Below are 142,292 nucleotides of genomic sequence, written 5' to 3'. Positions count from 1 at the left end.
GATAGATCAGTCAGAGGAGTGAGATCAGTCAGGGGGGTAGAGACCTCCTCCTCCTTCAGGTGTTCACTCTACCTGCTGTCCTTCTCGTTCTCAGCGTTCAGCCTGTTGGCCTCCTGAGCTTTCTCTGCCATCCATCGAGACACCAGCTCCTGGTTGTCCTCTGCTGTTTTCCTCAGTTTCTCCTCCAGAGCAGAGAAAGTGATCTGCAGGGCATCATACTCATCCTTTAGCGTCTGGTTTGCCCTCTCCAGGTCCTGCAGGACACAGGAAGATGGTCACAACTCTGGGTTCCTGAAGAACATAAACCTGACTGGGAGTGACAGAACGCACATACTAAGGTTCAGTCAGATCATTATACACTTTACCATGATAAATGTACTGTCACTGTACTGTCAACACCTGATGGTCTGAAGTGGTCTGGACTGGTCTAAACTGACTTCATGTTCATGTTTTGATCAGATGAAGGTCTCAGGTTGAAAACTTGAGATCAGCTCCCTCCTCCTCCTCAGCCTGACGCTCCGTGCTGATTGGTTCTGTTGGATGTCAGCCATCACACTGAGCCTATAGGATCTCTTTACAGACACACACTGTGATGGCACTTCCTGTCTGTCAGCAGCTCCTGAGACCACCACTGCACCACTAGAGCATGATGGGAGGAGTGAGCAGGGGCTGCTGGGAGCCAGAGGGCAGCAGGAGAGGATTGTGGGAAATCAGACCTTTTACTGTTCATCATTGACCTTTATCAAATTCCTTGACCATCATCTTCATCAATGACCTTAATGCAAATTTTATTATGAGTCTCTGAACGCTGAACAAGATAGATAACTGCTCTGTAGTTGTTCAATCCCTCGGGGAGGGGGTGCTGTCCGCCTTGTATTCATTTACTAAAAAAAGTCTCTCGGACAGGAGCCGGCTCCCATTGTTCATTTAAAAGTCGACACATCACTAATACGTACCTTCACTGCTCACTGAGACTGGGAAGCACTCATTGACCGGCAGCGTAGAGCATCAAACACATGGCACTCCTGATATTTAATGCCGTAATATGTCTACAAATGTTTCAGCATGTTGCTGGTGTTTACACCACTGCTTGAAATCTTAGTGCTACAGACACTGCACGTTTTGCTGTTAGCGTCATTTTGTGTGAAATTAAGCCACAATTCCTCGACTCCTTCGTTGCTGTTCGGGCTGACTGCCTCTCACAAAAGCGTGACGTCATTGCTTTGTAAGGCACACAGAACTAAGTGGAAGGCATCGATAGATCGATGAACCTCTCTGTTCTGCAGCGCAGTGAGATGAGCCGTTTGCTGCAGCTGCTTCTCTGTCCTGCCAGAATGTTGTGGAGAGGATGGTTGGTATTGTCCAAGATGGCCTCCATCTTACATTGCATGCGTCTCTCTACAACAGTCCTGAGTGAGTCCAGACTCCTGCAGCACAGACCCAGTCTTTTTTACCAGCTTGTCCAGTCTCTTTGTGTTCATGTCGGACATGCTGCTGCCCCAGCAGACTGCAGCATGAAAGAGTAAACTGGCCACCACTCCTCAGTGAAGAGCGAACATGAAGAGGAAACCTGATGCCCTTGGGGTGCGCCTACACTCCTGTGAGAAAACTGGATGTGATCCTAAGTCTGAACTGTCTGTTCAGTCTGAACAGATTTCAGATCAGGTGAGCTGACTGACCCTCCACCCAAAATGCTTTGAGCAGCCGCCTGACAAGTGGATGCCTCCTGTTTTCAACTTAAGAATCCCTGAGCCATGCGATTTGTCCAGGTGATATATTCCTACCTGCAGGTAGTTCCTCAGCTCCCGACAGTCTCCCTCCAGGTTGGTGATCTGCTGCTGATACTCCAACATTCTGAAAACACACAACAATAAACTTTATTCAGGTTCCTAAGCGAGGACACCTGCTGCAGGTGAACTGACCTCTTCTCAGGTGTCACACATACAAATAGAGTGTGTGTTTATAAACACTGACTTGGCCTCGTTGCTCTGGATCTCTTTGTCTTTCTGTTGAATCTGGTTGTTCAGTTCGATCACACTCTGAGCCAGCTGCGGGACAAAAACAGTCAGTGATTTACATGTTTCCAGGACTTTCCAGGACCATGACCCAGCATTTCCATGACCTGAAACTTCTTCACTACCTTCTGCAGATTAGAAATGTGTAAAACAACAGAAGTAAAAATACTCTGATGACATTTACTGTGAAAACAAATAATAAGCTGCTGCCTAACAATCAACCACACAGTAGCTGATATTCTGAGTTTTAGTCAAACAAGTATTGGTTGGTTGATTGCAAACAATAAATAAATAGCTCAAACTGCAGTGGAAGTGGCAACGCTGAGTCACAGACATTGTTTACACAACTGGTCTCTGTGGATATTAGATGGTTATGTAGGGAATCCAAAGTGTGGATCATTGAGAGGCTACAGACGTGACTTTCATTTGAAACCTGAGTGTTTATTGTGGCCGCTCTCCCTCATGTTATATAATCCGATAACACACATTTATCTGGGCTAAGTGTTAAGGTGAACTGAGGAAGATAAATTACTTCACTTACTATATGTTAGTACTTCTACTGGTGTTGCTTTGAGCACAAGCTTAGAAAATGTGTATTTTTAAAAGGCTCATTATTAAGATTTTGTATTTCTCTGCAATGTAGCTCAGTGTTAGCAAGCTACCTATAAAATTTTCTCAGCCCTGGACTCAAACAATTTTCTGATGCTGCCACAAATTTACATTTAACCAATTAAATTAATTTCATAAATGTGCTACGACCATTATCTTGGATTTTATTCCAAAACAAAACCTCATGTGTCAGTCAGGAAATGAGTTTCTCTTGAGGACGTAGGTGTTTGTTGGACTGACCAGAAAGTTCTCAAAAAATAACAATCACTGAGGAGGTTTAATTCCCAAAGTCATTCAAACATTATACAGTGGCAAGAAAAAGTATGTGAACCCTTTGGAAAGACCTGGTTTTCTGCATCGACTGTGTCAAAATGTAGACAAACACCGTGTCCCTAAATTATAATCTTTTGTGTCTTTAGTGAACACGGCCATTACACATTCACAGTGCTGGTGGAGAAAGTAAGTGAACCATTGGATTTAATAACTGGTTGAACCTCATTTGGCACCAATAACCTGGAACCAAAGAGCTTCCAAAGAGCTTCCAGTAGCTGCTGATCAGATCTGCTCAATGTTCAAGGGGAGATTGGATCAGCAGTGGCTTTCTACACCACACACACGGTGCATGTTTTTCCCAAACAAGTCAACCTTGGTGTCATCAGTCCATAACACATTTCCCCAGTAGCACAGTGGAGTGTAAAGCTGCTCTTTATAAATTCAGGGGCATAACAACCATGCACCATGATGTGTGTGTGGTGGACTCATGAACAGAGATGTGAACCAGCTCTAATGATTCCTTTAAGCCTTCAGCTGTGACTGAGCTCCTTTGTTAACCTTACAGAGCTACTGTGTTCTGCCTTTGGAGTCATCTCAGGTGGACGTCCACTTCTAGACAGAGTAGCCACAGAACTAAATCATCTTCATCTATAGACAGCGTGACTGTGGACTGATGAAGATCTAAACTCTTTGAGATGACTCTGTGACCCTTTCAGCTTCATGCTAATCAACAATTCTTGATCACAAGTTTTCTGAGATCTTTTTTGAGGCCTGGTTCACATCATCTGATGCTTGTTGTGAACAGCAAACTCAAAATGTTTGAGAGTTTTTTATGAGCCAAAGTCTCTAACCCACACCTCCAATCTTGTTCCATTGACTGGACTCCAGGTTTGATAACTCCTGACTCCACTTAGCGTCTGTTGATGCCATCAGTCAAGAGTTCACATACTTTTTCCAGCTACAATGTGGTAGTTTAGTTTAAATGATTTAGATTTGAATGACTTCAATATGGACAAGAACAAAACAATGACTTGTTTTAAATGATTCATAATTGTAACTTAGATGAAGATCAGGGCCCGTATTCACAAAGCATCTTCGGGCTAAAAGTAGCTCCTAACTTGCCGATTTAGGAGAAAATATAATAAAAAAATAAAAAATAAAAAAAATGGGTGCCTCAGTCCTAACTTTAAGGCTCCTTTCTTTTTTTTTTTTTACTAAGAGCTATTCACAAAGCCACTTAGCGCTAAAAGTAGCACCTAAGTCTGGGAGAAGTTAGAAGTAGTGGAGAGGACTCCTAACTCACTAAGACCAAATCATAAAGGATCTTAAAAAGGAAACGATGCTGAATTACTTAAAAGATACCGACTCAATCACAAGAGAATAATCATCGTCGTGAAGTTAGTTAGAGATGCAATAACATCTCCTACCAACCGAAAACACCCGATTATTGTGTAAATTAAGTGTCTGGCAACGCTGCACTAGTTGGAAACAGAGAAAAGCTGATCTATTCAAACAATAAATGTGACCCTGACATCATAGGACATTTCATATGAAACAGGAAAACAAAATCTCAACACACAGGTTGTATTGATGCTGCCTGTACAGTTGTAGACATTGTTGTACAGTGTCCAGGATCTACACACGAGTCATGGATCTGAGTGGAGAGTGACCTGATCAGCTGTTTGAAAGGATCATATTCCAGCTGGATTTTGCCTGATGGGACACCAGGGGAAATCTTCTCACACCTCAACCCACAGCCGGGACCACAGGGGCATTACAACACTACGCTACAACAGATTGTGGCTAATAGGCTGCCAGTTAGGTTGGGTTAGGTCATCTATGACAGGTTTTTTTTTTTTGGAGAGCACAGACAGCCTTTCATCAAACAATCGCTGTGGTTCCTGCAAGTGAGTTAATCCATGAAAATTGACTTCAGCCATAGAGACGGAGTTGAACTCTTAGCTCAGGAGTTTTTGCTTTTTCTTACTAAAAGTTGGTCTCAGCAACACTGAAGAGGATTTGGAAGAAAACTTTCAGTTAAAAACTTTTAGCGTGACACTAAGTATTCTTAGTGGTGAGATAAAATGCTTTGTGAATATGGGCCCTGATCACATTTTTGGACAAAATTATACATAAATGGAAGCAATTCCAAAGGGTTCACTTACTTTTTCTTGCTACTGTATATTATAATATATGATTTTATGTGAACTGAGTGTTTCTGCGGACTTTGAAACCACATGCAATGATTTAATTACCTGTTGGGACAATTATCTAAATACATGAATTTACTGACGTTAACAGGACAGTTCTTCCCAGCTGTATTTATCAATAATTCATAGAAATATAATTGGGCAATAAACATGACCTGGTCTCAGATAAACAGCAGAGAATAGATGGATGGATTAATCAGTGAAAAATCAATGAAGCTGACTTAGTACCCTACACTTAAACTTAAGAATAACTGAAGTTGATGGCTCTGACTTAAACTCCCCCTGCAGCACAATGTGTAACTGATGAGACAGTTTACTGCAGGAAGCAGAGATACTCAAACCTCTGTCACATCAACATCACTTAAAAACATTCAGCTGCAAAGATTCACTGTTAACTGAACTCCTGTCTGTCAAGTTTCAATACACACGTTCCAGGAGGACAGGTGTCAATGAAATGTTTTAGTAGGACAGGTGTTAATGACATGTTGTTTCAGGACAGGTGTTAATGACATGTCTTCATTTGTGGACTGAAAGTGACTGACCTCTCCTCTCTTCTTGTGCAGCTCTGTCAGCTCTTCCTGGTGTTTAATTCTCATCTGAGCCATTTCCTGCTGCAGAGCTTCGCTGCGATTCGAGTCTGCACCCGAACTGAAACACAGGACAAGGACAGGTGAGGGGACATGATACGTGAAGTGCCCACACTTTTTTCATCTTAGACGAGTTTCACATTTACATTTTTATGCAGACTAACTGACAGGAGGAGACAGGAGTGTATCACTATCATCAGGTAAAATGGTCGTCAATATCCAGTGTGTAGACTGGGGGATTAGAAGTTAGATAGGTCACATGTATGTGCATAAAACATATAATCTCTTTATTCTTCATCCCACCACACCAACAATTGTCCAGAGTTGATAACAGGAGAAAGGGTGAATACAGAAACAGACAGCGCTCTCAGCAGGTAGAGTCCTCTTACACAGTCTGGTCCTGCTGAGAGCCGAAGACCGAGTTCAGTTAAAAAATCACTGACAGGAAACCTGCAGCACAGACTGCAGCCCGCTCATTTGTTCAATTATTATTCAGTTGTTTTTTCCCCCGATCACTTCCATTATGCCCAGTAAAGGTGATATAGGACAGACAAGGTGGAGGTGAGTCCATTATTGACTTCATGGGGACACTTTGGAGTCCCTTCTGTCTCCTGTACCTTGAGCTCTGCCTCAGAATGTCTCACCTGGCTTCGTGTCCTCTCTGGACGTCATATTTGTCAGTCTGGTATCTCTCTGACAGAACAGTCTGCAGGTCTGACTTCTCCAGCAGACGGTTATCTGAAACCAACAGAGCTTAGCTGTTAATTTGTTTGAACTGAGAGTTTACGCTGGAGCCTGACTACAGCTGTGTTTTTAACAGGCTGTGACCAGTCTGACCAGCTACACCTAGCATGACTCATCACTTGATATGACAGTGTTTACACCAGTAACTCTCTTAATTCATTTCCTAGAAATGTTCCTAAAACTCAGCTGCACTTCAGCTGTTAATGACTTTGGTCCTAATTAGAAAGGACTTGAAGACAATGTCAGCTGTTTACACAGTAGGATTGTATGATGAACAAATGTATCAAATTCTTACAGTGAATCAAAGAACAGTCTCCACAACCCCACCTGTGTCCACTGTCACCTTCACTTTCTCTATCAAGTAACATGTAACTGTTTCTGTGGAGTGATTATCCATAAATCCAAAATGCACTGCATGTAGCTGGGAAGAGCTGTTGTTGAGATGATCGCTAATTTATGTCTGACAGTCTGATTGTACATGTGACAGTACATGTGAGGGGTGTGTGATGTGATGGACTCACACTGGTGGATGATCTCCTCGAAGGCTTGTCTCTGCACTTGGTCTCTGAGCTTCAGCTGCTCTGAGATGTGTCTCTTCCATGTACACTCCACCCGCCGCTCCGCCATCACCACCTTACACACACACACACACACACACACACACACACACACACACACACACACACACACACACACACACACACACACACACAGTGTTAAGGTTGTAGTTTGTGCTGCTGTTCAAAATACTTTATCCAACTGCTTATATGACTTAGGGTGGACAAAATATTAGGAACACCTCTGACAGTACAGCCTCTGTAGTGATTGCCCAGGTGAACCAACAACTGTAAAAGTCTAAAGAGAATCGTGAGGAGGAGGATTGATTACAGGACTGTGGACTAGATCGACTCTGAGCTGGGTGGACCTGGACTGGACAGAGTGCGGTTTTGTTGTTGTCAACAATGATTAAGTCACAAAAAGAGTCTGCAAATATGTTCATAGCAGCAGGAAGTTGCTGTTTATAAGTTTAATTATATTTTTTCAGCTTCAGCTTCTGTAATGAGAAACAAGAATGAAGATTTATTTATTTATAGTCACTCTACACCTTTTCATATCAGCTTTTCTTTTTATGATCACACTGTAGTCTTTAAGTTTGTCCTGATGTTTCCAGTGTTTATGGCCTGTTGGATCATCCTTCTCTTACAGCAACAAACTCACCTGGTATTGAAAAATATTAATCATCTTTTAAATTGGGGTCATTCAGACCCAAATTCAACAGGAGATAATGAGGCCTGTGATTTCAGTGTGCACGTCTGTAGCACTGAAGGATAAACTACACAAAAATCATAAGTCAGTTTTATATAGTGAGAAAAGGCCACAGAACTATACCTTGGAAGCACCATATACACAGTAGAGTACAGCGGAGCAGAGTACAGTACAGAAAAGCTGTAATGTCCCAGCGGGGCAAATTGTGTTACAGGCAGCGGTCAACAATAGTAGATACACAGAAAACAACACTCAACTCAAATACACAAAGGTTTTAACAGCAGCAATGGATTAGAATTTTTACCTGGCTGTAGGTGCACATGTAACAGTTTGTTATACAGTTGCAGAGACACCACCAGCTCTCATCCTTACTAACTCACAATGAATGGTTTGCACAACTGAATTATTGTTTTACTCACTTTAAATACATCAAGTGAAGGTTGCCTGTTTCCAGCCTCTGAATTATTTTGTCATAAATCACAGTGACTGAGGGTTTGATTGTTGGACAGAACCAGACAGGTAATCTACAGACACAGTCATCTGACTGTCTATTAATTATCAGCAGATTACCAATGTAAATGATAATGTATATTTAGTTTAAACCTCGATACTGAGAGTCCGCTGTTCAGACTGACGGAAGTCAGGGTCATTAAGGTGAGTAACCCCGGTAATGTGGGACAGGTAAACCCACAAGGCAAATAAAAACATCTTCGGTTACAGTGGTGTTAGCATCTGTTAGCATTAGCTACTAAAGAAACAGCGACACAGACAGAAGACCCTGGGCTAACAAGGTAACGGGCTGAAAGAACAAGGTGGTTTCTGATTCGACTCTGTCTAAATTAACTCGGTTACATGTGAATCATCGTGTCTGCTCCGCTGAGTCTCCGTGTAGCGGTTCTAGTGAGGTGTTACCGGACAGTTTCCCGGGACACAAACACCCGTGACTCGACATGTTAGCATGCTAACGGAGCGGCTAGCTGCAGTGCTTTAAATGAGATAACAATAAAACTTACACCAACCAACGGAATCCCGGGTTGTGGCTCGTTTCCTCAGACGCCTCTCCGTTAACCTCGGTGCTGCTGTTACGGCGCTGTCGGTGTTAAACGGTTCCGTTTGTCTGGCTAACCGACATCAGCTTCTTCCGCTAATTCGCTCCAACTTAGCGCCATCTTGGCTCCAACGGCTCACTTCCGGGAGGGCTGCACGAAAATACGGTCGGGTTTAAATAAAAGCCAGTAATTCAGTTCTGTTTAAATGGAAATTTCAGTTTATTGAGATTCCAGATTTTTACAGGTATTTATATTCCGATGTTTTACCGCTTAAACACGAAGACTCGTGTGTTTTTAAAAGTATTTTTTATTCGTTTCATCAGCCAGTTAATTAATGACTCTGCTGAGTAAAAAAAAAAACTTTATATTTATAGTAATATATATTAACTTTACATGGAACAACCCTGTTTAATGCTCGCATCCAGACACGATGGAGGAACCTGTACTCATCAAAGCCAAGGCATTTTGGAATAGCGATCAAAAACATTTGCAGAAATTCCTGGTTATTCAATTTGCTTTTACAGTCTCACAAGTCGTTTAAGTAAACAATTAAATTATCAATAGACGTTTTATTAAACCTGGTGTTGTCTTTTACGGAGTGACTGTACGTTATGGTAGTTCAGGACCAATAGGGGGCACCAGTACGATTGGCATCGTAGATAGTAACGAGTGATGAGAAGTTTTTCCCCACGTTGGCCAGCATGTAATGTTTCTGCAAAGTTTTAGGCAATAAAACCAGTTCAACTGAACACGAGTCTCTGCTTCTGATAATTGATATCTGAAGATATCACAGTATCAGTAATAAAATAATTATTTAAGTACAGTCTGAGATTATTTAGGATTCGAGTATTAACATGATAACTGGTCTATGATAGAGTAGCTGATGAGTGGTAACGCACTGACCATCCAATCAGAGACTGTTAATGTAACTGAGGCTCAGGCTGAGCTGCAGGTACAAACACCTGAGACTGACTGTCTCAGCTGCTATATAACTGATGCAGGTTAAAACCATTAGAGATAGAAGAGTTTTATTTGATAAATGTGAGTACAGTCAACAGGTGAGACAGTTTAACCTCAGACTTGGGTACAAATCACAGCCCAAATCTAAAACCAGCATTACACATTGTATTATTAATGAATCACATTACAATAAAAGTCAAACTGGATAGACATTTTAAAAACAGCTTCATTATGTGAACATTTAATCATTCCTTAGGTCTATAAAACAGAAATACAACAGTCACTTTCTTTCTCTGACATTCTTTACACGTATCAGCTGTTAAAAAAGTTTTAACTCCACCTTTCAGATCAAATCCAAAAAGGTTTGTCCTGTTTGTTTCATATTTCATCCCATAGGCTGAATAAAATAAAAGTAAAAACACTTCCTGTCACATCTGGCACTCTCCAGGTGCAGTATGGGAAACTTCGGCTCCAGTGTTTCTTGAAACTTAGTTTCTTTACACATTTAGGATTTTATTAAGAGGCAGTTTGATAAAATATTTAATTGTTTCATTCATAAAATATAATAAAATGTCAAACTACAATCATGATAATTAGAGTTACACCTTCATGTTATTGGTTTATCCAAAGACATTCAATTTACTGTGACATTTAGGCATATATATATAGCTGTCTCCAGACTCTCTGCCCGCCCAGGTAATTCCATGGTCTCTCCTCAGGCCTTGTCAGGTCTGGGACTCTCTGGGACAGTCAGAGACTCCACAGAAGACTGCTCGTCTGGATCTGGAAGGAGCTCCTCCTTATCACTGAAGAAACAAATACAAGAAACACTTTATAGAAAATATCAGTGTTGATGTCTCAGTACAGCTGAATAGACCCACACAGAGAGAGTGGAGGCCACACAGTCCTGCCAGATGTTTCATGTCGTTTATTACTGATATGCTTTACCAGCAGGTATCAGGTCTGAGGCAGGTGTTACACACCAACAGGTTAACCTTACCTGACGGAAGACGGACGGCGGGACAGACGGTGACGTCTCAGCGAGATGAAGACGAGCGTCACCAGGAGCAGAACTGAGATGGCCGCAAGGGTGATGAGGAGGAAAAGGGCTGGGGGAGAAAAGATGAAGATCAGATGGCTGTTTCATACAGAAGGCACTTATTGTGAAAAGCCTGTCTGAAACAAAATGAACCAGAATCAGTCTGAGTCAAGTCAGGGACACTGTTTTCTTCATATAATCTGACCTGAGAATTAATCAGTGAATGACTGTAATTGTAAAATAATGTGAAAGATAGGTCTTTTGTTTTATAGTAAGGAAACGCTATCAGCAGTTACCTGGGTTACCTGAGGTAACCGCCTCAACACTGTTCATAAGTTTTAACATTAACATTAAAAGGTGCAAATACACACTGACTGGAATCCTGTACAAGTACTTTAGACTAATCCTAACCCAATCTGATCTGAGGTCAGATTTTAATGATGATAGAATGACAAATAATGTCAGAGTAATCTGACTATTGCTCACAGATCAGCAGGAAAGAAAAACTTCACACAGGGGCTTTTCTCCGGGAGGCTGAGGGAAGCCAGGCTTCCCCTGTTTTATAGATTTTAGTTGACATTTTAATAAAAATGCTCTGACTGTAAATATTTTGTGCTGTAGTTGCCATTCCTTCTCTTCCCTGTTCTCATTTAGGTAAACAGTGCCCCTCTAACTGATGTGTTAATATGTGGTGAAATGGTGGCTGTGAGCTATAAATGCCTTCTGTAAACTAGAGAGCATGTGTAGGTAAACCCAAGTGAAAGCTAGTAGCCTATAAACATGCGTGTGCAAGTCCTGCATCTGTATGATACAATTGTGTGTAAAATGATAACATCAGTTCATCTGAAACCCACCTGGAGCTGAGTTACGAGTTTTACCACGACTGTCCAAGGAGCCTGAAAGAGAAGAACAACATCAGCACAGATGTTACATCAGAGTCAACATGCTACTGGAAATCAAATTAGGAAAGTTTCTTCTTCACCGTCTCTGCTACAGCGGCTCATACACTCCTCCACAGTGCCGTAACTGTTCTGATTTCCACGGCAACCACCATACATGAATGACTGACAAGTGCCTGTGTTGTGGTCGTAAAAGAACTTTGGAAAGGCGGCACGGCAGGGACCGGGGTCAGGGGTCGCCATACACTTATCTGAGACAGAGATACAGAGACGCATTGATACAAAGACACATTGATACAGAGACACAGAGACAGACATTATTAATTAGTTATTAACTGGAGTTTGTCCCATCTGATGCATTCATATACTTCTAGTCAGAACTTCAGATGTTAATGTATTGAACAGTTTCTCACCTTTGTATTCAACATCATCAGCTGATGACTTCTTAGAAGATGGCAGGACCGACACTGAGAGAAGAGAGTCAACATCTCTAATTAGTACTAAACTCTTGACTCTGTACAGTTACAGACAGGTGTATGTGCCTTACCTGTACAAGTATAGACAGGTGTGTTAGTTACCTGTACAGGTGTAGACTGGTACAGCTAGGTGTCTGCCTCACCTGTACAGGTATAGACAGGTGTGTGTGCCTCATCTATACAGGTACAGACAGGTACAGACAGGTGTATGTGCCTCATCTATACAGGTATAGACAGGTACAGACAGGTGTTATGTGGCTCACCTGTACAGGTACAGACAGGTGTGTTATTTACCTGTACAGGTATAGACAGGTGTGTTAGTTACCTGTACAGGTATAGACAGGTACAGACAGGTGTTAGTTACCTGTACATGTAGCCATGCAGTTCTCCTTGCTGATGTAGTTGTTCTTGTTTCCTCTGCAGCCTCCGTAGATGAATGGCTCACAGTTACCTGTCCGACTATTGTAGTACCAGTGCTGAAACGCTGCCCTGCAGGGACCTGCCTGAGGCTCCACCTTGCAGTGCTCTGATTGGACAAGAGGACGCAGACAGGTATGTTACGTTTGTCCTGACAGTATCTTCTACTCACCTCCTTGTTATGTTTTCATACAGCTGCTGGTAAAACATCTGGAATCTTTCTCAGACCACTGGTTAAAATATATCAACACATTTTCTACAGTTTGTGAATGTGATGAAACATCATCCAGTTAAAAGGAAACAAGACAATCTCACTGCACATCTGCACATGGTCACTATAAACACAGGTACAGGCAGGTCATCGGGTTTGATGATGAAAATCAAGGTTTAGTTGTGAATCCGTTTCTGTTACTGAAAACTGAAGGAGGAACGATGGACAAACAAGTCAAAGCTGAAATATAGATCCAGCATTCAACCCTTGTGAAATGACCCCATCTTCATGTCTTCATACTTTTTGGAACTGCTCCAAGCTAGCAATTTACTGTACTTCTGTGTTTAATACACTTTCAGAGGTCCTTCAATTCACTATAGACTGCTGTTCTATTATAGGTCTCTTTGGAGGACCCTCTAATGTCTACTCTTCGAACGAGCCCGTGACGTCTTGGCTTCTTGACTCTGTATGCTGCTTGCCTGTCGTCTAATTGTACTGAATTGTAATTCCTCCAAATCATACAGTGGATCAAGAATATCTTATATGAGGCTAAAAAATGAGGCTCACCAGGTAAATCCTGTAATATCTGGAGACCTTTTCTGAGATATGTAGCAGGGGAGCTAAAGCTTGAGTGCAAATGATTATAGGATAACAGTGTCTGAATATCAAATGTCCTGCTCTGATGGACCCTGAGAACTAGGATAGTCTCTCTTGAACTTAATTCCCTATTTCTTTTTCTTGTCCTTTCAATTATTTATTTTTTTATATTTTAAAATATATTGTACTTGTTTACTTGCTGTATTTATTTGTCTACTTACTTTGTATGTGGGTGGATGTGTGTGTGTGTCTGTGTGTGTGTGTGTGTGTGGGGGGGGGGGTATGTTTGTATGCTCATCATTTAAAAAAAAAGAAAAGCTGAAACATACCATCGTATTCACCAGCAGACATTCCTGTAGGAGAGAGTAAAATGTCAGTGTGACCACATTCATCATGTGACCTCGTTCTCATACTCTTTTCTCCCCATCATTCTTTCCCTCTTTGAACCGAACTGGCCCCCTCCTGAGCTGTTATTTATACTGACTTCCTTTTTATCATTCAGCCTCTGTTCTGTCCTCGTCTCTCCTCTCCTGTCCCCTTGTCTAGTCTTCAGACACCTGGGCTCTGTGTAATATAAAAGCTCAGGTACAAACTGAGACAAACTCATCTGGAAGTTCTGTCATTAAACTGATGATGGATTTATTTCTGCAGGTCACCAGAGCTGAAGGAAAAGAAGCTAGTAGTGAGTTTAGTGATATATAATATTCATTAGTATCAGTGTGTCACAAATAAACACTAAAAGAGAAGAGCAGCCTGTACAATGAGGACATTTTTGGATTTGCGGATGGCACTGTTCAATATTGTGATTACAATGTGACTTGCGATCAATAAAAAAATATTGAGGTGTGCATGTACAGTTTTGCTGAGTGAAGCTGAATGAAGAACACAGACAAAGGTCACTATCGGTCATCTCATCCGTTTTCCTACCTCTGCTGCAGGTATCGTTGGGCTGTCGTTTTAAGTTAACAACAGTTTGTGGTAAATGAAGCTGCAGTCTACACACAAAGTTTTCCTTTTACCTTGTTCATATTAGCTTAACGTTAGCGTTCTGCGCTCGTGTAAAATAAACCGCGGTGGATGGGAGAAGTGGGAAATATAGCTTTTCTTCGTGTTTAAATCTTGGAAAACCTTGGAAACCCGATGTGACCGCATGACGTGGGTAAATACCATTATTTTTTGTAATTCATCGCGTTTCAGTTTTTTGCAATGTGTTTATTGCACATGTTCATATCGCGATGATGATGAAAATGAGATTAATCGGTCAGCACTAGAGAAAAGTATTATTATCATAATCCCTAAAAAATGTGTGTCTGATGCAGTAACGTTGTTTGTGAAGGTGTGTCCAGGTGTGATGTTACCTGTCTCCTGAGGGGGAACAGACTCTGTAGCCGCAGGTTCAGACTCAACTGGACCTTCAGCGTCTTCAGACTTATCTGGACCAGGAAGGACAAGACACAGGAAGTGATGAGGTGAAGTAAAGCTACAATAACTTTAAGGCATCAGAATATAGAGATTTAATAATTGGTTTATTGACCTGTGTAATCAATGACTGGTGTATTGATCTGTATAATCAATAAAAGATTTATTGATCAGTATAATCGGCATATAAACCATATCCTTATACACTGATAATACAGATAAACTATGACAACTATCAGCTGTACAACAGTAGTGAAGCAGTAAAACACAGTGAAGTACAGTGAAGTACAGTTAAGTACAGTGAAGTACAGGGAAGCACAGTGAAGTACAGTGAAGTACAGTGAAGTACAGTGAGGCACAGGGAAGTACAAGGAAGTACAATGGAGCACAGTGAAGTACAGGGAAGTACAGTGAAGTACAGGGAAGCACAGTGAAGTACAGGGAAGTACAGTGAAGTACAGTGAAGTACAGGGAAGTACAGGGAAGCACAGTGAAGTACAGGGAAGCACAGTGAAGTACAGTGAAGTACAATGAAGCACATCAGTTCCACTACAGCGGTTCACAGTAAAAACAAAACTTACTTGTATCGAAGGAGAGAGCCATTTGAGGAGCAGGAGTCGAGTCATCAGGGAGAACTGAACCTAAACACACACACACACACACACACACACACACACACACACACACACACACACACACACACACACATATATACACAGGGTTATATAAATGCAGTATCTTCTCTCTTGTTGTTTTTTTCTATCAATAATAATAAAGATGTTGAACTGGAAAGTTTTTAGCACATTTGTGGTGTGTGTGTGTGTGTGTGTGTGTGTGTGTGTGTGTGTATGTGTTACTCCTAGCTGTTCTCAGATTCCTGTGAAAGAATCCATAAACACACACACCAACAGAGCTGTCACTGCACAACACTGACACACACACAGACAGAGAGAGAGACACACACTGAACACACACACACACGCCATCCTGCATCAGGAAACACAAACAGGAAGTGATGACAGTAAAATGTCTGAACTGATCAGTCTGTTCCAGAAACTTTTGGGATGAAACACTGAATGTGCGTGTTTGTGGTTCAGTGTGTATTTGGTGTGTATTTGGTGTGTGTGGTTCAGTGTATGTTCAGTGTGTGACTGTGTGTGTTCAATGTGTGCGGTGTCAGGTTGCTGTGGCCAGACCGGTTCAGTGCAGTTTGATCCTGAAGACAAACAATTACACCTGAACACACCTGTACAGAACCTCAATGAAAAAAATCCTGATTTACTTGTGTGTGTGTGTGTGTGTGTGTGTGTGTGTGCGTGTGCGTGTGTGTGTGTATGAGTGAAAGAGAGCGAGCGAGCACGAGAGAGAGAAAGAGAGAGAGAGTGGAGCACAGAAGGGTTAAGCGAATTGTTGTGATGTGCAGGGATGTGTCTTATAATTAAATAAACTTTTATCCATGTTGAAACTGTGGGACTTATCAGACTGTGTCAGAGGACGTCAGTAGAGTAGGCGATCCTTCAGTGTGACCAGGACACATTCATGTTCACACTGCTTAAAGAATGTGGCCACATGTGGCCCAGACCACCTCATACTGTGGTCTGAGTGATTGAATCTCAAATCTCGAGTCCCACCAAAGTCGATGCTTTGGTGTTAAGGTGAGAACAACTGACAGACTCTGAGCTGCAGGCAGTTCCTTCCTCCTCATGGTTTCTGCTCTGATCTGCATTTTCAGCTGTGAGACCTTATATAGACAGGTGTGTGTCCAATCAGCTGACTTTACCACAGGTGGACTCCAATCAAGGTGTAGAAACATCTCAGAGATGATCCAGAGAAATGTAGGAACGTGGGCTCAACTCCAAGTGTCATAGTAAACTGTCTGAATACTTATGTCAATGTGATATTTTTATTTTTGCAAAAATGTCTAAACTTCAGTTTTCTCTTCATCATTATCAGTCAAGTGTTGACGGATGCAGACTGTTGGAACTGTTGTAGGACTGATACCACATCTAAACAGCTGCTGATTTATTTGTTGTCAATTGACCAGTTTATTAATTCACTAATTGTTGCAGCTTTAATGAATGAGTCCTTCACAGGTCAAACTGCTGTGTTCAGTGAGACCTGACGACTGTTACCTGTTACTCCGCTGCACGTGGCCTCACACTCCTCCTGAGAGTCAAAGTTGTTTGCGTTGGCCTCACAGCCACCGTAGACGAAGCTGCGACAGCTCTGGTTCATCACATTATAGTAAAACTTTGGGAACGCCGCCCGACATGAGCCCACTTTCTTCGGCAGACGACAGCGAACTGAGAAGAGACGGAAACAGAAGGAGCGTTAACGCCACCTGATCCTGGACCAGTGACTGCAGTGGTGAAACTGATCCTGGACCAGGTCTGTGTTGCATATAGGGTATTTAAATTTGCCCACTCACTTGCATCTGTTTTATTTTATAAATAATAGGCACTTTATTTCTTATCTTTACAGATACAATTGAAAAAATGCATTCAATTGAAAGCATTTTTTTTATTTTTATTTGTGTGCCCTCATAGTTTATTTTCTTATTTTGTTGCATTGTGCTTTTTTACTGTATACTGTTGGTGGACATTGGGGTAATGGCATATTTTTGGATGCAACCATCAGTAACCCTAATGTAGTTCCTCAATGACTTAAGATGTTATTTTAGTAATCTGTGTGATCTAAGCCGTGGAAACACATTAACCAGGAGTGTAGGGACTGTGATGATTGGTGGTGCTGGTTAATTAGTGTGAATGCTGTAGCATTGTTATTCAAATCTTTATTATCATTATTATTATTATTATTATTATTATTATACTTCTGCCTTTTTGCGGTCTCTAATTACACCTTCATACTTTGTCCTACAGAAACCGTTCAACTATCAAAACGTTCAGCTTTTTCTGGAGATTATCGGATGCATTCAACCTTTCAGTTATTAGGCTTGTATTCATCTCTTTGATATCCTCAACAGTTTTTGAATCATCAGTTTTAGTTTTATGCTTTTTTTCTGATTTCTTTTGAGTTTAAATGGGTGTGTATTGCACTGAATGTTCAGAGCTAGAGCGGATGACATCATCGCTAGAGTGGGAGAAGCTCTAAAATATATCTGAAAAAAAAATGTGTGTATCTTGTCCTTACGGCCACATACTTCAGTCTTCATGGATAATATCTTCTTTAATTGTACACAAATTTGTTCCGTTTCATACAAAGTGTATACCTTATCACAGAGACTAACAGAACACAAGACTTTGAGCTATTTAACTATCATTCAACTTTTTGATATCTTATACAGTTTGTCATTCATCAGAGTTTTAGTGTTAAGCTTTCTTCTGATAATTCTTGAGTTTGTAATGGTGTGTATTGCACAGAATGTTCAGAGCTAGAGTGGATGACATCATCGGTAGAGTGGGAGAAGCTCTAGAACTCCTCTGAATTCTGTTTAACTCGTCCTCACGGCCACATATTTCAGTCTTCACACATCATGGCTTCCTCAATAGTAGACACATTTGTCCTGTTTCATAGAAAGTGTCTACCTTACTTTACAGAATTCAGATCTCTGTGATGTTTACAAACACAGCCCCACACACACACACACACACACACACACACACACACACACAAAGCTGTTTACAAATGAGTGCTCATACAGAGAGATTACAGTTTAGACTGGACAGTACAACAGTAAATACAGCAGCAGAAATTGAATTTACTTTGAGCTACAGGAACTGTTCAACCATCATGGTAGCTCTCCAATATCACACACACCCCCTTCACCCCCACCACCCCATTTTTGTCACTGAAGGTAGGCTAAATAACAGAAACACCTCTGTATAATTTAATATACACTACATCCTCCACAAAGATCAAGTGAATCAACAACTGTCTAAAACTATTTTAATAATAAATTGCCTTCTGAGTATATTAGTATTTATCAGGTGCACACACAGGCTCCAAAGTGCATAACTACAATTAATTGGTTGATTTCGTTGCTGTTCTCACCAGGGAACTGATATATCAGGTAACCTTTAAGATGTTCTTTAATTTTATAGTTATATCATATAATATTATTATTATCACCCTATACATGTTTTACCCGTCCATCCCCATTTTCAAATGTGACACAGTAACACATTTACTCCAACATTTTAACTGACTTACTTTGTTCTTTTATCTGAGAACATGTTTACACAGTGATTTACTTCTACTGGTGTCTGTTCACTAATAGTAGTGACGCCGTTCACGTAGTGACATGCTGACGTCAGTTTCTGTTACTGGTAGAGTTTAGTGCTGCTCTGTCTGAACACAGTTGTTGCTGTTTTCTTCATCACAGTGTCTAACTACCTGCTGTACCTCCAGCACCCAGAGCTCTCTGCTCCTTTTAGAGCTCAGCTGTTGTTTACATGCTATTCAGATGTGCTAGCTACTTTAGCTTAGCAGTTAACACTAGCTTCTCTCTCTCTCTCCCTCTCTCACTCGCTCGCTCGGTGTGATGGTGTTGCAACTTCAGTGTAGAGGATTGTAAAAATGTATTACATCTGCAGCGATGTCTAGCTGTCTTTAGGCACAGCTCCACTCGCTAACCGGAGCTAACTGCAAACTCTAACTGCCATCCTTGAAAATTTTCCTCAAAAAAAGTCAGACAAGCTCTTTTAAATCCCACAATTTCCAACCTTCACTGCAGCCCTTTTTAAAAACACACAATCACCAACCGAAGTGTCTCACACAGAGGCTCAGCAACTACAGCTCAATATCTCTACTGCGTCTGTGTGCGCGCGCTCTGGTCATGTGACATCGCTCTGAACAGGAAGGTAAACTTGTCTGACAGTGTAAAAGGACCCGCTTATACCTAACCTTGGTGTAAAAAGTTTTTAGAAGCTGAAAAATCATCACAGCAGTGCTGTCACTGCCGTATGCCATGTTTTGACTGAGACATAACAAACCAACATTGCTCGCCACACATGAGTCTGGGAGACTGTTGCTGGTTGATGCCATACAGAACCGATGTGAGTTAAATTAACCACAGTTGTCGGCCACGGTTATACTGATAATTAAAATTTAAATGGTAATACTAACCGCCTGGCACATCTACCATGATATAGCGTGAAACCGGCAACCGTTTAATCTCTATTAACTAAATTCTGATAAAAAAGTTAAAAAAAAAAGTCTCAAAACAACATATTTGGTTCCCACACACAGGCTCCTAATTGTTAATGGCAGGCTGACATAACAGCAAAATAAACAAAAAAGGAGCCAAATAATGTTGATACACCAAATTACAGCCAAGTACAGTAAAGACAAAATTCAAAGTTTTGTCATCGGCCTTTCAATGATGTTGGCTTTAGTCTGTAATCTGAACTCACAAACCTGTGTTTATCTGGGAAAACCTCCAGAATCATGCCAAGTAGCCAAGAACCAATAGGAGCTGAAGAATCCATGATCACCACAGTGTCTCCAGCTATCAAATTCCTTTTTCTGGTTCCATCTTTGCCTCTCTTGAAGCAAGGGCAAGTCCTCCTGTAACCATCTCTTCCACAAAACATCTGCGATATACTGCACTTGTCTGCTTCTCCTTCTCACATACTGGCCATGAGGCTCGAACACTCCAGGTGGCAGAGCTGGTTTACCCTTTAAGAGAAGAGGATGTTTAGACGTGAGAGGGTCCAGATCATTGATGTCATCTGACGTCAACTCCTTGAATCCTATCATGATTCAAAGAAGCAAGAGCCTCCTTCAGTTCCCTTTCCGCCCCGATTAAATTGGTACCATTATCTAATGTTAGGTATGCCACTTGTTCTCTCCTGCATATAAAACGCAGCAGAGCATTAATGCATATGTCTGTGGCCAATGAAACTTCTGAAAATTCTGTATTGCTTACATGTTGTTCTACCTCTCCTCACTTCAACTGATACAACGTAATCTACTCCGCTGTTGGCAATGGTAGGAGATCAGGAAGGATTCTCACCTTTGGAAGATCAGCCATTTTTTGTTCCACTGTTCTTCCATTATAGTGTCTACAAAAGCTGCATTCAGCGATGATCTTCCTGACAACTGAATTAGCGTTGGTGATTCAAAACCTCTTCCTCACTTTGGATAGTATGAGAGTCTGTCCACCATGGCCCAGATTTTGGTGTACATGCTTGAGAATAAGCATAGAAACTTTCTGCACCTTGGAGAGAATGAGAGGATGCTCAGCTTCCTCAGGCATTGCTCCTCTGCTCAATCTTCCTCCAACTCTCAAGAGTCCATCCTCCAAAGTTGGGTCCAGTCAATATATGGGACTCTGAGACTCACTGTTGCTGCCTTGGATGACAATGCAGAATTTTCTTTACTGCGTTTCTGTGACTAACAATAGCAAATGATGGTAACCTCTGCTCCCAGTAAATCATCTAGCGCTGAAGTACTGGAAGCCACTGTGACCCTTTGTCAGCCTGCCTCCAACTGTTGTGACTGGTTTACTTTGGATGGCTATCCACAGAAGCCTCCAACTGTTTTCTCAGGCGACTCTGGTCCAACAACATAAACTTTATCCTGAGAAACCAGGCAACTGCTGTCTTAAGCCTCCTCCAGTCGGAAAAGTAGGTAATGAGCTGGTCAGTAGGACTAGACACGTCGGACACACTAATGGCATTTACTGTTGCCTCCTTTCTGGCCTCTTGGTCATTAAAGTCCACTGAGAATTCCAACACAGTTGTAGGCCAATCCTCATCATGCTTCCAAAGAAATGCAGGACCTTCAAGCCACCTGTTGTTCTTCAAAAAGTCAGAGATCTTCATTCCCCTCAATGAATCATCATCTTGATTGTCTTTGTAACTGACATGTCTCCACTGAGAGGGTTCAGATGTTACTCTGATGGTCGAGATTCTCTTTGCCACAAACGTGTGAAAGCACCTGTCCTCATTATTAAGGACCAAAATACTGATTCCTCCAATGGTTCCAGCTGTTCCAGAGCTGTTTGCCTTATGATATTGTTGGGACTCATCATCCAAGAGAGACCAAATGTTTCTTTGCTCCAGTGGACAAAGGAACTCACACTCCACAGTTCCTCACTGTTCACACCTGGGGACTACCCCCCCCCCCATGGACCTTACTGGCCAGCCATGGTCAGCGTGTGACATGTGACCCCCAAGAGTGTCACCAAACAAAACCAGTCCTCTGGACCTCTTCTCTCTCTTCCCTTCTTGGCTTGCTCTGGAGAGCAGCTCCAGCTCTCTCCTCTCGGTTCTTCAAAGTGCAACAAGGCCCCAGCCCAGGTCAGCTCTGCTACCTGAGAAACTAGCTCTCTCTCGTCGGCCCGCTAACAGCAGCCTGCAACACTGTTCCCCTCAACAGCAGCGACCTGCTTCGGATTAACTGTGAGTGAACCAAATCCTCTTCAGAATCAGCCGCTACGACACAAGGGTAGCTGATTTTCCAAGTAACAGGAGTCGTAGCAGAGTTAGCATGGAACAGCTAACTCTGTGGGGAGAACAAAGGAGATAACAGCAAGCAACACAGCCAGACAGGACTTTACTCCACCAGGAAACCTCCCAACTCACTGGACTTTACAACAACACTGGAAAGGACCTCTTTGCTTGTTCCAAGGACTGGGTAACGTTAACTGACTGGGCCTAACCTTTCCCAGCACAGCACAGCATAGCTAAGCAGCAGAAGTCTTAACTTAGTTAATGTACTTGTTGATTGATGTGTTGTTGTTGTAATGTTTGCTTAGGTTGTGGTCAGTCATATAGTTAATCAGGTACTCGTATGTTCACACACATAGCAGTACGTCTCAGTTCTACAACCTGCATGAAGCTAACCTTCCCCCTCTAACCTGGTACCTTTAGATTACATGAGCTAGGCTAACAAAGAAACTCACACCTTCCGTCCCACACACAGTAGGTGGTCTCAGCGGCCATTTTGAGTAGTTTCTTTGTTTACCGCCATCTTGTGTAGTCTCCTTTGTTCAGGTCATGTGGTCACAGTGACCACTTTGAATCGGCCATCTTGCCTTTGTCTGTGTCCACACACACACACACACACACACACACACACACACACACAAACACACACACACACACACACACACACACACACACACACACACACACACACACACACACACTAGATTAGACATTGTGTTTTACTCTGCTCCATTGTAAATAAATGTCTTTAAGTAACTACTGGTGTGTTTAATGTTGCACAAGCTTGAATATTGCCAACCTCTACTTGGTAGAATTCCAATCCTTCAACTGTAACTTACTGTTGATTTGGTAATTTGGTTATAGTTAGTAAGCTAATGGTTAATCAGAGTTCCAGATTAATGGTAATAAATTGAGACTAAAACCATATTGGCTATTTTGCCTATTAGTTTAGGCTGGTGCCCCATAAACTTTAATTCATTTTAAAGTTTTTATTTAATATTAATATTTTTAATATTAATATTTTCTTAATTTATGATAGCCAATGAATTGATAAACAACCAAAATCCAACATATTTGGTGTCCAGCTCATGAGGTAGAGCTCAGACCCAACAATATGAAGCATGGTGGGATGAGATTGACCACAAGTTTTGCATGTAAAGCACTTCTTGCAATCCCGGCTCATGTGACCATCACAAAAACACAGCTCCCTCTGCCTCGTTAACTACATTATACGAACATGGGTTAATGATGAAAACTGACCATTATCCAGCTGATGGTTGTGGATGTGTTCTTAAATTCAATTTGAAATGGACAGGGCTCAGATATATTTAACTTATATTGTGTATAACAGGAAATACTACATCGCTTTTTGTTTTGAAATCAAAGTCATGAGAAATCGTATTGAATAATCGTGATCTCAATATTGATCATAATAATCGTCATTATGATTTTTGCCATAATCAGGCAGCCCTAGCACAACAGTGGTCAAAAACTGTTTGCCCTTCTGGGCCAAACACCTGACGACAACAGGTGCATTTCCTAACTATATACCTGAACCCCCTATATAATAGCACAGTGACGCCCAATGCACACAAAGCGAATAACAACTAAAGTCTGGTCATTCAAAACAACATATATGGTTCCTACAATCATCGATCTCTTTCAATAAATTCCTTCTTTGTTTTCCTTTGTTTGTTTTGTTTATTGTTTGACCAACTGTATTTTTCCTTCAGCTACATTTAATGTGTGTGTTTCTTTATTTTGAAGTTTGTATGTGTGAATAAACAAACTAAATTAAACTGAACACGTTATTACATTTTACTCTGGATGATTAAACAGTAAAATTAGTTTTGTTCAGTTAACTCATGTGGTGAGAGTGTTCAGGTGTTCTCAGCTGTTTTCCTCTCAAGTGTCATGTTCACAGGTAGAAACCAGTCTGACCAGTCTGACCTGAAGCACAACTAAAGCAAAGGTTGTATTTTTTCTGCAAATACCTGAGAAAGGTGCGTTTCCTTATACCTTTGTCATGACTCAGGATCTACCTGGACAAGTGGGTTCTAGGTGGGAAATGGTTTAGAACAGTGACATGTGACCAACTCTGACTTTCAGAGAACAGTCACCTGCACGGTCACAGCTCACACAGTACACTGTCTTTCATGTCAACAGTTGCTGATTATTAATCAGCAGCATCACTTCCCTCTGGCAGTGAAGCTCAGCACTTCCTGCAGGTGTTTCACATTAAAAGCTTTCAAAGCGATTGGTCTGACACAGCAGCTACAAGCCATTAAACTCAAACCAGGAAAAGGACAGACCATGTCCTTGGAGCTCCTGGAAGGCTGCTCTTAAAGACCTGTTCCTCATAAGGACCTGGTTCTCATTAGGACTCTAACGAGGATTAATTTTATGATTCATGTTCCGGTCATTTGTCTTTTGCATTTTGCTTTTATAGATGAAAACAACCAATGAGCTGAAAGATCAAATTCAGATTCTTGTTCTGTCAACTGAAAACCAATCATTAATGACACTGACATGTACAGTGGGGGCCAGCAGGGGCCCCGGGGCCCCTCAGGAGGTGAATCCAGACCTGACTTATATGAAACCTGAAAACCAGCCAGGCAGTGATGATGAAATAAAACATGTTCCTATTTCTCTTCAGCATTGTCTACATAATGAGATAATTCATCAGTTCATCTTTAATGAAAACATCATATCGTGTCACATGACTCCTCCAGACATGCTTCAGACAATATGTCAATATCAGAAGGAAAGCTACAAGAAGCCTTGGACAGAAGTTAACTACAATTACCCCCCACCCCCACCCCGACACACACACACCTCCTCCCACCTCCCCTCTTCAGTTTCTGTACCCTGCAGAGTCCAGTCTTAAGTCTCTGTCCTGATGCCCTCTGACATGAACCACGTGATTTAAATGATCACACAGGCTCTCACTACAAGGATGAAGTCTGATGAGAAATTGTGTGGCTTATCTCTGATGATCCGACTAGGCCAATAATCAATAATCATACCTGTTAACGTACAGACTGAATGATTCACACAACAGTTAATGAGTAGGGTCCGGGTCTTACTGTTGTTGGTCTCGTTGGTCCGTGGTTCCCAGGAGCCGTGGAGCGGGACAATGTGCGGCCTCTCCCCGCGGGCTTCCCTCTTCACCGTCCTGCGGTAAACCTTGAACTGGGAGCTGGGCTGGAGGACGCACACGTCCCGGCCCTGGCTCTCACAGCTCACCAGCAGGCACTGTGGCCCGCCGTCCTGCGGGTAACCCACCAGGGCCAGGTCACAGTTCGGTTCGTTGCAGCAAGCCGCACGGCAGCTCTCCGGGTCCTTCACCTCCGCCAGCCGGCCAAGTTGGAGCACTTTGACGCCGAGAGACGCCAGGTCCAGACCCTGATTCGGATCAATGCTCTGGTCCCAGTCACAGTCTAGAGCAACGCCAGACCAGACCAGGAAATAGAGCGCCAGTACACTGAGTCGGAACCTGTATTTGTCCATCTTCCTCTAATATGGATCTGAAACTGGATGTAGATATAGTTCCAGTTCGGACGCTGGGTTTCCTGCTTTCAACTTTATGTCGCGTCAAACACTTTCTGCTCCGCGGGAATGATGAACCACTTCCGTATTTGGTGGCTTTTTGTTGTCGCAGGTAAAATTACCTGAGCGACAGGTGCAGCCACGCCCACCCGCTCACGTCACAACACACACACACACACACACACTCTCTCTCTCTCTTTCTCTCTTTCTCTCTCTTTCTCTCTCTCTCTCTCTCTCTCTCTCTCCAGTGTAAAAAAAAATCATCAGTCACCAAGAATGTTTCCAAATGCATGTTATATATCTGTCACGTGTCTGTAGTCGCAGCCATGAAGTCTGCGTCAGGGATTCTTCCAGGGTCACCTCGGCTTCCCTCTTGGCCCTGGCTCTCTGGAAAACAACTTTTCTCACTTTCTGAAAGAAGTTTCTCAGTTCAGGTGATTTTTATTTTGTGACTTTGGCTCAGAGGAGACAGATGAGTCAGCTGAGATGACCAGCCGCACATCAGTGATAATCCTTCATGCTCACGTACGGCTGATCAGACATGATGACATCACTGTTACATCATCATTGCTCTGCTCGGGCTCAGACGCAGTCACATGCTGACCTCATCTGCCAGGTGACCAAACAGAGATAATAACAAGTGTTGTCATCAGATGTTGAACATAACTTCCGCTCAGGAGGTCATGTTTTCACCTCTGTCTGTCTGTCTGTCTGTCTGTCTGTCTGTCTGTCTGTCTGTCTGTCAGTCAGCAGGATTTTGTAAACAGTCCTGAACGGAAATTTGCACTGCACGTGGTGGAGAGAAGGATTATGGCTCAGAGAATAACTCAGTCAGATATGAATCATTTATTGTTAATCTGGATTTTTTTCTGGAGTCTGGTGGGTGTTGTCTGGTCTTGGTGGAGGTCTGCGCTCTAAATGAATGTGGATTGTGCTCTCTGGGAGGTTCTCTAGTGATGTCTCTGTTTCCTTTGCAGCTTTAGCAAGGACACACCCACAGCTCACCTGTTTACCACCAGGTGCCGCAGCCGCTTCACTCTCTGTCAGCTCTTACATGTGTTCTAGACGCAGGAGCGCTAGGACCCTGCAGTCCTCTCATGCTGCATTCATGTCTACTTGTAAACTTGTACATCACATAAAAAACGTTTGTTGCTGCTTAAAAAACATTTTTGGTTTTAACTGTTTTTATTTCACAGTGTAACGAAGTGGGGATTCACATGGCTGCTCATGTAAAATAATCAGTGTGTTTTTTCACTGTTTCATCCTCCTTTCACTTCACAATCGGAGGAACAGAAAACCAGTTGTTATCTCAGTCATTGTCTTACAGTGTCCATCGCTTTCATCTGTTATTATCAGTTATTAGTGATTATTATTTTTAAGAGTCAGAATCATCCACAAAACAACAAACAACAGTATCTGATTTGAGATTTGTGATGTGCAGTTTTCTCTAACAGACATGGTGACGTCATATAGGAAAGAAGCCGAGGCCAAGTTGAAACACCTCAGATCTAAAATATAAATGTTTGCAAAAAATGTTTTATTGCAGAACAGGAATGAATTAACAGTGTGATGCCTCTGAGGTGACTGGAGGTCACACAGGACTCGCTACTGTTTAAATCAAAGACGGTGCACACGGTCCATCTGTCCCAGTCTCTGTCTGGATATAATAAATCCCGACAGCACGTGAACGCAGCAGCAATAGCCCTGCTCCGTTTCTGTCGGTTTCAGTCTGCACGCGCCACAGCGACGGTCGTCTGGTTTCCAGACAAGCCTCTGTTTTTCTACTAGTTTTTTCTCTGCGTCTGTGGATTCTTTATTGTTCTAATCTAAAACAAATTTTTACGCGATTTTTAAAGGAATAAAATGGGATTTTACTATCATTATTATTGTTATAATAAGTAATAATAATTATAATAATTATATTTATTGTTTTTATTATAATTGTTAGTCTTTCTCTCTGACTGACTTGCTTTTTTTTGTCTTTCATTAAAAACAGATTTTTTTCTTAAATCAGTCTCTTGAATATTTTTTTTTATTTTTGGATTTTTTCGGGGTCTCTTTGTTGGTCTCTGTCCGGGTCTGTTAGGCCCAGATGGCGGCTCACCGGGTGGGTCGTAGGGTGAATAGGGTGTGTAGTAATCAGTCACCAGGTCATGCCAGCGGCGGGCGGGACCCGGGGCAGAGTCTGCAGCGGCGGCAGGCCCGGGTCACCGTCAAATACAACCGCAAGGAGCTGCAGAGGAGGCTGGATGTGGAGAAGTGGATCGACTGTGGACTGGACGAGCTCTACAGTGGGAGGGTGAGTAGCACAGTTGGCTATAACTGCAAAATACTATGCCACCAGTAGTTTGTGGTACTGAATTACTGCAGTACTGCAGCATATTATACAAGAATAATACTATATAATACTAATAATATTACAACATTACTCCTAACACTAGAGTAAGTACTACTGAAAGTACCCCGCTGCTGCTTCTGGTACTGATGTTCTGATTGAAGGATACTGTAACTTTATACTTCTACTGGTGCTTGTAACTGACCTAGGATCAGAGTTTTCATGAGTAATGTGACTCATTATAATTTAACACAATTAAATCAACATGTTAGCTGAGCAGAGGTCAGACTGCAGGGCTGCAGGACATGGATGGATTATGAGAACATGTGCACAGGTAAAAGTCCCCCCACCCTTTCAACTGTAGGATCCCAGACTAGGAGAGACACAAAACACCTGCATGGAGTGTAGTTTTTTTCTCTTTGAACATATAGCAATATTAATATACATTGGAACATTAAACATTGACAGGCTGTAGAGCGCCATGTCTTTAACCCAGATTAGCATCCTGCAGTATACTGAGTGTTAACTGAATGTTAGCATGATGCAGTAACCTGAATGTTAGCTGAATGTTAGCATCCTGCAGTATACTGGGTGCTAACTGAATGTTAGCATGATGCAGTAACCTGAATGTTAGCTGAATGTTAGCATCCTGCAGTAAACAGTTTTACTAGCGTAGGGTGACTGTATTGTCAAACTCTGGTTAAGTGCTACACTTTCATGCACACACCATTTCATCAGGATGGAAGACAATTGTTTCAGAGCTAAGCACACCTAATGAACACACCTTTTTACACCATGGATGCCATGAACACAGCATTTTCATTGCAGGGAAGGAGTCAGCCTCATGGAGCTCTTCAACATGACAGCTAAATGTTAGCAAATCATGATGTAATAATGAGTGGGACAGAAGTAAGTGCTGAAAACACATGTAATATTATGATTATAATTTTAATTATGGTGAAAATCAGGACAATTTGGTTGAAAACTGAACGTTAGCTGAATGTTACCATCCTGCAATTAACTGAATATTAGCTACAAGTTAGCATCCTGCAGTAAACTGAATGTAAGCTAAAGGTTAGCATGCTGCAGTAAACTGAATGTTAAGTAAAGGTTAGCATGCTGCAGTAAACTGAATGTTAACTAAAGGTTAGCATGCTGCAGTAAATTGAATGTTAGCGGAATTTTAGCTGAATGTTAGCGTGCTGCTATAAACTGAATGTTAGCTAAAGTTTAGCATCCTGTAGTCAACTTATTGTTAGCTGAATTTTAGCCGAATGTTAGCATCATCCAGTAAACTGAATGTTAACCTAACGTAACTTGCTGCTGTAAACTAAATGTTAGCTAAAGGTTAGCATCCTTCAGTAAACTACATGGTTAGTTAAAGGCTAGCTAGCTGCAGTGATTCACTCTGAGTTGATCTGAGGTGAGATCATTGTGGTGTGAAAACATTTAAAAACATTAACATCACAGAAACAGAAGTATAGCGCATGAAGATTTTAAGTTCTTGTTACTTAAACTAAACCAGGGTTTAACAAGACTTATTTTTTAGAGTCATCTTCTAAAAATGTCACTTAAGACTTCACAAACTGTCATAAAATAAAATAGTCCATAACAGCTGTATATTTTCCCTCTGGGAGTAGGCAGATAGATACTTTGGTTTTTAGAAACCCTTTTAATACCAACATCAACAAACAGAAATAATATGTTGCCAGGCACCATGACATTAATATCACAAACATTCTGAATTAGGGCAGACAGATTATTATTAGATTATTTCAGATGAATGCTGAAAAACGGTGCAAGGGAAAAATGAAATTAGAAAGAGAGAGTCTCAGCTGGGCCTTCACAGCTCTGTTGTTGTTTATCAGAGAAAAATGACCATACTAGGTCTGACATGTACGGTTACTGGGAAGTTTGCTGGTCAGAAGTGATTCCTCCCAGTATTTGTTTGTTGGACTGTGACACAGAGGAGATTATTTTGAGGATCAGTGGAAACAGCCAGAGCTCTTCAACTGGGGATTTAAAGGTAAAGCAGAGGAAGAGTTAAAAGTCATAACAAGAGCTGACAGCATGAACACTGCTGCGGGGGAAAGAGTGTGTGTCTCTGTGTTACTCTGTGTGTGTGTGTTTATGTTTGTGTGTAACTAGTGCAGCTCAGCCATGCAGATGCACGTGCGTGTGCACGTATTATCTAAACTCCCACCGAGAAGAACCAAGAGAAGCAACTGTTTATCTAAATGTGGACACATTACAGTCAAGTGTGATTCATTGATGTTGTTTTAATTGCTATGTTTATGTGTAGGTGATTTTCCATCAGGTCGTTACTATGATAATGATTGGGTGAAACAGTTAATATGATTATATCGGGCCCATGCTATCTTAGCAATAATTCTGATGTATCTCATCCTGAACATGGACACAGTTTTGTTACACAACAGCATTTGCACTGCTGTGTGTTTCAAGGACAAAACATGAGACGCTATGTTGATAAAAAGAAGGTTGGAAAAGATCCTGTGGCGTAGCGCTCTTTCTGCCTATGAGACTATCTGCATTGTGATCCAGCAGAGGGCAATCTAAAACTTCACTGTCAGCCTGACCTATGAGGTTGACATCATTAAACTACACAGATAGTAACGTTACCTTGGGTTTTTTTTAATTGGAGGACATTATCAAAGCCGTCCTGAGCAGACAATCACAACACCAAACCATCTGAGAAGTAGAGTGTGGAAGTACGATTTTACACCATGGATGTTAAAATAAGGATGTTTGTGGACTTTGGACAAAGCAGCTGTCTTACACAGCAACAACAAATGTGTGGACTCACCCCAGGTGAAGCACCATGATGATGAGCAGAGTTTGACTGCGACTATAAACACTCTTAAGAATATTGAATAGAATATACAGAATATTTTCAGCTCTTTATCTTCCCGTCAAAACAAACTGAAGTTTACATTTAAACATTTTAGCGGGTTTGGGTTGTTTCAGTGGGAATTTTTTAAAGTGTCTAAAACACGCTTTTTCTGCTGGTCCTGGTGCACAGCAGCTCATCGCTCTGCTAGTGTTTCCTGCTACCTCTCCTAAATGGCAATGCTGATCTAATATACTTCAGGTAATACACTGCATGCATGACTACCTCACACAACCCCATGTCCTATAACCCCAACTATCCCTTTAAAAAGCAGAGTATCTGGTGATAACCAACTGTGTGTGTACTAGTCAGTTATAACTGACCGTGTGTGTATGTCCTTGTAGTTGGTGCTGTTTTCTTTTCAGTGAAGGTAAACACAGTGATGTCCATGTGTAGTGGCACTGCACTCTGTCAAGGCTCTTCTCAGAGGCTGCAGATTAACAACATGTTAGTCATGCTGCCTTCAGAGGCTACAGGGATTGACTGAACTGAAGAAGGAGCTTTTCATACAGTATAAAACAGCTATGGAAGAAGATACTGTAAGAATCACCCATGTAGTACATGCCCAGGTCTCAGTTTACTGATATTTCTCAAGTGGAAAAAACCAAGATCTGGTCAGCTGTTTAACAAGGTTAAATGTTGAATAATGATCAAATAAATTACCAGCAGAGGGATCTTGCGGGAAGCCTTTTCTGTAGCAGCTGTCAGAACCCTGGGCTCATCAGCAGTGAGCTGTCACAAACTTTCCACTGTCCAATCCCTAAAGTGTTAGTCTAGGAGCTTAGGCGCTTCTTTGAGCCTCTGTAGGTTTGAATGAGAAATATAGTAGATATCATCTGTAAATAAATTATATTAAATCTGTTTATAAGCTGTCCCAACATCAGAAAACATAAAGTGAATAACAGGGGCCCCAGACTTGAGCCCTGCAGGACCTCACAAGTCAGTGGAGAGGAATCAGTTACAAAGTCTCTGATACCCTTTTCCATCAAAATTAGCAGTTATAAGCAGGTTTTTTTTAAAAACTCGGGTTAACCAGCTAATACACGCCACTTGACCTCTTTTCCACTGCCAGTTGAGTTTGCTTTTCTCTTCTGTTCAGACTGAGGACACACAACTGCAAGGAGTGATGTCATCACATGCACTTACAGAGCACACACACAGAGGTAGTGTGTGCTTCTAGCCGCCATTTAAACTGGTAAAATAGATCTTTTACATCTCGTCCCCGGGTTATTGCTCATGTAAGAGTGTTGGAGCCTCCATATGAGATGCTTCAATCATTCAGTCTTCCATCCCCGGAGCTGGAGCTGATAAATACCTGCTTTTTGACCAGTGGAAAAGGGGGTTGATAGAGACAGTGAAACTTCTGTCAGCGAGATAAGATGTTAACCAGTCTAATGATAAACTTGATACACCCACACAGTCAAGTAGCCTCTTAATGTAATGGTTTACTGTGTCAAACAGAACAATCAACTGCACCAGTGGAAATTTGAATATCAGAAATCAGCAGTGAGCTGTTTGAACATGTCTGATAAAGATGGAGGAGCAGGATTTAAGTTAGGTCTCTTTAAAATGGGCTGGATAGTCACAGTAATGAGTCACATGATCAGACTATTTACATGAGCTCCACCTCTTACACACACACACACACACACACACAGTAACAAGGTGTATGAGATGGATCAGGTTACACACACTCTCCATCACATTGTTTCATTATCACCATCTCCCTTTAAAATAGAAAAAAAACCTGGTTGGTTGTGTTACTGTAGTTTTTATCAAACTCACACAGGAGGAAATAGTGCGTTCATCAAGGACTAGTTTCAGTGGCAAATTGATCCAAATGTGTTGAACCAATGAACAGAGCATCCTGTTTCCTGTCATTTAGAGAACATGGTCTGTTCTCATTAAAACATCCTCTCTGAGGAGTTCCAGTGTTCATTACTGTAAGTCGTCATCAGGAGGAACATTTACTGTGGGAGCAGCTCTCAGATCTGTTCACATTATTAATCACATGCATCATCACGCACATTTTTTATCTTACATCTGCAGGGATGTGTCATTTTACTATCTTTGTGTAATTTAAATATATAATTGATATATATGATATTTACAACAATCACATGTGTTTTATGTGTATTAGGATGAAATTACAGGAAATTTAAATGAAAACAAAATGACTGGAACAGGAAATAAATTCAGCTGCTGGAAGAAACTGAAAATATATAAAACCGAGGCTTTAATGTCAGATAGTCAAAGATACATGAGAAGTGATTAAATAGCAGCTTTATTCCTGTTTTTTAAAACCACTGAAATAAACAGAAAAATGTTGGAACATTATATCTAATGTTTAGATCAAATGCAAATAACAGGCAAATAGACATATAGTTTCAGTGTTATTGATCAGAACTAGTCATGTTGTCTTGGTGCTCAGAGGTAACAATCATTTTACTGAAGCAACACATTCATGAACAGCAGCAGAGTCACAGTCTGGAGGAGATGGTCCAGGTTGCTGGAGGACTCGAGTTCAGGGCTGAGAGTCCTGTCTGTGGGTCAGACAACAATAGCTCCCTGGTTCAGGTCAGTTGAAGATGGTGGTTTAGGTTCAATGTAAATATCATAAAGTGAACTGTTTCTGTATTAAACCAGACCAGGATCTTTAACCTTAGCCAGGTTCTGTGAGGGTCTGAACAGTACCATCACTACAGGTTGTTCTATCAGATATTCAGGTGGAAAACAAACAAATATTAACGTGTCTGTGACAAACACATGAATTAACAACACTTCCTTACGATGATACAGAACAACACTGCAACAGTAAGGGAGGTGATGTTTGTGTAGGGTGTAGTACAGTGTAGAGTGGTTACTGCAACTCTGATCCTCAGCTCCCCTTATCAGAAAACATTTCATCCCTCCTCCCTGCATCCATCCATTCGTTTATTCATCCATCTGACTCGTGAAGTGTTTTAAAACCCACTTGATTTATTAACCTGAAGCTCCAAGGAGGGTGGAGTTATTGACATGTCAGAGACACTGCATTAGAGGAAGGTTGATGATGAAGGGGGAGGGACTGGTTTGTCTTTGTGTTTAGGTTCAAACATACAGACACACACACAACACACACACACACACACACACAACACACCACACACACCAGCCACGCCCTCCCTGAAACACATACACAGTCATTATACCTGATTAATATCAGGAGACAAATATTATTATTACTTTCCTTCTCCTCCCCCATAGAACAATCTAATGTACGTCAATGCAGTGTGTGTGTGTGTGTGTGTCTGGTCAAGGCGTGGTTGATGTGTGTGCTTGGTGATAAATAAATAATCAGATCTACCTCTTTGGTTCATTTCCTGTCACAGGCCCCATCTGGACACATGCACACTTACACACACACACACACACTGTATTGTTTCCATGTCCCTGTATTGTCCCCATGTCCCTGTATTGTTCCTATGTCGCCGTATTATTCCCATGTCCCTGTATTGTTTCCATGTCCCTGTATTGTTTCCATGTCCCTGTATTTTTACATGTCCCTGTATTGTCCCCTTGTCCCCTTATTTCTTCCATGTTCTTGTGTTGTTCCCATGTCCCTGTATTGTCTCCATCTCCCTTTGTTGTCCCCATGTCCCCGTATTGTTCCCATGTCCCTGTACTTTTCTGTAGCCAATGCCATCTGAGACTGAGCGAGGGCGGGGTACGCCCTGGACAGGGCACCAGTCCATCACAGGGCTAACATATAGAAACAAACAACCATTGACTATGCAGCCGACAGGGGGTGCTGCTGTGACAGGCCGTTACACTCATTTCCAGCTCCAGGGCAAAACTAATGGCAGGAAAGTGCATTAGTGTCACGTGTTCATGTTTTTTGACATAATTTTCATACTTTTCATCCAGCGTCCTCCTTGTTGGAGATTTTAACATACGTGTGTTGTCCTGATAAACCGTTGGTAAAGGACTTTTCAAAGTCGATCGCAGATGGTAGAAAAACAAGCTACAGGTTTCATTCCAAATCCTAGAAGATTGTTTGCAACATTACCAGAACACTGTTAAAGAGGCAAAAAGAGAATACTTGTCACATATTATTGTGTCTAATCGCCATAATTCCCGTGTGTTATTTAAAACTATTGACTCTGTCCTAAATGCCCCTCAGTCTGTCTGTGTGGAAGCGTCCCCTGAGCTGTGCAATAATTTCCTGCAATTTTTCATTGACAAAGTTGCTACCACAAGGACTCTCATCCCAACTCCTGCCTCTGACCCCTCTTGTCCTGTCAAGCTGTGTTTGATAGGTTTGATCCTGTGACTTGTTCACTTTTAGAAGATGTGGTTGGCCACACTAAGCCATCAGGTTCCCCTTGTGATGCTGTCCCTCCTCACTTCTTTAAGGAGATTTTCCCTAGCATAGGAAAATCAGTTCTTGCCATTATTAACAGCAGTTTATCTTCTGGTGTTGTCCCTGCAAGTTTCAAACATGCAGTAGTGCAACCCCTTCTTAAAAAACCCGGCCTCGATCACAATATATTAGGTAATTTCAGGCCCATCTCCAAGCTGCCATTTATCTCGAAAATCTTAGAGAAAATTTTTCATACACAGCTCAAATCATATCTGGATGAACATGATATTCTGGAGGTCTTTCAGTCAGGTTTTAAAACCCTGCAAACCACTGAGTCTGCTCTAATAAGGGTTTTTAATGACATCCTCCTGGCAAATGATTCTCGGGATTATGTGATTCTTGTCCTGCTGGACTCGACTGCAGCATTTGATACAGTGGACAACAATATTTTAGTAACTAGGCTGCAGCACCTTGTTGGAATTTCTGGTAGTGCTCTGGAATGGTTTAGGTCCTATCTGGCAGACAGAACCATGTGCGTAAGCCTTGCTGGTTGTGAGTCCGGCCCCGCTCCTCTGTATTTTGGGGTTCCACAAGGCTCAATCCTAGGGCCGTTGCTGTTCTCCCTATACCTGCTTCCTCTGGGTTCTATTCTCAGAAAGCACGGAATCGCCTTGCATTGTTATGCTGATGACAGCCAAATATATGTGCCACTGAAAAAGAAAGATGCCTTCTCTCTGATTCCACTTCTAGCATGTCTTGATGACATTAAAGCCTGGATGGCTTTAAACCTTTTGAATTTTAATGAGAAAAAAACAGAAGTGATGGTGCTTGATCCCAAAAGTTCATGTGATCCCCCTCCTGTTGATTTGGGCCCTCTGGCATCGTATGTGAAGCCAACAGTTTCTAACTTGGGTTTTAAAATGGACAGTAACTTTAAACTAGACCAACAGATTAGCGCTGTTGTTAAGTCCAGCTTTTTCCACCTTAGGCAGCTGGCAAAAGTGAAGCCAATTCTTGCACGAGAGCACTTTGAGACAGTAATCCATGCCTTCATCACATCACGGCTGGATTACTGTAACACACTTTGTTATGTCAATCCTCCCTTGCACGTCTCCAGTTGGTCCAAAACGCGGCCGCTCGTCTTTTAACTGGAACACGTAAGAGTGAGCACATCACCCCCATTCTGGCCTCCCTCCACTGGTTGCCTTTTAGAGTTCATTTTAAGATTCTTTTATTTGTTTTTAAATCCCTAAATGGTCTGGCCCCACCCTACCTCTCTGAGCTGCTTCACCCCTACGCTCCTGCCCGGTGCCTCAGGTCAGCTGATCAGCTGCTCCTGGAGGTACCGAGGTCTAAGCGGAGGCTCAGAGGAGACAGAGCTTTTTCTGTTGCTGCTCCCACTTTGTGGAACCACTTACCTCTCCACATTAGACAAGCTCCCTCACTGTCCATTTTTAAAACCCATCTAAAAACCTACTTTTATTCCTTGGCTTTTGATCCAGCATGAGACGGCATTTGTTTTATTGCTTTTATTGTTTTTTATTTGCTATTATATCATTGTTTTTATGTTTTTATGTTATTATGTTATTATGTACAGCACTTTGTATCAGCTTTGGCTGTATTTAAAGTGCTCTATAAATAAAGTTGAGTTGAGTTGAGTTGAGTGTTTTATCCTGATTCTCAGATTCCAACACATGTGACACGTGATGCACTTTCCTGCCATTAGTTTTGCCCTAGAGCTGGAAATGAGGGTAACGGCCTATCATGGCAGCACCCCCTGCAGGCTGCATGGTGTATTACAATCCCTGCAGCTGGTCCTGGAGACTTAACAGCAGCAGTAACTGATATTGTCTGATGTTTAGGAGGAGGAGATGCCAGAGGAGGTGAACATTGATGAACTGCTGGACCTGAAGACAGATGAGGAGAAGACACACAGACTGCAGGTAACTCTATTATTAATGAAAGGTGAATATGTATGTCGTCCTCTCTGTGTCTCATGTGTTTGCTCTCTATGTTCACAGAACATCCTTCACTCCTGTAACAACAGCACAGAGGTGAGAAACCCAGAGCAACTGCTTCCACTTCTCAACTACAGCTCTCATTTAACTTCACTGATGCAGCACGTTCTGTTGAATCTGCTTTTCGCTCTGACAACCACTCACAGTTCTGTAGTCAGGGTTAAATGAGGGGACGTCACCTTGTGTCACAGCTGCATCCAGCCTGAGCATGAAATGCATTTTAGAGGAAACATGAGACTCATGACTCAGTCCCACACACACCATCCTGCTGCTGCAAATACTCAAGACAGTTACAAGAAGTGAATTAATCAACCTCTGAAAATAGTCCTAACCCTAACCCATCCCACTAGCTGTTTTAGGAAATTACTCAGCCTTTCTAAAACATTAAATAGATATTGGTGAGGTGTTTATAAAGATTTCTATCTTCAGTAGGATGCAGGAGGTTTGGAACTGAGAGCCACAGACTCGGACTGTTGCTTTGAGTCTCAATTTTCAGAAAGCTGCTGGTGTTTAAGTGTGTGAGTGTTGATAATAACCAGACTCAAAAGCATGTATGTCTCCACCTGGCAGGTGTTCATCAGTGAGCTGGTGTTCAAACTTCAGGGTTTACAAAAGCAGGAGGATCTGCACAATGATGGCATCGACCTCCCTCAGCTCCACATCTACCCCAGCCACTCTGGATCAGGTGACAGGGAGGTGCTGCACTGAGACAGCTGCTTCTCTTTCTCCTGGTTCCTGGTTGTCCTGGTTCTCTCTCTCCTGGTTCTCTCTCTCCTGTCCCCTGAGGTTCTCCTGTTTTGTACATTTGTAGCTATCATTTACACATCCTGTATTGTTTGTACATCATATGGAATAAATCGCAGTATTTGAAATGACTTCTGTTCTTGAAGGATCGCTCTGATTTATTTTCTCTTCTTATTCCATAAATCATCATTAAGGAGCCCCAGGAAACCAGTGGTCTAAACTCACCCAGCTGCTGTGCTGGACCTGCTGGTCCTGCCCCTCTGAGGGGGTAACTTATCTTAGGGCTGCAGCTCACTCTCAGCTGAGGGTGTAACCACATTGTTTCTGGTTTAACAGCTGGACATGTGTGTTTGCAGTGTTTATTCTGAAAGAGGTCACAGCATGAGGATAGTTACATCAATGCTGATCGGAGGTGGAGCTTCAAACAATCATGTGTCATGTGACCTAGGAGCCAATGACGATTGTACCCTATCGCTCTGATAAGAGAAGCCAGATGTTAACAGATGTTAGCAGGATTTTGTCCAGTATAAAAGATAGATAGATAGATAGATAGATAGATAGATAGATAGATAGATAGATAGATAGATAGATAGATAGATAGATAGATAGATACTTTTTTTTTATCCCCTAGGGGAAATTCATGCATCCTTGAGCTCATTGTTGATAATAATAAATAAACAATAATAATTAAATTAGTCTACTTCCTCTAAGGATCCCCTGAACCTCTCTGTTCTGCAGCGTAGTGAGAGACGAGACGCGCACCAGAGAGACATTGGCTGTGCTTAGACCTCCGAAAGTCCATGACCATCTCCTTGATCTTGAGGAGTTCAGAAGGAGGCAGTTCTTGTTGCTCCATTCACTGAAGGCCATCGTCAGATCCTTGTACTCCTCTTCCTGCCCGTTCCTGATACACGCCACAATAGCTGTGTCATGCAAGTCTTTCTGGATGTGGCAGGACTCAGAGTTGTATTTAAAGTCGACTGTATACAGGGTGAACAGGAACAGAGCCAGATCAGTCCCCCATGGAGCCCTAATGCTGCTCATCACTGTCTCATCAAGAGTCAAGAGGCCCCAGAGGTGAGAAGTGTGTGTTTCAAACCTCACATACTATCCACATTAAGTTTATTGTGGATGTATGTGAAAAACATTGTCATTATACAAGTACACCTCAGAGCTGCAGGGTCAGGGTCTCATATTCAAAAGGAACAAATTCACTCAAACCTAAAATAAGAAGCAAGGACCAGGCGAGTCTCCAAAACATCATTCAGTAAAGAACTGAGATCACACTGAAACTTTAGTTTTTTTATTATACGCATATCCATGTATATATATATATCTATTTTAAAACATTGTGCATGAATAAATATGAATAAATAAACAGTACAGAGGAATGACTGAATCTGAGGTTTTCTGTTTATACTGTTGATATATTGATTACACTGAACCAGGCAACAATATCTGAGCTCATCAGATATCTGATGAATCTGTGAATAATAGGTTGAGCCTTATCAATAACTCTGACTGAACAGTTTTTCATTATAATTACTTCTTTTCCTAACACTCACATTGTACTTATGCTGCTTACTAAATCATTGATTAATTAATTAATTAATTCTGAAAATAGTACCTATTAGTTACTGGATAAATTAAGAAATGAATGTTCTGAGCTAGAGTGGATGACATCATCGGTAGAGTGGGAGAAGCTCTAGAACTCCTCTGAAAAAATTCTGTTTAACTCGTCCTCACGGCCACATATTTCAGTCTTCACACATCATGGCTTCCTCAATAGTAGACACATTTGTCCTGTTTCATAGAATGTGTCTACCTAAGCACAGAGACTTCCAGAATTTGAACATGTGCCTCAAAACGATGGGAGTACCCTCCACCTCTCCCATTAACTGCAATACAAATTCAGGAGCTGATTTCCCCGAAATGCAGAAGTGACATTTTTCTGTAACTTGCTCCTATGTCCACATTTTTGGCTCGAACCAGCTCATTAATAGACTCTTTGATCTCTGTGATGTTCACAAACACAACCACACACACACACACACACACACACACACACACACACACACACACATACACACACACACACACACACACAAAGGTCTCAGCAGGTGCTACTAACACAGTACCCGAGCAGATATGGACAAAGCTGATTCTTATTGGCTAATTACACACCCAGGCTAAATCACAGAAACACCTCTGTATAATGTATTATATACTACAGCCTCCACAGTGATCTTATGAATCAACAACTGTCTAAAACTATTTTCATAATAAATTGAACAACCTAACTGGTTGAGTTTGTTGCTGTTCTCACCTGGGAGCTGTATGGGGATATAGTGGTACAGCTTTATTGCAGATCAACTTCTGTTGGGTCATGTACATGTGTGTATAGATGTCTTGCTTTGGTTGTGGGGACAAATTTGGTTGTGAAACCATCAGTGTGAGGTTATTGTGGCCAGTCGTGACAGGCTCAAAAGGCTTAGTGAGGGACACCTGCAGTGACTGAGGTCAGTGTCAGGATGAGTCTCTACGACATGAATGAAACTGAAAGTAACGTCCTTTGTACAGATTGAAACGAGAGGAGTGAAGTACACACACCAAGCATCAGGCACATTCAAAATTTCTCCAGGAATTTTTAAAGTTATTGTTTAAAGTGCATCAGTGCTTTTTAAACTGAAACGTTTCAGCTTTAATAATTAGACCCTCAGAGGAACCCGCCAAAAAAAAGATTTTATGAAGTTTCTGTCACAGCTGATTCAGGATCCATCCTCGGTGTGTTAAACTTAGACTGGACTGACCTGTAACACACACACACACACACACACACACACACACACGAGATAAGATATATTCAGTGGATATCAACATCTCGATACATAGCAACACAACATCTGTAACATTTGACAGAACATCTGGGTACATAGACAAACACTGACAAAATTAAATAAGAATAACAAGATATCTTTACACTAACATAAATATGTGACCTTTGTTCTGACATATGAACAAATTAAGGTTTTGTCTCCATAACATAATGAAAACAAGGGCACACTGAGGACCCTCACTGTCCTAGACCTAACTCTAATATGGACCCTAATCTAGACCTTAATCTGAACTCTAATCTGAACCATAAAACCTCATCTTGACCCTCATAGAGACCTTTGAAGGACAGAACACAATAACTATTCATACAGAGACAAACGTGTATCAGCTCACAGACCTTGTTGTGGCAGAATCCTTGACCAACGATCAGTCCCAGCAGTGAGTTGAGGATGTTGGCTGCACAGAGGAAAGTCTGCAGAGCACTGGTGCCTCCCATCACACTGAACAGAACTACATTCCATTCAACTACAGCTCGTGGCTGCAGACATACTCCAGACCACAGAGTCCTGTTGTACAGATACCCTGAGTGACTGAAAGACCAACAGAGACCAGGGACAGAGATTCAGCAGGGACTCAAAACAGCTGGATGATTAATAATCTGTGTGTTTGTGTGTCTCACCTGTCAGCCAAGGGTTTCAGTGGGACCCCCCAGGTTGTACCAGTGGTGGTGTTGTAGAGACAAAGGGGGCCCTGAACAAGACCAGTGGCACTGACCAAACAACAGCTACCAGCAGCCAGCAGACACACACAGGAGTACGCCACATGTGACAACATCTGTATACACAGAAATCCGCTGTAACACCTGACACATCTCGATGCACAGAAAACAGCTGTGACACCTGACACAACATCTCGATGCACAGAAAACATCTGTAACACCTTAGAAACAGGTGTAAAACCTGAGACAACATCTGGATACGTAGAAAATAAATCACACCTGAAACAACATCTGGATACACAGAAAAACATCTGTAACACCTAACACCACAACAGCTGTAACACCTGACAACATCTGTCACAAATGCTGTGACAAATGACACACCATATAGATACACATGAAACATCTGTATCACCTGACAAACAACTGTAACACCTTATTTACCTGTAACACCTGACTCAATATCTGGATTCAGAGAGAAACATCTGTAACACCTGGCAAACCATCTGGATACAGACAGACATATGTTACACCTGACACAACATCTGGATACAGTGAGAAAGAGCTTTAACCCTAATCTCTGCCAACAAAGAGAGACACATCTGTGACAACCAATGTAGCAGAGTCAATGATTTCACTTTCCATTACTTTACTATTCAATTTTTGTTAACATTTTTATGATGTATTATTATTAATTCATTTTAATGACTAATTTCCTATGGGCCTGGTTTGTTGTGTATAACATGAGCCCCACTGCTGGGCACCTGCAGACTGGAGCAGGATTCCCCACATGTTGCGTAATTTGTTGAGCTCATTATGTTATTGATGACTTTGCTATATTGATTGTAGTTTAATATGCTTTTATTTTTTTAGTTTAATATTAACTCTCTTGTTATCAGAATAAATGGCTGGTTGGCGTCTTAAACAATGATGATTGTGCCTGATTCATCACACAATGCAAGAGAGAGTACACAACTGCAACACTGACACAACATCTGTACCATTTGTAACATAATTCACCAGCTGCTGCGGTTTAATAAACCAATCACATTTTCCACCTTTATGATCCGAGGTGAAACAACAATCCGAATAAAGCAACTGTAACGAAAGTAGGGCGCACGCTCAACTCACCTGACTCCTGAAAGCACAGCAGCCTCTGGTTCTACTGCTCTGAACAAACACTCGAGCTCCCAGTAAAACCTGAAACCAGACATGAGGTCAGTAGTGACAGCAGCAGTTCAGCTTGAATCTGACTCAACCTCAGAAGAACACAACATGTACATGTGACAACACACAAATACAGTGTGAAGGATATATGAGGAACATAAGTCACATCACATGACACAGACATGTATGTACCAGGAAGCCTGACCCCCACAGGCCTGTGGCCCAGGTGGCCTCTCTAGTCACGTGACCCTCCAACAGGAAGTGGATGTTAAGTTCAGGAATCAGCAGAAGGATGTTAGACACCATGCAAACTATCGCCATGGGAACCAGAGACATGCCGACACACAGCAGACATCTCGACACACACATCTGTCAGACATCGAAGAGTTAAACAGGTTAACTAGGAAACGGAGTCTCATCTTCATAAATGCTTGTAAAATCATTGGTATTGATAGAATATTTCCGTATAGATGATTCTGTGATCCTGTTACTTAAGAGCCAGAAACCGACCAATTAGCTTATAAAGTGTTTAAGTTTCACAAGTGATCAAACAGACACAGCGTTAACAACACAGAGCTATAACATTAATACTGTTGGAGTTCCTATGGGCTCTGTTGTTGGTCCTTTATATTTCTAATATACATGTTAGTTTGAAACATCCTGATTTATTTTTCCATTAACCATCCCAGCTGTTCACACAGACTGTCCTTCCTAAAACACGACTTCCCATACTTTGTTTGTGTAGTGTTTACCTGTGTGTATTTTCTAATCTGACGTCTCTATGTTTATGGGTTAGTTCAGTTTAGATGAACAGAATAATTTGGTTAAAGCTGCATTCATTAAACTTTCTGGCTGCTTTGTGCCAAACACAATTTGGAATTAATCCCTGTATGAATGTTCATAATGTTATGAATTAAAATCTCATTAATCAGCAGCTGAAAATAACATAAAGTAGAATCTTTGAACCTTAACTAGCTCCTGAGGGAAATATCTGGCTCTTTAGGTGCTGAATGCTAAATATTTTGTCTTGTCTTGAGTGTCTCTGTGAGTGAATCACTGTCACATGCTGGTCTGGAGAATGAGCTATAATAAAAACAGTTCACTCACCATGAAGAGCTGCTGCTGAACACGCTGATGATCCAGTTCAGACTCAGTCTGAGGAACACATGTTTTTAAACTTCTCAACAGAGGCACAGACACGCCCACACCCATATATGGAAACAAGAACCACCCTGAGGTAACAAACAAACCTAATCAAAACTCAGCAAATACACACATACTCTGCAGGTAGGTCAGGTGTGTGTGTTTCTGCAGCACTGGTCGGGCCTCAGGGTCCAGGTGTTCCCTCACGAACCACATCTGTATAAAAATCAGTACAGTAAGAAACAGATGAGGTAAAAGATAAAGGCAGTGCATCAGCTGCTCAAACTCATTCAGGCTTATTCCGAAGAAATGGTTTTTCAGCAGAGAAGAAGAACAGGCAACAACAAATAAAATAATAAACTGTCTCCCAGTGAGTAAACTAAGTCTCTGTGGAGAAGCTTCAGTGAGACCAGACCTGTGTGTACTCTCACAGCTCAGTTTGTTGTTGAAGTTTGGTTCAGGATTTATCTGAATCCATTCTCCTCCTGAGTGGATCCTCTGACCGTGGTGAAAAGTCACCATTTTAAATCCTTGTCCAGGTTTTTATGGGCATGAATCCTTGTTTAGAGTTTGAACTGGTACAATGCTCCAGTACGAGAGCCAGAATGACTCAGATCAGCAACAGGTAAGGAGGTCATAGGTCAATGGCTGTGTCCAAAATCAGTCACTACTATATAGTGAGTTTGTAGTGCTGTCTGAATGCATAATGAGAATTCTTATATCCTGTATAGTATCCCACAATGCACCATGAAAAGTAATCTAGCATGAATAGCACAATTTAGAATTTGCTCTCATTGATAAGGGGGCACCAGTCATCAGGGAGGAGAACATTGAATTACTTCATTGATTAATGTGATAAATCTCATATCAGAAGTCGTGACTTCTGGATTCAATGGATCTCCAGTCTCTACGTCAAAAGAACACAACAGGACAACAGCTGGGTGTAAATAAAGGAGTTTATTAACTAAACTACTATCTACAGAGTAAATGCAAAGTGTAATAATCATGAAGATGAAAATGAAACGAGTCATGTGATGAGTTGTCAATGGTGGGAGAGAATATGTTATGGCTATACACTATGGCTATACAGCTAATGATGCTACATCTACGAATTAGGTTTGATGATTAAATATTGCTATGTTTCGACATCAACCCAGTCATGAGCAGAGTGTTGAGACCGGCCTACTGTGAGTTGCGCTGTAGCTGAAGACCTTGGTTTAAACCCAAGCAGCTGACGTTTCCTGCTTACCTGACGACACAGCTCTGAGTGGGACCTCTTGGAGGCAATGTCATCATTCCCAGGATAGCAAGCTCTGCCGATGTACAGTTGTGGTCAAAAGTTTACATACACTTATAAAGAACATGTCATGGCTCTCTTGAGTTTCCCGTTATTTCTACAAGTCTGATTTTTCTCTGATAGAGTGACTGGAACAGATACTTCTTTGTCACAAAAAACATTCATGAAGTTTGGTTCTTTTATGACTTTATTATGGGTTAACAGAAAAAATGATCATATCTGCTGGGTCAAAAATATACATACAGCAGTGCTAATATTTGGTTACATGTCCCTTGGCCATTTTCACTTCAATTAGGCGCTTTTGGTAGCCATCCACAAGCTTCTGGCAAGCTTCTCGTTGAATCTTTGACCACTCCTCTTGACAGAATTGGTGCAGTTCAGTTAAATTTGATGGCTTTCTGACATGGACTTGTTTCTTCAGCATTGTCCACATGTTCTCAATGGGATTTAAGTCAGGACTTTGGGAAGGCCATTCTAAAACCCTAATTCTAGCCTGATTTAGCTATTCCATTACCACTTTTGATGTGTGTTTGGGGTCATTGTCCTGTTGGAACACCCAACTGCGCCCAAGACCCAACCTTCGGGCTGATGATTTTAGGTTATCTTGAAGAATTTGAAGGTAATCCTCCTTCATTATCACATTTACTCTCTGTAAAGCACCAGTTCCATTGGCAGCAAAACAGCCCCACAGCATAATACTACCACCACCGTGCTTGACGGTAGGCATGGTGTTCTTAGGGTTAAAGGCCTCACCTTTTCTCCTCCAAACATATTGCTGGGCATTGTGGCCAAACAGCTCGATTTTTGTTTCGTCTGACCACAGAACTTCCCTCCAGAAGGTCTTATCTCTGTCCATGTGATCAGCAGCGAACTTCAGTCGAGCCTTAAGGTGCCGCTTTTGGAGCAAGGGCTTCCTTCTTGCACGGCAGCCTCTCAGTCCATGGAGATGCAAAACACGCTTGACTGTGGACACTGACACCTGTGTTCCAGCAGCTTCTAATTCTTGGCAGATCTGCTTTTTGGTGGTTCTCGGTTTACTCTTCACCCTCCGGACCAATTTTCTCTCAGCAGCAGGTGATAGCTTGCGTTTTCTTCCTGATCGTGGCAGTGACAAAACAGTGCCATGCACTTTATACTTACAAACAATTGTTTGCACTGTTGCTCTTGGGACCTGCAGCTGCTTTGAAATGGCTCCAAGTGACTTTCCTGACTTGTTCAAGTCAATGATTCGCTTTTTCAGATCCATGCTGAGCTCCTTTGACTTTCCCATTGTAGCGTTTGTGGGCGTTTGTATCCAATGAGCCCTATTTAAATGGCCTCAGAGAAGTCACCAGCTGTAGTCATAATCACTCACAAGAAGTTAAGAGGCCATGCTGTGAAGCTCAATTCATTGACACAACTTTCAAAGTCACCAAAATTGCTAATTCATGTTGCTGTATGTATATTTTTGACCCAGCAGATTTTGTCACTTTTTCTGTTATAAATAATAATGTCATAAAAGGACCAAAGTTCATGAATGTTTTTTGTGACAAAGAGGTATCTGTTCCAGTCACTCTATCAGAGAAAAATCAGACTTGTAGAAATAACTGGAAACTCAAGAGAGCCATGACATTATGTTCTTTACAAGTGTATGTAAACGTTTGACCACAACTGTATCTCAGCTCTGGTGGAGTTTGCCAACAGACTTTCTGTCTTGGGCACTCTTGATCTCTAATAGACTTCTTTGCAGGCAGTCATGGGCAGATGTGTTATCTGCCAGCTTCTCTTGCGGGTTGATGCAAATTAACCTCTAATGCATTTCACTTGCTGGATAAATTTAGAGGAGGCTGGTGTCGGCCACATGACTCTAAAACTGTCAAAAATCTTCAAAAAGGAAAACATGGTGATAATTAAAAGTCACAAAAATGACTCTCAGCACTTCTGCTGTTTTGGTTCAGTTGGTTTTGACTTTGATTATAAAAGAAATCACGTGTGGACAAAGAGAATGTTACTTGGAGCGCATTGAACAGAAAGAACAAAGGAGCAGACGAGCGATAAAGTGCAATATGGCTAAAGCAATGGCTAAAAGCCGATAGCTACGAGCTTGTAGCTAAGAGCAGATGGCAAAGATCAATGTGTGAAGTGATCACGACGGTTTTATCCCCTGGGGGCTGGCGCACGTTTCAGGGTCGTTTCTCATCTTCTCCTTCGTTTCAACTTGGAGAAGAGAGTCATTTTCCATGGAACTTTTTAATTGTTTAATTCTAGAGTTTATCTATAAAACTTGCACTTTTGTCTGTGGTAAACTGGTAAAACAACTTAGTAAACATTTCCTAAAGCTAATAATAAATAGGGATTACACAGCAGTTCTTTGCCTTAACCCTTTGACTATAATAGTACTAATAAAGACATTCTGGATGTTATGTAGTGTGTGTCACCTTGTGTGAAGGATGATGACAGTATGGTCACATGAAGGACATTGTCTTAAACCTAAATGTTACATTTCAACCATTCTCGAATTTGCCTGGTCGTCCATTCATTGATCATCTGGAGCTGACCCTTTGACCCTTGGTCTGGTTGTGCATCTCTCTGACATGCTAAAAGCATGGTCTGTTTGTGAGAGAAGGGTCCTTTGTCTTGATGGTGGGAAGAGTAATAAAAGTCAAATTTGGGTCCATAACTCATGTCCTTGAATTGAACACAATGAAATTATTTTGACTGTTTGCAGACCAGGTATGTCTGCTACAGTAGTGAACAACCGATGGTCATTAACCAAGCAATATATAGAGTACAATACACTATAATCACCGGATGATGATGAGAAAGCAGTGCCCCTCTGACTCTGGACTGACTCAGTCTGAACTGTTTGTTCACTTCATCTTTTTCTCTATTTTCAGTTCTTCTAAAATCACTTGTCTTATTTTAGATCATCTGTGAGTCACTCGGTTGGCATTTGGACAGCCAACTCTCATGGGAAACATGCTCATGTCATCCAAACACCCAAGTGCTGCTCATGGTGAGAACTGTTTGTTTCTCTCTTTAGTATTCTAAGGTCATAACCTGACGCTGTAAAGAGCCTTGAGATGAGGTTTGTTTTGATTTGGCACTAAATTGAATTGAATAGAAGCAGCTTGTTTAGTCCACACCAGAATCTAATCAGTAGTAAGCTGAGACCTCCATCCCCGACTGAACTTGGGCTGAGACCGTCTGAAAAGGTTTTTGTCTATACCAGAGTTTGCGTCAAGGATGCCTGAGATCTGTTGATCGACCAACATGAACAAATCACAGAGGAGTTTGTTTCCTCTGAATCTCACAACAGTGAAACCTTTACAGACATTTAACATGAACAGTCTATAACAAACCACAGTCCAAAACCCAGAGTCACAGGATGTCTCATAAACCACAACACAGTGGGGACCATTCCACCAGATCCACGAGGATGGTGGTTTGATGAGCTTCAGGCGTCACATGACCACACAGAAACCACAGAAACCTGAGCATGATGAACCTTCCTCTGTGCTGTTTATTCACATTCATCATCATTATTATTGTTATTACTTGCTGCTAACTCCTCCCATGTCTTATTTACTCATATTTGATTAACGATTGGGTTAGTGAGCTGCAGATGTCTCATTCAGCTCAACATGGACATTGTATTTTATCTTCTTGTTGTTTTAATGTGTGTCTCCATGTCTTTATAAGGTTATTTTAATATGGTTTTGCATGGGCTTGCCACACCACCCTTGAATTAATTCAATAAACTGACAGTGGCATTGGAACTACAGCGACCACTAGAGGGGGCTGTTAGATGCACCACATTTGGACAAACTGTCAGTAAAGGGAAGTAAATATTTGATTGACTAACCAATTACAATAAGGGAGTGTCCTACATATCCCACCTTTAAGACACACCTCACACATTAAGTCAAACCAGATTTGTAATCATATTTGAGAAATAAATAAAAAATAATACACAATTAACAGATAAATAAATGTCTGAACAGTGGACATTGCTTCTGTATCACTGCACTCATGTGTTTCTGTTTCCTGTCTGGGTCTGAGAAGCTGAAAATGATCCAGCTGATTAACACTGAATCATCTACAGAGAATAGAATAAAAACATTGAGGTCCTGAACTGTTCAGAGCTTCACTCTGGAGTCAGATGTATTTTGTTGTGATTTTCAAATTAAAATTAAATAACAGAAGAAGCTAATATAACCTTGAAGCTGTATGAAGTGTAGCAGACTGAACGTCAAAGGTGTAATGTGTAGTGTTGACATTTTTGAACTTGTTGACAGCACTGAAGCAAATTATGAATACTTACAAACAGTGTGTTTTTATTTACCTATAAAAATATGAAGGAAAGGGGATACTGCATGACACATGGGTGTCAGGTAGCAGCATAAGGAAGGGATGATGACATCATCACAAAGGCAGAATCAGAAAATAAGGTTTATTGCAAGATAGTTTTTTACTTACAAGATATTTGGCTTGGTGTAGTATGCAATAAATGTATTTATAGGAAATAAAAAGGTATAATACTGCAACAGTCAAAAAGATATATATACATAGATACATATATAACAGAGTTAATGAAAGCAATACTACACAAAAATTCTATAACTATATACAAAAGTGTTGACAAAACTCCTGCTGAGCAGGATGTGCAAAAGATCACAGTATAGACAATATCTGTTATGTGCAGGGTCAATACTCCAAGGTGTTATTGTAATGTGATTTTTGATGATTGATGAGGCTGGGCAGAGAAGAAATCTCACCCGGTGAACTGTCCCTGAGACATAGTTACCCAGCCTGTGGTACTGTGGGAAAGCCGAACAACACCACCTGGGGAATAGCACCCCAGGAAATACTACTGAAACCTTCAATACTGGTTGAAAAATGGATAGAAAGGCACAAAAAAACAACAACAGGCAGGACAGGAGCTGCTGAAAGAAAAAAAAAGAAATTTCTTAAAACCTGTAAAGTGGATAAAATTATTACAATTAACATTAAAAAGGTCTCAATATCAATTCTAAAAAATGAAAGTGTATTTTAAGTATGAAATCTAGTCCAAAGTAAACTAAGCAAAAGAACTAAGGCGAGGCCACTTGTGGAGAGGCAGACTACACTGAGGAGTGTCCAGGGGTGCAACCACTACTCACCTTAGGCGCAATACAGCAAATCCTCACAGCAAAATGGTGCAGTCTATATTGTGTTCCCGTGCAATTACTCACATGCAAATACATGAAGGGACCTCACCACGGGTGCCTAGCCTCCCAACAAGAGGGCACTCTGCTTCTAAAAGAAAAGAACTAAACACAAAAATAAAAAAAAACAAAAATAACATTGTAACCCAGTTGGCTTAAATGCAAAATATCTCAAAATAACTCAAGGAAAATATGTCAGAATCAAACAACTTAAACAAAACAAACCATGTGACTAAAGAAATACAGGACAGGCAAAATAAATCACAAAAGGCCAACAAAAAAGGGCAAAATAAACACTAATAAAATTAATAAATTAAAATAAAATTAAATAAATTAACACTAAGCTAAGGGCAAAACAGCAGTGGTTATGTGGCAGGGGAACCTGGAAAGGGGGGAAAACTACAATCAGCCAGGTTAGCCATACTGTGTATCAAAAATGCACTTTAAAACCACAAACCAACTCACCACCTCTGGTATGGGGCATTAACACAAACCACTGGTCATTCTGGGCAGGGGGCAAAAACGGACTTCTACACACGTTGAACCAATTCTTCAAACAAAGGTAAGCAACTATAAGACGCAGTTAAGGTAGAAACGTGCATACAGAACTGTTTTTTCCACATACCTGGCACACCAAACACCAGCAGCCACAGCAGGGACAGATCAGGAGGCAGAGGGAACACAGGTGCATTATATAGTTTAGCCATGATTAGGGGAGTGGCCAGGGGAGGAGTCAGGCCAAGGCTGCATTCAATCACCCTACACGTCCAACACTACACATTTACCTGCACTTAGGGGAGTATTCCCCACCACACATACAATCTCAATGTACAGTCAAGCCTAAAGTTACTGACTTAACTAGCTGGACAACAGCTGGCAGGAACACCACACACTACTAAACTGCTCTAACTTCTGTCGACAACATCAATATCATACATTCATGCCACTTGAAATGTTTGTCGGTATGGTTTGTCATTTTTTGCAACATTAGATTTTACTCACCAGTCTAAAACACCAAGATTTACTCGGCGGTTTCCTTCTTTTCTTTGCCGTTGAACGTGGTTTCTTGTCCAGAACGGTCCTTTGGGATGGAGATAAAGACAGCTTTCCAGGAACTTCAGCCATGTCTGTGTTTCTGTGATGCTAGTCGGGACCTTTTCTTTTTTTATACTCAGGAGCTGTTAACTTAAAGCTGCTCTTCTTTGTGGGACTGAGAGCAGACCAGATCCCTCACTGACTCACACAGCATCTAGTGTCAAAGTGCTATTACAACACAGGCCTGGACGCAGCTAGTTGGTTAGCACGCTCATTTCAGTAGGTATCTCTGAAATACAATAAATGGAGGTCTTGGTCATGAGATCATCACTGTGGCTCCTTCTCATTTGTTGATCATGTTCATTTTTTAACATTTTAAACAAAAATTCTAGCCAGATCTTACACATTGCATCTTTAAGTAAAACAACATTTGAACTAAGCATTCAGATTGAAACACGTCAGACTGAAGCAGTTTATTTTTATTTCTAAAACTTCACAAACATTGACTGATCAACAACAGCTGATGATAATCTCAGGCCCTTTTTTTACTCTGAACAGATCAACAGTCTGTGGTCAAGCAGCATCCTGCCGTAATTGTCATCACAGCTTTGTGTTGAGATGAACACTATCATCACATACACAAACAGTGTGCTGCCATCCATCACACACAACCTGAATGCAGCGTGAACACACTGATGTTTGTGGACAGTACATAAGTCTTGAATAAAGAAAATATAATAAAAAAATAAAAAAGGTACTGGTGTGTAAAGGCTGTTCTTCGTAACATCAGAGCTGAGGGGCAGACGACATATGTCTTTAGTTTTACTCTGAATCTCTTCTCTCTATTCTGATACCTTTCTCTCACAAAGAAGCTTTCAAACAAAAATATATCATGTTTAGAACAGCCCTGTTTACACGCCGAGGTGCAGGGTCACCTGAGAGATAGACCTCATACAGCTGAAGACTCCAGGTTAAGTAATAATGCAAGATTAGATCTCTGCAGCTGGATCAACATCTGGTAACCAGGTGGAGGCTGTGAGATCAGGTTAATGGATGGCCTTTATGTCTTGGAAAACTGGTCGAACAAAATGAGATGTTGGACATCATGTTGGTCTTCTGATTTGTTTTTGGTTTGACAGTTTATAACCAAGTGAATAACCAGTAATGGACTGCCCACATACTTTTGGCCATGTAGTGTCTCCAAACAAAGTCAAATGAAAGCAGGGTTGAAGATGACAAATTTCTGTCGGCACTTAACAGTTAATATTTTCTAAAGCTTTCTAAGAAAAGAAGAATAAGTGAGGCGGTTAAACAGAGACTGAGACCAGCAGGAGGAGGTCTGGACTGTTCAGTGGTGGTAGAGACACACCAGGTCACAGTACAGAAGGAGAGTAAGGGTTCAGCTACTTAGGCTGGAGAACATCTCAGTCAGGGTAGTCTGTTTACTGCCTCTGCTGGTGGAGCTGGAGGAGGGTGAGGGAGTCTTTGTAGTCTTTAAAGAGGGTGAGGAGCTGGAGGTGGTGGAGGACTTTGAAGACTTCCTGGAGGGTCTGCTGGGGGTGTTGGTGCTGGCCCCCACCTTCCCTCGTCGGTTCTGGCGGAGCTGGTAGGCATCTGCAGTTCCTTTGCGTCTGTCGGTGGCTCTCTGTTTCTCCTCCTGGTCTAGCTCCTTCTGCAGGAGCAGAGCAAGTCGCCGGTCCTCCTCCTCCTGTTGCCGTCTGCTCAGCTGCTCCGTCTCCCACTCAGCCCTTCTCTGCAGGGGCAACCCCTCCTCCTCCAGAGAGGAGGAAGAGGAGGAGGAAGGTAGCGAGTGACAGTGACAGTGTTTGGTGATCATAACCCCCTCCTCTGTTTTCTCCAGCACAGAGCTCTTCCTCTTGATTGATAAAGGTCTTCCGTCTCCCATCAGCTGACTGCTGGGAGTCTGATCCTCCACAGAGTCCAGATGGAGCACTGGAGGCTCTGACCTGTTTGTCAGAGCGCCATAATAATCGAGTTTAGGGAGCTGCAGCTCCTCCTGAGGGAGGAGAATGTTCTCCTGAAACAACATCAGGATGAAGAGTCAGTGGTGTCAAAACATTCTTCTCTCAGCAAGTGTTAATTTTTTTTACAGTGTATTGTTAGGTTTAGTCTCAGTCCTACAAAAGGTCTATGTCAGTCAACGTGAACATTTTTATTTACAGTCGGTGAAAACAATGAACACTTTAGTCTTTTTTTTATATCACCACCATCAGACCAGTTTAATTATCACTTCAGTTTATTTCATACTTCAGTTTAATTAACACTTCAATTTAATAACGCTTCAGTTTAATAACACTGAGCTGAGCTATAACAGAAACCTTTTACCCAGTCTGAACTGACCTTGTTAGCCCTGAAGCTGGAGGCAGAGCTGCAGTCTGAGTTTGTTCTAGATGGAAGAGGACACAAGAACCTGAAACACACAACAAAAACAACCATCACTTCATTAGCTGAACTTACAGACACATTTAAAAAGTCCCTGGAGTTTTAGACCTCTGATAGCTGTTTTTCTATCAGTCTGTCCACCATTAATTTGTCTCATGCACAAGGACACACATGCTTTTGAGCGATGCCATATGCATTCCCACTGTTTGTGTCACTTAACTGATCTACAGGTAATTCAAGAAATATAGCAATACATCAACGGAGGTAAAATATAAGAAGACAGAGCCGAGGCCTGTGCTATCACTATCACCAGAGAGGTGTGGAAAGGGATGAGGACCATCACTGACTATAAAGAGAAGAACAGCCAGGCAGCATCAGGTGATGTGAACAAGGCCAATGAGTTCAGGCTGTTCTACAACAGGTTTGACACAGCCTCACCTGTTCTCTCTCCCACTGCTTCAGCTGCAGTGGAAAACATCATGGTTCATTCTCAGCTCAGAGTAAAATCTATTAACTGTCCATCTTTATAATAGAGCTGGGAGATTAATCTAATTTTATTTTCAATTATAATTTCAGCTTCCAACGATTACGAAAACAAGATAATCGAGATAAAACGATTATTGTGCCTCATTCTGTTTTACAACAAATTTCATCCCCCCTCTACAAAAACCATCTGACGTTATTGGTTCTGCTCTCTGTACTGAAGAAATTAGGAAAATAGATTTCCTATTTGTTATTACAACCTTAAAGTTCTCTTGCCCATTCACCAACTCTCTGACGACGCATTTTCACTATCCATACGTTGAAGTTCAACTGCATCTCTCTCTCTGACCCTGTGTGTGAAAGGCAAGCAGCTCCGTGTCACTGTGGAGTGCACACACACGCGCGCACACACACACACGCGCGCACACGCACGCACACACACCTCTTAGTGACAATGGTGGAGAGCTCTAAGTGTTCAAAAGTGTGGTGAAGTGTTTTATATTTGATGGCAGAATCACAAGTGATCTCTGGAAATCCAGTGAAGGTCCATCACATACAGACAGAGAAACTTACATTTTTTCGACCGACTAGCTCGAATGGGATAGATAGATGAATCATGTGTCCATTATCTCATTGTTGATAATAATAATAAATAAACAATAATAATGAAATTATTTGATCACTTCCTTTGGCTGAGGTGTTGTACAGCCTGATGGCAGTTGGAACAAAGGATCTCCTGAACCTCTCTGTTCTGCAGCGCAGTGAGATGAGACGTTTGTTTCTGTAGCTGCTTCTCTGTCCTGCCAGAATGTTGTGGAGAGGGTGGTTGGTATTGTCCTCCATGTCCTCCATGGATGGCCTCCATCTTACATTGCATGTGTCTCTCTACAACAGTCCTGAGTGAATCCAGACTCCTGCCAAGCACAGACCCAGCCTTTTTTACCAGCTTGTCCAGTCTCTTTGTGTTCATGTCGGACATGCTGCTGCCCCAGCAGACTGCAGCATGAAAGAGTAAACTGGCCACCACTGATGATAAAACATGTGCAGCATTTCACTGCAGACATCAAGGGAAAACTGATGCAGCTCTGTCCTTTCTGGTATCTGTGTCCAGGTGCACATCTAGGTATTTATAAGTGTGCACCACGTCATTGTCCTTCCCTTGAATGTAGCTGAACTGTAGGGGGTCTAGTGCATGTTCAACCTGTGGCCTCAGAAGGTGGAGAAGCAGCCGCTCCAGGGTCTTCATGATGTGTGATGTGAGGGCCACTGGTCTGTAGTCATTTATCTTAGCCAGTCGTCCTACTTTAGGTACCTGAACAAGACATGATGTTCTCCACAGGACCGGGACCCTCTCTGTTTGAAGGCTTAAGTTAAAGATCCTCTGGAGAGGCTCAGCCAGCTGGGCTGCAACGTCCTTTAACAGCCTCGGACACACACCATCCAGGCCTGTTGCCTCTCCATGACGTAGCCTCTTGAGCTCCGCCCTCACCTCCTCGGCTGTAAAGGACAGGAGGCTTGACCCAGTGTGGAGGGAGTTGCAGCTGCAGTGTCAGGTTGTGGAGGAGATGCTGCAGGAGAAGCTGCAGCTGAAGCAGTGGGAGAGAGAACAGGTGAGGCTGTGTCACACCTGTTGTAGAACAGGTTGAACTCATTGGCCTAGTCCACATCACCTGATGTTGCCTGGCTGTTCTTCTCTTTATAGCCAGTGATGGTCCTCATCCCCTTCCACACCTCTCTGGTGTTGTTGTGCTGCAGCTTCCTCTCTACTTTCTTTTTGTAGTCCTCCTTCTCCTGCTTTAATCTCCTCTTCAGCTCATGTTGCAGACACCTGAGCTTCTCCCTGTCTCCATCCCTGAAGGCCTCCTCTTTCTGCTTGAGGAGGGTCTTGATGTTACTGGTGATCCAGGGTTTGTTGTTTGGAAAGCAGTGTACAGTCCTTGCTGGTATCACAGTGTCCATACAGAAGTTAATGTAGTCTGTGGTACATTCAACCATTCTATCAAGGTCAGGGTCCTTGCTGTTATCATTTTCCTGTGACTCCAACAGGACATTCCAATGTGTTCACTCAAAACAGTCTTTTAGAGACTCACTGGCCGAACATTAATGGATTATATTAAACATGAAAACTGAATATCTAAGCTAAATGTCTGCAGTCTAACAGAATCATTGAACCTGGTTCAGGTTCTGAAGTCGACTTACTTCTCAATCTGTCCGGCGCCGACCTCCTTCTTCTTCTTGGCTGGAGTCACTTCAGCAGGATGAAAGTTTTCCTGAGACACTGGAGCTGAGTTCTGCAGGAGGAGCAAAAAAATAAAACAAGGATGAGGAAGGAGGTAGGAGGACAGGAGGAAGAAGAAGGTGAAGACAGAATGAAAGACAGGAGGAAGATGAATTGAAAAACAAGAAGATGATGAAATGAAAGACAGGATGAGGAGGTATAAAAAAATAAAGGTCACACAGTTAAACTAGAATCACCTCCTCGTGGTTGTTGGCCTCCACCTCTCAGACTAGTTTCAGATTACATCCCTGTTTACCCAGAGTCATAGAAAATATTGTGTGAAATTTTGTCATAATTGCTGTGAGAAGTCTTGGGTAATGGCTAAAAGGTATTTTGTGATGTCACACTGACCTCTCAGCACAGAAATCTAATCAGTTCATCCTTGAGTCCTAATAAATGTTTGTGCCAAATTTAAAGAAGTTCCCTTAAGGCGTGACTGAGATCACATTCACGAGAACAGGACGGACAGACAGACAACCCCCCTGCTTTGACTGTCGCCGGCGTGGAGGCATTAAAACTGGACAAAGTGATAAGTTGAAAACCTGCTGTAAGGAAAGACAACATTAAATGTTAAAAGAGGAGAGGAATATATTTAAACTACATACTCTAACTGTAATTAGAGGAATTTGTCTGTCCACTGTTGATTTTCTCAACAACCGCTCATCTGATCGACTTCAAACTTTGCTTCAATGTCTCTACATGCTAGGTGAAGAAAAAGGCGGAACTACACTACAAAGGCAGAGCAGCACCTGGACAGTTTACCACGTGCACCTGCCAACGCAGGAAAGGGATCCAGCCCCTGGTGACAGCCACAGTTTGAACAAGCACCGCACCAGCGATAAATATCCTTCACAACTCTACTAAATGACACTGACCTGTCACCTGTCAGTGAGTTCATTTCTGAAATGATGAATTGATGTCATCCTTTCCTTCTCAGCAGCTTCAGAATAAAAACAGAACCTGAACCATCATCAACTCTCACCAGCTGGTTGTTGAGCAGTCTGGCCAGCCTCTCGTCGTCTTCTCTCCTCCTGCTCTCCTCCTGCACCAGCTCCTCCTCCTCAGCCAACAGTCTCTGGATGTACTCCTCACTGGCCCTCCTCTCCTCCTCGTCCAGCACCCGCTTCTCCTCTGTCAGCTGAAGAGACACAGATGTCCCTATCAGTGTTTTCACTGTTGATTCATCTGATAATCGTTTTAATAGATCCAAAGATAATCAGTCGACTGTGACAGAAAACTGAAACTCTTATGCCTGATTTTCTTTGATGTGTGATTACTTCTTGAGTACACCAAACATCCCTCTGAAACACAACAGTACAACAAACTGTTACATAGCAGTATTGTCTGGCTCGATCCCTGCTGTTGTCTCGACCTTCACTGTCAGACTGAGAAACTCAGAATGGAAAATAGAGGCAAAACTCACTTTAGAGACCTGGTCCTCGTATTCCTGCCTCAGCTCTCCAGGCCGACTCACTGTGGGAAAAAACACTGAGACTACACACACACACACACACACACACACAGACACACACATCACACACACCACACACACAGCGTCTGATTTATTTCCTGCAGTTTGAGCTTCTCAGAAACAGATATTTCAACATGGCTGCTGTCAGAGGATCAGTTTCTGACTGTGTTTACGTTAAGCGTTGATGTTAGCGTAGTGAAGAGCTCAGTGAAAAGTCTCAGGTCGTGTTGGTGTAATTACAGGAGGACTAAAACATGGAGACTAAGTTAACACAGCAACTACACCAATACAAACTAAACACGTCACCCCTGCAGACTGTCAGTATTATGGGATGTACCTCCCGGGTCACCCTCGTCCTCCTGCCCTGTGAGTCGGCGTTCACACTGTGAAGGGAAGCAGATCTGGATCTGCCTCCACAGCTGCTGGTTAACCAGCGTGTTGTTCCTGCTGTTCAGTCGGGCCCAGGTGGAAACTCTCTTCCTGCACATGGGACAGCATAGAGTGGTTTTGTCCACCGTCTCCAGGAAACAGCCCTGAAACAACAAAGACAGAGACATCTCGTCTTCATTAACTTCACCAACATCTGCCCCATAAAGATCCATCATTTAGATCAAACCCTGTTCTGTCAGTTGACGTGTTGTTTATTCATTGTGAGACAGAGAAACACAGATCCGTTAAAATGACTGTGTGAAGTGTGATCTTCACTTTCTCCTCAATGGCGTGATGATTTTTATTTCTGTCAGTGACAATCAACAAAGACAGAGTGAAGCAGAGTGAAGGTAAAGACCTGCAGCATCCGATGACTCTGCTGGATCTAACGAACTGCGATCAGATGATCGTTTGTTTGAAGAAGAGTGTCCACTCGTACGGAGATATTACAGAGTGATGTGTCTTCACTCACAGACAATCTTTGGCAGAGTCCAGTCAGTGGCTCAGAGAGAGTCAGAGGTGAACTGAAGAATTATCGAAATCACAGAATGGTCAGATGTAACATTCGGATCACAGGAGATGTTTCTTTGATTAAAGTAAAACGTGTCACAACATGTCATCATAAATGAAGCAGTGTGGTACTACAGATATGTGAGGGAACATGTATTTGGTACAGTGCCAACAAAAATCACATCATCGTCATCTTTATATTTCACATTGAAGTCATGACTCATCACAATAACTGCCAAACTAATCACAGTATGATTTTTTCATATTGTTCAGAGAGAGCACATTAACCAACACACTCAGGTTTCACTGGACCCTTGAATGAGCTACAGCTGTTAAAAACTACCACTGATAATGTCATCACTTTAACCAAGGAAGCTGCTGACATCACCAGACCAACCCCTGAGAAATTAAAGATTACATAAGAAATTTGTTAATGAATCCGGGTGTTTTTCTAACTGGGGGTGGGGGGTGTTTCTTCATGAATTGGTTATAAAATGTGGTCTGTTCCTCATCTAAGTCAATGGTATTGTAAACCCAATGTGCCTAAGCTAATACCACATAAACAATGATAACTTTTCTTGTCTTTATTATCATACCCATTACACATTCACAGTGATGCTGGAAAAAAGTAAGTGAACCCTTGGACTTAATAACTGGTTGAACGTCCTTTGCCTCCTTCTGACGAGGTTTCAGTATGTGTTACCTTGCAGAAGGTGTGTGTACAGGGAAGTGTAACTGGCTCCATGAGGATCTCCAGACACACAGGACAGCGGCAGTCATCCAGAGACAGTGGACCTCCTCTCCTCACCCTCTCCTCCTTGTCTGACACAGAGGTCACCTCCATGTCTGACACCGGGGCCATTGTCATCCTCCTCTGTAGTCAGTCACAGCTCTGCAGGGAGGAACAAGGACTCAGATCAGCCTGGAGGAGAAACCTGGGTCACAGACTTCACATACAGACCACATTGAGATAAAAGCTCAGTCCTGGTCTACTCTTTTAACACCAAATTGAGCATGTATGTGGATTTTTGAAACACGGGTAAAGCTACTAAAAAGGTGATTGACTCCTTTCCCACTGGCAGTAGATGAGTTTCTGTTTTTCTGCTGTCTCACGTTCAAGATCACAAACGTGCCATAAAACACTGAGTAAACAGTAGAAAGCAGCATAGAGGCCTGTGTCTAAGTTACAGCACAGAAGAAAGACGTTATATATACATATACACACACACACACACACACTTAAAGTTATGTTAATGTTTAATCTTGCAGTGTCAAGTTTCCATCACTGCTGACTGAGCTAGAGCCAATGAATACCTGTGACTACTGCAGTCACGTGACCCGGGACTGAACGCTGATTGTACCCTTTCACACTGGAAAAAAGACGTATCTTTGTGTTTTTTGTCAACTGTCAAAGGGTCTTTACATCTTACTGAGGCCACAATGACTGGTCACCACAATGGAGTGTGTCACACGCGCCGTCCATCAACACACACACCTCTGGATCAACAAATTGAATTTTAATACAACACACTAAGGACATAGGTGGAAGCTGTAGGGACCAGTGAGACCAGTCAGCTGACAGCTGTCCAGGTGTATAGCCTAGTGAACAGCTCTCGAGCCTGTTACATGCCAACCTGAGTCCACATTTGTGTGTTATATAAACATCAGGTCTTTGTTTTAACTTGTGATAGCTGGTGATAATGTGATGGTTTGAGAACTACACACACCTGAGGCCTGTACTACAAAGCAGGATTTGAGGTAAGCAAAGTAACTTCAGGTTTAGCTGTGGGTTTTCAGTCCTTTGATAGTGGTTCACTTCACTTAAGTCTTACAATCATTCAATCTTACATTAACATGCTTGTTTAACTTAATGTCTACAGTCTATAGATGATCATGATGATTCAAATCCATAACACCAGCTAATGAAGCATGTACCACACAACAACTTTTGAAGTCAGGGCTCACCAACAAAGTATTCAAGAGCAAAACTGCCAGCACATCAAACCCACAGATGCAAACAACAGACCGTCATTTCCACTCAAATGCAGACCCACACAATGCTGTAGCAGAACCAAAAACACTATCAACCTAACAAAGAAGTGGGTAGATATGTTACCACCATACAATATCTAGGCCTGTGCCTGACTAACATTAAAGGAATAGATCAAAATAAACATTTCACATCATCTCATTCAACATTCCATATAGTGTACTGTATACTGTACTGGCCCATATATCAAAATGAATGGAAAAGATAGGACGCAGTCTATTCGTTCAAAAGCCTAAATACCATCTTTTCCATTAATTCAGAAATGAAAAACATATGAATTTTATGGAAAAGGCCCTGTAGAGTATGAATGTTTTTTTTTTTTTTTATTAGACAGTTGACAAAGTTCGATTTTTGCGTGGTCTATGCCTTTAAGGAGTAGCTAGGGTAATGTTTCAGTCCTTAACCTCCTAAGACCCGAACTCTTGCATGGCGTGCATTTTTAATTTCTCTTTGCTATTTAGGCTGATTGGGACCTGAGAAAAATGATGTCCACATATGCGGACATTAGTTTTAAATTTCGATTACTGAGTGGCAGTATAATATCCTCATATGTGGTCACCAGGCCCTTGTTGAGAAAAAGTTAGTATTGTGGTCTAGAGAACCCAAAATGTGAGGTCCACATATGTGGACGCCAGGTCCTAGGAGGTTAAAGTAGTATGACCTCCACCTGCTTGCTTACTGCCTTTATGACCTCCCTCTGCTTCCCTAATGTAATAACACATACATTTAAAAGTCACCATCACCCATATTATCCTGCTCAGTATTAAGCCTGCATGACAACCACAGAAAATACACACTGAATTATCATCTCTAAGTCCTAATTCTTACAAGTTTCAACTTACTCTTCTTTTGGCACCAAAAAGTGCTGAATATGACCTCTCCTGCTTATGTTGACTCTGTGAATGAAATCTAATCTGAGTTCAATAAAGTAATTATGCCTTTGAACTAATATAATACACAGTGGCGGAAGAAGTATTCAGATCCTTTATCTAAGTAAAAATACCAATACAGCAATGTAAAAATACTCCTTTACAAGCAAAAGTCCTGCATGAAAAATCCTAAATCCTATTTAAGTAAAAGTACATGAGTATTAGCAGCAAAATGTAATTAAAGTATTAAAGTAAAAGTCCTTCTGACTGATGTATTATTATACATTACATCATTAGATGATTGATAATGAAGCATCAGTGTGTCAGCAGCATGTTACTGCTTAAAATACTTAATATAACAGGGTCACCAGATAAATCTGAGGGGTTAAAGATGCCTAATCAGAGAGGAAAGAAGAAAAAAGTTTTGGTTCACAAATCTGTTTTCAATTTAGACTTGTTCTCTAATCTTTGACTTTTGGTGAGATGTTTAATCATTTCAACATTAATGGAAATTACAACATATGAGAAGTTTGGAGGAAAAAAAAAATCAGTTTTTGGTGAACTGTTAACAATTCAAACTTCTGGAATAGGACCCTGATTAAACACTGTTTTTCATAAGATGTAAGAAGCTAAAAAGTTGAAATGTACTTAATGACTTTCCACCACTGCTAATACAATTACTAAGCCTTCATCATACATTTATTTTAATGTTAATCAATTACCAAACCAGATAAAACTCCTGAATTCCTAGGTGAAAACCAAGGGGGGTTTTATTAAAGACCTAATACCAAAAAGGTAAAAGACTGACTAAGCCACCACAGCCACACAAGACTATTAACATGAAATAATAAACTCTATATTGATGTCAAAACTTATTTTTACAACAACTAATCCCTCACTGTCTCACTGCTCATGACTGAGCACCAGTGTTTGCCAACATTAGATATTGGTAATAAGATAACAAGCTAACATTGGAAACGAATGGGCGCTATCAGCTAGCTAACATTGGTTAGCTAAACTGTAAATTGAGGCAAAGGTTAGAAACAAGATAATGTACAGTGAACAGGGAACCCAAATGTTAGGTTTAGTTAAACCTGAACCTAAAAGCTATCCTGGGCATGTTGAACTGGCTTCGTAGTACAGGCCGCAGTTGTTTGTGGATAATACCCGGAAATAACACACACGGTGTTTGTGGTAAATACGTCGTTAATTCAACAATTCTTGTTAGTCTGACGGAAACGTTTTTTAAGTTAAAAGAGACAAACTGCAGAGTTTGAACTGACAATCGATAAATAGTTTCGCTTGTTTAGCAACCTCAGTCTCGGATCAGGTTACAGCCAATGGGGCTAAAGGTTTAGCTTCTTTAGGCCACTGTTTCTGACGGAGCTAAAGTCCGTTTATACTTCACGGCAAGTTAATGGGCCAGATGTAAACGCCTGTCCACTGGTCCTCATACTGTCTCTGTAAAACTCACCCAAGCTCCGTTGCCCTGGACGTCTGTAACTTCAGCTGATGCTAAAGTTAGCTTCAGGCTAACAGTCAAACTGCAAACCGTAACAACACCCCTTTGGACAGGTCACAGCTCCGCCGGGCAGCTCACTGTGACACCACGGGGCTTCATGTTTAAAGAGTCTTGTGCCTAACAGAGACTCACCGGAGGCTAAACGGGTTTACCGGAGGTTAACCTGTTAGCACCGAATACCCGCGTGAATGAACAGTTCGTACAGTGCGCTTGCGCCCCACAATCCTGGCGCTGCCTTAAAGGAGTAGGGTGTTCCTGCAGAGCTGGTACTGCAGGGACATACTATTGCCTTAAAGACTCGTACATTACAGCTCAAGTCCAGAGAACCAGCAAAGTGCCGGGACATGATCAACATTGAATATGTGATGAATTGAAAATCATATCAATCAATATTTACATTAATATAAACCTTGAGTTTATAGTTGCAGACTTTCTCCAGCTTATTAAAATTAAACTTTATTTGCTTTAATCAAACTGTGGTAGTGTCATTTTTTGTCCTCTCATCCAAAACTAAATATTTAAAATCTGACAAACACGATGATAAATGTGTTAAAACACAAACATAACATAAACATGTTTAAATTCATGATTTGTCTCTTTCTTAAATCTTCACACACTATAACAAGTCAGTTATATTACATTTCATTGTATATTTTCTCGTTAATGTAGTTATTATCTCTTCATGATTATAAATGAGAAACAGTAAAACTACAACACTGGAGATGTGTGATTTTCTGCTATAAAAACCAAATGTTTTTATTTTCCATTCTGATCCTTTACATTTTCTGTACAAAATAAACACATTAGTTTATTTTTCAGATGGGCTGTATCAGTGTAGGACCTACTTGTGTCATTCAACCTTTAATATGATTTTTAAAAAAGCTCTGAAAACAAAATTCAGCTGAAACAAACATGGAAATGTGACATGAGGAAATATGAATGCAATAACAGATTCTATGAACAGTCACTTCACTCTGATCTTCAGTGTTTGGAAAAATGCATATGATCATCTTTTACTCCATCATCAGGTTCACTCTCCACCAATGACTGTATCTATCAAAATATAAATGTACCAATCAAATGTCTGGAAAAGCACCCAGGAGAAGTGGATCAGTCCAGGCAGCAGCTCGATTGCAGTACACTTGAGAAGGATGTCTATGAACCAAACTCCATTCTGAAAAAAAATTGTTTATTGCTGCATGAATGAAACAGGGTGCAAAGTGTTAATTTAGTAATTTTCAATTATTACAGATTTTCAGCAAAACGCAGCAACAGTTCTTGATGTCAGCTGTAGTGTGAGTGTTGAGCTCAGTTTACAGTAAACTCTTCAGAATCAGGGTGAAACCACAGACCAGTCATCCCTAAAAACAAGATGCTCAAACTATAAACTATTGTCCAGCCAAGGCTTTGTACTTCTGATCTCTAAAATCAGTTGTCAGTTTTTTTTTTTGTTTTTTTTAACATATTCAAAATAATAAATCCCTTAAAAAGGAACATGTTTGGATTGTTTCAGTTGGATATCAGAAACTTCACATCTGTGTATTGAATACTAGGAGGATGGATACACTGTTGTTGACCAAGACATAGTTTCAGCGGTGAGTCTGTGAGTCAGATCTGTTTCCAGTCTTGATGCTAAGCTAAGCTAACCACTGACTATGCACTGAACACAGACATGAGACTGACGTCGACCTGCACTTTTCTCTTAGAAACAAAGAGAAGATGAGTAGAACCTTACTGATTCTTACTGATTGTTTAATCTTTAATGACCTTTTTGATCCTTATTGAGTTCTAATAAAGATGTCATGTGTTACTGGTTTGTGAACTCCTGTGTCCAGGGGAACTCATCTCTGTGTTTTCCGCGCTTGCTGCAGGACTCGAGCGTGCTCAGACTGTCGTCTCCACAGCGGTGTTTCTTGAGCTGCCGGGAGTCAGAGAAGCCCTGTCTGCAGAGGTTGCACGAGTACAGCTTCACGCCGGTGTGGATCTGCATGTGAGACTTGAGCTGGTTGGACTGCCTGAACTTCCTACTGCACACCACACACTGGTAGGGTTTCTCTCCGGTGTGGACCAGCAGGTGGCGGTGGTAGTTCTGCGGCGTCCTGAACTCTTTCCCACACTGCTCACACCTGTGAGGTTTGACTCCAGTGTGCAGCAGCTGGTGCTGCTTCAGCTGCGACGAGAGCAGGAAACCTTTCTGACAGACGCTGCAGACGTACGGTCGGTCGCCACTGTGCTGCCTCATGTGGTACAGGTACAGGTGTCGCAGGTGGAAGGACTTTCCGCAGGTGTCGCAGGTGAACTCTTTGTTCTCTGCGTGGCTCTTCTCGTGCGTCCTCAGCGTGGTGCTGCTGCTGAAGCTCTTCAGACAGATTTTGCAGCTGAACAATTTGACCCCGGTCGGCCTCCGTCTCCCCTGCCCTGCATCCTTCCCTCCATCTTTACTGTCGTGAACAAGCTGCTGGTGTTTCTGCAGCTGACAGTTGTAGAAAAAAGTCTTCCCACACAGATCACACATGAATGGCTTTTCCACACCATGAACCAGCATGTGGGTCTTCAGAGCCCAGGTCCCTGTGAACCCCTCCCCACATTTATCACATCTGAGACACAAAGACAGAAACACAGGATGTTAAAGGTGGAAAGTGAGTGAGAGTGAGTTTGTTTCACAGAGTGTGAAACTGTAATCTTCTCTTTCCTGTCAGCTCTCTACACTCCACATTAACAGCAAACATACATTATAGAGAAATACATTTACAGATGGAATTAGTAAAATCTTTGACTGAAACCAACATCTCACACTTTTAAAGTCTTACGTCTTAAGGTCCAAAGTTTTGAAGTCTAAAGGTGTAAAGTCTAAAGTTTTAAAGTACAAAGTTATGAGGTCTAAAGTTTAAAAGTATTCGTTATTGCATCATTGATTTTCCACAATAAACAAAAGGTTGTGATATCAGAGCTGGAAGTGTAACCGCTGATAATTTTCAGTTCTTTTCGGCACAGACTGACTGACTGACTGACTGACTGACTGACTGACTGACTGACTGCACTTCTACCACTTCTCAGTGGAGTGCCGAGCCACAGTCTACCAAGCCGCTCTAAGACTGTCTTGCTCTTTTGCGCTCACGGCTGCCATGGCCTTGTCACTGTGTCTGGTGAATGGGTCTTCTATCCAACTCTACTGTGCATCTGGGATGGGAAAGTATTCGCACAGCTGGGTCTTTAAACCTTGCAGGTGCTCTTTAATAGCTTTGGTCACGGTGATGGGAAGCTGAATCTTTTCCTTTGACTCAAAATCTGTCTCTCTTAACCCACAGCTCCAGTCTTCTAATGGTTGCTTTGACTTTATTCTGGACATTAAATATGTTCACTGCTGTTCCCTGGAGGCCGAGGTTAAGTCCATTTAAGTGGCTGAAAGTATCGGCCAGGTAACCCAATATAGCAAACCACTCAAAATCTCTGAAGCAATGTGCCAGTTCAAACTTTGTGTCCAGAAAAAAAACCTGCATCTCATCACATAACTCAAAAAGTCAACTTCTTCTTTTTCGTTTGACAGGGAGAGGTCATTTGTTGATTCACCATCTGTCTCTTAACTCTCTTTCCATTTAATTCTTCCTGTTGCAAACCAGCTATCCATTTTTATTCTCCATTTTTTTTTCATGGATGTGACCTTATAGTGCGCAATCAGACTGAGATAGCAAACAAGTACAGGTGGGGTCCGTCAGCAAAGTGGTCAGGTCAGCCACAACATTAAAGTTCTAATCACTGGCTCATCAACAGGAAAAACAAAACACAAATACCAAAAACAAAACAAAAACAATGAAAGGAGTTTTTAAAAATGTTTTTAAAGATTATTCAGTTTTAAAACATTTACATCCACCTCCATTGTGTGTTAAGTTGTGTTGTGTCATGTTGGTTGCTGTGAGCACCTGAAGGGTTTCCCTCCATTGTGTTGTGTTGTGTTGTTGTGAGTACCTGAAGGGTTTCTCTCCGTTGTGGAGGCGCAGGTGTCTCTGGAAGTTGTACTTTAGTCCGAAGCTCAGCCCACAGGTCTGACACATGAAGGGTTTCTCTCCGGAATGAACCACTCGGTGCTGAAGCAGACCCATCCTACACTTGAAGGCCTTGTCGCATTCGCTGCATTTGAAGGGCCGCTCCTCTGAGTGTGACCTCTTGTGGACGCGCAGGTTGCTGGCAGTGGAGAAGCTCTTCCCGCAGGTCTGGCAGGGGTACGGCCGGGCACCAGTGTGGACCGTCTGGTGCTCTCGGAGGCTCTTCTTCCTGGTGAAACTCTTCCCACAGACGTCGCACATGAAGGGCTTGACTTTGGCATGCGACACCTCATGATAGCGGAGGGCGCTGGAGGTGGTGAAGGTGCGGTCGCAGGTGTTGCACTTAAGCGGCGTCTTTTCATGGCGATGAGATGCCTGGTGGACTCGGAGCTGCCGCAGCAGTCTGAACTTCCTGTCACATTGGTTGCAGCGCAGCAGCTTGTCGGGGTCGTTCTCCTGAGCCTCTCTCAGCTGGTGGCTCAGCTGGTGTTTCTGCAGAGTCTTGGCCTTGTAGAAACCCTTATCACAGGAGCTGCAGGGGAAAGGTTTGAGGTGGCAGGACACATGTTTCCTCAGCTGGTGTTTCTGGTGGAAACCTTTGTTACAGAGCTCGCAGAAAAACCTCTTCTCTTTATACAACTCCCGCCTTTTCCTCCTCTCCACCTCCTTCTGCTCCTCCTCACTCAGACCTGCAGAGAAACAGGATTTACATTAAAACACACTCAGAGCCAGGAAACAATAATTAAAACATCACCATAAACAAAACCTGGTTCATTTCTATCAGTTCACTATTGAAAATGTTACTTTAATCACCCCCCACCTGGATGAGATACACTCATTGATCACTTTATTAGGAACACCGTACTAACACTGGGTAGTTCCTCAGTTCTTCATGTCATGGATCCAGCAGATTTTGGAACTTTCCTCTGAGACTCTGCTCCATGTTGACATGATGCATCACATCATTTCATTCATGCTGCCAATCTGTTCTACCACATCCCAAAGGTGTTCTACTGGATTCACGTCTGGAGAGTGGGTGGGTGGGTGTGGTGTGGGGGTCTTCTGCTGTTGTAGTCCATCCACCTCAAGGTTGGACGTGTTGTTCACTCTGAAGCTTTTCTGCTCTCAACAGTTGTTGTCTCTTATCAACACAGAGCTGCTGCTCACTGGATGCTTTTGTTGTTGCTCCATTTTGAATAAAAACTCTAGCGGCTGTTGTGAGTGAAAATCCAGGAGATCAGCAGTGTCAGAAACACTCAGACCAGTGTCTGACACCAACAATCATGTCAAAGTCACTGTGGCACATTTTTCCTCGTAAGGAAGCTCCTCACATTGATCTGCTTCTGCCACGATTGGCTGCCTGGATAATTACACAAATACGCAGATGTACAGGTGTTCCTAATAAAGTGCTTCACAGGAGTGTTGGTGCCCCTCTAACAATAACTTGATTTCTTCACCTGACTTCTGTGAACCTTTTAAGATATTTTTTTTCTTTATTAAAATAAAAAACAAACAAAAAACAAATCAGATCGCAGACTGACAGCACCCGCCTTCACAATTCACCTGTCCCGTACTTCACCTTCATCTCGCCCTTTGGATGTGGTGCCTGCAAGATTACTGAAGGAGACTGTGCTGACTATTGGTCCTTCCATTTTATCAAGTGTAAACAGACTCTGTCCCTGCCTATTTTAAAAACTGTTCATATCAAACCTCTCATTAAAAAACCCAAACTTGGATCCTACCACTCTGGAGAAAGTGTTGTGTTCAAACAGTTACAGTTAAATACATTTAACAAATAATAATCTATTTGAAATATTCCAGTCTGGCTTCTGATCATTCCACAGTACTGAGACAACTATCCTTAAAGTTTGTAATGACCTTCTATTGACTGAAGATGAAGGTGATTGTTCGATCTTAGTTTAAACATCATTTTCCACAGAAGACCACAACATACCCATCGACAAATTGGAGAAGTGGGTAGGAATCACGTCCTCTCTATCTAACAGATGCTTCTCTGTCGATGGCTGGCTCTGTCTCATCCTCTGCCAACGTACCCTACGGTTTAGTCCTCACTCAAATCTTGGAGTAATCTCTTGAGTTTCGAACCCGAGGTGAGGAAAGTTGTGCAGCAGTTTTTATCATATACAGCCAAGGTTAAGTTTTTCATTTTATCCCCAGATCTGGAGAAACTCATCCGTGCTTTTATTTCATCCCACCTCGACTAATGTAACTGCATCAACTCAGTCAGAAAGTCTGAGACCCTCTGGTAGTTCAGTTAGCCAATCCAAGGTCTAGGTGGAAAACCAAAGGAGACGGGGCTTTTGCTGTCAGGGCCTGTAAACTTTGGAACAGTCTTGTTAGGTTTTATTTCACTTGTTTCTTTATAAATATACCTGGTTTTCTCAAACCCACTGAGGAGTCTAGGTTGACCAAGTTTTGATTGGTCAGTTGGTCCCAGTTAAAAAAAAAAAAAAAAAAAAAATCAAACTGCACAGGAAGTGGCACAGTCACAGACATTGTTTACACAGCTGGTCTCTTTGGATATTAGATTGTGATGACATGTCAGCAGGAAATCCAAAGTGTGGATAACTGAGAGGCTACAGAACGACGAGAGAGGGTGACACACAAACTCTCACACTCCCACTACAGGGTTTTTGTTACAAGTTCACAGGTCTGATAATTGTGTGATATTTTGAAACATATCACTCTCAGACTGGTGGTTATTGCGACACATTCAGAATCATTACAGCCTTGCTGGTGTTGTTTACAGGCACAAGCTTGTAAAATATGTATTTTAAAAGGCTCATTATTAAGTTTTTGTATTTCTCTACAATGTAGCTTAGTGTTAGCATGCTACATATAACATTTTCTCAGCCCTGGACTTGAACACTTCTCTGATGCTCCCACAAATTCACGTTTAAATAAATAAATTAATATCATAAATGTGCGACGACCAGTCTACTAACATCTTGAACTAATGACCACCAGTTGACCAGAAAAATCTTTGGTCGGGTTCAGCACAAGAAGAGAAATACATCTAGTTTTGAGACCCTCTGAATCCCACTCAGTAAAATGTGATGTCCTCTCAGACTCTTACCTGTCTCACCTGGTTGACTCTTTTCACCTTTCTCTTCAACAGTTTCCATCTTCATCTCTGACTCCTGAAAACAGAACAGCAGTGACTCTACTGTTACAGGTCTTAAACACTAATCACACAAACATAAGTCCTGTTTTATAAACTTCAACCACTTTGTTTATCACATCTGTTACAGTTGCAGTAACAAAGACAGAGCATGAACCATTGATTATTGAATGGTGATCAACAGTAGGTTCATAAACATGGACTGATCATTATTATTTATCATATCATTTATTTATATATGATAATCAAGATTACATTTTTCCCAGAGCGTTGCCGTCGGGAAGTTTCCTTCTCTGGGATACAAAGGTATGGGGTCAGAATCCAGACAACTGACATTCTTCTTTGGAAACAATTTAGAAATTCTTTCATTAGCCATCCAAATCCTTGCAAGCTGCTGTGAGTCTGTTCACACCTGAAGGTCTAGTTCTTATCATCAGAGCAAAGCACCTCCTCTCCTGACACCCTAACATGTCTCACTAGCTCTTACTATGAACTTTCACTGCACTTCTTTACCTGATCTCCTTCACTTACTGAATAGATGTAGTACTTAGTACTTACACCAATGTTTCTACTGCTCTGAAGCTTTGGTGATGTCCCTCACTGTGAGTAACTTTGAATATATGAGTCTGTTGAATCAGTAACTGCTAAATCATTTAAAGGTCACTATGGCTGATATGATTTGTTGATTGACAAAAAATAAATACTATAATAATGAATTAAAAAAAAAAAAATCTCTGGTGTCACTAAAGTGATTTCAATGTGTCACCTTGAACTGTGATCAGCATTTCTCACTATTCTGACATTTTACAGACTAAACCATTCATCATTTAATCAAGGCAGATTGATCAATACCTATATTAATCAGGTCACCTGATTCCCTCTCTCAGTAACAACTTTGCTGGTATTTAAATAACATTAAAGTCTCATACAGATGCTATTATTTTGTTTTTCGGTCCATGTGAATCCAAGCCCTCACTTCCTGCTGATTTTTCACATTAAGAGCATCCCAGGAAAAGGGACAGCTAATGCCCTTTGAGCCACAGACATTGTCCCTCCTGGACAACCTGTACTATGAAGCCTGTTATCAAGTGGCTCAGTTAACCCTGGGTTTACCTGTCCGGTTACGAGCGCGTTCCTGTGAAAGAGTCAGTTGTTAATTATAGTAAGTTCTTAATATGTCTGAGAAGACATGCTAATACTTGCCGGTAAATTTGGTTGTAGCAACGTCCAAAAGTGATAATCAACAAGCTGAAATGTGAACCATATAATTAAATAACTGTAATAAAAAAAATATTTCTACATCTAAATATAATGACTCTTAAAGTCAGAGTAAAAATATATTGTACATAAGTGCAAGAATTATCATTACGTTTGAGTATTTTCGCTCTTTTGTCTGATGATGAACAAACTGTTATGAACATGTGAAGCAGAGAGAACATTTAAAGTTAATGTCAGACTGTTTCTGCTGCAGAGAGGAGAGAAAGAGAAGAGGAGAGGACTAGTTGATGTCTGATGAGTCAGCCCATCTGAAATGTTAATTTTTAATCATGGAAATAATTAACAGCGTGTGGTTTTTATTTCCAGTTGTGGTCACAGAGTCTCCTCATGCTATTATGAAAAAGAGAGTAAAAGCTTCATCACTGTCAGGAATCCTGTCGGATTAAAGAATATCTGTTCAATTAAAATGAAGCTATAATAGTAATTATATAAGCTATTTATTTAGCGTGATAAACACTCAGTGCTTTTTCTTTTTTTTTTTTAGAAGCTTTGTTTTAAAACTAGAGAGGACACATGGAAACCTCATACAGGAAAACTATTCCACTGATTTTTTACATTTTATATCTATAACTCGTTTATATTGATCACTTTATTGTAAACTCTTTTGTCCCCTCTTCTGTACTACAAAGAAGGATTTGAGGTTATCGAGGTCACTTCAGGTTTAACTGTGGATTTTCAGTCCTATGATGGGGGTTCACTTGTTACCGGAGTAAATCACCATGGTAACTTACGCTGAACTCCTAACCTGCTCTGACACAGGTTAACCTAGAGGATCAGATCAAAACCTGTCAACAGCCAAACTACTGACCAATCAGATACCTGGAAAAACTGAGCCTACAATCCTACAGGATCCTGACAGGGACAAAAGACTTTACAATAAAGTGATAAATAATAACAAGTAGCAGATATTTATGTAAATCAGTGGAATCGTTTTGCTGTTCCAGACCTTACATGTGTCCACTCTGGTTTTAAAACAGAGCTTCTAACAAACAGAGGAGAGTTTATCACTCTAAATAAATACATAATATCTATTATTGCTTCATTTTAATTGTAAAATATTCTTCAATCCGACAGGATTCCTGACTGTATTGATGCTCTTACTCTTCTTCCATCACCGCAGCTGATGATAGAAGAAGACTCTGATGATAGGTGGAAATAAAAACTAAACCTCTGATGTCTGATAAGAACAATGATCCGCATCCTGTTGAATATTTCCCATGATTTTAAATTTGATTTATAATTTTTAAACATTTCAGTCAGGCTGACTCATCAGACATCAACTACTCCTCTTTCTCTCCTCTCTGCAGCAGAAACGGTCTGACATTAACTTTAACTGTTTTATCTGCATCTCATGTTCATAATAGTTTGTTCATCATCAGACCGAAGAGAAAATACTGAGTAAGAAACTTAATAATTCATCCACCTATTTACAATATATCCTTAATCTGACTTTAATAGTCATATTTACAAATATTTCCTTTATCCTAGTTATGTGATAACACATTTCACCTTGTTGACTATAACTTTTTGATGTGGTTATAACCGAACTTACCCTCGTATCAGCGTTTCTTCTAATATGATATTGAGTACTCAATATATGGTTGTGACGATGCTGCTTATAATTAACAACTCCGCCTCTTTCACATGAACGCGCTCGTAACCGGACAGGTAAACCCAGGGTTAACTGAGCCAGGTGATAACCTGCTTCGTAGTACAGGTTGTCAGGACGGTCAATGTTAGGTTCACTTAAGTCACATAACTGAAAGGAATCCTGGGTATGTTGATCTTGCTTCGTAGTACAGAGGCATGTACTACGAAGCAAGTTCAACATCTCCATGATTATAAATGAACATTTCAGTCAGATGTAATTCAGTCTTTTCTTTTCTCCTCTCTGCTTTGGCAGCAGAAACAGGCTAGCATTGTTTTTACCTGCATCACATGTTCATAATAGTTTGTTCATCATCAGACAAAGAGCGAAAATATTCACTCAGTAATTAAGGAAGTAACTTAATGATAATTCATGCACTTATTTACAGTATATACTCGGTTTGACTTTATTGATTGGAAAATATTTCTAACGTGTCTTTTTATTCCACTCGTGATCATATTGTCCACATTTCAATTTTTTTTTATATCACTTTAACCTCTGTGTAACCGCTAATTTACTGCCAGGTATCAGCGTTTCTTTTCATATCATATTAATAATTTATTCATGGTTCTGATGATGTTGCTTATTATTAAAACTCTCCCTCTGTCACATGAACAAGTTTGTAGCAGGACAGGCAAACCCAGGGTTAACGAAGCCAGGTGATAACCAACTTAGTAGTACAGGTTATCCAGGACAGTCAATGTTGGGTTCAGTGAAGCCAGTTAAGTAAAAGTTATCCTGGTTATGTTGAACTTGCTTCGAAGTGCAGGCCTCAGGTGAGACAACAGGTAAACCTGGAGGACCTGAGCAACTCACATGAACAGAAAATAAAGCAGATGGGGTCAAAACTCAATATAAAGCTGAGTATGATGATAACGTAATTAACCAACAGGTGCAGCTTCATGAGTTGAACCTGTGTAAGAATATTTAAATCTTATAAGTGTGACACTGTTGTATTGTATTGAACAATATCGATCAGTACTGATTATCTGACTTACATCCACAGCTGGTTCTTCTTCATGTGTGGGCAGGTACTCACTGACTGTCACTGATACACCTGTGAGCTCACTGGTTAGCTGATCATTAACCACAGGAAGTGATGTCATGTGTGACTGGATCGAATCTGGTGATCCATCAGCGTCTGTGGAGATCTGAATCGATTCTAAAACCACTTGAGTCTCAATGTCAGCCAGACCTTGACCAGGGGGATGGTCTGGTTTCTCCTGCAGCACCTGGGGGCAGGTGCTGCTCTGCCCTGCGATAGGTCCGGGAAGCGGCTGGCTCTGTCCTACAATTGGTCCAGGGAGTGGCTGGCTCTGCCCTGCGATTGGTCCGGGGAGCGGCTGGCTGATGATGACCAAAGGGACCTGAGGGCTGCTGCTGCTGTGTGTGGGTTTGGTGGAATTTAGGATGGCCATGGCAAGAGCTGCAGGGTTCGCAGCTTGCTGCTTGATGTCCAGTGACAGAGAGGGGCCACCTGTAAGATTCAGTTCATCAGGAAATACAGTCAGATAATGCATTATGTCAAATTCAATTTCAGAATAAAAGTCAGATGATTACTATGTCAGATTTAATTTCAGAATAAAAGTTAGATGATAAATATGTAAGATGATGTGAAGGAAAATTATGAGTTTTACATTTTGTTTACACTGGGCTGTTAAAAGTAATAAGGTCTGTTTTCACTGTGTCTGTATTCTGGGGATAAATTCACAAAGTTCAGTTAGTTGAAAGCTCTGAAATAAAGTAAGTTAACCTTTGGCCTTAGGTTATTAACATGTGATGCATGTGATTCATGTTGAACTGAGCATAATAATATAAATAGAAATATATATTGAATATTGAATGTGTATATATGCATATCGCAAATTGTGATTTTTTTTACACTATCTTCTTAATAGTTGTGTTCATCGATCTATCTACCTTATATTAAAAATAATAAAGGTGCACATTTTAATATCTATCTAATGAATGTTTAAAGTGTTATATACTGTTATATAATAGTCATTCATATTTCCTTGGAAATTTCTGACAGTGATGCTTCAGAAATATCCCCCCCCTCTCATGTTATGATACGTTCAGGCTCTCTGATGTCTAGATCACTGACCTGCTGGCTTGATCTTATAATGTGTCTGAGTTTGGTTCTTCTTGGAGTTGTTCTGGTTTTTAATTTCAGACTCCAGCCGTTTCACTTCGTCCTTCAGAGCTTCGGTTTCCTTCTCTAAATTCATGTACAGCTCTCTGAAAACTCCACAGATTTTACGAACTGCCTCTTTGGACATTACGTTAAGGACGGCGGTCAGCTGAATCTGTAAGAGACAAGACATGAGGTTTAAAAATAAAGTCTGTTCTGTGTTTTACCTCTGTATCTCTGGATATAGTATCAACCAATCAACTGTTAATCTGAAAAACACAGTGCCGCCACAGCGCCACGCTAGGTGCCTTTATTGCCATTATCTTTGTAATAATGTGACTGTCGAATAGGAACAAGTAAACTCTCCATATCCATTGTACACACACAAGAGACAACAATAGAGAGGTGAGGAGAGGGAAGTCAAGCTGCTAAGGGAGCTGGGAAGACAAAACAGCCTTTTCTCTGGAAGAAGTGCTTTTTCAGAGGTGGCGAGGCTGGAGATAGAACAGGAGCCACATCGATGCATGCCAGCACATGCCTGGCTGCTGGCTGCAAGGACGCACATAGAGAATAATAAGAGCAGCTGTTATGACTCACGCCATTCATTAGCAGTGTGTGTTGGCCTTTTCAAACGAAACGTGTTTTCATCTAAATTCTCCCCAAGGTTCATTTTTATAATCTAGACCTGCTCTCAAACATGAACCAAGCTACAGCTGAAACTATCAGTCAATCAAGTCATAGTCATCAGGTCATAGTCTACAATTAACTCACGGCCCACTTGAAAATGTCAAATATGTTGGCGGCCTACATTTCTGCTGTTGTTGACAGGTGATGGTAGCAACACTTAAGAACAGAATTTATAAATATTAAACTGTGATTAAGTGATGGATCATCTCTAGCACTGTCACCGCCTCCACAGGTGAAAGTATTTACCAACTGACATCAGCGTGTTTTTTGATCCTTCATTGCTAAGTAGACCTGTTAACTCTTTGCCTTATAACTCAGGTATGGCAGCAACTCGAAGGTAAATCAGCACTGTGTATTTGCCTTTACTTGTGTGTGCATGTTGATGTGTGGTTCTTTGCGTTTATAATTGTGAGGACAAATTTGGTAAAAAACTGTTATAGTGAGGTCATTTTGATGGGTCCTGTCAACTCTAAAGGGCTGTTGCACGGTCAAGATTTGGCAGTACCTAACAACACCCACATATACATTGACAGACACAAAAATACTATCACCACCTTATGGATATTAACTGTAAGTGTCTCAACTTGGCAACAGCTATTTGGAGACTCTATGTTAGACGGCTCTACTGCCACGAAGACCAATACACACAGGCACATTCAATATGTCTTCAGGAATTTTCTAGTTATTGAACTACAACCTGTCTAACGCCTCAGGTCTTTTATTCTGAAGATCAAAGACCAGAAATCGTATCATTCGCTTATTCTCAATTTCTTTCTGTCACTTTCTTAGTATCAATGTGATGTTGATTGTTAATAATAATCAGCTCCACGTGTTTATATTCAGTAAGTTTCCACATTACAAAGCCTCCTTCACTTTTGTTAATTCTGTTTTTAAAAAACCTGTTTGATGTTGTCTAACACAAGATGGCAACCGACACTTTTTATAAGGTTCTTAGTTACAAAGTTATGAACAGCAAAGTTATGTTGTCTGTTCAGTTTTACTTAAGTTCACACCGTAAAGTAATTTCCACGCTAAATGACACATTAACGCGATGTTTGCGGTTGTAACCGTTACAACCAAAGGAGGAAGTGACGGCGGATTTTCCTCCGAAGTTCGAGCACTCTCAGATGACCTACCCCCGTCTCCTCTAAACTGGCTATTTTGTTTTACCATCCGTCCTCACCCGGGTGTTTTCGCCGTCGGTCCCGCGTTGTCCAAGTCTCTGCTGCCATACGGAGACCACAGCCTCCACCGCCGCCTCCATTATCAGCTCCGTCTGCCCAGAGAAAGTTCTCACCGCCGCCATGTTGGTCCGTCCCGTCCCGACGAACAACAACACTGGGTTTAACAGTTGGTCCGGTCAGGGCTTAGCGGTGTGTCCGTCAATGTAGGAGAAAGTGTGGAAGCCAAATGGTCAGGATATTAGTCGGCTGTCTTGGTTTACATCCGGTTCACCGCCGTTATTTCTTGCTCTTGTTCTTGTTCTTGTTCTTTTTTTCTTCTTCCTCTTCTTCTTCTTCTTCTTCTTGAGTTTCCGGGGGATTAGATGCCTCGCGGCACATTGCTGCCTCTCACAGGTTGTGATTAGATTGCAGATCGGAATTAATTTCTAATCCTGTTGCAGTGATGACTTCAAATACTGCCTTCACAACTATTGATTCTCAGTGAGACTCAGCTCCTCAATATAACAGTCTTTAGGGTTAGGGTTGCTACTGTGGTGTAATGTAATCAGTGTGCATTTAACTTGTGAAGGATGTCACGAGGGACGGGACTTCCAATTGGGAGTCATGTATGTTATGGTTCATCTGCCAAGAGTTCAAGTAAAAGTTCAGGGCCTGTATATATATTAAGGCTAAAAGTAGCTCCTACCTTGCTGATTTAGGAGAAACTCCTAAATGTTGTCATGGTACGCTTTTTGACTTGCTTGTCTTGATTCCACTTTCTTTTTTAAGTCTGGGTGTATGAGATCCCATATACACCTCAACTTCCTACCCATCATTGTCTCAAGAGGTGCCAGTCCAGTTGTTGACTGCTTTTTTTCATTATCTCTTTGAAAGTTTGTACAGCTCTTTCAGCCAAGGATGGATGAGGGGTGGTACGGTGCTGATGTGACATGTGTGATTCCATTTCGTGTCATGAACTCTTTGATTTTTTCACTGACAAAATACTGTGCATTGTCAGACATAATCATCTCCGGGATACCATGTGTACTGGAACTATTTCTTAGACAGTTTATTGTGGCTGCTAATGTAGCTGAGGTCACCGGGAATACTTTGCATGTGCATCCACAATCACTAAGAACATTTTACCCATAAAAGTACCTGCATGATCGATGGGGAGTCTTTTCACCGGCTTCTCTGGCCATTCCCACGGGTGCAGTGGTGCACACGCAGGTGCCTGTCTGTGTTCTTGGCATGTGGTGCATGACTTCACCTGGTTCTTGTACTACTATGTGGGCTCCCCAGAGCACACAGCCATCCTGGACACTCAGATTCATATTGTCTTTGTCTATAAGACATAAAGGCACTGTCCTGGTTATTTGGCCATCCTCTCATGACATACTCTGGAGAGTATGGGATCTTTAGTTATGATGTTATGATGTAATTAATGGTCTCTGTTCCTGGTCTAACATTAACACATGCTCCTCTGGTGATGGACCAATAGGTGTCCCTGGAAGTGGGAGGCAGCTAAGAGCATCAGCATTACCATTGTCTTTACCTGCTCTCTACATGATAACAGTCATTTGCTCTTAACAGTATAGCCCACCTCATTATCCTCTGTGATGCCATCGGTGGTACAGCTTTCATCTCATGGGTTTATAGGTTTCTCCACTTCATTGGACGTATGATGAGCTATTACTGCTCCCACTCCATATGGGGAGGCATCACACGAGAGTATCAGTTCTTTTCTTTCATCACAGTGCACTAACATGAGTAGGTGTTTCACACTTTGTTCCATGTTGCACGTTCCACACATCCCATCCTCATACCAGCCCACAGTGCTCCAGTCTCAGTCATAACCACAGTTTGTCTTCTCTCTTTGTCTAGATAATAATGTTCTTTCTTTACACTGCTCTATTAAGTAATATCGCCCCTTCTTTTCCTTTTTTATTTCAAATGTTTCTTCTGTTCAGTGTTTGTTTTGTTTTCTCAGTGATAAGCCAATGATAGGAACTTGCAATTTTGTTTGCTATCTCAGTCTGGTTGCTCGCTAACAGATCACATGCATGGCAAAAACTGGAGAATCAAAATGGGTAGCTGTTTTGCAACAGCAAGAATTAAATGGAAAGAAAGTTAAGAGATAGATGGTGGATCGACAAATGACCTCACTCCCTTCAAACAAAAAAGAAAAAGTTGACTTTTTGATGAGGTGATGAGATGCGGGTGTTTTTTTCTTTTGACACAAAGTTTGAACTGGCACATTGCTTCAGTGATTTTGAGTGGTTGGCTACAATGAGTCACCTGGCATTTTCAGCCACTTATATAGACTTAACCTCGGCCTCCAGGGAACAGCAGTGAACATGTTGGATGTCCAGAATAAAGTTACCAAAGCTATCAAAGAGAACCTTCAAGGTTCGAAGACCCAGCTGCGCCAACTGTACTGCCCATCTAGGATGGAAAACCCATTCGCCAGACACTGACAAAGCCCTTGCAGCCCGGAGTGCGAAAGAGCAAGACAGTCTTGTGGATCTGTCCTGTACAGAAAAGGATTAGTGCCACATGTGGAAAAAATCTTTAGAATTCTGTGGTGATGATGATTATGATTGTAATAGCTGGACTACATGTATCCTTGTTTCCCCTATAATTAAATGTGAGGTGCATATCATTTCAGAGTCCACAATAGAGCTATTGTTCAAAGTATTCATAATATAAGAGTCACAAACATCACACTGTGCCTTGCTGAAAAGCAGTAGGTTATTGACGTTGATCAGAAGTCACAGTTACATGCCTAATTGTCAGTGAACTCCATGCAACCAGAATGAATATGCTAGATCAAACTATATTCATCCGCATGGGTTGTGTTGCAGCAGAAAAATTGTAGTTTTCAGAAAAAGGAAACATATCTAAACACAAGTAGAACTTAAATTAAGCAATAAAAGGAATGTGACATGTCGTGTTGAAATTAACAGGAGACATTACATGACTTCATTTTAATATAAATACATGAAGAGGAATTTAACTCCTTAGAATCAATTAGCCTGTCAATTTGTTTTTTGAACCACAAGCATATAAAATTTAAAGCATTTTTTATGCATGCTTAATTGTGTGTACTAAGTGGAGGCAGAATCCACACAACGGGCACACAGGAGGCTCTGTGTCAGAGCTCACACTGAAAATATCATGTAAATGACATGATTGTCACACAAGAGTTAATTCCTGTTTCCAGTACGTGGCCCTGTGAATATTAATATTGCTATGCAGATGTCTACAGTGTGAGGCTGTCAATTATAGAGTTAAAACCACTGAAGATATTGGATTTTTGCTTGCAGTGTCAAACTCGTCCACCAGGTGGAGGCAGAGACCACGCAGTGAATACACATGTTTCAGTGTAATCCCTGCCAGAATCACAGGACACCATGTATGTTAACAGGAAAGCATCATCTAGGTGTGAAGCATACTCTGACCATGTTTGGAGAAAGTATGTCAGAATTATAACCACTTCCTTTTTCAGAATTGTGCATATTACCATGAGGGGTTTCCATGAGTATTACCAAATATGAGCATGGATATGTGTTCAGGGTGGGCCTCTTGTCAGACCTATTATATTTGGGGGCAGTTTGGAACATGATGAAAACTCAAAAGCTCTTGACTATATTATTGCACCAGTCAGAAGATGAGGATAAACCACCAATGATCTTGAAAATAGGTTTCAGTTCGATTAACACAGAGGCTTCTCCTGCTTTGAAAGTGTGTAGAATGGAATAAAATAGATCATATTAGTTTCAATTGCAATTTTGATTTTTGTTCTATTATTGTACTGAGCCCTGCAGATTGCTTAACCTAAACATTATTTATGCAATGTGTACTTTTAAGAAAATGATTGCCTTTTCTTTTCTTTCTCTCTCTGTGCAGATTGACAATTACATCATTGTGCTGATGGATGATGCAGCTCTAAAGCGAAAGCAAGGGCTTTCAGAAAAACGTTGGGAAAATGAAAGTCAGAAAGGAAAGTGGCAAGGAAAATACATCACATGCGGTTCATCTTTCTGTTACTAATACAAATGATTAATTCTTCACATTTTTAAGGCATTTTATTCCCACTTCCACCTATAGTGGTAAATCATTTGGCTTTCAAGTGTTCAATATGTTTCAGTTATCAGCTTTGACAACTAACTGACTTCAGCTCATCCAGTTTAACATTTTGGCATCAAATTTTTTGAAGCACTATACTTTTTAGGCATTTTAACTTTAAACTTAGATGTTTTTCTGGTTTGTACATTTTGTAATTTTTTTTTTTTTTCTAGTTTTATGCTGTTTGTTAAACATTTCATCAGAAATTCAGGTCTTTTTCAACCATTTTATGCTATTCAACCTCCAGCTTAAAATTTCTGCTTTTAATCTTCAGCAGTTGCTTCAGCTTCTTCAGCAATCTCATTCAGCTCTCAGCTTTCACACGCATTTTCAGCAGGAAATGCATTTTCTAGTTATTCTTATACTTCCACCTTTCTATGGTCTCTAACTACTCCTTCACACTTTATCCTACAAAAACGTTCAATTACCAAAACGTTCGGCTTTTGCTGTAGATTTTTGGATGTATTCAACTTTTTGATACTATTTACAATTTTATAAATATTGAAGTTTTATGAGTTTTTGTGCCATTCAAATGAATGGAGACCATGTTCAAATCCTTGAAATCTTCAGCCTCTTTAAACTTTAACTACCTCAGCATACCTTCAGCTACAGACAGCTCAACATTTAAACTGTAGACAAGCCTTTCAGCTATTAAGCTTGTATTCAACTTTTTGATATCGTCAAGAGTTTTTTAAATTATCACTTTTAGTTTTAAGCTTTCTTCTGATCATTTTTGAGTTTATAATGGGTGTGTATTGCACGAAATGTTCGTGGCTAGAGTGGATGACATCATCGCTGTAGTGGGAGAAGCTCAAGAACTCCTCTGAGAAAATTCTGTTTAACTCGTCATCACGGCCACATATTTCAATCTTCACAAAGGTCTGGTGCCGCTCATGGTCCGCTCATGGTCCTGATAGGTGTTACCGTTTTCTCACAGATAGCAGTTGTTTGAAAGGTTCGCCGAGCCAATCTCACACTCTGATCTGTGTCACTTCTGTGTCTTTCAGCTAGACACAGGAGTCCGAACCAGCACATAAGAGGCACACACACACACACACACACACACACACACACACACACACACAAACAGGCGAGTGCCACAAACACAGTATCCAGGCAGAAATGAATAAAGCTGATTCTTATTGGCTAATTAGACTCATTAACTCTTACCCTTATTACTCTCAAGTATGAGAGCATGTATGTGTGTGTGTTCATGTCACATGTTCCTCTGAGCTCTGTCTTCCAGCTGCACACAGATAACAATATATAACAGAGTTGACTGATTTTACTGTTATATGTAAAGTATAAACAAGTGTAAAATGTAAAGTAAAGTACATATAGTACATTATTTTAAAAATCTTAGCAGCTTAAAGTCTGAAAATACTTGAAATGTTAAATATAAATATCTTAAGTTTAATGGAGAATATAATTTCAATGTTTTCTTTTCTTTCTTTACTTGAATGATGTAAATTATAAAAAAATTCCTCCTTTCATTCGCCCCCAGGATCTTAGTCATTCTCAACCACTTTAGGAGGCGTCTTCGATTCTGACCGTGGGACTTCCAGCCCGTACTCATTGCAGATGTTCCTGTACACTATGGCAGCCACTTGGTTATGGCATCCCATGTACGCTGTTCCTGCCTGCATCTTACACCCTGCTATTATGTGCTGGACTGTCTCAGGAGCATCTTTGCACAGCCTGAACCTGGGGTCCTGCCTGGTGTGGTAGACCCCTCCTCTATTGATCTTGTACTAAGTGCCTGCTCTTGTGCTGCCATGATTAGTGCTTCTGTGCTTGTCTTTCAATCCTTTTCCAGCCACAGGTAGGATTTCTTTCATCTATCCCTCCATGATGGTCCATCCTTCACTTATAGCTCATCTTCAGGGGGCATCTTCCTGAGGTATTCCTGGATCTTGGTTGTTTCATCCTGGACAGTGGCTCTGATGCTCACCAGTGTCGGCCTTCCTGGCTCCGCTTAGTGTGAAGTCACAGGGTGCAAGACGGATGACACCCTCCATGCACTGTGAGGAGCTTCCTTGTCTTGATATCAGTGGCCTCTCTCTCCACCTTTGGCCAGCTTATTATACCAGCAGGGTATCTGATGACTGTCAGGGCGTATGTGTTGATGGCTCAGACCTTGTTCTTCCGATTCAGCTGACTTTTCAGGACCTGCCTTACGCTGTGTAGGGATTTGGCTGTGGCTGACTTCCTTCGAGCCTCTTTATGATTTCTCCCATTTGATTTGATTTAACTAACATTTGGAGATAGTTTTAACAGAAAGACTGAAAGTGTGATTTAAATTAAGATATTTTAGGATGATGCAGGCTGCTGTTAACACATTGCATCGTAAGAAAAGAAAACATTGAACAACCATATCCACAGTCTTGTTTTTTAACAGTTTCTACAGCACTTTGTTGTTGAAATAGGACCGAAGACAGTTTAATGAAAAACATTTATTTCTGTCATCATTTCCAATAAAGATGAAAACAGAGGAGTCACAACAACCAGACTGATACTCGCTTTTCTCTCTGGGCAGATTCAATAAAAATAAAGACTCAAAAACTCAAGTCTTTTTCTCACAGTGCAAACATGTAAACAGATTTACACCTGTGGACAGGTGAAGGTAAAGGTGAGACACACTTTCTGTAGACCTCATGGTGTCCACACTGTCATGAACCTGAAAATATTTCAGTCAGAAGAGATGAAGATGAGAGGAGGATGACGATACAAACTGATCACTTAACAAATAGCAGAAGTGTTGATGATAAAGTATGAAAAGTGAGCAAATAAAACTAGTTGTTTGTGGTTGGAGTCATAAATGAATCTACTGTCATTTCCTCTGGCATCATTTCACAAACTCTTGAAGTACGAATAGTTTAACCTTGTAAAGAAGGTTCAAAAGAAAGAATTTAAAATCACCTGAAACAGGTGTTGAACCTTCAGACCTTCACTTTGGTATTTCCTTGATTTATTGATCTCTGTATATTGACTGGTCTGTGTATATTTATAGGTCACCTACAGTTTAATAACCTCTGTCAGTTGTGTCAATGTGCTGAGGGGAATCTGATGTTTCACATTGCGATGTCTTTGGTGATCTTTTTGTGTCGTCCTCCTCAGTCATCATGTTGAGACAACTGATGTTTCCAATCAGAAGAAAGCTCTGATGTGAAGATTCATAGAGAAATCTATCTGTCATTAATCCACATTAACAGTCCTCACTAAAGATTCCAATAATGTCTACATCATATTTATTGATAATCAGTCTGAAGAATAAAATCTGATCAGAATAAAGACAACAAACGGGTTTTCAGTGTGTGTTGTTCATTTCGACTGTCTGTGTGAATTCAAATTTCTCAAAATAAGGAACTTTAATAACTGATCAGCTGATTTCACATTTAATGAGACAATGAAATCAACTGTTGTATTGACTCCTTATTGATCACATGATCCAACGCTGTAGTAATTACATGATCACACCATATATTGATCACACTGTGTGTTAAACTCTGTTTGTGCATGAGTGTGTATGTGCATGTGCGATTGTGTGAATACATGTATGTGGCTCCATCTTAATTTACATTAATCACACAGGTTTAATCATCATATCCCAGAATGCTTTGCTTTAGTCTCATGTTACCTTTGATTTGACATCATGGTAATCAATCAGCTCTTACACATCCAGTAATAAATCAATACACTGCATTTGTCAAGATTTATCTTTCTGTACATGTCCATCATTGATCCACTGTCCCAAAAACACAGACTGTCAGGTAATCTCCAGGTAACCTTGTTTACATCTGTCAGTAAATGTAAACAGTGCCTTCATCTGTCTGAAACCTTCTGTAAAACATTTAACTTAAAAACACAAGTTTCCCTGCTTCACTGAACTAATGCCGAATAATTAGTTCAAAGTCATCTCTGATTTTTGAAAATGTAAAACCAGCTGAGTTAAATTCTCTAAATATCTCAACTGAACAAACAGAGGCCATTAAGTTGAATCAGCAGTTTTAAGTTATGCAGTTTAAAGAGCCCATTTGTTGTAGAGTTTGTAAAACAACAGATTTTTAACTTTCTTTATTTACCAATTCTCTGACTTCTCAATAAAAGTTAACGTGATGCAAAGATTTTTTACACGACCCCAGATGAGCTATTCTATAATCATAATCAGACATTTAATCAGTCTTGATAGAATGAGCAGACAAACCAAACAGCAACAGGGCTGTTTGTCTAACATGTCGTAGTATCAGCTGACAGCTGACAAACAAACTGTAAAATACCAGAAGCCTGTACTACGAAGCAAGTTCAACATATCCAGGATAACTTTTAGTTATCTGGCTTGACTGAACCTAACATTGACCGTCCTGATAACCTGAACTACGAAGCTGGTTATCAACTGGCTCAGTTAACCCTGGCTTTACCTGTCCGGTTACGAGCATATTCATCTGAAAGAGGTGGAGTTGTTCATTAAAAGGCTACCTCGTCAGAACCATGAATAAAGTAATTATTATGATACGAGAAGAAACGCTGATACCTGCCGGTAAGTTCGGTTATAACCACGTTCAAAAGTGATATTCAACAAAGTGCAAACAATATGATCAGATGACTGGAATAAAATAGTAATATTTCTGAATATAGTTACTAGTCAGACTTAGGATATATGGATTATCATTAAGTTTCTTACTGAAGTATTTTTGCTCTTTTGTCTGATGATGATCAAACTGTTATGAAAATGTGATGCAGATAAAACAGTTAAAGTTAATGTCAGACTGTTTCTGCTGCAGAGAGGAGAGAAAGAAAAGAGGAGAGAAGTAGTTGATGTCTGATGAGTCAGTCTGACTGAAATGTTTGAAAATTATAAATCAAATTTATAATCATGGGAAATATTCAACAGGATGTGGATCATTGTTCTAATAAAAGACATCAGGGGTTTAGTTTTTATTTCCAATTATTGTCACAGAGTCTCATGTTATTCTGACCTGCAGGGATGAAGAAAAGTAAGATCATCATCACTCTCAGGAATCCTGTCAGATTTAAGAATATTTCCTCAATTAAAATTAAGCTATAATAGTTGTTAAGTTAATAGTTGATATATTTATTTAGTGTGATAAACTCTCAATGCAAGCATTGTTTTAAAACCAGAGTGGACACGTGCAAGGTCTGGAACTGATTTATATAAATGTCTACTTCTTGTTATTATTTATAATGTAATTGTGATAGTTTTTTGTTCCAGTTGGGATCCTGCAGGAATAATGACTCAGTTTTTCCAGGTATCTGATTGGTCAGTAGCTTGGCTGTTCACAGGTTTCAATCTGATCCTGTGAAGTTAACCTGAGCTGGGGCAGGTTGGGAGGAGGTTAGGAGTTCAACATAAATGACAATGGTGATTTACTCAGGTAACAAGTGAACCACCATTGTAGGATTGGAAACCCAGAGTTATACCTGAAGTAACCTCAATAACCTCAAACCCTTCTTCGTAGTACAGGCCTCAGAACTGTGTGAACAGGTAAAGTTAAAGAGAGTTAAATTGGAGTTAATCTGGTGTTAATATGGAGTTAAACTGGAGTTAATCTGGAGTTAATATGGCATTAATATGGGATTAAAGGGGAGTTAATCTGGAGTTAAACTACAGTTAATTTGGAGTTGAACTGGTTTTATTTAGCAGTTAAATTGTAGTAAATATGGGGTTACTCTGGATTTAAACTGGAGTTAATCTGAAATTAAACTGTGGAGTTAATCTGGAATTAATATGGTGTCAATGTGGTGTTAATATGGGGTTAAAAGGGAGTTACTCTGGAGTTTAACTGGAGTTAATCTGGAGTTAATCAGGAGTTAAACTACAGTTAATTTGGAGTTGAACTGGTTTTAATGAGCAGTTAAACTGGAGTTAATATGGAGTTGAACTGGAGTTAAACTGGAGTTAATCTGCAGTTAAATTGAAGTAAATCTGGAGTTAATATGGTGTTAATATGGGTTTAAAAGGGAGTTAACCTGGAGTTTAAGTGGAGTTAAACTGTTATAAATCTGGAGTTAATCTGGAGATAATATGGTGTTAATCTGCAGTTTAAAGTAAATCTGGAATTAATATGGAGTTAATCTAGAATTCATCCGGAATTTAAACTGGAGTTAATACAGAATTGTGGGTTTAACTGGAGTTAAAATGGAGGTAATCTGGAGTTTAAACGGGAGTCAAATTAGAGGTAAACTGGAGTTAAAAAGGAGTTAATATGGAGTTAAACTGGGGTTAATCTGGAGTTAATATGGAGTTAAACTGGAGTTCATCAGGAGTCCAGTCTGTGTTTCAGGTACAGTCGATAAGACTAAACAAACCAACAACTCACCAAAATATTCTCATTTTAAAATAGTGCCTTTTTCATCTTAATAAAAGTGTTTTTAAATATAAAAACATTGTCACATTTTTTCTTCCACACACAGAGCGTCACAGATTTAATTTAAATATAAAAACATGTTTGATGACAGACTTTTCACACAGAAAAGTTTATAAATATTTTTTCTCTTTTTACAGCATTCTGCTACACGACTGTCAGACTTTATAAAAACATCTGAATCTTTTACAGCGGTCAGATAGAAAAATAACGAATAGAAAGACAACACCTGCTACACCTTTGTGGCCATGCCTCCCTTCACTCTGACTGGACAACAAGACAACCCCTGCACCTCTCGTCCTGTGTATGTGTGTATGTGTCTGTGTTACTGTTGGCTGAAAGATTTTGGTGATTGTCATGTTTTGTGAAAAGTTGATTGAGTGTTGAAATAAAACGATAAAACAGCTGATTTTCTCACATCATTTACATGACAGTGTCTCAAGCTCTGGGTCAAGACCCACATGAGGTCACTTCATCTGTCAACCCCTCAATGTCACAAACTGTCACACATTCACACTCAGTGATTAGTGCATTAATTGATTAGTTGAGAGTTTCATATTATATTTGATTGTTTTTAATGAAGACATCTAGACTGTTGTTTTTGTGTCTTGAGGATATTTGGTTTATTTCATTGCTTCTCTTTGAGTCTTTCGTTTGAAGTCCTCAACCAGATTCACATGAATGAGGATTTAAGACCAGAAGCAGAGAAGCTTAATGACAGTTTGAACTAAAATTCATTCTCTGCTCACTCATGACTGGTGATGTAAACATTAACATTTTTTCATTCGATGTGTAAAAGCCCTCAGTGCTAACGGATGGAGAATATACAGCTGATACTGATCAATCAAACAATGAGAGAAAACCAGCCAGATGTGTTCGTTTAAATCATCGAACTGTCAGTGTGGTGGATATGGCCTGATGGCTACTTCATCATCATCATTATCATTATCATCATCACTGTTTTCTGTGTTGCTCAGAACACTGTGGTGCTCTGTGATTCACGTTTTTGTGTAGTAATTGTGTTTCAGATTGCAGTGTCCCAGAACACCGTGGTGGTCTGTCCAGTGGCGGCGGCGCTCTGTGGGCCTGAATATGGTGGCGGCTGTTTCCTCTTCCAGCTGGGCAGGATCGGCATACTGTCCTGTTTACACAAATTCTTCTCAGGCCGCTGACGAGATTTGATCTCTTGACACAAGACTCTTTTCCTCTCGATCATCTCCATCATGGTGGCGTCTCCGCACAGCCACGGCATCTGGAGATGAAGAACAGCTCAGCATCAACATGTCCTCAACCTGTCACTTAATAACCTCTTACTGTGTTTGAATCTCTTTGTGCTCATTTTGTGGTTCGACTGTGTTTGTGGCTCTTTGAGTCTTGTCTTGATCATTGTTCATGAACATGAACCTCGTGCCCCGCCCACCACCTGCTTGCTCCGGGTGGACAGGTGAAAGAGCAGAGAGTATCAACATGGTTAGAGGAGGAAAAACCCTGGCTGTCTAAGTTTTTATGAGACTGTCATTGGTTCCCTGCAGTTCAAGTGGAAATACTCAGTCATGGTGTTGACTGATTATTTCACTCATCATATGTCTTGTGTTATATAAAAACATCATATGGACGTTAATAATGTTAAACATTGGATTTTTATCAAAGGATCTTGAGATATGATAATGGAAGACAGACAGACAGACAGACAGACAGACAGACAGAAAGACAGACAGACAGACTAAAGTTTATTTCCACTCAGGTCGTCAGTGTGATGCCTGCGTCACACTGATTTCATTGACAAATACAGGTGTGTATGAGAAATAATTCAGGTAAATTCAGATCTAATGTAACAGGATTAGAAAAAGATGATCAGATTACAGAGGGTGAAACTTTCCCTGAATTCCAATGTTTTAACTCTCTGATTTGGTGAAATTTAATATTTTATTGTCAGAGCTTCATTAGTAAACATTGTATTACAATACTATGAACTGAGAGGGAACAACCAACAGTTCACAGGACAGAAGACAAAAGTGTATTTTTCATTTGAAAAGGTTTTCAAAAAGTCAATGAATAGTCTGTAAAATGAAAATGTTTGTTAGACAACTTCCAGGCTCTGTTCCAAAAGTGTGAAAACCTCATTCAAAACAACTCTAATACCTAAAGGTCCTGCCTTGGGACAGGGTCTTTCTCAAAAGTATTTTGTTCATATGTTCAACTCAAGATGGTAGATTTTGAAAAAAAAATCTTATTTTGTTTTTATTCCGTGTTTATGGTTGAACTCTAACCCTGACCCTAACCTTAACCGACACATCAGTCCTAGACGTCAGCGGACTAAATGACATGGCTCCACTGACAAGGCCACAAAGGAGCCAAGCTTCTTTGAGCTGAGGTTTTTTCTTGAATTCTCTCTAAAGATTCTCCAGCTGATCCATAATGCTAGAGCTTGAGTAATGACAGAATAGAGATCTCCCGTGTTAGCTTCATTGGCTCCCCGTATCTTAAAGAGCTCACAGTTCCCTATTATCCCAACAAAACACTGCAGTTCATTGCCATCATCTATCAGGCTCCTCTCCTGTGGAACCAGCTCCCAATACATTTAAGATCAAGCTTCAAACTGTCTTCTTAAGTAAAGCTTCCCTTATTGATGCATCAATAGAGACTAGACAAGATTAGAGCGCTGGGGGACTGATGCACCAAGCTCCTCTCCCCCTCTCCCTCTCCCTCTCCATCTATACTCATTCATATTCCATTAACAAGTTACTAACTCTTCTTCTTCTCTCTCTGCAGTTTGGTTTTCCCGGCGTCTCTCTCTCCTCCTCTTGGTCTCTGCAGGTCTGTCTGTCTCTGGAGATGTGCTCAACACCTGCTGCTTCTATTATTGTTATTAGTTTCATTATTAGTCTCTTTCCTCTTCTTCTTCTTCTTAGTCCTATTACTTGTCCTATCATTTTCTTTTTATAACAATTTTTCTTCTTATTATTTTTTACACATCTTTATGTGAACCTCTCCCACCTTGAGTCTGGTTCTGTTCAAGGCTTTTCTTGCCACTGTCAGCAAGTCCTTGACCATGGGGAATGTTGGGTCTCTGTAAATAATATTATAAAGAGTACAAGTGCAAGTGAAGGAGTTTAAATATTGTGGGGTCTTGTTCTGAAGTGAGGGTAGAAGGGAGGCATTGTACTGGACAGTTGGGGTGAAGAGGGAGCTGAGACAGAAGACAAAGTTCTCGATTTACCAGTCGATCTACGCTCCGGCCCTCATCTATGGTCGTGAGCTCTGGGTAGTGACCAAAAGAATGATATCACGGAAACAAGTTTCCTACTCAGGGTGTCTGGGCTCAGCCTCATCCAGAGGGAGCTCAGAGTGGAGCTGCTGCTACTTCATGTTGAAAGGAGCCAGGTGTGGTGGTTCAGGCAACTGATTAAAATGCCTCCTGGGCACCTACCAGTGAGGTCTTCTGGGCTTGTCCAATTGGTAGGAGAACCTAGGGCCCAGAACATGCTGCAGGTATTTTATATCTCATCTGGCCTGGGAACGACTCAGGATCCTCCAAGAGGAGCAGGAAACCGTTGCTAGGGAGAGGGACGTCTGGACTACCTTGCTTGGCCTGCTGCCAGATTGTAAGTGATTGAAAATGGATGGATGGATGGATGGATGGATGGATGGATGGATGGACTAATGAATGAAATTGAACTGATTTTTGTTTGTTAAAATCGCGAAGGTTTCTTATGGCATCTGTAGCGGATGGAGATTTCTCTGATATGGAAACATGCTTCATCCTTTCATATAGACTGCTGCTAAATTAGGAATTGAATTGAGTTACTGAATGCCCGGACATGATGTCAGTATTTCAGCTCTTTAAAGTTCAGACAGGGTGTGGTCAGTAATACAATGGGGTGTGGTTAATTGTTAATTGGGTGAGGCTATTGTTTCAAATTGCATATATGGGTGTATGGGGTTTAATTGGAGCTGGGTTATATATTAGTGTTTTAATGAGATTTCATCCTTTAAGGTCAGGTTCAACTTCAGTGCAAGTTCAACCAGTTTTAGTGTTTAATGTTAGTTTAATGTTAGTTTAATGTTAGTATCAATGAGGACACCATGTTAGTATCAGTATTGAATTGTTACTATTTTGTTCAATATGTAACGACAGATTAATGTTGTGTCAGCGTTTAGAGTTCATGTTGAGACAAAACTTAAATTACAAAATATGTCATTTTTATGAAGTAAAAAAAAACAACAACTTATTAAACATGGCTATTTTTTTTACATGTTCCATGTTGACTTGTTTACATGTTTACAGTTCAGATGTCAGTCAGCTGATGGATGAAGCCTCTGGTCGTCTGTTAAATGTTTTACGTTCTGTTGTTCAGTGAAGTTGAATCCTGTGTGAAATACAAAGTTTCTATTTATAATAAAATTGCTGCTTTTCATTTTGATAAGAATATTGATCTAAATGGACACACAGATAGTGGATAGACAGACAGGTAGGCAACAAGGCAGGTAACATAGATAGGTGTTTTACAGGTGTACCTGGCTGAGGGCAGGATGATGCATTTCTTGCAGGTGGCGTTGTGGTGTCCCGCCAGGTGAAGGAACTCCTGATGTTGAGGCTGAACGGCCGAGTTTACAAACAGATTTTGATTCTGCACAAGAAAGCATTTAACATCAAATCAAACAGAGATGAGAGGAGACACCTGTTCAGCTGCTTTTCACCTGTTGTTCACCTGATGTTCACCTGTTGTTCACCTGATGTTCACCTGATGTTCACCTGATGCTCAACTGATGTTCACCTCATGTTCACCTCATGTTCACCTGTTGTTCACCTGATGTTCACCTGTTGTTCACCTGATGTTCACCTGATGTTCACCTCATGTTCACCTGTTGTTCACCTCATGTTCACCTGTTGTTCACCTGATGTTCACCTGATGTTCACCTGATGCTCAACTGATGTTCACCTCATGTTCACCTGATGTTCACCTGATGTTCACCTGATGCTCAACTGATGTTCACCTGATGTTCACCTGACGTTCACCTGACGTTCACCTGATGTTCACCTGATGTTCACCTGATGTTCACCTGATGTTCACCTGTTGTTCACCTGATGTTCACCTGATGTTCACCTGATGCTCACCTGTTGTTCACCTGATGTTCACCTGATGTTCACCTCATGTTCACCTGATGTTCACCTGATGTTCACCTGATGTTCACCTGATGTTCACCTGTTGTTCACCTCATGTTCACCTGATGTTCACCTGATGTTCACCTGTTGTTCACCTCATGTTCACCTGTTGTTCACCTGATGTTCACCTCATGTTCACCTGATGTTCACCTGATGTTCACCTGTTGTTCACCTGATGTTCACCTGATGTTCACCTGATGTTCACCTGTTGTTCACCTCATGTTCACCTGTTGTTCACCTGATGTTCACCTGATGTTCACCTGATGTTCACCTGATGCTCAACTGATGTTCACCTCATGTTCACCTGATGTTCACCTGATGTTCACCTGATGCTCACCTGATGTTCACCTGATGTTCACCTGACGTTCACCTGACGTTCACCTGATGTTCACCTGATGTTCACCTGATGTTCACCTGATGTTCACCTGACGTTCACCTGACGTTCACCTGATGTTCACCTGATGTTCACCTGATGTTCACCTGATGTTCACCTGATGTTCACCTGATGTTCACCTGATGTTCACCTGATGTTCACCTGATGTTCACCTGTTGTTCACCTGTTGTTCACCTGTTGTTCACCTGTTGTTCACCTGTAGTTCACCTGTTATGGAATAAGGGCACTCAGAAAAAAACACTGTATAGAAACAGGGCCCAATGAGACACAGACTCAACATGTCTAAGGACTGAAGTTAAAGTCTTGATTAAACTGAACACATTTGTCTAACTGACTGACTAACCTGACCTTCTCCATGCTTCCCTGTAGTGTTGTTGTTGCCTTACTCACCTCCTCCTCCTCCTCCTCCTCCTCCTCCTCCTCCTCCTCCTCCAGACAGCATCATGGTGGGACTGACAGATGACCTCCCCATCCTACTGGAAACTGGACTGGATTGTCCGTCTCTGTCTTTACTGTCATGTCTGGGCAGAGACCTACAGTCTCCTACAGCGATACAACAGAGAAGCATGACATAATGAGACAACTGGGCAGCTGTGGCTCAGGAGGTAGAGCGTAAGATACTGAATCCTAAATAATCTCTAATGTATCATTGGTGTGAATGTACAGTATATGTATGTTAGGAAAGTGCTATATGTATAGGGAGGCACTGTATGGATGTGTGTGTGTGTGAATGTGACTAGTAGTGTAAAGCGCTTTGAATGGTTTTTAAGACTAGAAAAGCGTTATGCAAATGCAGTCCATTTACCATTCCATTCATAATAAAACCTTCTGAATCATTCATGTCAAAGACAACACAGGGCCACCGATATGTAGGACAAATAACCTCAATGAGAGACAAAGAACCAGCAGAACTTGAAACAACTATGAGACAAAGAAGATAAAACTTATTTTGAATAACAAGGAACCCAGGAGAATGTTCAAGATAAAGAAAGTATGAGAATTAAAGACCTGATCTAAAGTAATTCTGACTGCAGTCACATGACACAGTATCCCATGACACAGTATCACATGACACAGTATCACGTGACAGCTGTGTCATCCTTGATAAAGATCTTTAGAGACAGGTTTTTCAGTACAAATTGTTTTCTGGCTCTCAGTGAACTCACTGCAGAAACTAAACACAAATGTTTCCTCTGTAGATCGACAACCAGACTCATAAAAATTCTGACACTTGAGTTAGAAGTTAGATATAAAACTACCAGGACCTTTAGGTGAGATTATTTTAGTAATTGTTTCGTAAGTGTGCTGAAATGTGCTTGGTGGAGCTTGTTGGGTCACAGTGAACCTGAGAGACATCGCTGGACAACTCCAAGGTCCTCAGACCTCAATGTGTCTATGACAAAGTTTTGGTTGCTTAAGTCAAGGTTTGATTTGATTTGACTGGAGACTTCAACAGCTCTGGACTTTTCAGGTCAGCTGTAGTACTGTAGTACATACCTTCACCCTCCCTGCTCTTCCTGCCTCCTGAGCCTCTCTTCACCACCTGTCTACCTGAGGTAAACAGGTTGTTGAGTTCGTCCAGTGGACTTGTTGGAGTCTGCGACCTCGACACATTCTGCATGGAGCCGTGGGTGGAGGAAGAGTTACTAAGTTTAGCTCCACCCTCCCCTGCCCTGTGTGAGGAAGATGAAGATGAAGATGAAGAGCGAGGCATACTGCCCCCGGCCATCAGGGCGTCGTATGGTGGCGGCCTCTTCAAGCTCAGAGGGGTCAGAGAGCGACCCATGCTGACTGGAGACGGACAAGCTGATTGGCTGCGGGGGTAACCATGACCACCGTGGGCAGAGCCAGATGACTTGTAGAGGTTGGAGTGGAGGGGTGGAGCTGATGAGCGGCCGGAAGATGTGATGGTGTGAGTGGATGGCAGGTCCCGGTCTCGGTCTCGGTCTCGGTCCCTGTCTCGGTCTCGGTCTCGGTCTCGGTCTCGTTCTTTGCGGTGATGGGTGGAGCTCTGCGGGTGCTCAACATTACCAGACTTGCTGTAAGAGACATTTTCTAACATGGGCAGCCGGGTGACATCTAAGGGTGTGAGGGGGGACTCGTCAGAGTTGGGGGAGCACTGAGCAGGGGCAGGGGGGAAGACGAGCAGGGGTGGGCGGTGAGTCAGGAGATTAGGGAAGGGTGGAGGGATGTCACAGAGAGATCCACGAGACCAGGACTCAGGGTCCATGATGGTGGAGTGACCGTCCTGCAGGAAATCCTCCAACATTGGGTACTTCATTTCCTCATACACAGACTCGCTCTGCTCATCCTCCACCCCCTCCTGACCTTTCAAATCTCGCAGGATGTTTCCCACCATCTCGATATAAACTGGCTCCTCGTCATCCGTGTCTCTGGACGCTGGACTCTGACTCTGGGATGAAGACTTTTCCCACCTCAAGGAAGACTTCTTGTTTCCATGGTTATGGATGTAGGAGTCATCGAAGGAGGTGCTGAGCTGAGTGTTTGGGTTCCTCTTCGGTTTAGGTGGAGGCATCTTCTTGTAGTCCTCAGTGTAGAGAGGACATCGAGCTGCAGGCAGAGAGCCAGACAGACAGACAGACAGACAGACAGACAGACAGACAGACAGACAATGAGAGAGAGAGAGAGAGACAGACAAAGAGAGACAGAGAGACAGACAGCGGGAGACAGACAGACAGACGGACAGAGACAGAGAGGCCTCAAAGTCACCATCAGAATAAAATTATTTCCTCTTTTAAAAATTGACAGTATCTTTTTGTCTTTAATAAAATGTGGATCTGTCCTCACCCTCCGCCTGCTCCGCTGTCTCTTTGGTTTCTTGGTGGTCTCTCCTGGTAACTCCAGAGCCTCCATTTACCATCTCAGAGCTGCTACTCAGTTTGGTGTTGGGGTCTCTCTTCGGTTTGGGTGGGGGCTGTTTTCGGTTGTGGTTGGAGTCGTCATCTCCTCCTCCCACTGAGTGGAGGGACTGGGATCGGACGGTGAAGCCCTGGCTTGGGGGGGGCAGTCTATCCTGCGGTGCCGGCATTGTCATGAAACCCATCCTGAAATGTTTCCCAGAGTACGCCCCGTCTGTTGCCATGGCAACATCTTCACCAATCCTGAATGGACCAATGGAAAGATGTGTCACTTCAAACCTACATTTATCAACCAATCACACAACACTTTCTTAAATACACACAAGTGACATCAAAACCCAAAATTTATCTGATTAAGAATTTACAGCAAACAGTAAGAGTAACATCCATCTATAGTGTTTTATTTTACCATGCTTCATTTAATTCTGCTCAAGTGGAAAAATAAAATCTAGCTGTATATTGATCAGAATCTGAACAGACTGATGTTGTCATGTTGTGGTATATCTTTTTCTTTTGATGGAGTTTCTCTTTATAAAAATCGATAATGATGATGAGGTCCGGGAGCCTCATTTTAATTTTGTGAACACACCAAACATGAGCACCACTTTCCATAGAAAAGTTGGGATTTATAAGAACAAACTTGATGGATGGATGCTGCACCTGTACAGAAACATTTGAACCTGGCATATGAATATTTAGGTGACAGTAAAAACTGTTGATGCTGATGAAAAAGGGCTCTATTCTACACCTTGTGCAAAGTGCATCGCAAATGTCTTTGCCATTTTCAGACTGACGCAGTTGTAATTTTCCTGTCCAGCGCCCATGTCGTTTAAACAGCAAATACACACTACACATTGTTGGCGCATTGCTATCGTGAGATAGCGGGAACTGACCAGCAAAAACCTTGTCTGAAGTCAGTGGTGCCCCTTTAAAGGGAATGGGAGATGGCACTGTAATTTGGTTTATTGGATGTTAGGCCCAAAACACAGGGAGTGAATGTTCAGGGTCCATAAAGATTCAGATGAGTGTGTCATACGCCATTTTGGGCTTTTGTGCACACATAAACGCTTTTATGGATTCATGTCCATAAAAAGGCCTTATTATATCACCAGATCTGACAGGGTAAGTAGGCTTACGTTTCAAAATAAAATCTGCTACATTTCAACAAGCACATTTCAACTTAGACGACACATTGCCATTTAATATCTGTGAGTTAAGAAGAAACAGTCTGAGGGTTGTAAAGACAAAATAATATCATTTTTAAGGTTTTGTGTGTTTTTGTTTTTTCTACCTCTTGATGGCTTCCTCCTGCCGTCTCTTTTTCTGGTGTTTTTCCTGCAGGTAGGTCCAGTTGGTCTGGTTACGAATGCGGTCGCTCTCTCTGGCAATGTCTGAGGCATTCTGGATCACCAGGCCATCGTATGTTCTAAGTCCACTGTCCTCCACATACTGAAAAAACCTCTTGAAGGAAGATGCCTCCTCCTGAGATGTCATGACTCCCCAAAAACCTGCGAGCAGGATCATACAGGACCAGGTGATATTATAGTTTGTCTCTGTGTGAGTCTTAACACACCGCAAACTGTAAACCCGCACAAAACTCATGATTCTGTCCCTGTGAAGATACACCCCAACACAGTGGCGGATCTTATAAGTTGCAGAATTTGCCAATGACGTCCTGTTTGACCAATAGTCAGTGTTATTTTGTCTTAATCATTAATCTTTAAATGCCTCTTAACCATAACTTCCATCTAACAGACAGGAAACTTTGTTTCTGTTTTAGTTTTATTGTCAGGAAACATTGCTGAGACAGGTAAAAGAAGATAAAAAGATTAACATCTGTAATCATCAGGATGCAAACATATGTATCCCGTATCTTTATTGTTCCACAAAGTTGATGATAAGATCAGTTTTATACAGTTAAACTGGAACGCGATTGACAAATGGATGATATGTGAAATGTAAAAATGACTACACCTATATTTTTTGAGTTGCGTATTTACATTATCCCAATTGTTTCCAATTCAATTCTCAAACCTACAGAAATACGTATTTTTAATCTTGGTAATGGTATGTCATTTGGTCGCCTGTCAATGACATCATATCCCCCCATGGGTTAGCATTGTTTTTGTCTGCCAGAGGCTCAAAATTGACTTATCTAGTTTTAAGCCACATACACTTTTTACACCTCTGTCGTTTTCAATTTTATATTTGAACCAGAAGGATTTTAGTCATCAGACGTCTGGATCTCTGGCAAAGGCAAATGCTAGGCAGCTGAGCTCCCAGCTGCTGGAGACGTCCTGTCCTGTGTCTGCTGAATAGCGTCAGTGAATCATTGATTTTGTTACAACTCTGCCACAACTTTAGTTTCTCCCCTTGTGTTACCTTGTTTCCCTTGTGTTTCCCCCTCCCCTTTTGGTCTGTGTGTGTTGGCGTGGCCTCCCTCTCCGCTTGCTCCTGGCTCTTGTCTCAAGGCTCATCTCCACACCTGCTGCATCATCTCATTAAGACTCCAGTTCAAGTACCTTGGCTGATTCTCTACTCATCACCAAATAGTTCAGTCTGCTTTATGGTACGTATGCTCTCAGCTTTTTTTCTTGAGAACTAGTTTCTAGTGTTTCTAGTTGTTTGTCTCAGAACCTTTGCTTAATGTCTTTTCCTCTGTGTCCAGGATCTCAGTGCCAGTCTGCTGTTCTTACTACCACTGCTGCCCTTCACTCAGCCTGCATGCAATCCCTCCTCAGCCAGTCTTCACTGGCCTCACTGCTACCACTGCCATTCCCTCTGACTTCATCCCTGCTTCACCCAAACCTAAGTCAGCTGCCAGCCCTCTCCAGCAGTCAGCTTCACCTGGTTTTACGCTTGTGACAATAAACCACTTTACCTTCACTCCATCTAGTCTGTGTCTGCATTGGGGTCCAAACTAATATTAGCACAGCCGTAACAGATTTTTAAAATAGAAGCTGCTTTATTCATTTACTGGTTTCATCCCCTGGTCCGTTTGTTATTGACAGGAGGACACCTCTGTGGATAATTCGCTGCTGGTAAAAACCTCCTGAATGTCTGGTTCATGAGTTGCCAGAGAAACAATCAAAACAAAAGTTAGCAGCAATCTCAGCTCCCAAGTCTTCCCTGAAGTCTAGTCTGTCACTGAAGGAATCCAAACCGCGAGGAGCTTACGGTACTGGTGGTGAAGACAACAACTACCATGATCCCATGCTATTTCATGACATCACCCAATTCTGTCTATTGTTACTGTTTTGATTGAGAAACCCCTAGAGGTGGAAGTTACCCACTGTGTGTTTAAGTCTATTTTTATCACTCAATGATAATGACTCATTGATTTCTTTCATCGTAATGTGAATTGATGTGATTTTACTTTTATCACACGTGGAGTTAAGTTACTGCAGTCAGACATGTTTTATAAAACATGAAGCTAATTAGATCAACTTCCTGAAAACTACAGATCGGCCAACTGTGATGGTGAAGAGTGATTCATGTCACTTCACAATTTCAAGTGTGCTCAGTTTGTTAAAATAACAGGAGCTGTTAGTCTGGTCAGAGCTTTCAGTCAGTATCCATGGTCATCATCCTGAAATAAACAGCAAAGTGTTGATGCATTTCACAGATCTCCCAAAAAGAAATGTTTCTTGTGAAGAAGTCTGCAAGTGGACCTTATCATTTATTAAACTGGTGTGAACAGGCGTGAACAGGTGTGTACAGGTATGTACAGGTGTGTACAGGTGTGTACAGGTGTGACAGGTGTGTCTAATCAGCTGAGTACAGATGAACTGCTGATGTCTCTGTTACAAACTGCTAATACTGTGTCCTCCTCACCAGCAAAAACCTGGGTTCGAAAAGTCAAAATAATTCAGCATGTATCCAGCATCCGATTTTCATGTCGTTTTACACATGTTCGATTCACATTCACCACATATGTTACCAAACCCAAAACATCAGTAGTAACACCATCCAACCACTTCTCTCCTCCCATTTAGTTTTTTTACAAGCACTGCCTGACCCACAGAGAAAGACCTGAGTTTCCCCTTCCTGCCTGTCTGGTTTGGAAAACTTCCTGTTTGGAAAGACCAAGACACCTCTGGCTTTACAAGAGACAATCTAGTAGATAGATAGATAGCTAGATAGATAGATAGCTAGATAGATAGATAGATAGATAGATAGATAGATAGATAGATAGATAGATACTTTATTTATCCCCTAGGGGAAATTCATGTGAATTATTATAATTATAGTATGGACCTGTCTTTTCAAAAACTGCTCTGCTAGTGTTGGTGGTTATGTGTGGCACATTTTGTTAGCTAAACAGGAAATGACCAATACAATGAAGCAAAGACATGCCACCTACTGCTCTATTCTTTACTAGAGACTTCTTGAAGTTTTGGACCAATCTTTCAGCCAACCCATTTGAGGCTGGGTGATAAGCTGGAAGTTTGATGTGTCTAATTGCATTCAACTTAAGGATAGACTCCAATTTGCCCGAAGTATATTGTATCATATGATGCAAACACATTCCTCAAAACTTCAATTGTCTTGCTGGCCATGGTGGTCTGCATATGAATTACATCAGGCCAGCAAGAATATGCATCCATAACAACCAGAAACATCTGCTTATTGTCCTCAGCAAAATCAAGGTGTATTGTCTCCCAAGGTTAAAGAAAGCTGGGAGGAAGGTCTGAGCCCAAGTAAGAATACAAGTACAGTACATCCTAGACCTTAGAGCAAAACTCCACACACTGGGGTGGTTATCATGGGAGAATTTGCTCAGGGCCCAGGAGCATCAACAGCATCTGTACAACAGAAGGACCAGATTGAGACAATTAGCACCAGGAGATAAAGTGCTTGTATTACTCCCTTCGTCCAACTCTAAATTACTTGCAAAGTGGCAAGGGCTCTTTAGGTCACACAGTGAGTGGGCGATGTCGACTATTAGGTTGTGCATTCTGATAGGGGAGGGGTACCACAGATCTACCACCTCAACCTCCTCAAAGCCTGGACAGCGGGGGAGCCTGTCTCTCTGGTGTCAACAGTAAAAGAGAGATGAGTTGACCTGAGGTACCAAATTCCACCAATACTGACTCGCTCCTTTGTGATGGCCAGCTCCCACCATCCCAGAGAGCAGATGTTCCCAGGTTGCAGCAGCGTTACGCTGATGTGTTCTCCCCTCTGCCTAGCTGCACAAACCTCATACCACAAACCTCATAGCCATGTTGAGACTCGCCTGGGCGTGACGGTGGGTTCATGGTCCTTTCTGAACCTGAACACAAAAGAAAAGTGGTTCAGGAAAAATTGAAAGCCATGCTGAAGATAGGAGTCCCACAGTGCCTGGTGTAGCCCCATTGTTCTTGTAAAAAAGACGGGTCTATTCAGTTCTGTGTGGACACTCAAAGGTGGATGATGTGTCACAATTTGATGTCTACCTGATTCACTGGGTCGATGAGGTCCTGGATTGGTTGGGCACCGCTAGTTTTTTTGTGACACCAGATTTGATCAAGGGCTATTGGCAGATTCCCTTGTCTCTGGAGTCCAACAGCCTTCTCCACTCGTGTTGTACAAATTTGTTACACTTCTGTTCAGGTTGTTCAGGGCCCTGGCTGCCTTCCAATGCCTCATGTGTGCTGCGTCCGGATGCTGCATATGCCTCTGCCTATTTGGACATCTTTATCGTTCACAGTAACAGTTGGGTGGAGAATATGCAGTGGGTGGCTGCAGCGCTTGACTCACTAAGGCAGGTCGGGATCCCAAAAACCAAAGAAGTGTGCAGGTGGACAGAAGGAGGTACGGTGTCTGGGGTACCACTTGGGTGGCGAGCAGGTGCGTCCCCAGGTAGATAAGACCACAGCAATTGCAGCCTGCCCACAGCCCAACTCCAAAGTTTGTGAGGAAGTTGTTGGGGTTGGCAGGCTATTATCAGCGATTCATTCCCAACTTTGCCGACCTGACCAGCCCCCTGGCCAATCTCACCCGAAAGGCTGCCTCAGATCCGGTCTAGTGGATGGAGCGGTGTCAACTGGCACTTGAGAGGGTGAAACAAGTCCTCTATGGGAAACTTCTTCTCCACATTATATTGGCTATCCGGTTAGTGGTCGATGCTCTGCGCTCATATCTGCTGGGGTGCCCATCCACCCTCTGTTCGGATCATGCTCCTCTCCAGTGGCTCCACCGCATGAAAGATACCAACACCTGGATCACCCAGTGGTATCTGGCTTTGCAGGAGTTTAAGTTGAAAGTGGTCCATAGGCCGGGGGGCACAGATGGCTGTGGCTGACTTTCTATCCCATTCCAATGGTGAGGGGAGGGGGTTAGGCCAGATGGCTCCCCGGCATAAGTCCGGCTGTGGTCATATGCGGGAATGGGCATGGTCGGCAGGCAGCTGCAGGAGAGATAGGGTGTGGAGAGGATTGATGAGAGCAGTTTCAGGTGAGGTGATTGCTCAGCTGTTGCCTGTTAATGATTCTCTTCTCCTTTTAATGCAGTAGCGTGCTGGAACACAGGGGACTCACATACACACAAAGGAGAAGGATGGCCACAACGAGCCAGGACAAACTGTTGAGAGAATAAGAGAGACCGGAGTACGTGCGCCAAGAGGCCGGGCAAAAACAGAATCAAGAGAAGTTTAAGTTCAAAGTGTGTGTGTGCAGTCCAGACAATTAATATCATTATTTTGAGTCGGGACAGTGTGTGTGTTGGGGGAACGCATGGTGGCAGCAAGTCCTGCTACATTCCTATATCACAGATACTGTAGCTACTGTGTTTACTTTCCTTTTTAGCTTTTTCTCATTTACTCTTACATATACACAGTAAGGTTTCTCCATTTCTGCATCACCTTCAAAACAAGAGTCCTCGCCCTCAGAGTCTATAGAAAAACAGTTCAAGCCCTCTGACATTGCCTGCTTGGTAGTCAGTGACAAAGTCTGGTGTTGTTGACTCTTTGAAGCTCCAGACCTCTGTCACTCCGGCTGAATAGGTGAGATAGCAGACTCTGTCTGCAGTGATGAGATGTTTTCAGGCAGACCGCCAGGTAAACAGGTGTCCACTGCTTCCTTTTCCAACACTTCAGTTGCTGTTATCTGCCTAAGGTGTAGCATCCTGGTTTTTGGTCCACTTGGTCCGTTTATCTTCTCTCCCCTTGTGTCGGGAACAGCAGGCCTTGGAGATGTGTCCTTTCTTTTTACATGTCCAGCATTCCACCTCCTTACCTTTGCCAGTGTATCTGTAACATGACTTCTCGCTTAACTCCTTTCTAGCTCGGCCGCCTTTGAAATGGTGCTAGCCTGAAAGACTTCTTTGACAACAGCGTCCTGCTTTGTCACTTCCTATGCAAGTCCCATATCATAAGCTCCTGCCAATGTCGGGTCTTTAGTGTGGGCTGCGTTTACCATTCGGTCGCAGAGTTCTGCACTTTTAACCCTGCACACAAATCTATACCTCAGAGAATTGTCTTGAAATGTCCCAGACTTGCAAGTAGCTGCTAGCTTCCTCAAACTTGCAATTTATTCACTTAAAGACTCATCCTCTCTCTGATTTCTGGAGTTAAACTTGTATTTTTCTGCCATAAAATTGTCTTTGGCACAAAATGTGCATGCATGGCAGTTTCAGTGCATCAGCAGAATTTGATTCTTTCTGCCCACGATAGTCAGGAACACAGACTTTTCATCTCCATAAGTCAGTCCGTTTGAAAGATAGAACTGTTCTAACTTTTCCAAATAGGCTTCAAATCCTTCTTTGTTTTCATTGAAGTGACAATCTTCACTTTTCCTGAATACCGTTACTATCTTCAATGTGCTTCTTTTCGTCTCAACGAGTTTTCACAATTATCACAATCTTTTTCCTGTGAAGGAATCCAATCCTTGTCGCCAAAATCTGTTGTGTCTCACAGAATACTGTGTGGAATATATCTCAGGTGAAAAAAACAACAAAGAAAGAAGCTAATGTACTATGATGACTACTATATTAGAGCCAGGGAAAAGATGTCTGCCCTTGAGCAGCGCCTTGCATACAGTGATTCCAAATCAGAGCACAACATAACACCCCAAGACAGCAATGGTTGTTATAATACATTATTGTCTGGTTCAGCAGTTTTACATACTTTTCTTTATACACCACAGCTCCTCCCCTGTAGTTAAAAACGTTCCTATTTTGATTTTCTTTTCTATTGAACCTTTCTCAAAAACAAATCAAAATACACTCACATGAGTGCTGAATACACCTTTACACAAGAAATTTCAAATGAACAACCTAGGGTGTAAATACGGTGAGACTCGGATCTGCAGTCTCTTTCTGTCAGTCCACTATAAGTCCAGACGTTGATTAGGGTGCACATTTCTCTTTGGCTGCTCTGTGCATCCTGTTTTTGAAGGTTTTTACACATAATACATTGTTTTCTGGTTCAGCAATTTTACATACTTTTCTTTTATACACCACAATGGATTTGGATTTCAGTTGATCAGACAAGGATTTCCATAAGTTTTGGATCATGTCACAAACATAAAGCAGGTGCTCTGTTGTTTCTTTATTTAGTGGGTCTGCCATGGTGAAACTACAATGGTGCATTGCTTTAAATGTTGTTGCGACACCGAATTATAGGACGACATTTCTCCTTTCCTTTCGTAAAGGAAGGTCCAGTGTTTCCTATGTGAAATGAGATAAGAGAGGAAGCACTGAAACTTGTTTCCTCATCATTTAGAGAACTGGACCAGCTCTTATTATGGCTGTCACTTTTACTTGTATACTTCTGGGTCATTTCACTCAGTTTGAAACTTCCTAAGCAAAAAAGACTTTTCAACTGCAGCCCTTGTCTGTGACTCAACAGCCCTCTCTTTGGACATTAAATGTCTACTTGTCTGTTTTTGGGGTTGTGACCAAACATTAAGACTCAACCTTCCATTTAAATCTTGTTATATTTCTGGTATGACCAGAAAAAAAAAGTTTCCTGTTTAAATTCAGCTGAACTGGTTTTAGTGGAACCAGTTCAGACCATCATCAGACCAAGATGACAGTCCAGACTGGTATGAACTGAATCATACTGGTCTCTAATCTGCCTCTGATATGAGTTTAGAAGGAGCTGATGGGTTCTTGTTCTTTTCTGTCATGTTCCGTTTCCAGTTTTCTTTCATTCTTCAGTCGTTCCCACAGTGATATAATCTCTCTCTCTCTCTCTCTCTCTCTCTCTCTCTCTGTAGTGTCTCTCTATCGTCCCCCTCCCCCACCTCTCTGTCTCTCTTCCTTCTAAAAATGGATCAGGGAGTCATTCTGTGGTAACCTAGCAACAGCAGCATCTCTCAGAGGAGTATGATGTAATGCTTCCTGTACACGAGAAAGGAGGAAGAGAGAGGAGGGGAGGATGAGGGGGACAGAGCAGAAGGAGAGGAATCAGGAAAAGGAGACAAGGAGAGGAAACAAGGACAGGAAACGACGACAGGAAACACGTATTTGCTCTAACCTGAAGATTTTAGTTAATTATTCAGCTCTGTGTTTAAACATTTGAACTCTTCACTTGAGTTAATTTGATCCAGATTATATTTATTTATTTATTTGTTTTAAATATCATTTTTATTGTTTTATTTTTCTAATATAAAACTGAATCAGTTTAACTCTGATCTTGTCTTGATCAGTCAGGTTGTGTCCTCACTAACTCAGTTGTAATATCCAAAACCTCATGTTTATTTCACTTTCAGAACAGAAATATAAAAGAAGGTTCATCAATAACACTGATCAGACTGAATGGGCAGCCATATTAGATCATGTTTGATACAGAGCTACTTCCTGTTTGACCTTTGACCTTCTGTTCCGAAGAATTATCAAAAACATTGCGGGTATGTTTAGCTTTGTTTAACTTTGAGCTGAAAACAACTCGAAAATTTTAAAGATCCTGGTTTTAAACAAAGTGGAATTTTCCATTAATCTGTAACTTTGCTCTCAGGTCTGATTCAAGATGGCGGCCACATTGAAGCTGAAGCTGCTGATTTCAACAAAAACAGGGTGTGAAGGAGCCAGATCTGATTTGAACAGGCTTTATTGACACAGTCAGTGATGACAGCGGCAACTCGATGACAAATAGATCAACATTTTCCACCAGCAGAGACCGAAAAGGTGTGAATGATCAAGTAACTGGACGGATGAATAAAACCAGAAGAAACAAACATGATAGAATGAAGCAGCTGAGAGGAGGCTTACCGGAAGATCAGTGACGACTCAGACTCCATCCATCCTTCCTTCACTGTATCCTTCACTGTCTCCTTCACTGTCTCAGTCCTCCCTGTGCAGAGACAAAGATGGAGTGATGAAGCTTCTTGTCGTCCTCACAGATCTCTGCAGCTCAGAGGAAACGACAACTTGCTGCAGCGACTTTAATCCACAGCCACCCTTCAAAACCTCTGTGCTCCTATCCTCCCTCTCCTCCTCTATTCCTCTCCTCCGTCCTGCAGTGATATATCCTCACAGCTGTAAGAATCACACACACACACACACACTCACACCCTTCAGCCGCACACACACACATCCCTGACGACGGTCACCACAAGAGATGGGAGGCTGAAACCACGGCAACCTGGCAGCATCCTCACACTGCTGACTCCTCCTCCTGCTGCTGAGATAGGGAGGGGGAGGGGAGAGAAAAACAGAGAGAGAGGGATAGAGAGAGAGAGAGAGAATGAAACATCACAAAGTTTTTTTTTGTTTTTTCATTTTGTTTGTTAGGAAAGGAGCAACAATGTTGGTTCACGTGTGTGAAGAGATGTGTGCAGCTGTTTTTCATCCTTTCTCCTCCTTCATTTCCTACATAATGATGATGATATTAGCTGACATGATGTCACATGATATTTTAACATGATGACATCATGTGATGTCAAAGCACATGATGCTCTAACAGATTTCTGTGAGATGTTAAAGCTGCAGAGAAACTTTTGACCACTAGAGGCAGGAAGGGTCCAGAACCAAGACATTTTTTTAATATTATATTTTTGAATATCAAATTAGTAACTGTTAATAGCTAGTATTTATTTATCTTTTTTCTTGTTTTTAGCAAAAAGTAAATATCCAGAGAGTCTCTGAATACTGCCCCAGTCAAGGGTGTAGTCTGTGAGTGGCAGAAATCAACCTGTTAGCTTAGTCCATATTGAAATAGACATTTTTGCCCCCCTAAATTACATAATATCTTCACAGATGCAGTTTCAGGCTTAGCAACCCTGGCTCCCCATCCCCACACCCATACCAGTGAACCAGTTCGGTTTCAGTAAATTGTGAAAACAAAGCGCTCCAGGTTCACTTTGCCCTCTGCCACTGTATAATAGCCCTGACAGATCACATGATATTACACTGGGATGTTAAAAAAAATAAAAAATAGATGAAACCATGGCCGCTGGTAATGACAGCAAGACCGGTGGATGAGGATATAACCATTGTACTTTTCCAGATGTAGAACACATCAAACAGCAACTGTCTACTACACACAGACCCCCCACCATCCCCCAATAAGGTTGTATTTGATAACGACCACACAGATGTTACTGTAATAATAAAATTTAGTATATTGTGTGCACACTCGCATGCCCACACAATATACTACATTATATTACTAATTCAACCAAACACCACAGAAATGTATATAAGTATAACAGCAGCCACCTTGTTCCAAGTGAAAGAACAGATAAAAAGCTGAAACCAGCTGATCTCTCCAGAGATGTTCAATTGGGTTCAAGTGACGGTTCTGGTTGGGTTCATTTAAAGACATTCACAGAATTGTCCCTAAGCCTCTGATGAATTGTTTTGGCTGTGTGCTTGGGGTCATTGTCATATAGTAAGTGAACCTTCTGCCCAGTCTGAGGTCCTGAGCCATTTGGACCAGGCTTTCATTAAGGATAGCTCTGTGCTTTGCCCTGTCTTTGCCCTGACCAGTCTCTGCTGAAAAGCACCTCCACATATTTCAGTTTTTCCTTTTTAATGAATTTGCAAAAATGTCTAAAATCTTCTTTCCGCTTTGTCATTATGGGCTATTGGGTGTAGATTGAGGCGGGACAAGATGAATATAAATGATTTTAGCTGATTTTGTTAGTAAATGAACTGGTGACGATGGCTTTGGAATATGAGCATAAAGGAGGCAGGCAAACACAAGGATTATTTTATTCTCATGAAAAGGGGGAAGCTATGAGAAATTATTGAAAATGAATATAATGACAAATAAAAAAAATAAACAATTATAAAAAGGTGAATGAACTAACAATAGAGGGTCACATTATGGCACAGAGCAAACACTTTTCAACTTACTTTTCAAAATAAGGCTGGCTCTTAATGAAGTACACAAAAGCAATATAAGACAGTATACCTCTCCTTCTTTTAAAGCCCAGGGAGGAAAATGATAATTAGCTTTTGATAAATAATGAAACGCAGAAAAATAACAGATTACCTCAGGACAACCCAAACAAAACATGCAAAGGCAACTGCTGTTTGCTCTTTGAGGAATCTTCAGCGCAAAGCTCCATACGTGCTTCTGCTGCAGCCAGTCGAGCTGCGTTCCTCTGCCGAGCCACTCTGGTGCCTCTGATCGAGCCGACAACATTCACACTCCAGTTGGTGCTCCGGCTAACATTACCTCCTCTGCCTTTGCTCCAGCCAACATTTGTCAGTCTGTCTGTTCTGTCGCTCCAGAAAATGATAGCAGTACAACCTCTGCCGCCCCAACTAATTACTCCTCTACCTCCATACACTCCTCCATTGCTCCAGCTACAAACTCTGCTTCTTCCACAAGCCTGGCAGAAGTCCACTGCTCCAGTAAATGGTAAATGGTAAATGGATTTGCACTTACATAGCGCTTTTCTAGTTTTACTCACCACTCAAAGTGCTTTACACATACTTGCCACATTCACCCATTCACACACACATTCATACATCACAGTCACACACTGATGGAACAGCCGTCAAGGGCAAAGTGGGGTTCAGTATTTTGCCCAAGGACACTTCGACACGTGGACTGGAGGAGCTGGGGATCGAACCACCAACCTAATTAGTGGATGACCCACACTACCTCCTGAGCCACAGCTGCCCCAAACACTCCAGTGAGTGTTGTGGGGATCTGACTAAGTCTAACCAACCAGATGACCCAGCTATTATGAAGCGCCGAAACGTTGCAGCTGTTTCCAGGTCTCAGGTACAGGCCACCTTGGTAATCTTATATGTTGTTCATGTTCTTGGAGGGTCCTGGAGAAAAAAAGAATGTCATATAGATACACAAACACAAACCTGTCTAGCATATCTTGAGCACGTCATTCACCCGGTTCTGGAATACAGCGGGTGCATTGGTGAGGCTGAAGGGCATGAATATGTATTTGAAGTGGTCCAGAGGTGTGTTGAAGGCGGACCAGGTTTTTGGCTGCTTCAGTGGAATATGTGTGTGGTTGTGTATCAAAAAACTAATGACGACTGGATGAGAAAGCACCTGCAAGACCCCAACTCCCCGGGTTATCATTCAGGAGTGGGAATGTGGGGTTCCCGAGCCTGGAGGACAGGGGCTGCAGGTGGCATTGGGTGTGGTTGTTCCTCCGCTGATGGTCCAGCTGCTGCGGCTAAGGGGTTGTAGTGCAGCGGCTCGGCCCAGTACAGCAACGGTGTTTCGGAAAACTGTATAAAAAAGACAAAACAAACTGCTTTGACATAACATCATAAGTGACTTGGACACTAGATTCCACACCAATGCAAAAAGTGAAGAAGAATTTTGTGCTGTTCTGAAAGTTGGGCAGGTTTGTGAGGATAAAGTCCCTTCTGTATGCCAACCACTGATCCTGAAGTATTCTTACACAGCTCTTACACCTGAGAAAATGAAGTAGGACACCTGAACACTGTATAATATGTTGCCACTTTCCCCTTAACTTGTCTCCTCTTGGTTTCTTCAATGCAGTTTGTAAGATCCAGCTCCAAAGCATTTTGGAGAAATGTGCACTACTTTACATACTGTATATTTTGCACACTGCCTGTGACTGATGCTGGTGAGAACTTTCAGTAAGATAAAGCAAAGCAAGTTCCATTTCTACCTGTAAAATGGCTATTGGATCACTACACACATGATGCCCACAGGCTTATTTCTAGTTGGTGTGTATACTTGGTTCAAAGATTTGCAGCTGATTTTACTCCTTTGTTATATCATTTTATAGATGATAATGTCATTTTATTTTAATTGAACAAATGAATGTATATTTAAGTTATATGTAAGTTATTTATCAATGTTAAGACAATTTTACCATTCAACCTTTAATTCTGTAAAATGGCCTTAGCACATTTCTTATGGAGGATACCATCAAATAGTGAATTTTATTATGTGCAGAGTGTTGGATGTATGTCTGTGTTACATTTTCAGGGTTCACATAGCCTGCGGAGGTGGGGCCCAATGTAATATCTTTTCATGGGCCCCAAAATCACTTGTGGTGCCTCGGGCCGCATCCAACCAGAGTCCAGCTCAGAAATATTGGAGGTTTTCATCATGTTTCACTCGGACTTCATGTCCTCACACTTCCAGGGGAGTCCATGCTCTCAGTGACCCCCTCCAGGTTTCTCTGTTATTGTCCATGGGACTGGACCTGAAGTGGTGCTCTCCAGGACTCTACCCTAAGATTCTTCCTGCCTTTAGTACAGAGATGACCCTCTGTTTTTACTCAGGTGGTTGCTCATATGTTTCCTCTCCTCCTTCCTTGTTTCCTGTCCTCCTCATGTACCTTCTTCTCCCCTTGTGTGTGTGACATCAGCACGTCCTATATTTATCCAATGACATGTCTTCATTGTAGTCATGTGATGTGCTGTGAGCTGTAGTGCAGTTACATAATTCAAGATTTAGTTTGATGTGAAATTATATTGGAGCAGCTTTGGAACAGCTGTTTATTCTTTTATTCTCTGTAAATATAAATGTGTGTGTGTGTGTGTGTGTGTGTGTGTGGTGTGTGTGTGTGTGTATTTATCTATATTTAGATATATCTAAATATTGTATACACACACACACACACACACACTTGTAATAAACTTGATAAATGTATAAAGCAGACTGTGTGGAGCTGTTTAGATTCTGTGTTTATGTTCAGTGAAACATATGATCTGAATATTTCAGCGTTATGGCAACGTTATTATAGAATCAACATAGTGTCATTCTAACGTGAGAACTGGGTTCTAACAGTAGACCCCCAGCCCCTCACCCCCGGGCCGTGTACTGCGCATGCGCCTCGTTCTGCAGCAGTCCGTGTGTGTGTGTGTGAGTGCGTGCATGTGTGTGTGTGTGTGTGTGTGAGTGTGTGTGTGTGTGTGTGTGTGTGTGTGTGTGTGTGTGTGTGTGTGTGTGTGTGTGTGTGTGTGTGTACGTGTGTGTTTGTGTTCAGCCAAACAGCTCACCAAGGCTCACTTATCCGACGGATCGGTTTAACCCGGCTTTTAGCCCGCTCCGCGTTGATTAGCCCGGATCTGTTCAAACCCCTGCGCCAGCATGTCGTCCAGTCCGCAGGACCAGAACCAGGAGCCGAACCAGGAGCAGGAAGAGGAAAGGAAAGAGGAGGCGAAAGCTGAGAAGACAGAGGTTAAAAGTGAGGAAACGAATGAGGAGCAAAATAAGGAAAGGAAAAAGGAAAGCAAGAAGGAGAAGAAGGAACCCTGGAATTATTGTATCTACAACCCTACCACCGGAGAGTTCCTGGGCCGGACCGCCAGCAGCTGGGGTAAGACAGGCGGCCTGGAGACAGGCTGCGAGTCCGCTATAAACGGTCCGGGAGCTCTGAGACACACGAATCTGTCTGTCTGTGTATTATTATCACAGTACATAACAGTACATCATAGAAAATATATAGTACATAACAGAATATTAAAGTACATCACAGTACATAACAGAATATCACAGAATATTACAGTACATAACAGAATATTACAGTACATCAAAGAATATTTGAGTATACCATAGTACATCACACTATATGACAGTATCACAGAATATTACAGTGCATCACAGTACATCACAGAATATTGCAGTATATCCCAGTACATGGCAGAATCGCATCATAGAATATAACAGTATACCACAGTAGAGATAGATAGATAGATAGATAGATAGATAGATAGATAGATAGATAGATAGATAGATAGATACTTTATTTATCCCCTAGGAGAAATTCATGTGTCCATTAGCTCATTGTTGATAATAATAATAATGATAATAATAATAACAATAACAATAATAAAAAGTAAATAATAAATAAACAATAATAATTAGATTAGTCCACTTCCTTTGGCTGAGGTGTTCTACAGCCTGATGGCAGAGGGAACAAAGGATCTCCTGAACCTCTCTGTTCTGCAGCGCAGTGAGATGAGATGTTTGCTTCTGTAGCTGCTTCTCTGTCCTGCCAGAATGTTGTGGAGAGGATGGTTGGTATTGTCTAAGATGGCCTCCATCTTACATTGCATGCATCGCTCCACAACAGTCCTGAGTGAGTCCAGTCTCCTGCCAAGCACAGACCCAGCCTTTTTGACCAGCTTGTCCAGTCTCCTTGTGTTCATGTCGGACATGCTGCTGCCCCAGCAGACTGCAGCATTAAAGAGTAAACTGGCCACCACTGACTGATAAAACATGTGCAGCATTTCACTGCAGACGTCAAAGGACCTGAGCTTTGTGAGGAAAAAGAGACGGCTCTGCTCCTTCAGGTAGATGGCATCTGTGTTCAGGGACCAGTCCAGTTTACTGTCCAGGTGCACACCTAGGTATTTATAAGTGTGCACCACCTCAATGTCCTTCCCTCGAATGTTGACTGGCTGAAGGGTGGGCCTAGACCTCCCAAAGTCCATGACCATCTCCTTGGTCTTGGAGGTGTTTAGAAGGAGGCAGTTCTTGTCGCTCCATTCACTGAAGGCCATCATCAGATCCCTGTAGTCCTCTTCCTGCCCATTCCTGATACACGCCACAATAGCTGTGTCATCCGAGTATTTCTGGATGTGGCAGGACTCAGAGTTGTATTTAAAGTCGGCCATATACAGAGTGCCAGAACAGTCCCCTGTGGAGCCCCAGTGCTGCTCATCACTGTCCCTGAGACATAGTTACCCAGCGAACTGTGGTCGTCTTGTCAGGTAATCCACAATCCAGGACGTGAAGCAGGGATCCACGAAAAGCTGCTTCATGGTCGGTCTTCCCGGTGTGATCGGTTTAACACACGTAAAAAAAATCATTAGACCATCACAAGATGAGGAGGCATTTGTAAAACAGGAAAACAAAATCACACCATCAACACACAGGTTGTATTTGATGCCGCCTGTACAGTTATAGACATTGTTGTACAGTGTCCAGGATCTAGGCAACATGTAATTCATGGATTTTAATAGAGAGTGTCCTGAGGCAGCTGTTTGAAAGCCTCATATTCCAGCTGGATGTCACTTGGTGGGGTTAGTGGATATCTTCTCACACCTAAACCCACAGCTGGGACTACAGCTACATTACAACAGGTAAAGTTACAACAGACTGTGAGAATAGGCTTATAGGCTGCCCGTTAGCTTTAGTTAGATTGTCTATGAGATGTGAGTTTTTTTGTTGTTTTGAGAGAGAATTGAAGGTAAGTTTTCATTGTAAAATTAAATTCTCCAGGGTCGACACAAACATTATCATACAGATGCATTTTGGAGAATGCACTACTTTTGTAAACAGCACCGAATCCCTTATTATTTGATTTGTATTCATTTATTTCTGAGGGTTTTTTTTAATATTATTATTACTGTGGGATTGGTTGCGCATGTGTTTTCACCGGCACAGACCGTTCTTTCATCAAACCAATCTCTGTGCTTCCTGCAAGTGAGCTCGTCCATGAAAATTGATGTCAGCCACAGCAATGAAGTCGCACTCTTAGCTCAGGAGTTTTTGCTTTTCCTGTTGGGAATAGGACTTAAAAGAAAACTTTTAGTTACAAACTTTTAGTGTTACTTAGGAGTAGTCTTAGTGGTAAGATAAAATGCTTTGTGAATACGGGCCCTGATCAGCTTCTACTTGGAAACCTTGTGGAGGGGGACACCCAGAACACTGTAGGATTATATATCCCATCAGAGATACAGATGTTGGGACTTCTTTGATTAGTCTTCTGCCACCACAAATCACACCTCAATATCTGATCATGGAACAGGGTTTTTCCTGCGTAGAGAATTTAGAGGTGGACGCCTCTGTCAAATTTCGTGCTGCCTCCGCCTCCCGACAAAATTGTAGTACTTGTTTTCTCGGTACTCGTGGATTTGACGTTTGTAACTGCAATTGCGGCTGTACCCCACTAAGGCAATATATTGGCGCTGTATCGTAATCTGTGCATCAGGCAGAGCCATCCAAAACTTCCAAAAAAGAATACGAACGCGCTGGATTTTCTGCCTGCGGAAGGAGGCGGTGGCCTGATTTTTAATAGGGTTGCCATCCGTCCTGTATAATACTGGATCGTCCCGTATTTGAAAATAAAATGCTGCGTCCTGCCTCCAACTCCCAAAAAAATTATAGTACTTGTTTTCTCGGTATTCGGTGGATTTGAATTAATACGGGATGCACTTTGTCCCGTGTTTTCGTTCATATTATGTCCTCAAAGTGCTCTGAATAATGTAATGTCAAGTAAACCCAAACGAGTTGCCACCTTTTTTCACATTCAAGGTGGCAACCCTACAGATGAATGTTATCTTTTTTACATCCAAGCACACCCAGCTTCTTGAAAAGTTTCCCTAAATTAACGTTACATCCCATCATATATGGGTTTTTTTTTTTGCAGAAATGTCTCAAATCACAGCTTATTTTAAAAAGAGAGTTCGCGAGGAGCAGAATCACGAGGACAGGTGAAACAGTGCAGAGTACAGACATCATTAGTTCTAATATGGGAAAAAATGGTAATTCATGTTACTGACGAGATACGGTTAATTTGTCAGTACTGAAAGTAGGCTTAATTCTCAGATCTCAGAAGATCTCTGCAGTATATATATACCATGCCCCATGTGAGAGGGTACACTGCCACATTTTTGTTACAGTCATCATGATTGAACGTGAAAAAGAAGCAAACGTTTGTATAGAACACATTTACATGTATTAAATAAAATAAAGAAAACAGAGTCATGTGGGATTAGTCTGATCTGCAGCGACTGATCTGATTTGACGGGATCACTCAGTTCCTGAAACACAGAATAAAAAACACTGCACAACAATGTTTGTTTCCTGTGTTGTGTTTAAATAAAGTAATGTTTGAATTGTCTCCTCCAGGTCTCATCCTCCTCTTCTACCTCATCTTTTATGGGTTTTTGGCTGGAATGTTTTCTCTCACCATGTGGGTGATGTTAAAGACTCTGGACGAAAACATCCCCCGACATCAGGATCGAGTGGCCAATCCAGGTGAGTTAACGTTTAACCACAATTCTTGGTTACTTTACATCCATAAAGATGATTTAGATGTTTTTCAGATTTGAGTTGAAAGAGAGGCTTTGACGATAATTAAATGGAATTCATTCAGAAATAAATGATAAAATCACAGTGAGGACACCGACTGGACAGGTGTATAACACTCTGAGAACACCCGATGGGCAGGTGTTAATCAAGTTGAGGACACCTGCTGGACAGAACTGAAGCAGTTGTCGCCGGTTGTGTTTTCACTCTGCTGTTCAGGTCATTTTCCGTTTCAGAGTCGCAGTCATTCTGTTTTCTGTGTTTGATTACTGATTATAGATTGTTTTTTTTGTTTTTTGCAGGTTTGGTGATTCGTCCTCACGCAGCTGAAATCTCATTCAACCGCAGCAACCCAACAAACTACAACCATTACGTCGAACAACTGCACAACGTCCTGCAGCGTGAGTATGAGCGCACACATCACTTTGTCTTTGTGTTGATCAATGCTGGATTTTCAAAGGTGTGGTCTGCCCCCAGCACACGTGCTGATTGGCTTCCTCTTCTTCAGACTGTCACCTTAACAATAAAGGTCCAGTTTTGTGTGGACAAGGAACTGATGTCTCCTCAAACATAAAAACTAATTATTATGATGTTGTTTATTTTCAGAATATAACGACAGTGTTCAGGAGCGTAATGACTTGTGTCTGGTGGGTGAATACACTGAACAGGATGATGAGCAGATAAAGAAAGTTTGTCAGTTCAAACGTAGTACACTGCGTCAGTGCTCCGGTCTGCCCGACACCAGCTTTGGATACGCTGAAGGGAAACCCTGCATCATTATCAAGATGAACCGGGTCAGCAAAAACATTTTTCATTTTCACTCTTATTGTTTGACAAGCTACAAAAGTAGTTGTGCTAATATTTGTTTATGATAAACTGACATGGAATGAATGATGATGAATAGGTAGAGGTGACAAACATTACAATATTGCCTTAATTTTTTAAACCTGTCAGTTCTGGCTAAGGCTTATATCATTTCTCATATCATGCTAATTGAACTACGATCAGCTGTGTGTTACTGTAATACATTTTGAAATGACTCTAGTCAGAGTCAAGATCACTCACCTGAAGGCATGACAGTTTCTATGGTTACTATCAGGTTGATATACCTAGAGCTCTGAATGTTAGACACTTTGTCAGTTAGGTTTTATTTTATTTGAATTTCACTATGAATAATTATGAATGAAATATATATAATGTATATTATGAAATGACAATAAATAAAAGCAACAGCTGTTTGTCTGCAGGTCATTGGACTGAAACCACGAGGAGATCCCTACATCAACTGTACTGCCAAGGTAACACACATATTGTACATACACAAACACATTATACACACATTAAAACACACGCTTTTATCCCAGTTATCCAATTGTCCCATATTGCCCTGTACTGTGAAGCTGAATGACCAACAAACCTAAATACACCGTTTTTTATGAGCCGCTCGGTAACCAATCAGACACTGAGAAATGCTTTAGTTCTTGTCAAGCTGGCAATAAAAATCCAAACATTGAATGCACAAAGAGAAAAATACAATAATGACATGTTTTAGAACAGTTTAGATCAGTGGTAATATTCGTAGTAGTTTTTAAATGTAAAAATATTTCTGTTGGTTACAGATATAACCCTCTGATGATATCTGTAACACATCACAGGGTGTACATAAATATACATATAAATTTAATGCTCTAACCTGGAATTCTGTGTTTTGACCCACATCACGAGCTTTCCCTAACCAAGTGGTTTTTGTGCCTAAACCTAACCATTTTAACCCAAACAACAATGGAAGGACTGAAACTGAACGCAATTTGGGTAAAGATGTGTTATTTGATCGATGAGATTGGATTGAGTTAGTAGATAGTTTGATGTGAAATTTATTCTCGTTCTCCTCATTATGTTAATTGTTAATGTATCATTATCATTTTGTTTAAATAATATAATTTCTACCTGTCTCTGATAGAGAGACAGTGTGTTACAGATGCAGTACTTCCCATCTGAAGGTCGGCTGGATAAAATGTTTTTTCCGTACTATGGCAAGAAAGCGCATGTGAGTAAAGACTGTGTGATTAGTTTACTATAAACTATATTGTTTTTACTTTGGTGTATTATCATTATTATTATTATTATTATGTGATATCTGTAAGTGATTAAATTCTCACTGTTTAATGTGTGACTAATGTGCAAGTCCTTCACATTTGCAGTTAGAAACATGGTTCTAACATTGACATAAAATCATCATTAATACCTGAAAAGCAGCTGTTTATTGGCGAAATGCATAGTCAAAAGTTGATGGCATAGCGCCACCCCTAGACAGTTTTTGATGTTTTCTTTGAGTAATACTTTAACACCTATATTTGTATTTGATGTTCTTGTCCCTTCCTTCGACTACACCAGCATCTTTTGTTACACATCAGTCGTCAGCAGGGACAGCAGCAGATATTCTTCTGCTGAATCAACTCAAGTTCATGTGACCTGGAATGAGCTAAAAACATGAAAGCACAATAACTTTAAATGATGAACATGTGCTTCCCAAGAAAGATGAACCCAATTGGTCAGATGGTGGCAGGGTAATTAAGGCCTGAAAATGCAATTATGGATAGGCCACGCCCCTCACACCTCAAGCTTGTTGATGTCTTATTTGGTTTTTAAGATATTGACCAATGACCTTCAAAGGGGCGTGGCTCAGCACATACATTGACCAAAATCAACAACTGTTGGGCAGATCATTACAAAAACATGCAGGATGTGTCCTGTGTGGGATAAATAAAGTTAATCTAATCTAATCTAATCTAATGTATAAAAGTTTTGCACAAGGACAAATTAAATGGTAAAACTGACACTTCATGGAGAGCTCACTTAGGTCTGAGTGGCAGTGTTGGACCTGAATGGAGAATTCTGTGTAAACTTCCACTGATCAAAACAGCTGCTGACCTGCAGAGGAGGGTCTTACACAGTATCTGTTAATGCTTTTGTCATTGTTATCAACTCCTTGAACTTTGATGTGAATTCTGATGAAAGTTGATTACAACTTTTATGGCACCACAAACAATGTGGAAGAGTTCACAAGCACTTGGTGCCCTGAAAATGTTTTATGTTCCGTTGTAGAGAATGAACTGCTTTTTCGACATAAAACTATGTTTTTGTTTTTATTAATTTAATTTTATTTATTTATATCTTTCATTTTGTTTTTCTACAGAGTATTTAGAAAAGTATTTAGAAAACTCTGTTGTGAGCAAATGGAGACTTTGAATTGAATTCTCTCTCTCTCTCTCTCTCTCCATTTTAACCCTACCTCCCTCTCTCTGTCTTTACAGCCTGACTATGTGCAGCCTCTGGTCGCAGTCAAGTTGTTGTTAACAAAAGATGACTACAACGTCGAGCAGACAGTGGAGTGTAAAGTCGAGGGTACTGACCTGCGTAACAATGATGATCGAGACAAGTTTCAGGGCCGTGTCACTTTCCGTGTGATGGTGTCAGAGTAAACGGCCCTGCTGGTTACCATGGATACCACAAACTGGGTTTACACTGGAAAAGCTCCAGTTCAGGACAATTTTTAATCCAGACCTGATTTATTCTTGGATGTCTGAATGCGGTTCATCCTGTTCAGAGGACCACTGAGAGATACATATGGTTACACTGCCAGAACCCTTCATATTTTATCTTAACCGCAGTCCAGATCTTTTATTCAGTGGTTTAGATCTGCTCCAGTCAATGCAGATCAGGTCTGCTATGGAAGCATGTGAGCCATCTGTATAATGATGTGTTTTTTTTAAATGTATAAATGTGATGTAATAAATCAATGATATGATCCTAGTACAAGGTCACTTCAAAACATAAACGGTGAAATCACACAGAGGACCGAAAACCGAGTTCAGCTTTTCACTGGTTATTCTACAGTTTCAGTTGACATTCAGTTTGTCAGTAATCAGATTAATCACATTACTCAGCCTCCACCCTGAAACAGTCATGCCAGAGGACCTGCCTTTTACAATATTAATGACATTTACAGTACTGTACTGATAACGTGATTAAGTTGAGTTCTAAAGCAGAAATCTGGATTTGTGACCATACAAACATTTCAGTAGTGCTTCTCTGCATGAGTAAACAGATCTATAATGATAGTAATCTAATTGCTGATCTGTATGTAAACCTTGTAGAATAAACAGAGTAATTTGGTTTATGCAAAGAATTAGCAAACAATTCAGTATAAACCTTTAATAGATAAATGATAATATGAAATCTCATGAATACAGAATGTTTCACCTGAATGCTAGGATTATAATTTCCTGTCTAAGACCGAAGCTTCAGTGTTAACATACCCCCCTCCATACACACACCTCCCCCGAAACTCGTGTGAGCAGAAATATTTGTGTCAGTTTTAGTTTTTCACAGTAAAAATGTTGAAATATAATTTATGAATTGAATTAGTTCCTCTCACTGTGTTTCCAACCAAATGTTGTACACTTTTTTATGTGATACCAGCGACTACTGTTGTGTTTTTATTGAACAAGATGACATGCAGACTTGCAGAGGTCCAATTAGTCTTTAGTACATCTGTTTTATCATCATGTCTCACTGCTGTTTCAACTTACCTTGATGTATTAGTTTCTATCCTGAATGAAAAAGAATGTGATGTGTCTATCTGCTAGAGGAAGAAAAACAAGAACCATGATAATGCAGCTACTGTGCTGCAAATAAAAGATCCAACAGTGTCATTTTTTATTGTAAAAATGTTTCTATCAGGTTTTATCACACTGTCTGTAGTTGTACTGTAACTTTGACTGCACAGCTATGGTGCCATAGGTGTGCCATAAAATTTAATAAATTTGTAAAAGAATAAGAAAATAAATGTGGAAATATAAACAGGAATGAATACAGAAATAAATGAATAAATGTGGAAATATAAAGAGAAATAAAAAAAATGCTTTTACCTATTGCTCTTGCTTTTAATGTATTGCTTTTGCTTTTCCCACATTGCTTTTGCCTTTTCTATTCGAAGGAGAGGGCTCTGCCTGAAGATGGGCAGGCTGCAGTACAGTTACGCCGACTTCATGTTACACACAGCTGTGCCCCCCCCCCCCCCCCCCCCCCCCCATGATGTCATAACCAAGACCTCCACATATTGTATTTCAGAGATATCTACTGACATGAGCATGCTAACCAAGTAGCCACATCCTGGACCATGTTGTAATACCACTTTATGACACTAGATGCTGTGTGAGACAGTGGAGCATCTGACACTTTATTTATCTCCTAGGACAAACCCATGTGTCCAGTAGCTCATTGGTAATAATAATATAATAATAATAATAAAAGTTAATGATAAATAAACAACAATAATTAAATGAGTCCACTTCCTTTGGCTGAAGTATTGTATAGCCTGATGGCAGTGGGAACAAAGGATCTCCTGAACCTCTCTGTTCTGCAGTGCAGTGAAGTGAGACGTTTGCTGCAGCTGTAGCTGCTTCTCTGTCTTGCCAGAATGTTGTGGAGAGGGTGGTTGGTATTGTCCATGATACATTTTAAAGTCATAATGCAAAAGTTTTGTTTTTACTTTGTGATCTGAGAGGTGCACAGTAACAGTTTATTGAAGCAGGAGCAGCAGTGTCCTCTGCTGATTGCAAAGAGATGTGAAAAAGCTTACAGCACCTGGTATTCACAGGCAGTCTCCCTTCCAAGTACTAACCAGGCCCGATGGAGAGTTCCTGGATAGTAGTCCCAAATTCATTTATGTAGCCCAAAAGGAAGCTGAGATATATTGCATAGGTTCTGAGGTAAATATCCGCCACGTTACAATACTGCCATCTAAAAACACTCTGGATCCCTTATCCTCTTTGGAATTAACCGATACAAACAATCCATTACATCACTTTACTATTACTATTTGATGTCATATCTTTAGCCATGTATTTGTTTGATTAAGAATTGTTATCTTTGTGTTAGTCAATGTATTCTATGTGTACTATTAAGCCATGATAATACTGTTATTCCAGTTATTGTTCCTAGCAATAGCTATCGTGTACGCCATTATTAAAAAGGAATGGGCCATGGTGGGAGTAGGATATGCAACACTTGCACGTAAAACCAAATTAAATCAAACAAACTTAAAATTTATCATTGTAATTGAGAAATCACTACTTCTGATGTGAGATTGATCAAATTAATCCATAACTTTAATAAAGTTGTCCTCCTTGAGGATTGGTGCCCCCTTTTTAATGAGAGCGTATTTGAAATTGTGGTATTCATTCTACATATAATGGTGCCCCGTGTGAGGTGATTTCAAATCACCGTTCTCCACTACAAAGAAACCTGTTGAATGCTGAGAGTGGCCTCGCTCTCTACCTTTTGATTCAATTGCATTTTGGCTTTGTTGCTTGGTACCTGTTGTGTGTGAGCATTTGGAACCTTGAAATTTTGCTCGTAAATCCTTGAAATAAGCTTAGTGTTAAACTGTGTGGTCAGATTTATAATAACGTGGACGAACATTGATTAGGCTAAATAGCGTTGAACAGAGTTATTGTGCTGACAGTAACTCCCCAGACCAGTGGTGGTGGTAGCGTACCTAAGCATACACCTGTCAACAATAGTGATAGTCTTTCAACTGGTTTTGTCCCAGGGACCACCATTATAACCAAGAAGCAACTCAGGGACCACTGCTTTGGTGGATGTTTGTTTTATTTTGCACCAAGCTTAAAATTAAGGAGGATAGACCTATACAGGCTATTTATTTGCATCAGTGTATGTCTATTTATTTGCACCTTGTGCTAAAAAGAAAAACAGACAAGTAGTAATGAACGGAAATAATATGTGGGAAGCCAAGAGGGCTTATAATATTACAAAGTTCACTCTCACTCTGTTGGACAAGGGCTGAGTTTATAGTTTTCTTACCCATCTGTGGGATTTCTGGGCATGGTGAGTTGCACACAGTCTGTCTATTCGTGGCAATATGGTGGATAGGCACAGTCTCATGTCACTTTCAGGCTTCAATCTTGACCTGTACTTGTTCTTCAGGTAGGCCAGTGTGGAAAATCCACTCTCACAAAGATAAGTAGTTGCAAAAGGTAACAGAGAGTTAACTGCCTTTGCTGCAAGTGCTGGATATTCTGCCTGACAACCCACCCAGAACTTCACAAGGGGCTGTGTTTCATACATGTTCCTCTTGACAGAGTCTGTGGATATTTCAATCAGTTGATCCTCTTGTATAGCAGATAAGTTTGACCCTGCTGCTGCGTTATCACTGAATGGGAGCAGGATCCATTTGCTGTTACAGCGCCACTGATCAGATTCATCAAAGTACTTTTGGAATTGGAGCACAAGCTTCCTCAAATGGACACTAATAATGTCCTTAATATCAGTACTGTCAGAATATTCCTCAATTGATGGAAACATAGCCAGGTTACTCTCTTCTACTCTTTCTATCCATCACTTCACTTTTTTAGTGAATGCCTCCATTTTTTCATACATTTGTAAGACGTTTGCATTTCTGCCTTGCATGGAGCTGTTCAACTTGTTTAGCTCTGCAAAAATACCAGTGAGACATGCCAGTTTAGTAAGCCACTCAGTGTCACAAAAGTTATCAGCCAGTTCGTTGTGTTTGTACTCTCTTAAAAAGTTATGGATTTCACTGCGCAGTTCAAACACGCGCTCCAGCACAGAGCCGTGCGACAGCCAGCGCACCTCCTTCTCTTGGGGGGCTGGTTCTTCAGGGGGGGCGTCGGGTTCTTCAGTCTCCTCTGTGACTGTCGTTCCAGCGGAGGCTGCAGTCTCAGCCTGCCACCAGAGGGCCGCGGACCACCGGTTGACAATCCCTGGTCTAGAACAAGTATCGAAGCTAGAGCCAGTGAGCTTTGTGCTACTTGTCTGAGATTGCATGCGACAGTGTGATCATATGCTCATTGAAAAGGCCTGTTGGTGGATAATAGCTATTGTGTGTCCAAAGAGCCAGTTTTTAATCCGCCCTTAGTGTGGGTGGATTTGTCCTTGAGTCCCGGTGAATTCAGCCTGCCTCAGACCTTGACGGTAGCCTGTTAGTTTAGCTACTTAACAAGTCAGCAACTGTGACCTTCGCAGCAGAGGTTCTATAAGTAGGGAGATTTAAATGCGTTGGAGATTTAAAAGAAAAGAAAAATAAATACAGAGGTGATTTGAATAAGAAATGGTAATAAAATGCTTTCTTGTTTGGGGTCCCAGAACGGACCTGTGTTGAAGAAATTAAATAAATAGCCTTGGTTATGGAGCGTGACCCTAGCTCCGTGAAAAATCTTGTGATCCAAATTGTGAGAGAGTGCTTGATATAATTGATTTAACATCCCAAAATGAGACTTAGGTTGAAAATTTTGATATTGCAGCAACCTTTGCCCATTGGTGTGTGCTTGAGGCTTCATGATCTATTCTTTGAAAAGCTTAAAGTTTGTTGAGAAGTTGCTTACTTGGTGCTCTGTGCAAGACTAACCTTTTCTCACCTGAGCAGCTAAAGTCTTTTAGTAGGCGGTACTAACGCCGTCATTGCTGACGACACCCCTCTTCCTCCTCCTCTATTAGCCTGATTTACAAACCGACACAGATAGATATCTGGCGTCTACTGGTGGCCGATTTGGGTAACTGAGTTTGAGAGTTGTAATATTCAAACATGGATTGTGTGCATGAAACACATCATAATCTAGCACTTTAATGCAACCTTACACTATAAGTTGTTGTAAACAAAAACAACAATTTTATTATATCAAAGACTGCTATTAACCTGCCATGCTATTGACATAACCTGTACACTACTCTCACTTGAACTTTAGAGCTTAACACACCTGAAGTGAATAAAGCTAACTCTGTGCCTTATGTTACACTCTTATATCACCTAATGCTTAGTGACTTGTTGGTGTATGAACTCAATATAACCTTTAAAGTTAAGAAATAGTATAGATACACGCCTTTGTTTCACCTGGATTTGCTTTAGAATTCCTGTGTTTGCTTATATGCTTTCACGCTTTTGCATTGCTTTAAGTGGATTGCTTGTTTGAAATATCTTTATTTATTTATAGTTTCCATTAACTCAAAATCTTCCAGCTGAATATCACATCACATCAATTGGACTTTTGTTATCTAGTAAGATAATACTTCTAAGTTCACTAGATTTAGTTTCCCTTGTGATTCTCAGTTTCAGTGTGCTGCCCTTTTTTCCGTTCTTCAGTTGGTACTACAGGGTGGACTCATCAATTGGAGGTTCCAATTTTGGGAGTTATTGTACCTGGATTTGGTTAATTTTGAGTTCTACCTATAAGGTGATCACTGTCCACCAGTGACAGCTTAACAGGGTGTTCCAATTTTAACACAACAACATTTAAGCTTCCCAACTTTGAGTTCTATCCCTTTGAGAGCCAATCGCTGTGGAGTTACTCACTGCTAAGGATTGCTTATTTTATGAGTGCACTGCTGAGACTGTAGTTTCAAGAGTGTTTTTTTCTGGTGACAGTTTCTCCTTTCCAGAGTGGCTCTTCCTGATGTCTGTGTATATCAGTCTGCATTGTTATCAGTTTGGACACTATAAGGTGAACCCCTTCAATTGGATGTTCCAATTTTGAAGGTTATTGTACCTGGACCTGGTCAATTTGGAGTTCTACTCACACCAAGAGGGTTCCAATTTTGACACAGTAACGTTGGTCTTTAACTATTCAATTTTAAATTCTATCCCTTTGAAGATTGATCACCCTAGAGTTACTCACTACTGAGGCTTGCTGATTGTAAGGCAAGGGAACTTCAGGACTTGCTCCCTCTGGTGGCTAAAATAATACCACAATAGTGTTTAAGTGGAATGACACATAGCCCCTATATATCTCAATGTACCAAAGAGCTCACAGCTGAACTTGATGCTTCAAACAAAAGAGAATGTGAGTTGAAACAAAAACCAAGAGTTAGAACAGTTGCTCCAAAAACACGAGCAGGAGTTAACTGAACTTCGCAACCGATTCAATGAGGTAGTAAAGAACGTGATGAATCACATGGTCTTCTTCAACAGGAAATGGAAGAAATAGATGACATGAAGGCCTATTCAGAACACCTGGAGGATGATCAAAAACAGATTCAACAGCTACAAGGGCAGCTACATGAAGTGGGAGACAGGGTCAAGGCAGCCCGCCAGCAACAGGAAAGCAAAGAGGCTGAACTTGTATCGGTTAAGAAAGAGCTATGGCATTCCTTTGAGATATGACGCATACAGCAAACATGCCTAGATGAAACATTTTGAGAGGAGAAAGATGATTTTTTTTCACCTCATGTGCCGAATCCTTTCCATATTGGCAAAGCCCTTCCAGAGCTGGCCACAACAATCCCTTCCCACAATGTCAGCTTCCTTCAATCACCCGTACTTCGGGTGTCTCATATCAAGACCTTAACTTGATTGCTCACAACTTGCCACGCTTTGAACCTACTCCTGGTGGTTCTCCGAACACCAGTAGCTACTTGAAGGACATTGACTTCTATCTGCTAAAGTTCCCAAATGCCATGGTCGATGACCAGATATACCTGATCAAGGTGACGTCTGGGTGTCATGTGTGTAGGTTCAGTGAACGACAGTAAGAACAAGTCAGAAGCTATTATGACCTGCTTTGCCAGGCATTAATGAGGGAATTCTCTGACACCCATCTCACAAACAGGTCTAACAGCTGCTATGACAGTCAAACAGGGGAGGCAAGAGTCTCCTCATCAATACTACCACCTTCTTCTGGCTTACTTTTGTCTGGTCTGAGCTCTACCTCATGAGCTGGACACCAAATAGGTTGGATTTTGGTTTTTTATCAATTTATTGGCTATCATAAATTATAAGAAAATATGAATATTAAAAATATGAATATTAAATAATAACTTCAAAATGAATTAAAGTTCACGGGGCACCAGCCTAAACTAATAGGCAAAATAGCCAATATGGGTTTAGTCTCAATTTATTACCATTAATCTGGAACTCTGATTAAGCATTAGCTTACTAACTATAACCAAATTACCAAATCAACAGTAAGTTACAGTTGAAGGATTGGAATTCTACCGAGTAGAGGTTGGCAATATTCACGCTTGTGCAACATTAAACACACCAGTAGTTATACTTAAAAGGCATTTATTTACAATGGAGCAGAGTAAAATACAATGTCTAATCTAGTATATACAGGTGTGTGTGTGTGTGTGTGTGTGTGTGTGTCTGTGGAGACACAGACAAAGGCAAGATGGCTGACTCAAAGTGGTCACTGTGACCACATGACCTGAACAAAGAAGACTACACAAGATGGCCGCTGAGACCACCTAGTGTGTGTGAGAGGGAAGGTGTGAGTTTCTTTGTTAGCCTAGCTCATGTAATCTAAAGGTACCAGGTTAGAGGGGGAAGGTTAGCTTCATGCAGGTTCTAGAACTGAGACGTACTGCTATGTGTGTGAACATATGAGTACTCGATTAACTGTATGACTGACCACCACCTAAGCAAACATTATAACAACAAGACATCAATCAACAAGTACATTAACAAAGTTAAGACTTCTGCTGCTTAGCTATGCTGTGCTATGCTGTGCTGTGCTGGGAAAGGTTAGGTCCAGTCAGGTAACGTTACCCAGTCCTTGGAACAAGCAAAGAGGTCCTTTCCAGTGTTGTTGTAAAGTCCAGTGAGTTGGGAGGTTTCCTGGTGGAGTAAAGTCCTGTCTGGCTGTGTTGCTTGCTGTTATCTCCTTTGTTCTCCCCACAGAGTTAGCTGTTCCATGCTAACTCTGCTACGACTCCTGTTACTTGGAAAATCAGCTACCCTTGTGTCGTAGCGGCTGATTCTGAAGAGGATTTGGTTCACTCACAGTTAATCCGAAGCAGGTCACTGTTGTTGAGGAGAAGAGTGTTTGCAGGCTGCTGTTAGCGGGCCGGCGAGAGAGAGCTGGTTTCTCAAGTAGCAGAGCTGACCTGGGCTGGGGCCTTGTTGCCCTTTGAAGAACTGAGAGGAGAGAGCTGGAGCTGCTCTCCAGAGCAAGCCAAGAAGGGAAGAGAGCGAGAAGGGGTCTAGAAGACTGGTTTTGTTTGGTGACACCCTTGGGGGTCACATGTCACACGCTGGCCCACACTGGCTGGCCAGTGGGGTCCGTGGGGGGAAGGGTCATCCCCAGGTGTGAACGGTGAGGAACTGTGGAGTGTGAGTTCCTTTGTCCAGTGGAGCAAAGAAACATTTGGTCTATTGAATGATTGAGTCCCAACACTTTGGTAACCGAAACGAGCCCGGGATGGAGGAAGACTTGAATTTCAAAACTCTAGCTGTCACTTAGATGTCATGGTAAATCCATGTTGAAACCATTCAACAGCTATGTGAGCTTGCTGCCCTTGGGTTTGCGAAACATAAGCAATCCCACATGAAACAGTTAGAACCTAACATCGTCCTGACCCTCAACACCAATCCTCCACCCATAGAGTTAGACGGGGCTTCTGGTGGTGGGGTACATGGACCAGCCAACCAGGGCTCCAGAATCGACTTGCTGAAGAACAAAAACAGTACCTAACCCCATGAAACTACCACAAACGCAAATCCTCAAGACCTCCCTGGCCTGGTAAAGGACAAAACCGACTGAGGAATGAGCCAAACTGCCACTCTGTGGACACCCACCGAAGTAGGTTCCAATCTTACCAGAGGGGAAAGTTGTAAGGCTCATGATGACCAGAGGGAGCATCAATTTCGGTCACAAGGCAAGATTCTCCACGAAAACCCAACAAGACATATGGTAAGTGCAAAACATCTCGCCTCAGTCAGGAAGAGATGGAAACCATCTGGCACCTCATCCAAAGAATGCAAAAGGGAAACAAAAAGGCTGATCTCCTCTCAATAGCGTCAGTAGCCACTGAGGCTTCCCCTCAAAACAACCCTCTCAACCAAACTTATGTGGCGGTTGAAGAATTCTACTAAGACCCTAGCGTCCCTGAGTCTACCCCACCTCAGGACCAGACTTCCATGGTCCCAGACAACACTAATGAATCAGATCTGGGAAATGAGAAATCAATGCCCCCAAGCACATGCCCCTGAAGACAGTTTCTGTGTCACCTTAATGAGAAAGGGTTTACATGAAAATTCTATGTGTCCTTGACGCTTGAAGGAAGCATGAAGCACTCCTTGATATGGCGGCGGACATAACCTTGATGTCACTAACACTTTTCAACAAGTTACAGGGGATTGCTCACCAATCTAACAAAAACTTGAAACTCTAGCCCTGTTCTCTGGAGGTTCAGCCATACACTCCCACTGGTACCCCACTGACAGCCATGTCTGTGATACAACTGACCATTGGACCCATGACTGCACCATCCAGTGTATGTGTCTCCTTTGTACTCCATTCCACATCTCATTGGCAAAGACCTCCTCAATCGTCTTGAACCCCTGATTGACTTTGAATGATTGAAGATGTCAAGATGTCATCATAGTCAAATGCATCACCACAATAAAAAAAGTGACGTTGGGTCACCAACAGTCTCATCACAGCAACTTTGGTCAACACAAGTGCCCACAATGCTGAAGTTCCCTTGAGCAGGATTCAGTCAGCTAACCTTTGACCTCTGGGGTTATGAAGACAGCGTCCCTGCACAGGATGAGTTTGACCTGAGAGCAGCAGGTGGACAGTCTGTCGGGTTCAGAGGAAGGAGGTAAAAAGACTCTTCTCTGCTCCAATGCAGGCAGGAGGGGAGGGGGATTTGACCTTTGACCCACTGCGCTGTCGCTTCCTCCTGGCCCTGCGGTTCTTATACCACACCTGAGAGAAACAGAGAGAGAGACAGAGAGAGGAGAGAGTTTTAGTTTCATGTTCTTAAACAGGACATTTAGAGCAAACAGAATGAACTAAATGAATATTCTTGTGCTATGAAGTATAACAATCATATAGATCATATGTTTTGTAGAGTAAAAAATCTTCACATACTGACAGTCTCCTACATGTACAACAAAGATAGTTTTATGGCTTTGAGTCCAGTATGGGGATTTTATTCTACTGTAAATCAGCTCATCATGTTGTGTTGAAGGCAAATCAAGTCTCTGTTTTCATCTGGTACAAATATTTAAATAAATATTCTAAGTTGCTTTGAACAAAAATATCTAATCAAATAAATGAATTAATATTCAAATATATTGGAAAAGGGGGATTTAGAAGGAGAGAAGAGGAAAAGTGAATCAACCCACTGACAGAGTAAGATTAAGAAAACATTTTCATTTTCAATGACTTGTTTTTGGCTCGTGCGTAAAATGTAGAGAGGTTTCTGGTTTGTATGTTAAATAATCTTCGTTACAACATTAAACAGTTTTATCAGTTTCTTTCCCTGATAGACAGACTAACAGACTTGAATTGCCACATAAACAAAAACAAACTTGGTGAGTCGGTAACTCACGCGTAAAATGCAACCTGGAAAAAGTTTTCTGGACAGATTTTACGCAATTCCGTGAACGAACAGCACATTTATGTTTCTCCATCCAGTGAAACATCATCACTCACCCTGACCGTCTCCTCGCTCAGCCCCGTGCTCCTCGCCAGCTCAGCGCGCGCCTCCATCCCCGGGTATTCGGTTAACTCGAACAGCGCTTCGAGCTGCTTCGTCTGACTGTCTGTGAACACGGTCCTTATCCGACCCTTCTGACGCGGCTGAGACTGAGCGGACACCCCGTCCTGGTGGTAACCATGGTAACCCGACGACGGCTGAGCATCTGGTAAAAAAAAAAAAAAGAAGAAAAACATTTAATAGTTGGAAGAAAAATATTGGATTTTATTTTTATATTATTATATTCATATTGACCTTGACTTTAAACTTTTTAAAACTTTTTCTTTGATGAACTTGAAACGATAATTGTTTTTTTTTTTCTGTCTGATTTGATCCTAAATTTAATTTAAAAAACACTTATATAATTAGACCACAAACCTGCAGAGCAGCCGCTGAAGTTCACATACTGCATAAATGGATAAATGCTGCTAAAGTCGGTGCGATGGAAACCGGCTGCGTGCGGGTAAAACACCTCTCCAAAACTCATCCCTTGGTACTGCAGGCAGCCTGGCACTGACACTGGGACTGGGACTGGCGCAGGAGGCCTGAGGTTCCCAGAATCCAGAATGAATGCGCCGGGGATCCCCTGGAGATATCCGTCCGGTGGAAACTCCATCACTGGTGGCTTGTGTCCGAGCTGCGGGGAGAGGATGCGCTCGATGCTGAAGTCCGACATTCTCCTTCCGTCCATGATTCAACTGTAAGATCCAGAAAGTTTCCAGAAACTTGTCCCAGTGATCTCTGAGCTCCCAGAGTCCTTCAGTGTCCAGTTTTAAACAGAAACAGAAGCTGCCATCAAACACCTGAGGCTCTTTAATATGTTAATGAGCTTTTTGAATTTAGTGTTTGATGCTGGAGGTTCAGTCAGAGATGAGAAGAAATCTGGACTTTGATTTGACCTCTGAACCTTTTGATTCTTTGAACTGAGAGATGATGTGAGTGAATATGAAAAGTGTTTTGTCCATTAAATCTCCTACTCAACTGTTGACTTTCACTGTTCTTCAAACAACTTAATTATCTTGCTCTTATTAGAGTTAATGAGACACAAACACTGAGTCATCCTGTAGCTGTTTAGTTAGTTCAAAAATACTTTTAGGCTACATTACATGTAAAAAAACCAATATTTGTTGCAGCGTGCTATGAAATTAGACTTGGCCAAAATGTGAACAGAAAATCTTCTTTCTGTGTATCTATATAATATACAAATCTATAGATTTCTCCTGAAGAAGAAGTTTATACCTCTAAGGCCGTAAATCACAGTAGCTCAATGTATAAATTGTGTTTTAATGACAAAAATCAAGATTTCTATCTAATAAATACCTTTGCAACACAGTTTTCATTCTTATACAACCCAATCTCACACTTTTATACAGTTTTCATGTGTGCCAGTGTGGGTAAAGAGTGTGTTATGCTTGATGAAATATTTCCTGCAGGTTCAGTTTGGGGGAAAGTTATCTGCAGTGTGGAGTGGTGGCCTGCAGGTGGCGCCACACTCCAGGCTGTGTTCATTGTACTAAGCAAAACAGAGAGCAGATGCCACAAAGTTCCTATAAACAGGAACCTTACACAGGTAATATATAAAACATGATTGATTAACAAAGTGTTGAACACCACAGACGGACTGTGAGAAATATATCTGATATCATCACAGTGAAACCAGTGTGTTTGATCTCTGTCACATCACAGCTCTGTGAGACAAACTGAGCATGAACGACAGGAGTCACTGAGCTGTTCTCACATTTTCTGGTTTTAATGTTGATGCTCTGCACATCTTCAGTCTGAAAACCTACAGGGACCAAAAGTGTCTGAAAACAGTATAATAATCAGTAAAACTGACTTTCTGTCACAAGAACAATATAATAACAGTATTACACTGTGGTACAGTGGCAGTAGTAATACTGAAGCAGTGGTATCACCTGCAGCAGGAAGAAGTCCACTATAGATACAATGGTGAAATTAAAATACTTTCTTATATACTATATATGTATTTATTCACCCACACTTAACATCTTAACATCAAGGAGTTCCATTCGTTTTTATTGATCTTTGTTTCATCATCTAAATGTCAACTAGTGGTATAATAGGGGCTAAATTAAATCTTCACTTCAGTGTTAAAACTGAAGACTGCTTTAAAAGATCAAAATCAAAAGCATTAAATATGAATATGATGTTGTATTGAATCAGTGTCCACCCTCTGTGGTTTCCTGTGAGTGTCAGGTGATGTTAGCTCAGTCTGACTTCTGAGGGAAAGATCAATAGGTGATCAGTAGCATATCAATCAGTGTCCTCTCTTTAAACGCTCTCTTAACTGATCGATCGTTAACACGCATAAAGAACAGAAGAATAAAAAGATTACAGAAGTACAGCAACTTAACAAACATCCTCAGACTGAAGAGTGAGGAGCAGAAGGAACTGAACATTCACACATTTAAATATCACACACTCCTTTTAATTCAGTGTACAGGGCTCAGCTCAGTGTACAATGTACAAACATTAACAGCAAACAGGAGGAGAAGAGCTGCCTCCTTCTGAACACCTCAAAGACCAAGGAGATGGTCATGGACTTTGGGAGGTCTAGGCCCACCCTTCAGCCAGTCAACATTCGAGGGAAGGACATTGAGGTGGTGCACACTTATAAATACGTAGGTGTGCACCTGGACAGTAAACTGGACTGGTCCCTGAACACTGATGCCATCTACCTGAAGGGGCAGAGCCGGATCTTTTACCTCAGGAGGCTCAGGACCTTTGACGTCTGCAGTTAAATGTATCTATGAAATCTATCTATATCTGTCTACAATATGTCAGGGGACCAAGAACTTAAAAACATTTAGATTCAGTTTTAAACTCCTGTATATGTATATATATATATATATTTTAAACGTGCTTAATGTTTTAATGTATTTGAGTAACTTAATGGTTAAAAATTTATTCTTGGGTTTGTGATATCTTAATTATTTCCAAGGAAGATTGAAAGTATTTGGTACTAGAAATTCCTTGGATCAGTGGTCTGATGGCAAGACTCTAGTTAACGCTAATATTTGGAAGTGTATCACTGCAACGATGTGTTCGTTTTCCCTCTAATTTGTATCTAAATACATGGTACTTTATAAAATTGAATTGGAATTTATGCATGTTTTACTTGTGTACAGGTGGTGACAGTCAGTGCCATGAAGTTTAAAAAATAAGTCAAAGGTCAGAGGGCATAGTGGAAACAAGTGGAATAAACTCTTCTTCAATACATAAACTTTAGTTAAATGTTCCATATAGTATAAAGGTAGATGTCCATGTGTAGTGTGATTATAGATCAGGTCTAGCTTCTATATTAATACTGTGAAAGTATCAAAGCCTCAGTCCACAGAGAAATGCACACAGCCTGTATTCAGACACTGAGCCGCAAAACCAGCCGTCAGGACTTCTGGAACTTTGTGATGTCACAACAAAGCAGTCACCTTCCTCAGAGCCTCCTCTCTTCTTATTGGCTCACTGATCTGTTGTTACTACAGCTCCAGAGAGAAGCCTGAAAGAGGAGATGTAAAACTACACTGAGATGGTTTTTGATTCTTAAAACCACAAATATATCTTTTTATGGATCAACACTTCAAATACAACACAGGGGCAGAGGAAAATACGGGATGATTAATAATGATAATGATGATGATTAAGCTGGAGACAGACCAGATTTCACCTGGTGAAATTTACTCAGGTGCTGAGGTAAAAAAGCATACGGGACAGGAAACAGTGTGGACAGGTTTGTAAACTGCAGGACCTAGCAGTTATAGGCTAATTATAAATTCAACAGCACTTCATTTTCAGTGACCTCTGTCACTGTCCTTCACTGTAGCTGAGCAGTGATATCGATTTCAAATGTTTTTGGCCTTTTTGGCCTTCCATACTTCTCTGCTGCTTGTATTATTTTGTCCTACAGTTATTGAATGAGAGGACAAAACATCCCCCCCCCCGACCCGAACTGTCTGAATATTCGAGAGTCAGTCTGACTCAACTCAAAATGAAGGAGGCGGGGTTAATTTGTGACAGGAAGTGAAAACGTCTTTGCTTATTTCTCTCCAAAATAAATGAGGAACATAATCTAGGGTTACTGTACCTTTAACAGCATGGTTGGTGTTTGAACCAGCTAATCCTAGAGGATTTTTTTACACAGCTTCAGAGGTAACTGTCTGCAAGAGTGTAAAAAAGAAAAAAAGATTCTCTCAGTGTGTTGGTGCTTACATACTGCTGTACAGCTGTGGTGTGTTCAGGTGTGTGTTGGACTAAAACCCTTCAGATAATTCTGTCAGACTATCTCAGCCTCTAGCTGCCTCGTCTCTCTCAACATGAATCAGCAAAACGTTGCGATGGCCCAGACGACTCACTGTGCCACACTCCAGACATCCAGCCCCCCTCTCTCTCTCTCTGCTCTCTGTCAGTGTCTCTCTCTCTGTCTGGCTGCTTCACTGTCTGTCTGACTCGCCCTCTCCACTGTAGCTGATTAGTAAGCACAGCGGGAGTTCACTCACAGGGCTTTTTGGACGTGTCTCAATTCTGCTATGACTGTGTCTTTTGGCGATCGTTCATCTCTCTCTCCATGTCCACTCACTATGTCGGCTGGGTTTCACTACTCCTGACCAGAGTGTCTTTTGGCAGGGTTTCAATACTGTGTCTGCTCGGCGCAGGATTTTAATGTCAAGACATTTCAGTGGCTTTTGGCTGGGTGTCAATACTCTGTCCACTGGTCTTAGGGTTTGATCCCTATACTCTGCAAGTTTTCTGGCTGGGTTTCAGAACTATGAAGTCACTCTCTCAGCTGGTTTCACTATTATGTAGTTTATCTTTTGGCTGTGTTTTCACACTGTCCAATGTTTCTTGTTTAAAGCCTCAATGCTGGTTTTGGCTGGACTGCAACAGTGGGGCCAACCCTATAATCTGAAATGTCCTGACTGACTGACTGACTGACTGATTTAGAGACTTTTTTTCAAGCAGACTGGGTATAAACTTGGTTCATGACTGGACTGTTTTGGGCAGTGTACTAAGTTGCTTTGGTTTTCCAGCTGCTTGGGAAGAGGAGGAGCGCTTCCAGTACACTGAGCCTCGCCTCCATTACAGCAAATAAACTACTTGCATTACATGTATCATTATTACTAAAGGAGGCAGAGGAATAACTAAACATAAGACACACCGAGCAGAGAGAGCAGGAGAGAGGGAGGGAGAGAGAGAAGTCATCGGTAACGAGGCTTCGTACAAACGACTACTCTTCATATCAAACAGAGGGAGTGAGACATAAAGACCTGCCTCTAATAAAAGTCTTTTACGTTCTGGAGTTGAAGTAAATAAAGGAGGAGGAGCCTACAGCGCACACTTAACCTAAACTACACTAATGAAATACTTTAATATTTCATGTGAAAATATTTGATATTTACACTATTTGGCAACATATGTATGAATTATTGTATTGTGCAATTTTGCAGATATATAATTATAGATAATATGTTAATTATAATTATAGATAATATGTGCATCAACTGCAGTACTGAACAAAAGTATTATAGACTGGAATAAACAACCCGATTTTCATTGCACACAAACCTGAATGAAACTATGAAATCAAAGTTTTGTACCAGAGCTTTTTCTGCACAAACCACTAGGAGTGAGTTCTGTCTTCAATGCCTCAAAGCTTAAAGAACTTGTGTGCTAGCGGCTCTTTGAGCCGGTGCACAGAGGTAATTTGAGCTAAATGCTAATTAGCAGTGAAGCTGAGGGGACTGTCTTTAGTTTTGCAGATGTAGTGGACAGATTGAGAGTTTGAAATGATAATCTGATGATTTGAAAGTTAAGGAATCACCACAGTTATTACAATTCATGAATGTCTGAACCAAATCCAATAGTTGTAGACTGTAGTAGTTGACTGACACTGCCATCCCTAAAGCCTCTGTCCGTCCATCACCACTGGTCAGTCTGTAATAGTTTGGATATCAATGATGTGATCATGCATAAAAAAACCCAAAAAAGGACAAAAGGAGACAGGGAGGAGGGAGAGTTCGAGGTATGAGTCTAGTGCAGACTGATGTAACCCAGTGATAAACTGAATCCTGTGAAGACACGAGAAAGAAAGAGACAGAGAGGAAAAGTGGAGGAGAGAGGACATAATGTTCAGAGTAGAAATGATCTTTTATTGATAAGGATCAGTCAATAAAAAGGAAAGAGAATTACCCTCCCTCTCTCGCTCTCTCTCTGTCTCTCTCTCTCTCTCTCTCTCTCTATCTCTGTCTCTCCTGCCATCAACCAGTCAGATCAGCTGATCTAGATCTCACTGAAAAACAGGATTATTCTGGTCTGCCTTCTGAAACTATCAGGAGTTGAGTTTTTGAATGGAGCGACCTCAGACTTCTGTGGTGGTCGTCTGGCTGGCATCAAGACTGACACCTGCCTGAGATGTTTGACTCATCTCACAGCAGACACAGGAACAAAATATTGATTCTGTGTATATTTTAAGTTTCAGTAAGCAGTAAATAGTTTCAAATGAATTACATGTAGTTTTAAAGCTCCATATTTTTGAGTTGTTTGGTTTTAAAATCTGCTGTCACCTAAACAGAACCATAAAAACATCAAACATGCTTTAGTTGCCATGAGTGTTGTTAGTCCTGTTAAACTGTTGGCCCCCCTCACATTTATAAAGACACATGGACCAGGTGAGATGGTAGAGTGCAATACAAAGCGTTCTGGGGAAAGCCACCTTTCAGAATTTCCTCCACTGAATTAGTAACTATGTTTTCCACTAAAAAGGCCTTTGACAAAGAAAGAGATAAGACCAGAGCACAGGGCCTGGACATGAGAGCTCCTGGTCGGCCAGTGGCTCGTTAAAACTTCCATAAAGTCTTTACCGGTTCCGTCAGTGTCACTCATGCGGCCAGTCCCTGTGGATAAGTATCACATTGAATTTCTTTCCCAGTCTGAACCATGAAGCCAATACTGGTCTGGCTCTACCAACAGGAGAACACTATGAAATGCTAAATGGTCCAGCTTTAACTGGGTTTTCTTCTCCCATGTGTCAGTAACTTGATGCTACATAATGTTACATGTCTGTTTTCATTAGTGACAGTAGACATGATAATGTTAGCTAACTTGGTGTTACCAATATTAGGAATGTGATTGGTGAATGTTGCCATCGGTAGCTGACTAACTGTCAGCATTGCTGTGGAGCATATCCCAAAAATGGGCTAATGGTTGTCCTTAGACAGTTTTTTGTTGGATCTTGTGTTCACAAGGAAACTTATATGTTTAGTTGACAAGTTTTTTTTTTATGTTTTGGTCTGAGATGCTGATGGTGACATTTGGTGACAGTGATGATTGTTTACAGAAACTTTAAGAACAGTAGATACAGAATGAAAGTGCCACTGACACATGAACAGTCAAGTCAGAGTAATAGGTCCATCAGTTTGAAGATTTATCAGATGTTAAAACATTACACAGTGGTTTTTAATACTTTCTCATTTCATCCTCCATCCACACAATCACCAGTTAAAGGGTAGAATTACACAGTTCAGGTTACAAAGCAATCTAGCAGGTATTTGACCTGGCCCATATTTGGTTGGCAACTGCAGCACATTACCAGGTGAGTTGAATAGTCTTCCTGACTGAACTGTCTCTAAACTTCATTTGTCTTGTAACCAGGTTCAACTTTTCTGCAGGACATCCCTGTGTTATTTTTGCAGGAGGCCTTTCCTTTAATTTGTCCCCTGTTGACAAATTAAAAGAAAAGCCAACATGAACTGTCTTAGTAAAATGTTGGACAACCACAAGCTGCCCAAACAGCTTCAACGATCCGTAGCATTGATTCTATGTTCTAAGTCTCTGGGGATAAGATTTCCATAGTTAAGGAAAAAAAGTTAAGTAATTTACAGCAGTAAAAGAGATTTTATAGCAGTAAAATTCTACTGTTTCCATGGAGACAGTTGATTTGCTGCCATTAGCACTTGTGATACCTATTATCACTATTGGAAAGCAGGAAACATTGAAGAAGCTGCTATCTCATCCCCCTGTTGTTTTGACGAGAACTTCACCATGGTAACCTTTGATCACTAAGGTCTTTTGTGCAACAATTTAACTGACTTTAAGTCATGTTTTAAGGAAACATTAAGGAGAAAACTTCAGGGTTAGGGTTAGGGTTTTTATTTTATGGAAACCTTAACTCAGACTCAGACTTAACTGAAGGTGTTTTATGCAACCCGCCCCTGGACTCTACAGGAGGGAGGAAAACACTCTTCCATAACATATTCCCTCATTTGATGTATTGATGGTGGGGGGTGGAAAGCTCTGTCTAGCATGTACATGTCAATCTCTCATATGGTGTTCACCTGGATTGAGATCTGGCGATGATGAAAGCTGTAGCATGATGTAGCAAGCAGGTCACCTGTGTGGATGCATCTTCATTTGTTATGTTTCTCCGCTCATTCAGGTTCTCCCTTTAATTTGTCAGCATCTAAATATATTAATGCCTCTGACTGAACACTCACAGCTGTTTGGTTGAGCTGCAGTGTTGCAGTCTGACCAGCAGGGGGCGGTGCAGACAGCAGAGCAGACAGATGGCTGGTGAAACCATTATGTAATGTCTCCCAATCCTCTTTCTCTGTTTCTCTTATCTTTTCATCGACTTATCCTTCATTCAGTCGACATCTCTCTCTCACCAGCACACCATCCTTCCTCTGTGTCTCACTCGTTATCTCTCTCTCTCTTTGCCATCCCCTGCCTCACACTCCTTACAACGGTTTCAACAATATCATAATATAATATCATTTTAAAACAATGGGGAGACATTCAACTGTCGGCTCTTTGTCTGACACACACACACACAGCCACACACACACACACACACAGCCACACACACACACACACACACACACACAGCCACACAGACACACATACACAGACACACACACACACACACACACACACACACACACACACACACACACAGCCACACAGACACACATACACACACACACACACACACAACACACACACACACACACACACACACACACACACAAACTAGACAGTCATTAGACGACTGTCCGACCTTGACTACAATGCACAGCCCACAGGAGACACACCACACATTCATTCACAGACAAACACACACACACACACACACCTCACAGCCTCCCTCCCGCCATGCTCTTCGCCACCTGAGGCGGTACAGAAGTCTTTCTCTGAATAATGTGATCTCTCATCTGGCGCGCTTGATTTAACTCAACTCTGCAGGATTTGTCTTCCTGCCATAGATCCGCCTGTCTTTACTACTTCTGATGAATCAAACGACCCCTGCAGGTTTGTACAGAGCTGAATGCTGAGCTCTGCTTTCACCAGGAGAGAGAGACACACAGAGACAGGATGGGACTAGAGTGATTTGGACTTTTTGAATAACCTCTGTCTTTTCAAACACATTATTATATTACTCTGTATTATTTTATTGTTTCTCATAAATACCATGAAATTATCAAAAATCATACTGTCTGACTTCATTTACCTGTCTGAGGCTCTCAGCTCAAAGCCAATTGGTTCCTATAGAAGATTTGAATCTTTAAAACACAATATATATAATATACAATACAATATGTAGTTTCAATTTTAAATAGGGGCTCAGTAATTTCTTAAATCATCTGTACACTGTAGTTTTTTTTAGCAAATGTTATTCAAACAGGAGGAAATAGTACATCTGTTGGGAACTATTTACAGCAGCGGATTAATCCATGTTTGATATTAATCCACCTTTAGTATTTTGGGCAGCAGGACAGTGTGAGTGAGACTGAGATAAACTGAACTATACTGTCATGTGTTCATGGTGTGTGTGGCTAATTCATGTGGTTTTAATAGGAAACAGTGGAGCTCTATGGCTCAGGGGGAATCAGATCACAGCACTTGTTAGTTGGAGACATTCATTGTTGATTTGGGTTTGCACATGTGATTGATGAGAATCTGAATCAGCCCCACCCCAGTCTGGGACAATCCAGTAATCCTCAGGTCTGTTCAGGCATTGTCTCAGTGTCCTCAGGTCCCTGTAGGATCATGTCTTTTTTTTTTTGTAAATGAATTTAGGTGTGTTGGTTTTGGACAGGATTTTCATGGCCTGTTTCAGATTAGGTCCAAGATTGTAGACCGGAAAACTAACTGCTAAAGACATGGAGGAAGATGATATTGGTTTAGAAAAATATTCCAAAAAATGTAGAAACATGCTAATAGTCTTGGATGTGCAGCATGACTGGTCAATACTGCATCCATTGTAGCATTGCTCGTATGACATAATGAGGAAGCTGTGCCACTCTATGACACTCAGAAGGGTAAATCACTTGCATTGCTCTGCTGCATCACAACTAATAGACAGGTTGTCTTCTAGGAGAGGGCAGCAGTAATACTTCCAACTCATAAAGGTCGACTCTGGTGGGACTCGAACCCACAACCTTTGAATTACTGCTCCTGTTCTACTAGAAGTCCAATGCGCTATCCATTGCGCCACAGAGCCTCATGGCTGCTGGGCTTCACTGAGGTTTTTTGTTTGTCCAGAGACAAACAAAAAATGTTTTAGATCTTGAACAATAACACTGAGGTTGTGGCCACTTGTCTATGTCTGTGTGTCGTTAAAGAATATCGGTGTTTTGGTGAGAAACACCTTTACCTTTATGGAAGTGCTGTGAGGAGATATTCCCTGTGAGGACCACGAGCTGGTTCCAAGACAACTGAGTGGATTTGTTACTCACAGGAGGTCCGACTGTATTTTATGTAGTATTTATTTATATTTTCTATATTTCTTTACATTTTTATTGTGATATATTTCTCTTTATTGTTAATTTTTTTCAGTTTCTATTTAAGTAAACTGACCTGCACTACTTTATATTTCTTTTCTTCTTACTGTGTTTATTGTCATGCACCAAAACACCAAAGCAAATTCTTTGTATGTTGAAAACCCACTTGGCAATAAAACCAGATTCTGATTGTGACTCTTGATGCCTCTTGGTAGAGACATTATTGTTTTATTAAGAAGAACCCGAGAAAAATAGCCCATCTGAACGCCAGAAAGGACGCCAGTCAACGTGGAAATGAAAGAGACCGGAGTCTGTTTGGATTGATCTGGGCTGCTGCCAGAATCTGATCTCACCGGTACCGTGAGTAAACGAGCGGATGAGCTGTTTTCTGAACCTGGCTACGATCAAACATTAAAAGGTGACAAATGAAAGAAGGAAGTGTTTGACGAGCAGACAAATGAATCCATAAAGTGCCTATAAAATTACGAAATCACTGAAACTATAGGCCACGGATTAATATCGCTGCACGGAAAGCGGACAACTTTAAAGGTGATGCGAAGATCTCAAAGATATGAATGAAAATATTACGAGCAGATGGAAATAAAATATAATATACGAAACAAAGTGCGGAAAAGGACCGGAAATTAAAGATATACGCTCAATGGAAATAAAGTAGCTTAAATGACCTATAAACGGATTGAAACGGAAACAAAGCACGGCTGTGCGCATGAATGAGTAAAAATAAATAAAACAATAACCGAAATACTAATGAATATTCAAACAAAAGCTGTCGGTTCTACTTAATAAAAAAAACTACAAACGAATATTAAAGGCTGAAAACGGAAACTGAAACAACGGCAGAAGGAACGGAATGTGGAGTCACTGAAGCTGATATTACTGAGATGGACGCTGTGCAACAAAGGAAAGCGTTCAAATCACTCAGCGCAACACGCAGAGGGAAACTCTCGCACTGTACAAGGAAAATGAATGAAATAAAAACAATGATGAAAGAGGGTGCTGATGTTGACAAGATTAATG

The 142,292-nt window shown here is 41.3% G+C and overlaps 9 protein-coding genes and 2 non-coding genes across 20 annotated transcripts in view; 2 read left to right on the top strand and 9 right to left on the bottom strand.

The window, feature by feature from the left end:
- atg16l1 (ATG16 autophagy related 16-like 1 (S. cerevisiae)) overlaps positions 1 to 8,900 on the bottom strand; it is a 19,643-nt gene extending 10,743 nt beyond the window's left edge. For all 3 annotated transcript variants that reach the window (XM_056373632.1, XM_056373633.1, XM_056373635.1), the window contains exons 1-7: positions 8,718 to 8,900; positions 6,960 to 7,071; positions 6,339 to 6,432; positions 5,650 to 5,755; positions 1,975 to 2,048; positions 1,785 to 1,854; positions 73 to 254 (exon numbers count right to left, since the gene is read on the bottom strand). In XM_056373632.1, coding sequence (XP_056229607.1) covers positions 73 to 254; positions 1,785 to 1,854; positions 1,975 to 2,048; positions 5,650 to 5,755; positions 6,339 to 6,432; positions 6,960 to 7,065 — 632 coding nt within the window. In that variant the 5' untranslated portion in view covers positions 7,066 to 7,071; positions 8,718 to 8,900. The remainder of the gene's footprint in view (positions 1 to 72; positions 255 to 1,784; positions 1,855 to 1,974; positions 2,049 to 5,649; positions 5,756 to 6,338; positions 6,433 to 6,959; positions 7,072 to 8,717) is intronic.
- Positions 465 to 738, bottom strand: LOC130168823 (small Cajal body-specific RNA 6). Its single transcript, XR_008827749.1, has one exon. It is a non-coding gene; the product is annotated as a small Cajal body-specific RNA 6 (non-coding RNA).
- An 864-nt stretch (positions 8,901 to 9,764) lies between the features above and the next one.
- spint2 (serine peptidase inhibitor, Kunitz type, 2) lies at positions 9,765 to 25,853 on the bottom strand. 2 transcript variants are annotated; one of them, XM_056373645.1, is made up of 11 exons: positions 25,270 to 25,852; positions 16,904 to 17,074; positions 15,353 to 15,412; positions 14,711 to 14,785; positions 13,682 to 13,705; positions 12,492 to 12,653; positions 12,065 to 12,118; positions 11,735 to 11,902; positions 11,607 to 11,648; positions 10,714 to 10,822; positions 9,765 to 10,519 (listed from the first exon to the last, which is right to left on the bottom strand). In XM_056373645.1, exons 1-11 carry the CDS (start codon positions 25,691 to 25,693, stop codon positions 10,429 to 10,431), a joined length of 1,380 nt encoding a protein of 459 aa, XP_056229620.1. In that variant the 5' UTR covers positions 25,694 to 25,852; the 3' UTR covers positions 9,765 to 10,428. The 2 variants fall into 2 exon arrangements, with proteins under 2 accessions (XP_056229620.1, XP_056229621.1); XM_056373646.1 differs by lacking the exon at positions 16,904 to 17,074 and having other exon boundaries at positions 25,270 to 25,853.
- A 1,596-nt stretch (positions 25,854 to 27,449) lies between these two features.
- On the top strand, positions 27,450 to 38,210 carry LOC130167457 (protein phosphatase 1 regulatory subunit 14A-like). Its single transcript, XM_056373676.1, has 4 exons — positions 27,450 to 28,031; positions 37,180 to 37,260; positions 37,339 to 37,371; positions 37,906 to 38,210. Exons 1-4 carry the CDS (start codon positions 27,825 to 27,827, stop codon positions 38,041 to 38,043), a joined length of 459 nt encoding a protein of 152 aa, XP_056229651.1. The 5' UTR covers positions 27,450 to 27,824; the 3' UTR covers positions 38,044 to 38,210.
- A 1,932-nt stretch (positions 38,211 to 40,142) lies between these two features.
- Positions 40,143 to 43,168, bottom strand: LOC130167455 (transmembrane 4 L6 family member 1). Its single transcript, XM_056373669.1, has 5 exons — positions 42,992 to 43,168; positions 42,764 to 42,832; positions 41,594 to 41,748; positions 41,312 to 41,504; positions 40,143 to 40,889 (listed from the first exon to the last, which is right to left on the bottom strand). Exons 1-5 carry the CDS (start codon positions 43,166 to 43,168, stop codon positions 40,875 to 40,877), a joined length of 609 nt encoding a protein of 202 aa, XP_056229644.1. The 3' UTR covers positions 40,143 to 40,874.
- Positions 43,169 to 51,924: 8,756 nt separating this feature from the next.
- On the bottom strand, positions 51,925 to 63,703 carry rnf168 (ring finger protein 168). 3 transcript variants are annotated; one of them, XM_056373644.1, is made up of 8 exons: positions 63,428 to 63,703; positions 59,738 to 59,926; positions 58,433 to 58,628; positions 58,048 to 58,112; positions 57,607 to 57,762; positions 56,546 to 56,637; positions 53,822 to 53,891; positions 51,925 to 53,498 (listed from the first exon to the last, which is right to left on the bottom strand). In XM_056373644.1, the coding sequence occupies exons 2-8, from the start codon at positions 59,900 to 59,902 to the stop codon at positions 52,860 to 52,862; spliced, it is 1,383 nt and encodes a 460-aa protein (XP_056229619.1). In that variant the 5' UTR covers positions 59,903 to 59,926; positions 63,428 to 63,703; the 3' UTR covers positions 51,925 to 52,859. The 3 variants fall into 3 exon arrangements, with proteins under 3 accessions (XP_056229619.1, XP_056229616.1, XP_056229617.1); XM_056373641.1 differs by having other exon boundaries at positions 58,048 to 58,118; positions 63,428 to 63,702; XM_056373642.1 differs by having other exon boundaries at positions 58,048 to 58,118; positions 63,608 to 63,688.
- A 212-nt stretch (positions 63,704 to 63,915) lies between these two features.
- On the bottom strand, positions 63,916 to 78,202 carry LOC130167426 (zinc finger protein 345-like). 2 transcript variants are annotated; one of them, XM_056373616.1, is made up of 6 exons: positions 77,588 to 78,202; positions 75,691 to 75,892; positions 74,585 to 75,063; positions 70,616 to 70,679; positions 67,442 to 68,207; positions 63,916 to 66,072 (listed from the first exon to the last, which is right to left on the bottom strand). In XM_056373616.1, the coding sequence occupies exons 1-6, from the start codon at positions 77,708 to 77,710 to the stop codon at positions 65,283 to 65,285; spliced, it is 2,424 nt and encodes an 807-aa protein (XP_056229591.1). In that variant the 5' UTR covers positions 77,711 to 78,202; the 3' UTR covers positions 63,916 to 65,282. The 2 variants fall into 2 exon arrangements, with proteins under 2 accessions (XP_056229591.1, XP_056229592.1); XM_056373617.1 differs by having other exon boundaries at positions 70,625 to 70,679.
- Positions 78,203 to 84,920: 6,718 nt separating this feature from the next.
- On the bottom strand, positions 84,921 to 108,422 carry nyap2a (neuronal tyrosine-phosphorylated phosphoinositide-3-kinase adaptor 2a). Of its 4 annotated transcripts, none has more exons than XR_008827385.1 (8): positions 106,710 to 108,422; positions 97,810 to 98,026; positions 96,448 to 96,761; positions 95,137 to 96,210; positions 94,050 to 94,182; positions 92,597 to 92,711; positions 92,357 to 92,448; positions 89,196 to 89,330 (listed from the first exon to the last, which is right to left on the bottom strand). XR_008827385.1 is itself a non-coding variant. In XM_056374717.1 (7 exons), the coding sequence occupies exons 2-7, from the start codon at positions 98,010 to 98,012 to the stop codon at positions 89,103 to 89,105; spliced, it is 2,067 nt and encodes a 688-aa protein (XP_056230692.1). In that variant the 5' UTR covers positions 98,013 to 98,026; positions 106,710 to 108,141; the 3' UTR covers positions 84,921 to 89,102. The 4 variants fall into 4 exon arrangements, 2 of the variants coding, with proteins under 2 accessions (XP_056230692.1, XP_056230693.1); XR_008827384.1 differs by having other exon boundaries at positions 89,202 to 89,330; positions 92,334 to 92,448; XM_056374717.1 differs by lacking the exon at positions 92,357 to 92,448 and having other exon boundaries at positions 84,921 to 89,330; positions 106,710 to 108,141.
- Positions 108,423 to 111,809: 3,387 nt separating this feature from the next.
- Positions 111,810 to 120,868, top strand: LOC130167196 (sodium/potassium-transporting ATPase subunit beta-3-like). The gene is made up of 7 exons (XM_056373158.1): positions 111,810 to 112,219; positions 115,759 to 115,887; positions 116,241 to 116,339; positions 116,545 to 116,732; positions 117,186 to 117,236; positions 117,899 to 117,985; positions 119,253 to 120,868. Exons 1-7 carry the CDS (start codon positions 111,991 to 111,993, stop codon positions 119,418 to 119,420), a joined length of 951 nt encoding a protein of 316 aa, XP_056229133.1. The 5' UTR covers positions 111,810 to 111,990; the 3' UTR covers positions 119,421 to 120,868.
- Positions 120,869 to 129,566: 8,698 nt separating this feature from the next.
- dharma lies at positions 129,567 to 131,137 on the bottom strand. Its single transcript, XM_056374314.1, has 3 exons — positions 130,840 to 131,137; positions 130,419 to 130,627; positions 129,567 to 129,686 (listed from the first exon to the last, which is right to left on the bottom strand). The coding sequence occupies exons 1-3, from the start codon at positions 131,135 to 131,137 to the stop codon at positions 129,567 to 129,569; spliced, it is 627 nt and encodes a 208-aa protein (XP_056230289.1).
- Positions 131,138 to 140,884: 9,747 nt separating this feature from the next.
- trnar-ucu (transfer RNA arginine (anticodon UCU)) lies at positions 140,885 to 140,974 on the bottom strand. The gene is given in 2 exon segments: positions 140,885 to 140,920; positions 140,938 to 140,974. It is a non-coding gene; the product is annotated as a tRNA-Arg (tRNA).
- Positions 140,975 to 142,292: the final 1,318 nt, after the last annotated feature.

Source organism: Seriola aureovittata, chromosome 4 (assembly GCF_021018895.1).
Source record: "Seriola aureovittata isolate HTS-2021-v1 ecotype China chromosome 4, ASM2101889v1, whole genome shotgun sequence".
NCBI classification, from domain to species: domain Eukaryota; kingdom Metazoa; phylum Chordata; class Actinopteri; order Carangiformes; family Carangidae; genus Seriola; species Seriola aureovittata.
This window is presented reverse-complemented; position numbering and strand designations above follow the sequence as displayed.

What these genes read in the sequence shown, in the direction of transcription:
- spint2 (XM_056373645.1), bottom strand. Translation starts at nt 25,693, where the DNA reads ATGGACAAATACAGGTTCCGACTCAGTGTACTGGCGCTCTATTTCCTG. An exon ending in GACCAACGAGACCAACAACA is followed by an intron (nt 17,075 to 25,269) that starts GTAAGACCCGGA and finishes GTCTCTTCTCAG; the next exon opens with TTCGCTGTCGTCTGCCGAAG. An exon ending in GGCTCTCTCCTTCGATACAA is followed by an intron (nt 14,786 to 15,352) that starts GTAAGTTTTGTT and finishes TTCCTGGTCCAG; the next exon opens with ATAAGTCTGAAGACGCTGAA.
- LOC130167457 (XM_056373676.1), top strand. Translation starts at nt 27,825, where the DNA reads ATGGCGGCTCACCGGGTGGGTCGTAGGGTGAATAGGGTGTGTAGTAAT. An exon ending in ACGAGCTCTACAGTGGGAGG is followed by an intron (nt 28,032 to 37,179) that starts GTGAGTAGCACA and finishes TCTGATGTTTAG; the next exon opens with GAGGAGGAGATGCCAGAGGA. An exon ending in AGAAGACACACAGACTGCAG is followed by an intron (nt 37,261 to 37,338) that starts GTAACTCTATTA and finishes CTATGTTCACAG; the next exon opens with AACATCCTTCACTCCTGTAA.
- LOC130167455 (XM_056373669.1), bottom strand. Translation starts at nt 43,168, where the DNA reads ATGTGTGTGTCGAGATGTCTGCTGTGTGTCGGCATGTCTCTGGTTCCC. An exon ending in TGTGGGGGTCAGGCTTCCTG is followed by an intron (nt 42,833 to 42,991) that starts GTACATACATGT and finishes GTCTGGTTTCAG; the next exon opens with GTTTTACTGGGAGCTCGAGT. An exon ending in GCTGTGCTTTCAGGAGTCAG is followed by an intron (nt 41,749 to 42,763) that starts GTGAGTTGAGCG and finishes CTGTGTATACAG; the next exon opens with ATGTTGTCACATGTGGCGTA.
- rnf168 (XM_056373641.1), bottom strand. Translation starts at nt 59,902, where the DNA reads ATGACAATGGCCCCGGTGTCAGACATGGAGGTGACCTCTGTGTCAGAC. An exon ending in ACGAGGACCAGGTCTCTAAA is followed by an intron (nt 57,763 to 58,047) that starts GTGAGTTTTGCC and finishes GTGTCTCTTCAG; the next exon opens with CTGACAGAGGAGAAGCGGGT. An exon ending in GACTGCTCAACAACCAGCTG is followed by an intron (nt 56,638 to 57,606) that starts GTGAGAGTTGAT and finishes CTCCTCCTGCAG; the next exon opens with AACTCAGCTCCAGTGTCTCA.
- LOC130167426 (XM_056373616.1), bottom strand. Translation starts at nt 77,710, where the DNA reads ATGGCGGCGGTGAGAACTTTCTCTGGGCAGACGGAGCTGATAATGGAG. An exon ending in AAGAAGAACCAGCTGTGGAT is followed by an intron (nt 70,680 to 74,584) that starts GTAAGTCAGATA and finishes TTCTGTTTTCAG; the next exon opens with GAGTCAGAGATGAAGATGGA. An exon ending in GAGTCAACCAGGTGAGACAG is followed by an intron (nt 68,208 to 70,615) that starts GTAAGAGTCTGA and finishes GTTTCTCTGCAG; the next exon opens with GTCTGAGTGAGGAGGAGCAG.
- nyap2a (XM_056374717.1), bottom strand. Translation starts at nt 98,012, where the DNA reads ATGACATCTCAGGAGGAGGCATCTTCCTTCAAGAGGTTTTTTCAGTAT. An exon ending in CAGGAGGAAGCCATCAAGAG is followed by an intron (nt 96,762 to 97,809) that starts GTAGAAAAAACA and finishes TGGTCCATTCAG; the next exon opens with GATTGGTGAAGATGTTGCCA. An exon ending in GAAGAGCAGGGAGGGTGAAG is followed by an intron (nt 94,183 to 95,136) that starts GTATGTACTACA and finishes GTATCGCTGTAG; the next exon opens with GAGACTGTAGGTCTCTGCCC.
- LOC130167196 (XM_056373158.1), top strand. Translation starts at nt 111,991, where the DNA reads ATGTCGTCCAGTCCGCAGGACCAGAACCAGGAGCCGAACCAGGAGCAG. An exon ending in GGATCGAGTGGCCAATCCAG is followed by an intron (nt 115,888 to 116,240) that starts GTGAGTTAACGT and finishes TGTTTTTTGCAG; the next exon opens with GTTTGGTGATTCGTCCTCAC. An exon ending in ACTATGGCAAGAAAGCGCAT is followed by an intron (nt 117,986 to 119,252) that starts GTGAGTAAAGAC and finishes CTGTCTTTACAG; the next exon opens with CCTGACTATGTGCAGCCTCT.
- dharma (XM_056374314.1), bottom strand. Translation starts at nt 131,137, where the DNA reads ATGTCGGACTTCAGCATCGAGCGCATCCTCTCCCCGCAGCTCGGACAC. An exon ending in CTTCAGCGGCTGCTCTGCAG is followed by an intron (nt 130,628 to 130,839) that starts GTTTGTGGTCTA and finishes TTTTTTTACCAG; the next exon opens with ATGCTCAGCCGTCGTCGGGT. An exon ending in TGAGCGAGGAGACGGTCAGG is followed by an intron (nt 129,687 to 130,418) that starts GTGAGTGATGAT and finishes TGTTTCTCTCAG; the next exon opens with GTGTGGTATAAGAACCGCAG.